At 51.0% G+C, this 116,906-nt stretch overlaps 3 protein-coding genes and 1 long non-coding RNA gene across 13 annotated transcripts; 1 reads left to right on the plus strand and 3 right to left on the minus strand.

Annotated features, from left to right (window-relative positions):
- Positions 1-2,309: 2,309 nt before the first annotated feature.
- LOC103223059 (glutathione hydrolase 5 proenzyme) lies at positions 2,310-29,295 on the minus strand. Of its 9 annotated transcripts, none has more exons than XM_037995419.2 (12): positions 28,609-29,294; positions 16,652-16,782; positions 16,277-16,372; positions 15,593-15,788; positions 14,807-14,964; positions 14,138-14,284; positions 9,769-9,905; positions 9,213-9,403; positions 8,700-8,806; positions 8,399-8,568; positions 8,148-8,258; positions 2,310-2,769 (listed from the first exon to the last, which is right to left on the minus strand). In XM_037995419.2, exons 1-12 carry the CDS (start codon positions 28,785-28,787, stop codon positions 2,623-2,625), a joined length of 1,770 nt encoding a protein of 589 aa, XP_037851347.1. In that variant the 5' UTR covers positions 28,788-29,294; the 3' UTR covers positions 2,310-2,622. The 9 variants fall into 9 exon arrangements, with proteins under 9 accessions (XP_037851347.1, XP_007973374.2, XP_072863025.1 ...); XM_007975183.3 differs by having other exon boundaries at positions 8,399-8,565; positions 28,609-29,293; XM_073006924.1 differs by lacking the exon at positions 28,609-29,294 and adding an exon at positions 18,661-18,680.
- A 2,798-nt stretch (positions 29,296-32,093) lies between these two features.
- LOC103223058 (glutathione hydrolase 1 proenzyme) lies at positions 32,094-54,309 on the minus strand. Of its 2 annotated transcripts, none has more exons than XM_073006928.1 (12): positions 54,205-54,309; positions 44,658-44,813; positions 41,739-41,869; positions 41,531-41,617; positions 39,411-39,603; positions 38,862-39,019; positions 37,067-37,216; positions 36,423-36,559; positions 33,451-33,638; positions 33,110-33,237; positions 32,704-33,011; positions 32,094-32,400 (listed from the first exon to the last, which is right to left on the minus strand). In XM_073006928.1, the coding sequence occupies exons 2-12, from the start codon at positions 44,804-44,806 to the stop codon at positions 32,254-32,256; spliced, it is 1,776 nt and encodes a 591-aa protein (XP_072863029.1). In that variant the 5' UTR covers positions 44,807-44,813; positions 54,205-54,309; the 3' UTR covers positions 32,094-32,253. The 2 variants fall into 2 exon arrangements, with proteins under 2 accessions (XP_072863029.1, XP_072863030.1); XM_073006929.1 differs by lacking the exon at positions 54,205-54,309 and having other exon boundaries at positions 32,704-32,817; positions 32,899-33,011; positions 44,658-45,076.
- A 1,584-nt stretch (positions 54,310-55,893) lies between these two features.
- On the plus strand, positions 55,894-59,568 carry LOC140709123 (uncharacterized). The gene is made up of 2 exons (XR_012089520.1): positions 55,894-56,216; positions 59,136-59,568. It is a non-coding gene; the product is annotated as an uncharacterized lncRNA (long non-coding RNA).
- Positions 59,569-99,287: 39,719 nt separating this feature from the next.
- LOC103223052 (ral-GDS-related protein) lies at positions 99,288-106,652 on the minus strand. Its single transcript, XM_007975168.3, has 11 exons — positions 106,474-106,652; positions 106,155-106,348; positions 105,698-106,014; positions 104,728-104,943; positions 104,252-104,355; positions 103,687-103,756; positions 102,054-102,128; positions 101,196-101,270; positions 100,584-100,607; positions 100,112-100,233; positions 99,288-99,606 (listed from the first exon to the last, which is right to left on the minus strand). Exons 1-11 carry the CDS (start codon positions 106,650-106,652, stop codon positions 99,567-99,569), a joined length of 1,416 nt encoding a protein of 471 aa, XP_007973359.2. The 3' UTR covers positions 99,288-99,566.
- Between the last annotated feature and the right edge of the window lie 10,254 nt (positions 106,653-116,906).

Here is a 116,906-nt window from a genome sequence, read left to right on the forward strand (position 1 = left end):
GCTTTCCTTTTTCTCCAGCAACTAAACAAGCACCGGCCTGAAGCAACGTTAATACACTTGGCAGCACATCCAGCTCACGGATGCTGACTTATTGACACCCTGTTCTTCCAGCTGTAACTACAGCTCTGACTAGACAAGAGACCAATGTCAGTAACTTTCGCCTGATAAGAGATCATTGACCATGAACTGCTCTGGTTGGTTTTCAGAGGCTGCTCACTTGCAGGCCTTCAGGCCCTGAAAAGATCTTTCGACAGATGGAGCCTAATTGTTTTTATTTTATTTTATTTTATTTTTTATTTATTTTATTTTATTTTATTTTACTTTATTTTATTTTATTTTATTTTTTTTATTGAGAAGGAGTCTCACTCTGTTGCCCAGGCTGGAGTCCAGTGGCACCATCTTGGCTCACTGCAACCTCTGCCTCCTGAGTTCAAGCAATTCTCCTGCCTCAGCCTCCCAAGTAGATGGGATTACAGGCACCCGCCACCGTGCCCGGCTAATTTTTATATTTTTAGTAGAGTTGGGGTTTCACCATGTTGGCCAGGCTGGTCTTGAACTCCTGACCTCGTGTGATCCACCCGCCTTGGCTCCATGAAGTGCTAGGATTATAGGTGTGAGCCACTGTGCCTGGCCTTGTAATATATTTTAATATTAAGTCTCCACCATCTCCACCCTACAGTGAACATGAGTCCTATGTCACATGCATGTTCTTTCAATGCACGTGTCAGGACTGCCTTCATGAATATTCATAGCTCTCCCTGTAACCTGTTGAATATGTATGTTTAGCCAACCCCTTCAGCATATAGCTCCTGCCCCAACCTCTCCTCCTTAGAAGTGCCTATCTCCTGATCACAAGGTCAGGAGATCGAGACCATCCTGGCTAACATGGTGAAACCCCATCTCCACTAAAAATACGAAAAAAATTAGCTGTGCGTGGTGGCGGGCGCCTGTAGTCCCAGCTACTCGGGAGGCTGAGGTAGAAGAATGGCGTGAACCCGGGAGGCGGAGCTTGCAGTGAGCTGAGATGGCGCCACTGCACTCCAACCTGGGCAACAGAGCGAGACTCCATCTCAAAAAAAAAAAAAAAAAAAAAAAAAGAAGTGCCTGTCTCTGGTCTCTGCCAGAGGCTATGCTTTTGAAAGTGGCGGATGGCCACCCTGCAGGTTGTAACTCTTTATGAAAAATAAAGTTGCCACTGTGGCTCACACCTGTAATCACCCAGCACTTTGGGAGGCCAAGGCAGGTGGATCACCTGAGGTCAGGATTTCAAGACCAGCCTGGCCACATGGTGAAACCCCATCTCTACTAAAAATGCAAAATAAGCTGAGTGCAATGGTACACGCCTGTAATCCCAGCTACTCAGGAGGCAGAGGCAGGAGAATCACTTGAAGCTGGGAGGCAGAAGTTGCAGTGAGCTGAGATTGTGCCACTGCACTCCAGCCTCGGCAACAGAGTGAGACTTTGTTTCAAAGGAAAAAAAAGAAAAAAGAAAGTCGGGGGATGGGAGGAGAGCTTCAGGAAGAATAGCTAATAGATGCTGGGCTTAATACCTAGGTGATGGGTTGATCTCTGCAACAAACAACCAAAGCACGTGTTCATCTATGTAACAAACCTGCATATCCTACATATGGGCCCCTGAACTTAAAATACAAGTTGAAGGAAAAAAAAAAAAAAAAAGGAAAATCTTGTCGGGGGTAGTGGCTCACGGCTCACACCTATAATCCCAGCACTTTGGGAGGCTGAGGAGGGAGGATGGCTTGAGACCAGGAGTTCAAGACCAGCCTGGGCAACATAGCAAGACCCTGTCTCTACAAAAAAAAATGTAAAAATTGGCCAGGTTACACCTGTAGTCCCAGCTACTTGGGAGGCTGAGGCAGAAGGATGGCTTGAGCCCAGGAGGTTAAGGGGCGCAGTGAGCTGAGATTGCACCAGTGCACTCCAGCCTGAACGACAGAGCAAGACCCTATCTCAAAAAAAAAAAAAAGAAAGAAAAAAAGAAAGGAAAGAAGAAAGAAAAAAGTATCTTTTCCAAATTTGTGAATTGTGTGATTTTTCAGTTAACCAGCTCTCAGGACTGGGGCCAGTCAGGCTGCTGAGTCCTGGTCACCAGAGTGGTGAGGTGTAGGGGAGGCAGAGGTGGCACTTGTCTCTGTCCAGGGGTGGCCTGGCTGAGGTTCGGCTGGTCTTCGAGCATCAGTTTCCCCACCTCCATGGTGGTGCAGTGTGGAGAACCATAGGAGCCTGGTGCAGGCACCCCTCTGTGCACTGTCTGATGGTCCCCTCCCCCACGTAGAACCATGGAATCAGGCCACAGTCCGCCTCTTCTTTAATCTTGAACTGGAGGATATACAGGTTGAGTGGGTGGGAAAGTGGCCCCAGGCAAGAGGCCTGCGGAGGGATAGAGGGGCCAGTTCAGGGCCACCAGGGGCTCTGGGAAAGGGGGTCAGGGACGGGGCTCAGCCTCCCATCTGCCCAGCTGGTCCCTGCCACCTCTTCCACTCTCAGCTGGACTCCCCTGCCAGGGGTCCAGATCCTGCCGGAGTACTTGGTCCCCCAGCCATGTCCAGCCTGGACATAGGACCCATGGTGGGGCCGGACTTCAGCTCTGGGCAGAGCAGTGTCTTAGTAGCCTGCGGCCTCCCCACCCTTCCTCAGGTCCGAGACGGCATACACACAGGCCCCCTCCTGGGACACGGCCTGGACCACGTTCAAGAAGAAGGACCTCTGGGTCTGGTTCTGGCCACGGTCTTGGAGTCCCCTCTGTACCTCCTGGAGAGGAGAGAAAGCAGGTTCACAGGGGAGGGCAGTTCAGCCCATCTCCCGAAGGGAGGGACCTCTGTAAGAAATGAGAAAAATGATCAAAAGGCAAGACTGAAAGGAAGAGGGCCTGAAGACACAGGAAGAGGGGAGGACCTGATGGGAGCATGAAAGAGATCCAAAGGCCCGTAGAGAACAAGGTCAGCCTCCAGGGACTATGTACGAAGGACACCACCCAGGCTTGAAGACCTCCAGATGCAAGTTCATGTCTGTTCTGGATCCAAGGACACCAGGGCCTTGAAGTGCAAATCTGAGTTCAGGGGGCCTTCGATGAAGGACATGGCTTCTCAAGATTTAGACACTGAGGCTAGGCACAGTGGCTCACACCTGTAATCCCAACACTTTGGGAGGCTGAGGAAGGAGGATCACTTGAGGCCAGGAGTTTGAGATCAGCCTGGGCAATACAGAAAGATCCTGTTTCTCAAAAAAAAAAAAAAAAAAAAAAAAAAAAAAAGCCAGGCATGGTGGCACATACCTACAGTGTTAGCCACTTGGGAGCCAAGGTGGGAGGATCACTTGAGGCCAGGAGTTTGGGAACAGCCAGGGCAACAACAAAGCAAGACACCGTCTCTACAAGAAAATCAAAAATTGGGCTGGGCCCAGTGGCTCACACCTGTAATCCCAGCACTTTTGGAGGCTGAGGCAGGAGGATCTTTTGAGCTCAGGAGTTCAAGACCAGCCTGGGCAACATAGCAAGATCACGTCTTTATTAAAAAATAAAAGAAAAGAAAAAAGAAAAAATTAGTCGGATGTGGTGGCCATGTGCCTGTAGTCCGAGCTACTCAGGAGGCTGAAGCAGGAGGATCCCTTGAGGCCAGGAGTTTGAGGCTGCAGTGAGCCTTGATCGTGACACTGCACTCCAGCCTGGGCAAAAGAGCAAGACTGAAACCGCCTTTGCAAAATTATGACTGAGACAGTGAGGGATCTAACCTAATCAACTCCATCTTGCTTCTAACCTCCCAGTTGTCCTTGTTCATTCCTGGGTGTAGGCTGAACTAACTTTGAGAGAAACTTAGTATATAGTTTAAAACAAAGACAGTAACAGCCCTTTCGCAAAGCAGACCTCTTTCTTGTCTGGGCACTAGATTGCCTTCATAGGACTCACATTAGCCACAAGATTAGAAATTACGGTTTAGGAGTCATGCAGCTGAAGTCTAAAGATTCTGACCCTCCCTAAACTGCTCCTAAGATCAGTGTTGGAGATATTTTGCAGACCCTGCACTTGATGGATCAGCTGGCACCATCCAGATGGATTAACTGGCTCATCTGATCTTGTGGCCCCCACCCAGGAACTGACTCAGCTCAAGAAGACAGTTTCAACTCCCTATGATTCTACGATTTCCCGGTTTGTGTGTGTGTGTGTCTGTTTTTGAGATGGAGTCCTGCTCTGTCACCCATGCTGGCATGCAATGGCACGATCGTGGCTCACTGCAACTTCCCCTTCCAGATTCAAGTGATTCTCTTGCCTCAGCCTCCCCAGTAGCTGGGATTACAGACACCTGCCACTACGCCCAGCTAATTTTTGTATTTTTAGTAGAGACAGGTTTTCGCCATGCTGGCCAGGCTGGTCTCCCGACCTTGGACCTCAGGTGACCCACCCACCTCAGCCTCCCAGAGTGCGGGGATTACAGGCGTGAGCCACCGGGCCCAGCCAACTCCCTGTGATTTCATCCCTGACCAGTCAGCACTCCTGGCTCACTGGCTTCCCCCAACCCACCAAGCTGTCCTTAAAAACACTGCACCCTAGCCAGGTGTGGTGGTCATGCCTGTAATCCCAGCACTTTGGGAGGCCGAGGTGGGCAGATCACCTGAGGTCAGGAGTTCGAGACCAGCCTGGCCAACATGGAGAAACCCTGTTTCTACTAAAAATACATAAATTAGCCTGGCGTGGTGGCACACACCTGAAATCCCAGCTACTTGGGAGGCTGAGACATGAGAATTGCTTGAATCTGGGAGGCAGAGGTTACAGATCACGCCACTGCACTCCAGCCTGGGCGACAGAGCGAGACTCTGTCTCAAAAACAAAACAAAACAAAACAAACACGAAAAAACTGTACTCCCCGAATGTTCAGGTAGACTGATTTGAGTAATAATAAAACTCCGGTCTCCCACCCAGCAGGCTCTGCCTGAATTACTCTTTCTCTATTGTAATTCCCCTGTCTTGATGAATCCGCGGTTACAAGACCTTGCCTCAAAAAGTTTTCAAAAAAGACCTACGATCTCAACACACGATGTCAAGACCTTAGACACCCAGGAACCCACAACTTTAGGGCCCTACTGGTGTCTGTTGGTGGAGAATTCAGCTAGGATAAGGACGTGAATACCCATGAATCCAAGGAAATTAGATCCCTAAGCTAAAGGCACACACAGTCCCACAGTGTGAGACACTCAGGGCATGGGGGCCTACAGGCTCAGACTCAAGACCCTGAATTTGTGGACTTCAAGGAAGTCAGAGACCAAAGTAGCCCCTAGCCTTGTGCTTGTTCCTAAGATGCCAAGTACCTTGCCCGGGGGCTATGGTCCTCACGAACTACCAGTCTGTAAAGGGGCAGAAGTTCTAGAGTACAGGGACCTGTGCTACGAGGGCCCCGTGTTTCCAGATACCATTTAAGACTAATGACCTGAGAACTTGGCTGGGCGCAGTCACTCACACCTGTAATCCCAGCAATTTGGGAGGCCGAGGCAGGCGGATATCTGAGGTCAGGAGTTCCAGACCAGCCTGGCCAACATGGTAAAACCCCATCTCCACTAATAAAACAAAAATCAGCTGGGCACGGTGGTGTGGGCCTGTAATCCCAGCTACTCGGGAGGCTGAGGCAGGAGAATCACTTGAACCCAGGAGGTGGAGGTTGCAATGAGCTGAGATTGTGCCACTGCACTCCAGCCTGGGTGACAGAGTGAAACTGTGTCTCAACAACAATAACAAGCCAAAAAAAGAAAAAAAAAAAAGAAAGACTAATGGCCCGAGAACCTTACCCCGCAGGGCCTGAGATTCCGGAGACATCTAGGTGCATCAGGTGATGCCACATGGCCTGAGCTGCTGACAGGGCAAATGAGGTCTTTGGAGCCCTGCACATTTGGCTGTAAGTTCCCTGTGCCTGACAATTCGTAGAATTGCCCACTGTCCTTAGACTTGAAGGCCAAGATCCTCACTGCTGAAGCCAAAGTTGGACTTAGAGTGCTCAGAGACTCCATTCCTCAGAGTCCACTGGCCAAACTCCAAGACCCTGAGGATCAAAGACTCTCCTCACCCTAGTCCCTGGGCCTTAGCTGTGAAGGTCCTTGGAGGCTTGAAGTCTCCAACCCAGAGTTTAGGATTTACTCCATGGAAAGCCCTAGACCTGAATAGCTGACATTCCAACTCCCCAAGGGAACTGAAAACCTTAGGTTCGTGGGCCACTGGATTCCATTAATCCCAGTCCCCAGACTGTCATCTCCCAAATTCTCAGCATTTCAGGTCCTCAGAGTGAAAGGTCCTGAGAATTGATGTTCACGAGGACAAAGGTCCTTCAGTCAAGAGTCAAGGGAGGGCCAGGCACAGTGGCTCATGCCTGTAAGCCCAGCATTTTGGGAGGCCAAGGTGGGCAGATCACTTGAGATTGGGAGTTCGAGACCAGCCTGGCCAACAGGAGGAAACCCCGTCTTTACTAAAAATACAAAAATTAGCCAGGCTTGGTTTGCACGCCTGTAGTCCCAGCTACTCAGAGGCTGAGGCAGGAGAATTGCTTGAACCTGGGAAGCGGAGGTTGCGGTGAGGCAAGATTGTGCCACTGCACTCCAGCCTGAGTGACAGAGTGAGACTGCCTAAAAATAAATAAATAAATAAATAAAGAGTTAAGGGAGGAGGGCTCCAAAGCATGTGCCCTGGATCTTGAAATCCTCCATATCTAAGATCCCTGGAACCTGAGAGCCCTGAGAGGGTCTTCTTGTCATGCGAAGGACCCTACATGGGGAGGGAGGCCTGCAAACTCCAAGAATTTGAGCCTAACAGGCTGAGGTCCTTAGTCTCAAGGTGTGAAGACTAAGACTGTTGGGGACTACACTCTGTTCCTACACTAAGGTCCCAGTCCATGGTTCTCAGGTTCTAAGGGCTTGGAAGGTGGACTTGAGACCGAAGAAATCTCATAACAGGAGAGGCAGCTTTGAGGACCTTGAACCTCAGTTAGCTGAACTGAACTGACCTCAGGAACCAAGTTTGGAGCCTTGAAAAGATATCAATATATTTTTTTTTTTTTTGTGACAGAATTTTGCTTTTGTTGCCCAGGCAACAAAAATCGTGCAATGGCACGATCTCAGCTCACTGCAGCCTCCACCTCCCAGGTTCAAGCGATTCTCCTGCCTCAGCCTCCTGAGTAGCTGGGATTACAGGTGTGCGCCACCATGCCTGGCTAATTTTTGTATTTTTACTAGAGACGGGGTTTCACCATGTTGGCCAGGCTGGCCTGGAAGTCCTCACCTCAGGTTATCCACCTGCCTCCGCCTCCCAAAGTGCTGGGATTACAGGCATGACCACAGTGCCCGGCCCTATCAATCTTTTAAATAGGTCATAACAAAGGGCATCCATCAACCCAAAGATTCTCCAAGGAAGCCGAGTCTCTGTCTATGGATGGAGGAGGAGTCAGCCAGGAGAATTCAGCCCCTGGAGCTGCACCCTGGGCTTTTGTGGGGAATCAAAAAAATGTTTGTAGGCCAGGCATGGTGGCTCATGCCTATAATTCCAGCATTTTGGGAGGCCAAGGTGGGAAGATTGCTTGAGCTCAGGAGTTCAAGACCAGCCTAGGCAACATGGCGAGAGACCCTGTCTCTACGAAAAACAAAAAAATAAAAACTATCCAGGTGTGGTGGCACACACCTGTAGTAAAAATTACCACCAATGCCCCAGAAGAAAATCACTTTATAGACTGCCACAGGAAAAACAACCTCTTTTACAAATAAAGTCACAAATATAAGTTACAAATAAAGTCACAAATATAAGTTACAAATCACACAAGGAAATAGTCACCATGAGGGAGAGTCTGAGAGGCCCCAGCCAGGAAAACTCACTTCTGAAAAATGGCATCAACAACAGACCAGAGAGACCAAGGTGCTGAGATCCTCAGCCTGGGAGCAGTGTAGACAACACCCTACTGTCTGTCTTGGAGGCCACGGAACTGGCCTGGAGGTCACTGACAGCCTCACCCATCGAGGTCCCCAACTCCTATGGCCCCCCAAAGCTGAAGTGTACCTGGCCTAAGAATCTCAGTGACTGAGTTCCTCTCAGGTGGCTTTGAGCAGCATGGACTTGGGGAGTGGGCTCTGCCCTAGGCATCCAGCTCAGACCTCAGCCTCACCTGGCTGAAGCTGGGCTCGTACTCCACATGGCCCTTACTGTTGACATGCAGGATGGGGGCTGCAATGGCCGCTCTCAGGTCAAAGCCAAGCCACAGCTTGTTCATGATGGCCTGGGGGAGAGATGAGGGATACAGGGAGAAAGGGGGTACCCACTACCCTACTTCAGCCCTCACATCCCCACTCCAGGGAGAGTCAGACAGTATGCTGCCCAGAGAGGAGACACTGGAGCCCAGAGCCCCCCCAGACTCACCTGGGCCACGGCAGAGATGATGAGCTCCCCACCAGCCCCGCCAATCACTAGCTTCGACCCCTGGGCTTTGCTGATCAGGATGGAGGGCACCATGGAGGACGGGGACCGCTCGCCTGGAACTGGGGGCCAGCACCTTCCGGGAGCTCCACCCACCCTGTCTCCATTCACTGCTGAGCAAACAGCGGCTTAGCGAGTGCAGTGACCCATCCAGGGGTCAGCATGCAGCCCCAGCCCAGCCCCCTCCCTCCTCTTCCCTGGTGGGGGGCCCTTGTGGAGCCCGGGTGGGAAGCCTTGTTCTCACCAGGTGAGCGGGTAGTGCCGGAACCCCGGGGGCATCGCTCGCATAAGTCCAGAAGCTCGTTGTTGAGGATGATGCCTGTCCGTGGTGAATACACCATCGCTCCAAAGCTGCAGCCGTGGAGGCAGAGCCTGGGCTCCCACCAGACACCGCCTGCCCTGCCCACCTTGCAGGACCCCCTCACTTTACAGCTGCCCCGAAGCATGCTGGAGCCACTGTTCTCTCCCTGGCATCACCCAGGAGGGGTCCCCAAAGACCCACCTGTGCCCCCATATCAGAGCACCCTTCTGAGTGAGGCCGCCATTCCCAGGTAAGTCTTGGCTTGGGGCCACCCCAGCAGCAGCCTTTCCAGCCAGAGATGTCAGGGGTGGGGGCCTCTTTTGAAATAGGGGAGGAGACAAAGGGCAAAAGCAAGGTCCTGCCCCATGGGGACAAGTGAGGGGACATGGGGCTGGGGGAGTGCAGGTCTAGGAGAGGAGGAGTGAGGCCACCAGCCTTCCCCCAGGCCCCACGCACGGTGTGTTGATGGTGCTGGTGGCAGCCACGGCGCTGCCATCCTCCCCCAGCACAGACACGTGGGATGTGCCTGTCCCGTGGCCCCAGGCCTCGGCCAAGCTGTAGTGGCTGAGCTGGTGGTCCCCCCGGCCATCGATCTGTTGGCGGATGAGCTGGGCCAGGGTCTCCCCCAGCAGGTCCTGGGAGGCATTCTGGGGTGGGTGGGCAGGTGGCAGGGTCAGTGAGGGGCCAAGCGGGATCCACAGAACCAAGGGCAGGACAAGCTCAGCCCCCATGGGGGCCACCTCCAATCTGTCCTCTACCTTGTGGCCAGGCCTCCCTCAAGCCCAGGCTAGGTCTAGACTCTGCCCACCCTCCAGGTCCTTTGAGATATGGTGCCACTCCTGCACCTGACCCCTGTACTTGCCACCCCGGGATCCCTTTCAGTCCTGCCCTGGCCTAGAACCACATACATCTCCCTCCAACCTCCCCGTGCCGGGCCTGACCCTCCTTTCATGCTAAGTCCTGAGCCAGGGAGGAGGATAACCCCCCAGCCCAGCAACCTTAGCAACCTCACCTGGAGCTTCGGGTGGCTGCGAGGGTCCCCCAGCCTCCACCTCTGCCCCCTGGCAAACTTGAGCGTCTCCACAAGGTGGTGGTACATGTTCACCCTCCCCTCAGGCCTGGCCACAGACTCTGCTGAGAAGTTGAACCCTGGAGAGAGGTCGGGGCACAGGTTGGGGTCACCCTATGTAAAGGGTTGAATGTTGCCCCCCCTCTGCAGAAGGATTCACCCACATCCTAATTCCCAAAACCTGTGGATACTACCTTATACAGCACAAGAGTGACTAATACCTTAAGTGGAAAAGTATGTTAACGATTTTTTTTGAGACAGAGTCTCACTCTGTCGCCCAGGCGGGAGTGCAATGGTGCAGTCTCAGCTCACTGCAACCTCCATCTCCCAGGTTCAAGGGATTCTTGTGCCTCAGTCTCCTGAGTAACTGATACTACATGCATTCGCCACCACGCCCAGCTAATTTTTTCTTTTTTTGTATTTTTAGTAGAGACAGGGTTTCGCCATGTTGTTCAGGCTGGTCTCAAACTCCTGGCCTCAAGTGATCTGTCTGCCTTGGCCTCCCAAAGTGCTGGGATTACAGGCATGAGCCATCATGCCCCGCCTTTTTTGTGTGTTTTGGAGGAGTCTTCCTCTGTCACCCAGGCTGGAGTGTGTGGCGCGATCTCAGCTTACTGCAATCTCCACCTCCTGGGTTCAAGTGATTCTTTCGCCTCAGTCTTCTGAGTAGCTAGGACTGCAGGCGCACGCCACCATGCCTGGCTAATTTTTGTATTTTTAGTAGAGATAGGGCTTCACTGTGTTAGCCAGTCTGGTCTCCAACTCCTGACCTCAAGTGATCCACCCGCCTTAGCCTCCCAAAGTGCTGGGATTACTGGCATGAGCCACCACACCCAGCCTAAAGTGTGTAAAAGATTTTGAGAGGAGGAGATGATCCTGGATTATCTAGAAGTGCCCTGAATGTGATCACAGTGTACTTGTAAGACAGACACACAGAGGAGAGGACACACAGAGCAGAGGAGAAACCAGTGTGACCATGGAGACAGAGACTGGAGTGAGGCAGCCACAAGCCAAGGAACGCTGGCAGCCACCGGAAGTGGTAAGAGGCGGTGAAAATTGTCAAAATAGAGCTGCGGCCACGTGCGGTGGTTCACACCTGTAATCCCAGCACTTTGGAAGGCTGAGGTGACAGGATTGAGGTGAGGTTGAGGCTGCAATGAGCCTTGACAGTGCCACTGCACTCCAGCCTGGGTGATAGAGCAACACCCTGCCTCAAAAAACAAACAACTCACAACCTTACACAAAGGCCATCACAACCTTACACAAAAAATACTTCTGCAAAGACATCTGCCCAGGAGTGGCCTGTCCAGCCTCAGACTACTGCCACCCTTATCACTTTTCCATGCATCCCAGTAACCAAAGATGATCATTTCAAAACGTTTTTTTCTTTGATTGTTTGTTTGTTTGTTTGTTTGAGACGGAGTCTCACTCTGTCCCCCAGGCTGGAGAGCAGTGGCATGATCTCGGCTCACTGCAAGCTCCATCTCCTGGGTTCACACCATTCTCCTGCCTCAGCCTCCCAAGCAGCTGGGACTACAGGCGCCCACCACCATGCCTGGCTAATTTTTTGTATTTTTAGTAGAGACAGGGTTTCATTGTGCTAGCCAGGATGGTCTCAATCTCCTGACCTTGTGATCTGCCCGCCTTGGTCTCCCAAAGTGCTGGGATTACAGGCATGAGCTACCAAGCCAGGCCCAAAACAGTTATATACCAAAGCTAAGCTATGAGGACGCAAAGGAATAAAAACAATATACTGGGCCAGGCACGGTAGTTTATGCCTATAATCCTAGCACTTTGGGAGGCCAAGGCGGGTGAATCACCTGAGTTCAGGAGTTCGAGACCAGTCTGGCTAACATGATGAAACCCTGTCTCTACTAATAATACAAAAATTAGCTGGGCATGGTGGCACACACGGGTAGTCCTAGCTACTCGGGAGGCTGAGGCAGGAGAATCGCTTGAACTGGGAGGTGGAGGTTGCAGTGAGCTGAGATCGCACCGTTGCACTCCAGCCTGGGTGACAAGAGTGAAACTCCATCTCCAAAAAAACGGAATGATATAATGGGGCCCAGCATGGTGGCTCACACTTATAATCCTAGCACTTTGGGAGGACAAGGCAGGCGGATCACCTGAGGTCAGGAGTTCAAGACCAGCCTGGCCAACATGGTGAAACCCCATCTTTACTAATAATACAAAAAAAAAAAAAAAAAAAATTAGATGTGGTGGCAGGCGCCTGTAATCCCAGCTACTTGGGAGGCTGAGGCAGGAAAATTGCTTGAATTCAGGTGGCGGAGGTTGTAGTGAACCGAGATGCACCATTGCACCCCAACTTTGGTGACAGAGCGAGACTCTGTCTCGGGGGGATAATGCTATAATGGACCATGGGAACTCAAGGGCAAGGGTGGGAGGCGGATGAGGGATAAAAGACTACACACTAGGTACAGTGTGTACTGCTTGGGTAATGGGTGCACCAAGGTCTCAGAAATCACCACTAAAGGACAGGTGCAGTGGCTCATGCCTGTAATCCCAGCACTTTGGGAGGCTGAGGCAGGCAGGTCACTTGAAGTCAGGAGTTCGAGACCAGCCTGGCCAACATGGTGAAACCCTATTTCTACAAAAAAAAAAAAAAAAAAAAAAGAAAAGAAAGAAAGGAAAAAAAAATACAAAAATTAGCCAGGCTTGGTGGTGTACACCTATAATCCCAGCTACTCAGGAGGCTGAGATTGGAGAATTGCTTGAATCTGGGAGGCAGAGGTTGCAGTGAGCTAAGATCATGCCACCACTCTCCAGCCTGGGCCACAGAGTGAGATTCCATCTCAAAAAAAGAAGTCATCCACTAAATAACTTTTCCATGCAGCTGAACACCATGTGTTCCCCCAAAACTAATGAAATAAAAATAAAATAGCCAGGCAGAGGTGGCTCACGTCTGAAATCCCAGCACTTTGGGAGGCTGAGACAAGTGGGTCAGTTAAGGTCAAGAGTTCAAGACCAGCCAGGCCAACATGGTGAAACCCCGTCTCTACTAAAAAGAAAAAAATCATCTGGGCATGGTGGCTCAAGCCTGTAATCCTAGCACTTTGGGAGGCCGAGGTGGGCAGATCACCTGACATCAGGAGTTTAAGACTAGCCCGATCAACATGGCAAAATTATCTCAACCAAAAATACAAAAATTAACCGGGTGTGATGGCAAGCACCTGTAATCCCAGCTACTTGGGAGGCTGAGGCAGGAGAATCGCTTGTACCTGAGAGGCAGAGGTTGCAATGAGCTGAGATCACGCCATTGCACTCTAGTCTGGGCGACAGATCAAGACTGTCTCAAAAAAAAAAAAAAAAAAAGGAAAAAAAGAAAAGATAAAAATCAGCGGCATGTGGTGGCCCATGCCTGTAATCCCAGCTACTTGGGAGGCTGAGTCAGGAGAACTGCTTGAACCCAGGAAGTAGAGCTTGCAGTGAACCGAGATTGTGCCACTGTGCTCTAGCCTAGGCGACAGAGCAAGACACCATCTCAATAATAATAATAACAATGCAATGAAAAAAATAAAATATACAATAAATTATCATTGATAATAAGCAAAAAAGTTATATACTCTTCCTCATTTTCTTTTTGAGAACTTTTGTCTTCCTTCATCTCCCTGAACACACACACAGTTTACCGTAGCGTGGGTATTCCCACTGCGATGCCTACTCTGGAATAAACATCATTTTCTCTGAATGTTGTTCAAAGAAACAACAGCCTTGTTTTGTTTTTTATTTAGGTCAACAAGGCAAAGAACAGACTCTGCCCTGGAGCCCCCAAGGGAATGCAGCCCTGTGGACACCTAGATATCGGGCTTCTGGCTTCCAGAACTGTGAGAGGACACAGTGCTATTATTTTAAGCCACCAAGCTTGTGGTGATTTGTAATGGCAGACACAGGACACTAATATTAAGCCAGTGCAGACAGCCCCAGGCCTTGGCACTGCCAGAACCCCCTGCAGGCTGCCTTGGGCTGGGCTGGTTTCGCTCCCCCAGGTGCATGTCCCTGACGGGCAGCTCACCACCCACACAGCCCACCTGCTTCTGTGTCTGGGACTGGTCACCTAGCGGGAGGAGGACTCTGGACAAATGATGTCACGCCGTTCAGCAAAGCCTCAGGTATGGGTGGAGCTGGAGGTCAACTCTAAAACCCACCATCATCACTGGTTTACACAGCTCAGTCTTCACATTGTGCATCTGTGAACCCGGTTTATGGAGGAGGAGGCTGAGCTGGGCCTTGGCTGGGCTTGGAGTCTGAGTTCCCGGGTGTGGGGGGCCAGGGCTCTGGGCAGGGGCTTTACCTCTTAGCACATTGAGGATGAAGCTGAGAATGGCACCCCCTGCAGGTGGCGGTGGTGAGTACAGGGTATAGTCCCCCAGGGGCACCTCCAGGGCGTCCACTACCTCGGGCTGGAACTTGGCCAGGTCCTGCAGCGTCAGCTGGCTCCCTGGGGTGAGATGGGGAGGGCTCCATGAACAGATGGGGAAACTGAGGCAGGGAGGAATAGCCACTGGTGTCAGGTCACACAATGGGATCCCACTCATGCTCTAGCCTTGTGGACACAGAGGGTGATGGTTGGTCTGTAGGCGGTAGCCTCAGGACCGGCCCCTTGGGGCCAGGCATGGAGGGGTGGACAGAGACCAGAGGCAGGGAGGCTGGGGAGGTGAAGGGGAAGATGGGAGAGGGAGCTGGCCTTTGAGAGCCTGTGAGAATGGTCAGCTCGGCTACCCAGGCCTGTTGTGACCATCAGTAACACTCCTCTGCTGGCTCTAACCCACAGGCTCTGCTCTCTGAGGTCCTGGACCACAGGGGTCCTTGGGCTGGCAGAGCTAGGTGCATGGCCTCTCGGGGTCCCAGGCACCTCCAGCACACCCTTAGGTTCTGGGAAGGAGCCTGCCCTCAACCCCAGTGCCTAGAACTTGGCTCTTCCTCCAGCAGGGACAGGGTATGGGACCTCAGGGAGGCTGACCTTCCTTGGCAATGTCCTCCACCAGCATCTGGCCCAGCCTCCCCGTGTAGAAGACCTCCGCACCCTCTGTGGCCACGGTCTCCAGGGTGGTGGCCAGCGCAGGCCATGGGAGTGGGTCCTGAGGCCTCAGGGGTTCTGTCCCGTTGAAGAAGAGCTGGCTGGGGAATGGGGGGGAGCCTCAGGGTGGGGCAGGTCCTAGAGGCAGCCACATTCTTCCGGGGCTCTCGTGGGTGGAGTCCTCAGGACCCTACAGTGGGGGTGCCCTGACCCAGGGTCCCGAGGCGCTAGGGTGGACACCAGGGTACAGATTCCCTAGGAGGCGGTGGGACTGACACCACCCACCCCACTCATGGCCCTGGTCCAGGGAGGGCAGATTTCCCAGTGGGGCCTGGGTCCAGCTAGGGCCTGTCATCTCACTCCTGGGAGGGGCTGCCAGTGGGCTGGGTGGGGCGGGTGAGAGTGGCAGCTGAAGCCCTCCTGCCATGCCAGAGAGAGGGAGGAGGCCGGGGCCAGGGCGGGTGGCAGAGCCCAAATCCACACCGTGGAGTCCTAGCACTTGGGCGACAAACTCCCCCCAGCCTCACCTGAGTTAGGCTCTGCCACAGGGGACCGGAAGGCCATGAACTGAGACAGGAAAGTGCTCTCTGTCCGGGCCTTAAGGTCCCCAGCACCCCGAGGGTCAATCCTCCAGTGTAGGAGGGACTGAGGCAGAGCTGGGGTGTGGACTGGGCCCAGACAGGATGTGGCCTTGAACCCAGGAGCCCAGGGCCACCATGTGGGGCTCACCGCAGGGTTGATGCCTGCAAGGAAGGCCGCAGGAAGCCGTTGTGCAGGAACTGGCTGAGGACGGGGGCCACCACGTGCCCCCCTCGGAGTAGGGCGATGGTGGGCTGGAACAGCTGCGCCCAGGGCAGGCGGCCATGGCGGCGGTGGGCCTCGGCATAGCCACGGAGCTCCCCAGGCACCCCGATCCACTGGGCCCCTGCATGGCACATCCCAGCTCTCAAACCTGTGGCTTCCAGGCCTTCCCAGGGGTTTGCCATCACCCCTACGTGTGGCCCCCCAGCTACAGCAGCCAGAGTGAGCTTTCTGGAGCCCACACCCGACCATGTCCCTCCCTGCTCAGACCACCTGTGGCTCCCCACAAAATCTATGGCCAGGCCCAAGGGGCCCTGCACAAACTGGCCCCAGGAGCCCCACCCTGTCCCACCAACCCATCTCCACTCAACCTTCCAGGCCTTTGTCCAGCCTGGCCCCTCTCGCGGGATCACCTCAGATCGCCCGTTCCCAAGGGGGACCTTCCCAATCCCTCAATCTCTGCAGGTTGGGGTTGGGGGTTCCCCACAGGCTCCCTGTCCCCCAGTGCCAGGGAGTCACAGCCTGTCCGTGAGGTACTGATCCTTTGGGGGGTGTTGTGGTCAGTCCTAGTGGCCTGGGGGGTGGGAGTGGGGGACCCCCGTGGGGCCTCACCTCTACCCAGCGGCAGAGCCTGTGCACACCGGTCCAGCAGGCTCGGGGCGTGGCGGGCTGGCACTGTCTCCCGGGCATTGATGACCTCCACCTTCCCTGGAGTAGGGCAGGCAGGTGAGTGGTCATGGACCCTGCAGACAGCCCCTGGCCTGCTCCAGGCCTCAGTTTCCATCTCTGCATTATGAGGTGGACTCTGGGCTAACAGGGGGACAGGAGCTGACACAAGGGCTTTGCACAGCTGAGGTGAAGGGGGCAGGGCAGGGGGCCCAAGAGCACCCAGAAGTGGTCTTGAGTGGATGGGACTGGCTGGAGAAGGGGTTCCTCTGTGGTGTGGACAAGCCCATCTTCCCCATGGCAGGTCACATGTGGGCCCACCTGTTGTCACATTGTAGATGGTGAAGATGACCCCTCCGCCCAGGCCCATGCTCTGAGGGTTGACGACGCTGGTGCAGACCAGAGCCGCGATGGTGGCGTCCACTGGTGAGCCCTGCTGCTGGAGGATGGCTCTAGGGGACACGGCACAGAGTCGGCGGTGGGGCTCCCCTCCCCCTGCCTCCCCACTAGGCTTGCTCAGCTGGCACTCATTGGAGAATGGTGACAGAGGTGGCCCATCTGCTGCCACCAAATCCCAGATTAGGTCACAGAACACAACCAGGCTTCCCCATCAAATCCAGCTGCTCACAGTCCACAACATTCTACAGCTGCAAAGTGTGATGCCATTTACACTGACCTTTGCCATATACAAGGTGCTTCTCAGTTTGCAAAGTGCTTCTGTTGCCATTACTCCCAGCAGCACCAGCTCATATGCCATAGGCAGAACCCGGCCTAGGCCACCTCTCAGTCCCTCACAATGGCCCTGGGAGCCCACCATGGGACTCCACTCCCCATCTCACTGGGGACACTCTGGCCACAACTACTTCAAAGCTGGTCTTTGGCAGGTGACCGCAGGATCCTTCCCACCACCAGGGCATGGGGCTTGAGCTGACAGGCCCCACAACTTCTCCTGGGGCCCTGAGCCTATGGAAATGCTCTGGCCTAGGCCAAGCATGGTGGCTCACGCCTGTAATCCCAGCACTTTGGGAGGCCAAAGCAGGTGGATCACTTGAGGTCAGGAGTTCGAGACCAACCTGGCCAACATGGTGAAACCCTGTCTCTACTAAAAATACAAAACTTAGCTGAATGTGATGGTGGGCACCTGTAATCCCAGCTACACAGGAGGCTGAGGCAGGAGAATCGCTTGAACCTGGCAGGCAGAGGTTATAGTGAGCCAAAATCGCGCCATTGTACTCCAGCCTGGCAACAGAGCAAGAGTGTCTCAGAAAGAGAGAGAAAGAGAGAGAGAGAGAGAGAGAGAGAGAGAGAGAGAGACAAGGAAGGAAGGAAGGAAGGAAGGAAAGAAAGAGAAAGAAAGAAAAGAAAGAAAGAAAAAGATGAAAGAAAAGAAAGAAAAAAAGAAAAGAAAGGAAGAAAAAAAAGAAAGAAAGAGAGAGAGAAAGAAAGAAAGAAAATAAATGCATGCTCTGGCCTACCCCTCCCCATCTGTCATGGGCAGCAAGAGGTGGGCCCTTCAGTGCTGAGGGGCTGGTCAGCCTGGCCTACACTGTGACCCTGTCCCTGGGGCACAGGCCTGCACAGCTCACTGAGGACAACCTCTTCCCTTACACCCAGGAATGCTCCCCAGAACCTCAAGAAGCCAACTTTTTCTTTTTTTTGGACGGAGTTTCGCTCTTGTTGCCCAGGCTATAGGGCAATGGCACGATTTCAGCTCACCACAACCTCCGCCTCCCAGGTTCAAGTGATTCTCCTGCCTCAGCCTCCCGAGTAGCTGGGATTACAGGCATGTGCCACCATGCCCGGCTAATTTTGTATTTTTAGTAGAGGCAGGGTTTCTCCATGTTGGTCAAGCTGGTCTCGAACTCCCGACATCAGGTGATCTGCCCACCTCAGCCTCCCAAAGTGCCGGGATTACAGGCATGAGCCACCGCGCCCGGTCAGAAGCCAGCATTTAAATCCCAGTTGCAGATGGGGAAACCAAGGCCCAAAGAGGGAGTGGACCTGGGTCCCTGCACCCACCCATAGGACCTCTGGCCCTTGCACCCTCCTTCGGCTAAGGTGTCTGTGGCCTGACGTGGCGGTTCCATCTGGACACAAACCCTCCCCAGCTCCTGAGCCACATGGCCCTCCCTGGGCCCAACGTGGCACACATGGGCGCCACAGGGACACATGTAATCTTGGAATGGGAAAGAGAGCGCAAAGCCAGAAGATGAAATAAACAAGTCAGGCATAAGCACTAATTTTAATAAGAATAAAACACCATAAACAAAGCCAAATGACAAACTGGAGGGAAAAACACTTTAAATTCCCATCGCAGACAAAGGCCTCACCTCCTAACTAAATGGAGTGCACCCTTGCTTCCCCAACCTGTCTGCTTCCAGCCTTGTCAGTTGTCTTGGTTTCCTGGGCAGGATGGGGAAAATGGTTACAGATGGGGAAACCTAAGCCCCAAGAGGGAACAGCCCGGGACCCTGCACCCACCTCCCCTACGCTGCCAGGCTTTGATTTTCCTCCCACCTCCCTCGACTCCTGATGTTGGGTGCCCCAGCTTGGTCTGTGGTCCTTGTGCACCTATCTCTTCTCCCTGGGTGACTCCATCTAGGCTCATGGCATGAGATGCAACCTGTGTGCTGGTAACTCCCCAACTTTATCTCCAGCCAGTCCTGTCCCTACACTCCAGACACTTATACCCAGCTATGCACAAGATACCTGCTCTGGATGTCTAAGAAACATTTCAAACATACCATGACCTAAACTGTACTTTTGATTTTCCTTCCAACCCTCCCCGTGAAATGGCTCATCTCCTAGTCCTCATTGTCTTAGAAATGGACACAACCACTCCCCCTTTTGCTCAGCGCCTACACCCTGGAGCCATCCTGGATTGGTCACTTTCTTCCTTCCCCACATCCAACCCACCAGCGACTCAGGTTGGAGGTTCTACCTCCATCTCCACCACATTGGTCCAAGCCACCAACCTCCCTCACCTGGGTTATTGCAATGGCCCCCTACCCAGGCCCCAGCGTCAGCCTTGCTCCCTTACATTAAAAAAAAAAATCTGCTAAGGCTGGGCACGATGGCTCACGCCTGTAATCCCAGCACTTTGGGAGGCCGAGGCAGGCAGATCACAAGGTCAGGAGATTGAGACCATCCTGGCTAACATGGTGAAACCGTGTCTCTACTAAAAATACAAAAAATTAGCCAGACGTAGTGGCGGGCGCCTGTAGTCCCAGCTACTCAGGAGGCTGAGGCAGGAGAATGGCATGAACCCGGGAGGCGGAGCTTGCAGTGAGCCAAGATCACGCCACTGCACTCCAGCCTGGGCGACAGAGTGAGACTCCGTCTCAAAAAAAAAAAAAAAAAAAAAAAAAATGTTAAATGTAAGTCAGACTTCCTGGTAATGGGAGATTGTAATTTAGACCACAATTCCCGCAGAGAACTAGAAAAGCCTAGCAAATAGAAAACATGCTTAATGGCATAGGAGGCAGAGAAGTACAGGGCTAGAGACAGGCAAGGCCAGCATTCCCCTCAAGGCGACGGCCAATCCTGAAGAGGAGGCTGAGAAATAGATCAGTAATTTTTTTTTTCTTTTTTCTCTGTCTTTTTTTTTTTGGCTTTTTATTTTGCTGAGACAGGGTCACCATTACTTTTAATGGTAAAAACTGCAATTACCTTTGTACCAACCTAATATATTGCTCAGGCTGGTCTCAAATTCCTGGCCTGAAGCAATCCTCCTGCCTCAGTCTCCCGAGTAGCTGGGACTGTAGGCGTGAGCCACCACACCTGGTCTAGAGCAGTGCTGTTGACCTATTCACGTGGCTGAGGGAGGCAATGCCATAATGCCCCACACGTGGGGTGCAGGTTTCTCACTCCAGGAGTGACAGTCAACCAGAAATAGAGCAGCCCTCAAGAGCACTGGATCCAGCTTCAGATCATCTCAGTCACACAAACTGCGTGAAGGACATCGCAGAATTTCAGACTCCTAGGCCTCAAATTATTTTATTTTATTTTATTTATTTATTTGAGACAGCATTTCACTCTGTTGCCCAGGCTGGAGTGCAGTGCCTCGATCTCAGCTCACTGCAACCTCCACCTCCTGGGTTCAAGCGATTCTCCTGTTTCAGCCTTCCAAGTAGCTGGGATTACAGCCACCCGCCACCACGCTCAGCTAATTTTTGTCTTTTTAGTAGAGACAGGGTTTCACTGTGTTGGCCAGGCTGGTCTCGAACTCCTGACCTCAAGATCTGCCCACCTCGGCCTCCCAAAGTGCTGGGATTACAAGCATGAGCCACTGCACCCAGCCTCTAACAATTTTTATACACACCCTCCGGTGCTAAATTAAAAACAACCAAGCAAACAAGGAAATAAGACAGCAGGAACAAAGCTCAAGAGAAAGCACAGACAACTTTTAAAAAGGCCCATAGGATCTCCAGATTATGAAACTCTCAGACCATGTACTTTAAAATACATACTTTATATCTATATTCAAGGATATAAAGAAACAAGAATTTTATCAAAAAACTAGCAACTATTAAAAATGGAGGCTGGGAGTGGTGGCTTAGGCCTATAATCCCAGCACTTTGGGAGGCAGAGGCAGGAGAATCACACGAGGCCAGGAGTTCAAGACTAGCCTGGCTAACATGGCGAAGCACCACCTCTACTAAAAATATAAAAATGAGCTCAGCATGGTGGTAATCCCCGTTATTCAGGAGGCTGAGGCATGAGAATCACTTGAACCCGGGAGGTGGAGGCTACAGTGAGTTGAGATCTCACCACTGCACTCCAGCCTGGGCAGCAGATAGAGACTGAGTCTCAAAAAAAAAAAAAAAAAAGAAAAGAAAAGAAAAGAAAATGGAATTAGGAACTCAATTTGAACAGCAGACACAAACATGCAAAAAAAAAAAAAAAATTGTGAACTGGGAGATAGGGTTTTTATTTTTATTTATTTATTTATTTTTGAGACAGAGTCTCACTCTGTCACCCAAGTTGGAGTGCAATGGCATGATTTGGCATGATCTCTGCTCACTGCAACCTCCGCTCCCCGGGTTCAAGCAATTCTCCCACCTTGGCCTTCTGAGTAGCTGGGATTACAGGCACCTGCCACCACTCCCGGTTAATTGGGAGACAGTTTGATACAAAATATACAAAATGAAGTACAAGGAGAAAAATAGATAAAACATACAGGAAATGGATTAAGAGACATGGGGGATACTTTAACAAGGTATAAGTCATGTGAAATTGGAGTCTCATAAGGAGAGTACAGAGAAGATGGGGAAGACATACTACTTGAAGAGATAAAACTGAGAATTTTCTAAAATGGACAAAAAAGAATCAAGCCATGGAATGAAGGGCCACCTAAATGCATCAGTGTAAAACTGCTCAAAGCAAAGGCAAGCTTTTTAAAGCAGCCAGAGGAAAAAAAGATACTGCCTTCTGGCCAGGGTGAGGGGGCGGCTCACGCCTGTAATCCCAGCATTTGGGAGGCTGAGGCAGGTGGATCACCTGAAATGAGGAGTTCAAGACCAGCCTGGCCAATACAGCAAAAATCCATCTCTACTAAAAATACAAAAATTAGCTGGGTGTGGTAGTGGACACCTGTAATCCCAGCTACATTGGAGGCTGAGGCAGAGAATTGCTTGAACCCAGGAGGCAGAGCTTGCAGTGAGCTGAGATCGCACAGCTGCACTCCAGCTTGGGCGACAGAGTGAGACTCCATCTCAAAAACAAAACAACATAAAAAGACATTGCCTTCAAATGAGCAAAATTAGATTGAGAATTGGCTTCCCAATAAAAACAAGATAAATCAGATACAAGGGAACCATGTTTCCAAACTGAGGAAAGAAAATATCTGCCAACCTAGAATTCTACGCCTACTAACAATATCCTTCAAAAGTGAAAATGGCCAGCCACGGTGGCTCATGCCTGTCATCCCAGCACTTTGGAAGGCCGAGGCAAGTGGATCACCTGAGGTCAGGAGTTCGAGACCAGCCTGGCCAACACGGTAAAACCCCATCTCTGCCAAAAATACAAAAATTAGACAGGTGTGGTGGTGGGTACCTGTAATCCCAGCTACTTGCAAAGCTGAGGCACAAGAGTCGTTTGAACCCTGCAGGTGGAGATTGCAGGGAGCTGAGATCTCGCCACTGCACTCCAGTCTGGGGGACAGAGTGAGAGTCTGTCTCAAAAAAACAAACAAAAAAAAGGCCGGGTGCAGTGACTCACGCCTGTAATCTCTACACTTTGGGAGGTCAAGGCAGGTGAATTGCCTGAGGTCAGGAGTTCAAGACCAGTCTGGCCAACATGGTGAAACTCTGTCTCTACTATACATATAAAAAAATTAGCAGGGCATGGTGTCATGCACCTGTTGTAATCGCAGCTACTCGGGAGGCTGAGGCAGGGGAACTGCTTGAACCAGGGAAGTGGAGGTTGCAGTGAGTGAAGATTGTGCTACTGCACTCCAGCCTGGGCGACAGAGTGAGACTCCATCTCAAAAAAAAAAAAAAAAAAAAGTACAAAAATTAGCCAGGCTTGATGGCTCACGCCTGGAATCCCAGCTACTCAGGAGACTGAGACAGGAGAATCACTTGAACCTGGGAGGCAGAAGTTGCAGTGAGCTGAGATCACACCACTGCACTCCAGCCTGGGTAACAGAGTGAGACTTGGTCTCAAAAAAACAAAAGAGTGAAAGTGGAATATGTGTGTGTGTGTGTGTGTGTGTGTGTGTGTGTATTTGGAATACATATGTATATTTTGCCCATGTCACAGCCCTCAGGAGATCCTTGACCATGTGCCTAAAGATATTTTTTCCCAAAGTTATTTTTATAAATAAAAACAAAGGGTGGCCAGGCACAGTGGCTCATGCCTGTAATCCCAGCATTTTGGGAGGCCGAGGCGGGTGTATCACGAGATTAGGAGATTGAGACCATCCTGGCTAACACAGTGAAACCTGTCTCTACTGAAAAATACAAAAAAATTAGCTGGGCATGGTGGCGGGCACCTGTAGTCCCAGCTACTCGGGAGGCTGAGGCAGGAGAATGGCGTGAACCTGGGAGGCGGAGCTTGCAGTGAGCCGAGATTGCGCCAGCCTGGGTGACAGAGCGAGACTCTGTCTCAAAAAAAAAAAAAGAGTAACAGAAGAGGTAAATGTGTGGGTAAATCTAAATGAATGTTATTGGTATAAAATTACAGTAGTATAAAAAATGATATCTTGTGGGGTTTAAAATAAAACATATTGAAATATGTATGGGTAAAGTTATATATCTGGATTTGCACTGAAATAATATGGGGTAGAGGGAAGCAGGAAAGAGTCTACATGAAATTAGCTTGGCCATAAGATTGTTGTTGAAATTGAATGGATACATGGGGCTTCATTATACAATTCTGTTTACCTTTACAAACCTCTACACTCTCAACATAAATAAGAATAAAAACACAAAACACACACAGATACATCTATGCACATACACACAGACACACATATTTAAAATACAGAAAAGTATTAACATATAAGTCATTGGGGGTAAATTTTATTCCTGTTCCAAGGTTCTTGTACTGACTAGGAAGAGGATAGAAGTACTAACTCATAGGCTGGGTGCGGTGGCTCATGCCTGTAATCCCAACACTTTAGGACGCCGAGGCAGGCAGATCTCTTAAGGTCAGGAGTTCAAGGCCAGCCTGGTCAACATGGTGAAACACTGTCTCTACTAGAAAAAAACAAAAGTTAGCTGGGCATAGTGGTGCATGCCTGTGGTCCCAGCTACTCAGGAGACCGAGGCAGGAGAATTGCTTGAACCCAAGAGGCGGAGGTTGCAGTGAACCAAGATTGCTCCACTGCACTCCAGCCTGGACAGCAGAGCGAGACTCCCTCTATCTCAAGAAAAAACAAATCAACAAATAAAGGTACTAGCTCATGTTAGACTTTGGTAAGTGAAGGATGCATGTTGTAAGCTCTAAAATAATCTGCTGTCATCTTTTAAAATAACTCCAAGACTGCACAGTTACGAAACTAATAGAGAAGCAGGAAATTGAATAATAAAAATAATAAATGCAAAACAAGATGTGAGAGGAGATAAGAAGAAACAGAACAGTCATGGAAAGCAAACTGGTGGTAGCTTTCAACCCAAATAAATCATCAGTTACATTTAAAAGGACAATCAATAAAAATTAAAGTAATTGGAAATAAAGTAAAACCCAACCAATGGCTTTTATATAAGGATACAGAAAGGTGGAAAATAATGAAAAACGTATCATACATGCACTAACCCAGAAAGTTGTATAACTTTTTTTTTTTTTTTTTTTTTTTAGATAGAGCCTCACTCTGTCTCCCAGGCTGGAGTGCAGTGACGTGATCTTGGCTCACAGCAATCTCTCCCTTCTAGGCTCATGTGATTCTCCCCCCTCAACCTCCCAAGTAGCTGGGACTACAAGTGTGCCAAGTTAGAATTACATTAGCCACACCCAGCTAATTTTTGTATTTTTGTAGAGGCAGAGTCTCACCATGTTGCCCAGGCTGGTCTTGAACTCCTGGGCTTTGGCGATCCACCCACCTTGACCTCCCAAAGTGCCGAAATTACAGGCGTTAGCCACCATGCTCAGCATAACTATTTTTAAAGAAGTAGACTTCAAGAAGAAAAGTATTATTAGAGATAAGACACACATCGCAGAAAAGAAGAAATTACTAGGAGACGGGTGCAGTGGCTTATGCCTGTAATCCCAGCACTTTGGGAGGCCAAGGCAGGCAGATCACATGAGTTTGGGAGTTTGAGACCAACCTGACCCACATGGAGAAACCCTGTCTCTACCAAAAATACAAAATTAGCCAGGTGTGGTGGCACATGCCTGTAATCCCAGCTACTTGGGAGGCTAAGGCAGGAGAATCGCTTGAACCCAGGAGGCGGAGGTTGTGGTGAGCCGAGATCGCACCACTGCACTCCAGCCTGGGCAACGAGAGCGAAACTCCGTCTCAAAAAAAAAAAAAAAGAAGAAGAAGTTACTAGCTAGGTTCAGTATTACTTAACATCCAGGAAACTGGATGTAAAAGTTTTTTAGAGAAACTAAACCAATAGGTTATACATAGACAGAGAGAGATTTATTTAGGAATTGGCTCACACGACTGTGGGGACCAGCAAGTTTAAAATCTGTAGGGCATGCCCACAGGCTATAAATTCAGATAAGAGTTGATCTCGAAGTCTGGAAGCTAAAATCTGTAGAGCAGTCAGCAGGCCAGAAACTCAGGCAGGATTTATGTGTTATAGTCTTGAAGCAGAATTCCTGCTTCTCTGGGAAACCTCAGTTTTTGTTCTTAAGGCCTTCAACTGATTGGAGGTGGCCCACCCATATTATGGTGAGTATTCTGTTTTACTTAAAGTCAACTGCCTGTCAATGTTAACCACATCCATGAAATAACCTCCCAGCAAGATATTGACAAGTATTTGACCAAACAATGGGGCATCATAGCTAAGGCAAGTTGGCACATAAATTAACCATCAGGAGCAAACAGAATATCCAAAAAACAAAGTACTAGGGGTAGTATATCTTATATAGTGATTATAATTATGTAAAACATATAATTATAGAATGAAGAGATTAAGATAACCATTAGAACAAAAATATAAACTTTTCTGTCTGTTTTTTGGGACCAAATCTTGCTCTGTCACCCAGGTTGGAGTGCAGTGGTGCAATCTTGGCTTACTGCAACCTTTACCTTCCGGGTTCAAGTGATTCTCCTGCCTCAGCCTCCCGAGTGGCTGGGATTATAGGCACCTGCTACCATGCCCGGCTAAGTTTTGTATTTTCAGTAGAGACGGGGTTTCACCATGTTGCCCAGGCTGGTCTCCAACTCCTGACGTCAAGTGATCTACCCGCCTCGGCCTCCCAAAGTGCTGGGATTACAGGTGTGAAGCCACCACGCTCAGCCAAAAATCACCTTTTTGACAAGGATCTCCAGTCATTTTGCTGGAGATGTCACCATGCTTCTTTTGTATGTCTACTAGGCATGGTGCTGGGTCCACACTCACATAAGCCTTAGGAACTCACACCCAGGGGTGCTGGCTGTAGCAGAATCCCAAGAATAAAACCTGCCGAAAGAGTAGGAGACTGGGCCGGGCACCGTGGCTCACTGTTGTAATCCCAGCAGTTTGGGAGGCCAAGGTGGGCAAATCATGAGGTCAAGAGATTGAGACCATTCTGGCCAACATGGTGAAACCCTGTCTCTACCAAAAATACAAAAATTAACTGGGCATGGTGGCTGGCGCCTGTAGCCCCAGCTACTCAGGAGGCTGAGGCAGGAGAATCATTTGAACCGAGGAAGTGGAGGTTGCAGTGAGCTGAAATCGCGCCGCTGCACTCCAGCCTGGTGACAGAGCGAGGCACCGTCTCAAACAAACAAACAAAAAAAAAGAGCAGAAGAGACTGGACTCTGGGAGGGCCTGCTGGTGAGAGGTGAGCACGCAGGGGAGAGATGGAGGCAGGAGCATGGGCTTCTGGTGGCCCCAGCAGACCCTGCGGCAGCGTGGCCGGGGCCCCTGCAGGGAGGGATCTTGGCCAGGATGACGCTGCAGCAGGCCTCTTCCTGAGGCTCCCAGCCAGCCCGGCCAGGGTCCCAGCGTCCAGTGATCCCTGTTCCGCAGCAGCAGCTGGGGCCAGCCCCAGGCTCTCTTCCACTCCCAGCTTCTGAAAACAGGAAGTGGAGAGAGTTGTTCGATAAAACACTGGGGCAAACCACATCCTCTCTCTTCACCAAGGGAGTTTGAGGGAGTGCCGGCGGAGGGAGCATTAGAGCAGAGACCCCTATCCAACCACTGACCCTCACGCGCACAGCAGGGCACACTATGGAGACCCCCAGACAGTCACTCGGAGAGACCCAGTAGGTCCAGACTCCACTCAGAGATCTGTGGCAGCAGGTCCCCACTCCCAAAGGCCACGTGCCCACGGTGGTCTCTGGTGCCTGAGACTCCAGTCTCATTTGCATCTGTGCAACTTTGAGTTTAAGTGGGTGCCACCGTATGTCCTCCTGAGCAGAGGAGGGGCACAGCCTGGGGTGGCAGCTGGCATCAATCCCTTGAATCCCCTGGGAGCCACCCGGGAGACCAAGAGTCCCCAGTCCCCACTTGTCCCTGAGCTGCCATTCTCAGCCCTGTGGGAGGAGACAAAAATCCCTGAAGAGAAACCAAAAGATCAGGTCAGGAGGAGCTGGGGATGTGGCATGGGTAATCAGGGCAGGGAAGGATGGACAGATGGGGGAATGGAGGGAGGAAGGAATGACTCAAAAGGTGAATACATGAACAAAAGAGAGAGAACAGCCACGCCTCCCTTGCTTTAGTTTTCAAACCACTGGGATCCTCCCAATGGAGTGCAAGACAGAACTTCTGTGAAGCAGACCAGGTGGCTGGCAGGGAGGGGAGGCTTGCCCCGGCTTTTGTGGGCCCAATGGCAGGCAGGGGGCAGGAAGGGGCATCCTGTATGTGTCCTCTCTGTAGCGGCAGCAGCGGAGGCCTCCCTTGGGCTGGGTTTCCTGGAAGAGGGTCAGGAAACACCCGCCGCGGCCCCTCTCCACCACACCCTCATCCCGGACACCAAGTATCAGTCACTCAGCTCACCAGACCCAGGCCCTGACTCGGAGAGAGGATGTGAGGTGTGAGTCACCAGGCTCACCAGGACTGAGAGACCTGAGATGCAGCCCCCAGCTGGGAGCTGGGGCAGACTGGCTGTGGCAGCATTTTGTGTACCCCAGCAGGTCAGTACCCACACAGGGAGCCTCTGAAGCCCTTCACCTATGACCCTGGGAGAAGACCCCAGCCTTGGAGAATTGGCCTCACTGAAGGGGCCTGCACTGGCCAGCAGGGTCAGGCGGGGCCAGACCGGTTCCCACCTGGGATATGCAAATGGGCCTCCTGAATCCTGGAGCCAGGTGTGGACTCACACACCACCACTGTCCCTAAATCACCATCTGCCTCATGGGCACACCCTGCCACCTGTTCTGTGCAAGGGCCCTGAGGCTGCCTCCTTGTGCCCAAGCCCTGCAGGCACTGAAGCCCACACACACACGGCTTCTGCTTCCTGGGCCAGTGCACGTACATACACACACTCACACACACACTCACACTCACACATACTCACACATACCCACAATCACACACACTCACACTCTCAAACACACACGCATGCAATCACACACTCACACACACTCCCCACACACCCATACACACACTCACACACACGCACCTTCTCCAGGAGGGGCTGGCTGCCAAGGGCCACCCAGCTCCCTGCCACCTCTCACTCACCGTCCAATATCCGAGCAAACCTTGGAGTCGGCAGCAACAGCAGCGTGGGCAAAGGCCTGGGGGCCGCAGGGGGCTTGGTGGCGAGAGAGGACCACAGCCAGCACAATGACAGCCAGCGCCAGCCCCAGCCCCAGCCCCAGCAGGGCTAGGCCGACAGTGGCCCCACAGCCCCGGGCCATGGCTCTGCAGCCCAGGAGGAGAGGGGAGGCCGGTGAGTAGACACAGGGACAGATGGGTGGGCAGATGGATGGACAAGAAGATGCACAGATAGACTCACAGATAATTGGACAGATGGACAAACAGGTGGGGCCACAGACAGACACGAAGATGGATCAACAGACAGGCCAGATTGCTGGACGAAGAGGACAGTAAGAGAAAGATGGTCAGATAGACAATGGGACAGAGACAGGCTTACAGATGGGTGGACAGACAGATAGGTCTGAACAGCGGGCTGCCAGATGGACAGATGAGTGAATGGACGGATGGCTTGCGGCTGGCGGCTGTGACGTGCTGCTGCCCTCCCTAAATGCACACTACAGAGTGGCCAAACTCACGCCTCAACTTCTAGTTTTCAGCTCCTGCTTGTTCCTGGCAGGAGGCCAGGCAGCAAAGCATCTGAGGGGAGTTTTCCTTGCCTAGAGGAGCCAGCTGCTGTGTTAACTCCCTCACTGCCGGTAGGTCCAAAGGCCCCTGCCTGCCACCCGCCAGAGCCCAGGGTCACACTGTCCCAATGTGCAGGAGAACTTGGTGCCTGCTGCACTGTGGTCGCAGGTGGGGGCAGGACTCCCAGGAATTTCCGCACCATTCCCGGGGTTCCCGGCAGCTCTGGGAAAGCAGAGCTGGGGCTGCTCAACCATCTCCCCTGGATCCAGCAAGGCTGCCCCCTCCCAGAGTGGAGCCCCACTCCCCAGCTCCCATCTCTATCACCTAACCCGCTCTGCATGGCCCAGCACAGGCAGCATCGAGGTGGCGCTAAACAGAGACAGAGGGAGGGGGACACAAAGTGGTGTCACTTAAAACTTGGGTTCAAGTCCTTACACTTCTGCAGCCTGGCCTGGGTCCCATAACCCTCCAGGGTGACCAAGGGCTTCCCGGTCTGCACAGAAGACAGCGGGACTTGACAGCATCAAACGCTGGTGACTACAAGACGTCCATGTGGGGAATGCAGACAGACCATGCCTCTAGCCCTTGGCACCTGGGACCATCCATCCCTGGGACTTGCTGTCCTGGAAATGCAGCGTGGGCCTCCAGGGAGGGAGGCTGTGCCGCCTAGGTGCCACGCCCAGCCTGCAGCTCTTCCCCACCCTGGCTGCGGGTCTGCTTCCCTGAATCCAAATCCGCTATTACTGTGCTGGCAGCGCAGCCTCTCTGGGGACGCTGGCCTGGCCCTGTTCTCCCCAGGCCTCAGGGTGTCTAACTGGGAGGCAGCCAGGGGAGTGAGGACCCACTGAGGGGCTCTGTTGACTAGGCTCAGCAGGGGTGCAGGTGATGTGGGCTGGAATCCTTCCCACATGGCTCCTCCAGTCCTCCCCACTTCCTTCCCAGCTGAGCACTGCCTGCTCCAGATGTCTACACCTGGAGTCTGGGACGCCCAACTGGGCAGCAGAGAAACTGAGGCACAGAGACAGCCTGTGTCCTTACAGGCCACACAGCCTGCCAGGCCCCTATGTCCAGCCAGAGTCCCTGATCAGCCTGGGCTGGAGTGGTTGTTTACAGGCAGGCTGTTCCCACGGCTGCCTTTCACAGTGGGGGCCTGTGGACGCCTCTTCCCGCCCCTACCCGACTCCCAAGTCTCAGTGACATTGCTCAACCAGGAGCCGAAGTGCATTCCTGGGCTCAGGCCAGCCCACCCACCCACCCGCTGCAGTCCTGGAAGCCCAGAGGCCAGGGCAGCAGGAACAGAGGAGACAGCAGCGGAGGGGACGTCCCCCCTCCTCTCCCCACCACCCTGGTCAGGCAGAGGCCAGGGTGCAGGGACCCGCCTGAGCAAAGGCCCAGGGAAAGGAATGGGTGTCATTCTGGTCCTAGCCCAAGGCACAGCCAGGGAGGTCCCTGAATGTCCTTCCTCAGGAAATGATGGGAGAAGGGACTATGAGAAGGAAGAGGGGATTTAAGTCCCCCACCTCCCGAAGTAGTCCTGGGCTGAGCCCCACGGGACTTGTAGAACCAGGGTGTACCACAGCAGCGTATCAGGTCCAGGAAGCCTCGTGGCCAGCTCCCACTTCTCTTGCTGCTGTGCAACCCAGAGCAAGGCCTGCCCCTCCAGCCTCAGTCTTCTCCCCTGCAAACGGGGCCACAGCCTTTCCTTTCAGGCCAAAATAAGGATTGAGGCCGGGTGCAGTGGCTCATGCCTGTAATCCTAGCACTTTGGGAGGCCAAGATGGAGGATCACTTGAGGCCAGGAGTTCAAGACCAGCCTCGTCAACATAGTGAGACCCCATCTCTATTTGTTTAAATAATTTTTTAAATTAAATAAATAAAATAAAGATTGAGGAGTGACGGGTACACCAGTTGAGCCCACCTCCATCTCACCCCTGGGGAGCCCCAGGGACACAGCCCTCCAGGGCTTAGACCCGGTGGTACTCAACTCCGCAGGCACAAAACCCTGTTTGTCTGTGGGCCCTTTGGTATCACCAGGTTTTCAGGGCTTCTAAAGGAGAGCCCTGACCTGGCTTCACCTGGGCCCTGGCCCCAGTGTCCCTGGTAATATCCAGGTGCTGAGCTGTGATCACCGCCCCCCACCAGCCCACCTCCACCAGCCTTTCCCAGAACCCTGCCCCAGGTGTTGGAACTGTGCCCGGAGGAGGGAGCAGACCCCGAGGGAGGCCGGGAGGGGCTGCCGATGGTGAAGGCTGCTGTGTCTAGCTGTTCCCTTCCAGACCCACTCCCTCTGGGCTGTGTCCCCAGCTGGTCCAAGCCCTGATCCCTGGAATCTGGAGACCTCTTCCCATTTGCTGTTCTCTGAGAACCAGGCCTCCCTCTGGAGAGGATCACAAGCTTGGGTTTCACTCTGGGCTTGCTCTTGGAAACCCCCAGGAGCTTGGCTCTGACCAAGATGTTTTGCTCCAGCCTCTTGCCAAATCCCCACTCCTCGGACATCAGCTTCACCTCCCGTGTCCTCGGCTGGGTGAGCTGGACGCCTGCAGGTCTGAGAAGACACCCGGGTTCCCGGCATCAGCTGGCCACCCTGTGCCTAAGAAAGCGCCAGGGTCGCGGCACCCCCTGGTGGTTGCTCCTAGGTAGTGTCCCTGCCCAGCCCAGGGAAGAAGGGCCTGGCCCCAAGTCTAAGAGTTCAGGACAGAGAAGGGCAGGCATTGGCATGGACCTTCCCTGGGCCCCCAGCCATGGGCCTGGCTCTCCCCAAGCTGAAGATACTGAGGCTAGTTCCAGCGCCCGCAGTGTGAAGATCTCCGAATCCCACCTCTCCATTCCTCCCCAGCCAGATGGCTCCATTTCACACACAATACACTGAGGCCCAGAGGGTGGGGAGCCAGGCCAGGGAGGCCACCTGGAGCCTGACACAGTGGCCTCATTTATTGTGCTGCTCTGCCACTCACAAGGGAAGCATGACCCCAAAGTCCTCTTCCCGGTCCTGGTGAGTATCTTGTCCCTGGATTGCTGGTCAGCTTTCCCTGTCCCGAGCACTCAGTAGCCGGCAGGCTCCCCGCCTTTCCTGGAGTCCGAGGCAGCTGCCCAGCCACCAGGTGTGTGGACAATGGCTTGCACCACAGCGATGAACGTGGATGCGATCTGGGTGTGATGGTGCCGGGTTTCCAGGGCTGCAGTCACTGCCTGGGGGTGGGAGGAGACGGGAAGCCTGAGCAGGGCTCCAGATGCCACCTGAACCATGCCCGTGTGGTCACAGGCCTCAGCCCAGGTGGTGCCATTTCAGGCCAGGTCATCAGGAAGAGCAGGTTGGGGCCTGTTTGGTCTCACTGGAGCAGGGGCTTGGCCCTCATGGCACAGGGGCTCCAGATGGCCCAGGCACCAGAGAGAGGACACCAACCATTGTCCACTCCGTGATGATCCAGGCCTCCAGTCCAGGGTGCCCTGGGACCCCACACTGTGACTCAGTTTCTCCAACCCCCAGCACACCTGGTCAATGTTTCTCTCCACTGTTGTGACGTTGGGTAGAAGCTGGTTGTGCAGCCGGGGCTCCTCCACGGCCCGCTTCACGTCGTAGCCGAACCAGAGGTTGTAGATGATGGCCTGGGGCATGGGAGTGTGATCAGCATGGCCTGGGGGCTGTGCAGGGTGGGCAGCGCCAGGGAGAAAAGGGGTGACACATACCAGTGCAGTGGCCGTGGTGATCTGCGTGCCCCCAGAAGCTCCCACCACCATCCGGACCTGGCCGTCCTGGCCCACCATGATCGTTGGACACATGGACGAGAGCGGCTGCTTCCCTGTGGCCGACGGGAGAAGGCGGGGATGCCGGTCAGCTGCCTGCCCAGGACACCCCCCCTTCACCCCAGCCCCCCACCCCCGGACCTCCACCCCATACCTGGTTGGATGAAATTGGCGGGTGAGGGGGGCACCCCAAACTGATTGGTGATGTTGGGAGAGCTGAAGTCATCCATTTCATCATTGAACAGGATCCCGCTGACTGGGGAGCGGACCTTGGAGCCAAAGCTACCGCCCAGCCAGGTCAGACAGTGCCTGACCTTGCCCGACCCAACCTGGGCTCAAACTTACTCCCTGAGAGGCCCAGGATAAGCTACCAAGGTCAGGCCTCAGTTTTCCACCAGGAAAAGAGGTGATGGAGCCACCTTACTGGATAAGTGGGCAGTCCCTGGACCACATGCCCCTGGCCCTGTCCCACCCAGGCGGCCCAGCAGCCCCTACTAGAGGTTGATGGTGCTGGTGGCGGACACAGCACTGCCGTCCTCTGCGACGACAGACAGGTGGGCAGTGCCCCCATCATCCGGCGTGTAGAACTCGGGTTTGTAGTAGGAGATCGGGTGAGTGGTATCATCAGAGATCTGGGCCCGGAGCTGGGCAGCGAAGAACTCAGAGGTCATGTTGCGGACCACCTGCCGAGACCAAAGAGTTGGCCTGAGGAGGTGGGGAGGGACGGTGGGGAGGGGGCACAGGTCTCAGAAGGCCCCTAACTGTGGCTCTGACCACAACCCTCTGGCACCCACAGCCTTCCGTGGCTCCCCAGGGCTCAAGGACAGGCCCAGGACCTTGCATGACCAGTCTGACTCTCTGTCTCTGTTGCCTTCCAGCAACTCTGAATGTCTGTCTATCTGGCCCTCAGCCTCCAGACCCTTGCCACATTCAATCACTCATTCACTCACACAAAAAATATTTCTAGAGTTTGCACTGCATGCCTGGCACTGGAAAATCAACAGGGAACAGACACTTAGGTCCCTGCTCCCATGCCAAGAAAAACAAATGCACACGGGGAAATTGCTGAAACCACAAGCCAGGTAAGGGGAATTGAGAGGCATGAGGTATAGGCAGAGTGGTCAGGGAGGGCTTCTTGGAGGAGGCAACATGTGAAAAGAGCCTAGAATGCAGCCTAAATGGTCAGTGCAAAGGCCCTGAGGCAGGCGGTATAGGCTGGTAAGCGATAGGCAGATGGTGAATGGGGTTGGGGGAGAAAAAGATGAAGATGCAGGCTGGGGCCCATCCCACAGGACCTCCTAGGTCCCTTAGTGACTGGCTTTTGCTCTGTGCCACGCAGGCTCTGGGCAGAGGAATGAGCAGGCTGGGGAGTGTTTTCACAGGGTCCCTCTGACAGCTGTGAGGGGGATAAGGATAAAGCCCAAAGGGGAGGCTGTGGGTATCAACCAGGCAAGAGATGATGGCCTGGGTGGGAGAAAGAGAAGAATTGAGGATGGCGCCAACTAGGGAAGTAAACCCTGCAGAAGGGGCAGGTTTGGCGACGGTCAGGAGCTTGCCTTTGGATGCTTCATCAGACCTGAAGAGCATGGGTGCATGTATAAGCATGGGTGCACCGGCAAGGGCGGGCTGAGGGATGAATATGGAGGTATTGACATTGAGCGGCTGCTGGATGCCACGAGTCTGGCCAAGGTCCCCAAGGCCGTGGCGAGGAGGAGATGAGGAGGTGAAGGAGGAGACAGAGAGGATGGGCCCTGAGGGCCAAAGAAAATGCCTCAGGAGAGTTTCAGCAACACCCCCACAGATTAGCAATCGCAGGGCAAGGTGCTCTGTCTGAATCTGCCCCTAAGGAAACAGAAAGGCAAATCCAGGATGTGGGACATCTTCCAAGACCACTGCCCCGGGCTTTAAAAATCAACAAAACAGGTCGAGCACGGTGGTTCATACCTGTAAGCCCAGCGCTTTGGGAGGCTGAGGTGGGAGGATCGTTTGAGCCCAGGAGTTTGAGACCAGTCTGGGCAACACAAGATCCTGTCTCTAAAAAAAAAAAAATACAAAAATTAGCCAGGTTTGGTGGCATGTGCCTGTGGTCCCAGCTGCTTGTAGGGGCTGAAGTGGGAGGATTGCTTGAGCCCTGGAGGTTGAGGCTGCAGTGAGCCGAGATCACACCACTGCACTCCAACCTGGATGACAGAGACTCTGTGTCCAAACAAAAACACAACAGAAACAAAACAGCCAAGGGAGCCTACTGTAGGTAAAGAGAAGGGACAGCAGGTTGTGTCACCCCAGCATCCTGCTGTGGTGTGTTCAAGTCTCACTCTTGAGACACACCCAGAGGTGTGACATCAGCAACCTACTGTCAAATCCCTCAGAAAAACACGAATCCCAATAGACGTGGGTGGAGACGGAGAGAGAGGAAATCCAGCAGAAACGTCCACACTGCGGACTCTAGGGAAAGGGAACATTGACACTTGGACGGTTTTGGGGTTTTTTTAAACATTTTCGTAGGTGTGAAAATTTGCAAAATGAAAACTCGAGGAGAGTGTGGTGAGCTGTGTGAGATGCTGTTGAGTGGGGCCTGATGGGGAAACTGAGGCTGGATGTGGCGATCTGGTGGCATGGGGATAGAGCAGGGGAGGGGACACCCTGAAGGGAGAGAGGACATAGCCCAGCCATGTTTGCTGTAAGGGGAGCAGAGGACAGAAGGAGGCAGCAGATGGAAGTTTCTAGAGCTACAAGAGCTGCCTTTCTTTCGGGAATAATCCGTTATAAAGAAGTAAATGGTCAGAGGCAGAGAGGAGCATTGTAGGAACAGTGCCCTGAACCAGCGCATGGATGGAAGAGCTGGCCTTAGCTAAAAGGGAGGGCAGAGGGACACGCTGTAGTGGCCCTGTCCCCTCAGAGAGACAAGACACCAGGTCACTGGCTGCAGCAGGAGTCAGAGGTGCAGAATGCTCATGGGGAAAGAGAAGACACCACCCGGGCAGCTGAGGCCCCTCCTGGGAGGTCCCTGGTCAGTGTGGAGGGGTCTGCAGGTCTGCCCGGGAATGCCAAGGACCCGAGTAGGTAAGGAGGGATGTGAGGATCCTCAGCGGGGAAGGGATATGACAGGGTCTCACAGGGACCCAGCATGGAGCTCTCCCTTTCACCTGTCCTTCTCATCATGCCCGAGGGCTGCAATGCTCCCATGCGTTCCTCATCTCAGCACTGAGCTCGAGAACCACAGCATGTGCAAAGCACTTGAGGTAGGAGTGTGGCCACTAATTCCCCACACTGTCAGTTCTGTGGGGCAGAGGCCAAGACTCGGGATCACCCACCAGTCCATCTGAGTACACAGTAGGCCCGCAATCAAAGTTTGTGGCAGGAATGGATTCATAAAGCATATGTGAGGCTGCAGCCGCCCTGGGGAGCCCACCTGATGCCTCTACAGCAGGCCCCACGCCTAGAGTGGGCCAGCCTCTGCCCCTTACCTCAGTCACATCCACAAACTTGGGGTCCCCAAGCAGGGTCCTCTTGGCATAGGCAAACCGGAAAGCCTCTATGATGCGGTGGTACGTCAGGCCCTTCTGCTCCGGGGTCTCCACGCTCGCCCGGGAGAAGTTGTACCCTGGTTGATCAGAACCAGGTGCACGTTGCTGAGCCCCAAAGGATCTGAGGGACTCAGAGGGTGAACACCTTCCTCAGCCACTTTGCCCACCTCAAGGAGCATTTAATAACCAATAGCAGCAGCTGCTTCACAAGGCTGTGGTGAGAGTGAAGTAAGGTGAAGGCTCCCCAACCTGGATCTCACGTCACGCATCAGCTCTGGCCACGCAATGACCAAGTGGCAGGGCCACCCACTGGACCAAGGATTCCCTCTGGACCAAGCCTTGCAGCCCTGAGCTCCTGTACCTCTCTCCGTCCCGATGACTCCTGTTCCTCCTCCAACCCCTGAGCATTGCCCACTTCAGCCCTGTGGCTCTGCACTGCCTCCTTCAGGACATGGTGAGCTGTGACGCAGGAGCACTCCCTGGGAGCTCAGTGATGCAAAGACGTGGCATGAGGGCCAGCAGAGCTGCAGCAGGGGTGGGGCATGTCATGGGTCCTACCACAGGGCTGTGGTGTGACCACTCACCTTTAAGGATGTTGAGGATGAGGGCCAGCACGGGCCCGCTGAGCGGCGCGCTGGGCATGTACAGCACTGCGTCTCCCAGGCTGATGTTCAGCGGGTACTCAATCAGCTCAGCGCGGTAGTTGTTCAGGTCCTCGGCTGTCACAATGCCCCCTGCAACGGGACAGCAGCTCGAATGGGCGCTGGGAAGGGGCTGCACCCTTGTGTGGAGGATGGAGCTGCACCAGTGGTGTTGGGGGCAGGCATGGCTGCACCATGGTGGTGGGGAAAAGCCTGAACCTACCAGGGAGGACAGAGTGCACTACTGGAGGGGTGAGACTGTGCCCTGGGAGGGGGCCACAGGCAACCTCGCCCCCTTGGGAACCTCACTCGCTCTTGAACTCCTGTCTCCCTGACACTGCTCACCACCCCACAGCTGGGCTGGGGCCACCTGCCTTCTGCCTGCTTGGCTTACTGGCTTCCTGTCTGCCTTCTCTCCTCTGTGGCCAAAGAGTGTTTTCCTTTTTCTTTTTTAGAGATAGGATCTTGCTCTGTCACCCAGGCTGGAGTGCAGTGCCTTAATCACAGCCTTGAACTGCTAGGCTCAAGTGATCCTCCAGCAGATCCTCCCCAGTAGCTGAGGCTAAAGGTGGCACCATCACACCCAGCAAATTTTAATTTTTTTGTAGGGTCTTGCTGTATTACTTTTCAGTATGCTTTGAATTTTTTATGTTTTCTTGTTCCCCACCCCCACTCCCACTATATTTATGTAGAGTCTCAATATGTTTTTTGTAGTCTCACTATGTTGCCCAGGCTTGTCTTGGACTCCTGGCCTCAACTTCTACCTCAGCCTCCGAAAGTGTTGGGATTACAGGCAAGAGACACAAAGCTTGGCCTCAGAGGGCCTTTTCTATATTTATTTTTATTTTTTTGAGATGGTGTCTCGCTCTGTCGCCCAGGCTGGACTGCAGTGGCTTGATCTTGGCTCAAGAGAGATTTTTAGTAGAGACAGGATTTCACCACGTTGGCTGGGCTGGTTTTGAACACCTGACCTCAGGTGATCCACCTGCCTCGGCCTCCCAAAGTACTGGGATTACAGACATGAGCCACCGCGCCCAGCTCAGAGGGTCTTTTCTAAGTGGAGAATTCCTGCCGGTGTCCCTGCCACTCAGCCTCTTCCCATGATGAATGGATAGAGGGAGGGAGGGAGGTTCTTAATTCTCTAGGAGTCAGCTCCAGACAGCGTATTGGCATGCCAATTTCCAGCCTCGGTGGTAAACGTCGACATGCTAATCACCCTCCTCCATGAAACAGTGACAGAAATTACCTGAAGAAAGTCACAGCCAAGCTCCAGACCCTTTCCCCACAAAGCCCCTTCCCCATGCCTCCCTCAAGGTGACCCTCATCCCTTGTAACCCTCCTGGTGAATCAAAGCCCCGTCTCCCTGGGCCTTAGCCCAGCTGTTCCTCTGCCAGGAATCCCTTCCTCTCTCTGCCTAACAAAATTATCTGCAGCCCAACCACCACCTCCTCCAAGAAGTCCTCCTGGATCTTCAGGTTGTATTCTAGTGCTTCCCTAGCCCTGGCTCTTGCTTGCACCTGCATTTACCCCACCAGGGACTTGCTCTCCTGGACTGTATGGTCTCTCTCAGTTTTGACATAAGCAGGAGCTGTGGACCCACATGGCCGGTCACTGACCCTCCTCCACCAGGAACTTCCTGTAAGCTCAGGCAGGACAGGAGGACCCTAGGGCTCTGGGCCCCAGCTCAGGGTTTCCACTGCAGGGTTCCTCACCCAGGCCCCTGAGGTTACCCACTCACCGGCTGCCTGGATGTCCTTCACAATCTGGGCCGTGAGGCTGCCGTTGTAGAAGGCCTGGGCGCCCTCGATGGCCAGCGTCTCATAGGTGTCGGCCAGCCGTGGCAGGGTCAGTCTCTCCCCCTCCCGAAGCACCTTTCCATCCCGGCAGAACACCTCACTGGGGCAGAGGGGACTCACGTGAGGAAGCAGGTGGGATGGACTCAGCTAGACCATCCCCTACACCCACCCACACAGGAGAACGGAGCAAAGCAGGGGCAGCATCTGTCACAGGTGGGTGGCCCCGTCACTCAGCGCTCATCCTCCGTGTCCCTTCCGGGAGCCTCCTAGTGTCCCTTACCACTCAGGACACACGGCCAGCCACAGTGGCCACTGGGACCCCAGGCTCAGAATGTGTCCCCACACGTGGTGGGAAGGGTCTGCATCTCCTCAGCCCATTATCAGTGCGGGGTCCTGAGGGCAGAGGGCCGCTCCGCTGCTGCTAGGGGCCTGCAGGGTCCTTGGGCTGTGCCTGCACTGCCTGTGTCAGGGGGCCGCACCCACAGACATACCACAAGACAGGCTGCTGCTCGATGACGGTCCGCTTGTTTTCCAGGGCTGCCGCCAAGCTTTTGCCCACGGGGAAGCCCTGGCGGGCCAGCTGGATGCTGGGCTGGAAGAGGCGAGCCCAGGGCAGCCGCCCATGCCGCCGGTACGCCAGCTCAAAGCCTCGGATCTCTCCGGGCACCGCCACCGAAAGTCCCCCTGGGGAGAGAGCCACAGTTAGCGACCGTGAGTGGGGGATACGGGAATCTCTTGCAGGCAGCATCCCAGGCACATTCCCTGACTCGTTTCACAGATGGGGCAGGGGCTTATGTCATTGCATATGATTCCTGCATTCTCTTACCCTGAGCAACTTCACGTCTACAGATGCTGAGTTTCTCAGTGAGTATTAAAAAAAAAAAAAAAAAAGAAAGAAAGATTCACCAGGCATGGTGGCTCACGCCCGTAATCCCAACAATTTGGGAGGCCGAAGGAGGCAGATCACAAGGTCAGGAGTTTGAGACCAGCCTGGGCAACATAGTGAAACCCTGTCTCTACTAAAAATACAAAAAATTAGCCGGGCATGGTGGTGGGTGCCTGTAATCCCAGCTACTTGGGAGGCTGAGGCAGGAGAATCGCTTGAACCCAGGAGGCGGCGGTTGCAGTGACAGGAGATTGCGCCACTGCACTCCAGCCTGGGCAACAAGAGCGAGAGGCCGTCTCAAAAAAAAAAAAAAAAAAATCAAAGATTGAGTATGTTGCAGAAGACTCCAAAGGGTACCACCCAGGATCCCCACCTGAGGTCTAAGACTTGCTATGGTAAGTGTACCCTGCCCCTCCATCCTCCAACATTTTTTTTTTTTTTTTTGAGACAGTGTTTCACGCTTGTTGCCCAGGCTGCAGTGCAGTGGCACAATCTCGGCTCATTGCAACCTCCACCTCCCAGGCTCAAGTGATTCTCCTGCCTTAGCCTCATGAGTACCTGGGACTACAGGCATATGCCACCACACCCGGCTAATTTTTGTATTTTTAGTAGAGACAGGGTTTCACCATATTGGCCAGCCTGGTCTTGAACTCCTGACCTACATGATCCACCCGCCTCAGCCTCCCGAGGTGCTGGGATTACAGGAGCGAGCCACCGCACCCAGTCTTTTTCTTTTCTTTTTTTTTTTTTGACAGGGTCTCGCTTTGTTGCCTAAACTAGAGTGCGGTGGTACAATCATGGCTCACTGCAGCCTCAACCTCGTGGGCTCAAGTGATCCTCCCACCTCAGCCTCCTGAGTAGCTGGGGCCATAAACACATACCACCACACCCGGCTAATTTTTTTTTCCATTTTTTGTAGAGACAGAGTCTTGCTACGTTGCCCAGGCTGGTCTCAAACTCCCAGGCTCATGCAGTCCTCCTGACTTGGCCTCCCAAAGTGCTAGGATTATAGGCGTGAGCTGTTGAGACGCTCCCATCCTCCAACTTTTATCCCACAATCTATTCTGCCTCCTTTGAGCAGTGACCCTGGATAGACAGTGGCTTCCCCTCAGGTACCTGGGGAATTTGGGGGCCTCCTTTCCACTGAAGACCAGATTGGAAAAGAGAGACTCCACCTCACACTCTAGAGCCCCATCCCCACAAATGAACAAATGAGTGAATGGGATGCCTGTTGAAAAGGCAGGGTATAGACAGCCTGGGGTCAATTTTAGCTTCACCACCTCCCAGCTGTGTGACCTCAGCTGATTTTCATGACCTCTCTGAGCCTCAGCATCCCCACCCTGTAAAATGGGAATCCACACAGCATCCCCTATCGCAAAGAAGCAGGGAGGGGTGTGAGGGACTCATGGATGAAAAGCACAGAGCTGAGCGTGGGCCCCAGTGAGCCCTGGTCCATAAGGTCTGCTAGTGTAATAATTATTCTCTCCGTGTGCTGCACAGGGTGGCCCCGGAGGCCTCAGCAGAAATAACAGAAGCTCCCGGCCCTTTACCCTGGTGATGATGGTCCTGACCACTCATTGTGGGAGGGTGCTATGGGGCCAGGAAGGGATGGAGGTGCTAGAACTGCCCCTGGACCCTGACGGGGCCAGGCTCCTATGGGCAAGGCCCATTCCCGGTGGCCCAGCTGGCTCTGCACCCACGCCCCAAGCTTGCAGGACTGCTTACCGTCTTGGGACTGCTCCGAGCTGTTGAACATGCTGGCAAAGGCCAGGCTGGGGGCCACCTCGCGGGCGTTGATGACCTCAGCTTTTCCTAGAAGGAGAAGCAGGTAGGCAGACAGACCCATGCCACGTGAGCCCGGGGACCACTCAGCTGTGCCGCGGCCCAATCCACACCCCCTGCCCCTCTCCCTCGCCTCTCCCAAGGCACTCACGCGTGGTGCTGTTGTAGATGGTGAAGAACAGGCCGCCCCCGATGCCCATGCTGTGGGCATTCATGAGCCCCACACACAACAGGGCTGCAATGGCTGCATCCACCGCAGAGCCACCGTCCCGCAATGCGTCCCTGCCATGTGGCACATAAAGACGTGAGAACCTGCAGGCTTCCATCTTGGCCCCACATTCACACCCTGCTGCCCACCTGCCTAACGGAGGATGGAAGAGAAGTCCCTTCGAGTTTTTTTTTTTTTTTTTTTTTTTTTGAGATGGAGTCTCACTCTGTTGCCAGGCTGGAGTGCAGTGGCACAATCTTGGTTCACTGCAACCTCCACCTCCCAGGTTCAAGTGATTCTCCTGCCTCAGCCTCCTGAGTAGCTGGGACTACAGGCATGCGCCACCACACCCAGCTAATTTTTGTATTTTTTAGTAGAGACAGGGCTTCACCTTGTTGGCCAGGATGGTCTCGATCTTTTGACCTCATGATCAGCCTGCCTTGGCCTCTTTTTTTTTTTTTTTTCTTGAGACATAGTTTCTCTTTGTTGCTCAGATTGGAGTGCAGTGGTGTGATCTCAGATCACTGTAGCCTCAATCTCCTGAGCTCAGTTGACCCTCCCACCTCAGCCTCCCAGGTAGCTGGGACTATGGGCACATGCCACCATGCCCGGCTAATTTTTTCTGTTTGTTTTGCTTTTTGTAGAGATAGGGTTTTGCCATGTTGCCGAGGCTGGTCGAGAACTCCTGGGCTCAAGTGATCCACGCACCTTAGCTTCTCAAAGTGCTGGCATTACAGATGTGAGTCACTGCATCTGGCCTTTGTTTTATGAGACAGAGTCTCACTTTGTCACCCAGGATGAAGTGCAGTGGCATAGTCACGGCTCAATGCAGCCTTGACCTCCTGGGCTCAAGCAATCCTCCCACTTCAGCCTCCTGAGTAGCTGGGACTACAGGTAAAAACCACTGTTCCTGGCAATTTTTTGTCTTTTTTGTAGAGACAGGGTCTCCCTATGTTGCCCAGGCTGATCTCGAACTCATGATCTAAAGCAATCCTATCACCTCAACCTCTCAAAGTGCTGGGATTACAGTTCCTCTTCTTCTTTCTTTTTTTTTTTTTTTCCTTTTTTTTTCTGAGATGGAGTTTCACTCAGTCACCTAGGCTGGAGTACAGTGGTGTGATCTTAGCTCACTGCAACCTCTGCCTCCTGGGTTCAAGTGATTCTCCTGCCTCAACCTCCTGAGTAGCTGGGATTACAGGCTCACGCCACCATGCCCGGCTAAGTTTTTGTATTTTTAGTAGAGAAGGAGTTTCACCATGTTGGCCAGGCTGGTCTTGAACTCCTGACCTCAGGTGATCCGCCCTCCTCAGCCTCCCAAAGTGCTGGGATTACAGGTATGAGCCACCTCGCCCAGCCCGTTTCCTCTTTTTCAAGCAAACAAATGTACATGACTTTTATAAGTGGGACAAAAAGGGAAATTGCTATATTTTATTAATAACTTTTTTTTTTTTTCCCTGGCTGGGGACGGTGGCTTGCACCTGTAATCTCAGCACTTTGGGAGGCCAAGATGGAGGATCACTTGAGGCCAGGAGTTCAAGACCAGCCTAGGCAATATAGTGAGACCTCATCTCTCCAAAACAGTCTTTTTTAATTAGTCAGGTGTGATGCACGCCTGCAGTCCTAGTGACTCAGGAGGCTGAGGTGGGAAGATGGCTTAAGCCCAAGAGTTCAAGACTGCAGTGGGCTATGATCATGCCACTGCACTCCAGTCTGGGCGACAGAACAAGACCCTGTCTCAAAAAATCAAAAACACGACATTTGTTCTGTTTAAGTCTTTAGGAGGGAACTGATCTTTTTATATAACATGAGATAGGAGTCTAAACAGTAGAGGCCAGGTGCCGTGGCTCACACCTGTAATCCTAGTACTTTAGGAAGCTGAGGCAGGAAGATCACTTAAACCCGAGAGTTCGAGGCTGCAGTGGGCTATGATTGCTCCCCTACAATCCAGCCTGGGCAATAGAGTAAGACTCCACCTTTAAAAAAAGAAATAAGCTGGGTGTGGTGGCTCATACCTGTAATCCCAACATTTTGGGAGGCCGAAGCAGGTGGATTACCTGAGGTCAGGAGTTCGAGACCAGCCTGGCCAACATGGTGAAACCTCGTCTCTACTAAAAACACAAAAATTAGGCCAGACACAGTGGCTCGTGCCTGTAATCCCAGCACTTTGGGAGGTAGAGGGGGGTGAATCACGAGGTCAGAGGTTCAAGACCAGACTGGGCAACATAGTGAAACCCTGTCTCTACTAAAAATACAAAAATTAGCCGGGCATGGTGGCACATGCCTGTCGTCCCAGCTACTTGGGAGGCTGAGGCAGGAGAATCACTTGAACCTGGAAGGTAGAGGTTGCAGTGACCTGAGATTGCACCACTGCACTCCATACTGAGTGACAGAGCAAGATTTCGCCTCAGGGGAAAAACAAACACAAAAACACAAAAATTAGCTGGGCGTGGTGGCGCACGCCTGTAATCCCAGCTACTTGGGAGACTTAGGCATGAGAGAATTGCTTGAACTCGGGTGGTAGAGGTTGCAGTTAACTGAGATTGCACCACTGCACTCCAGACTAGTGACAGACCGAGACTCATAAATAAATAAATAGAAATAAGTAAAAATAACAACCAAACAACAAAACAGAGGAGTTTATCCAAAGACACAGAGACTCTTAGAACTGAGAAAAGGGGCCCTGTTGGGCTCTAGGAGACCCACACCCTGCTCTTGGGGTCACCGTCCGCTTCCCAGAGGCTACTGAGAGAGTCCAAGCAAAGCTTACATGTGGGGAAACTGAGTCTTAGAGGGGTGAAGGTATTGTCCAGGTCCACTTGCCCGGTTTCAAGGGCCCATGCCCCCATGCCCTGCCCTGCTCACCTCCCAATCTTGGAGCAGTGCTTGGCATCCGCAGCCACGGCAGCCCTGGCGTACACATGGTTGTCAGGTTCCTTGGAGGCCAAGGGCAGCGAGAGACAGAGGCCAACAATGTCCACGGCCAGCAGGCCCAGCACCACTAATTTCTTCATGGCTCTGCTGCATCCACGGGGTAAGGAGCAGGGTCAGGCCCAGCCTCAGACACACCCACAACTGAGCCTAATCTAGGCTGAGCTGAGCAGCTTCCCAGGATGCAGCAGAGAGAGGAGTATGAGGAAGAGGTAGACACGGCAGCCACACTGGTTTCCCTGTTAATCCTCCAATCCAGCTTGATGGCTTTGTCACCACAACCCCAGAGCCACAAGGGTGAAACCAGAGCACAGCCCCAACCCCATTCACAGGCAGGAAACTGAAGCTTAGACAAAAGGCATTTACTGAGGTCAGCTGGCCCCAGGAGGTCTCAGACCTGAGGGTGAGCCCAGCCCCCAGCATGGAGTCACTAGCCCTGGGTATGAGAACGCACAGATCTCTGGGGCTTCCCCAGGCCTGTCTACACCCCTGGACCGGATGCTTACCATCCAGACCTGGAGTTGGAATCTGTCTCCCACACTGTCTACCCTTGCGGTGCAGAGTTGAGAATTAGAAAAAACACCCTTCAGTAAGATTTAATAACCTCTACCTGCTGGAAACCTGTTGAAAGAACTGTATGTATCCCTATAGAGAGCTGAGAGGTGGCAGGCGCCCCCTGGAGTTGGGCAATGACCCCTCGAACAACCGGCCCTGTCCCACCCCAATCCACAGCCACACACAGAGCCCAGGAGCCGGACAAGCAGGACACAGGACACAGGATCCCCCAACCCCATCACAGCTCTGGCTCTACTCTAGAGCTGATCCCCCCACCCCCACTCAGGGCTGCCAAATCCTCCCGGGCCTCAGTTTCTCCATGCTGCACTCTTCCCTCTTAATTCCAAGAAGCCACAGCTGTCTCAAGGGCTTCTTTGCATAAGTCAGGTGACGCCCCCCAGCCCTCCTTCACACACCCGCATACCTCACTCAAACCCACTCATCAACCAAGAAACGGAGGCCCCCCCCAGCCCAGACTCAGTCGGATAAAGAACCCAGGGCTCTGCCCATCTGTGGGATCCTTCTGCAGGGTGTGCCCACACCAGTCTCACCACCTCACTGAGCTGAATGAGGCTGGGTTTCAGCAGGAAACAGATTAGAACAAAGGTTCCCTGGGAGATGGGGCCACAGAGCTGGGGTGCAGCCAGATGCCCAAGCCGGGAGGGGTTGGAGATGTAAACATCTTAGGCCCCACAAGGTCTGAGGAGCCTAGATCACCTCTACAACCCCAGGGCAGGGATGCCTTTCCTAACAGGCCCTCTCCCCAACTTGCAGGGCTACAGGCAGGGCTCTAGGAGCTGTTACTCCAAGGACGCCCCTCACCTGGACTGAAGGGAGTCACATGATCCAGAAGGGTCCTTCCTCAACCCCCAATTTCAGGGTTCTGAGCAGACAGGCTGATGGAGGACCCCAGACAGTAGAAGCAGGGGGATGAGGTCCATCCACCCATCACGCCCTCACCTGCTCTGCCCCATTCAATGAGATGGGGTGGGTGCCCCCATAGGGCTGGCAGCTCCAAGCTTCTCAGCCCTCAGATCGAGGCCCACACATGGTCAGCAGCCTGCCAGAATTGTCACTCTTAGCAAGGCGCATGCTTAAATTCCTTCTTTCATTCCATCATTCATTCTCCCATCAAATCCTGGCCCCTCCAGATTCTTCTCTCAAGGAGCCCTGGGCAAGAGAGCTGGGCATGAGACAGTACGGTCACCCCAGAGGGAAGAGCCCTAGGGGAGGGGCAGACACCAGAATAGGGGCCTTGGGAATGTAGCCCCAGCTGGGACTGGATTTGGGGAGGACCTGCCAGGTGGAAGGAACCACCTGACCCTGAAGGCTGGGAACTGAACCTTTCCCAGGAAGTGAGGGCTACAGGGGACCTCTTGACCACCTTAGGCCCTTCCAGATCCCCGAGGTGTCAAGGCTGGAAAAGGGGGTGACTGAGCTAAGACCTTCAAAGCCAAGTCAATCTGGACTTTGAGATCCCTGGGAGGCTGGTCAATGTGTCACAGGCCCAGTAACCTATTAAGCCTGGCTCACTCATTAAGACCGTGGTGGGTGCCCATTAGCGCCTTCGCCGGCTTCAGGAGCCGAGCAGAGGGCAGGGGTCATGGGAAGAAGGGAGCGCTGATTGGGGCACTAGGTGGAGGCCGGCTGAGCTGGCTTTCTTGTGTCCTTGTTCCTTGAGGAGCGTTCCAGGGCCAAGCTGGCCTCCAGCCAGGGACAGCTGCCAACACAGCCCAGGGGGTGGCGCCCCACCATCCTAGTGACTTTTACCTCCTTATCACCCCTGTGTACTGGCACCAGCAGCCCACACTGCCTCGGGGGCCTTGGCCAAAGGGCCAGTCCAGTGCCCAGCTCAGCATCCAGCCACACGGCTCCTCTGAGAAATAGGCCCACTGTGGCCTCCAAAGCCCTGTCTGTTTCAGTGGGCTGGGATCTGCCCCACCTCTGTATCTGGGAAAACAAGCTCCTGGTGGGGCAACAAGGGAGCTCCAGGCATAGGAACCTGTAGCCTGAGAGGGGAAGGGACCTGCCCAAAGCCACTTGGCAAGACAGTGACCCGTGACACAAGTTGCAAAGCACTTCCTGCAACTGGCGTCTCATTGCAGCCCCACCCCACTGTCAGATCCAGAAAACTGACCACACTGAGTACCAGGAATCACCCAGAAAGCCTCATGCCCTGAGTGGGCCATGGTGAGGGCCATGTTGTGGGGAATGGTGGGGGCAGTGCATGGGGGCGTGACATCCCGAACTGCAGTCATGAAGCTCACAATGAGTGAGTAATGCAGGATGGGTCCAGATGCCCGCCATGCCTGGCCCATACTCCAGAACTGCTGGAACAACATCTCAGGGCCCCCTGGGAGCCCGAAACCCAATATTATCCAGGACATTTTATATCCCCTGGTGTCCTGCACCAAGGAGACACTTGGTAAACTGGCTAAATAGAACTGACTTCAAATCCAACCATCATAGCATTTGAGTCAATATTGGGATCACAGAATCTCAAATGTTTGGTCTCTGATATTCCAGCATCCCAGAAAGGTCGGCTTACATATCTTGCCCAGCAGGGAGCTCACTACCTCCAAAGACAACGGGACTGTGTTTCGCTGGCAAGTTCTTCCCAACATTAAGCCCCAGTTTGCCTCTTTGTAACGCCTGCTGCAAGTGGGCCTGACCTCAGATCCTGCCCACTGTCTAAGGCCACAAAGCAGAGAAACAGGGACCACCCCAGATCCCATACCTGGCCACAGCCTCTCTGAGCCACAAAGACCACACTGAAGGGATGGAAGGAAGACTTCAGCTCAATGAAAGGGCTGGTGCCACTCAGTTGTGATGGAGGGAGGTCAGCACAGGCCAACTGTGGGCATGGGCAGAGCTCCTGTGCCCCCAGAGCCTGGCCAACACCCCCAGTGCCATCTGCAGTATTTGCTATTCCAGCACCCACCTTTCATGTGAGGACACAGGCTGGAGCACGGCCAAGTGCATGGGTCCTTCAGAATTGTCAGCTTGTGCATGCCTGGGATCACCCAGCAGCAGGGCTGGCCTGGCACTTGGTGGACCAAGTCCAACTCCCCAAACCCAGAGGCAGGATGACAGAGGCATGGGCCCTAGAGTCCCTGGGTTCAAACTCAACCCCAGCCACTGACAGTGTGGGTATCACAGCAGCCTTTCCCTTCCTGGCCTCAGTCTCCTACCTGAAGAGCAGGGATGACTAGAACAGCTGCTGGGTGGATTCCCTGAGATGGCCACGCGCAGACTGTAGGAGGCACCTGCTACTTTCGAGGCCTCACAGGGTCTCGCCAGGCTCCGACACCGGGCTGTAGGAGCTTCTCTCCTTTCCTGATGAGCAGCTCAGAGCAGGGGCCCAAAGGCCCCCCTCCTGGCCACCCTGTCCTCCCTGCCCAAGGCACCCTCCATAGGTAGTATTTATCACATCACCTGCTAATTATCTGCAGTGTCTCAAAGCTCCAAGGAGCGGTTGGGGGTGGGGGAAGACTGTCCATGCCCCAGTCCCGACACAATTCCATGGTCTGATCTCTAGGAGAGCCAACCTGCTCCTGTCTCAACGACTCCCTGGTGGCACATGCAAGCCTACCTGTTCACCCACAGCCCCACATGACTTCACTGATGGCAAAACGGCGCAGCACTTTCCACGCACGCCATGCTCTCACCTGGACTTTTGGGGACCTCCCCCTGCCTTGTAGCAGCACCTTCCCGACCTCCCTCACTTCTTGGATGCTGGGCTCAGGAATGCTCTCACTGACGAGTCTGCACCCCTGCTGGCTAATGTTTCAGACGCGCCAGGTGGACGTGCCCAAGCCTGAGCTAAGCAGCTGCCTCCCCAGACCTCCAACCGCCAGGGCAGCCAGAGTCTAGCCCGGGGCAGCCGCCCCTGCATCCTCACTGGTCCTGTCCAGTTGCTCCCGCCTCTACACCCCACTCCCAGCCTCACCTGATCCCCAGTCCCCATGGGGCCACCCCTCTCACCCAGAGACTCCCAATCATAGGTTCCAGCCCCCCTGCTGTTTCCCTACGGCAGCCTGGGCACTCAGTAGGCAAATCTGAGCATTCCATTTCCCCACTGGGAAAAAAAACATGCCAAAGGCCCCCTTTGTCCTACCTTGCTGGCGCCCGTCCTTTCCTGTTTTTTTTTTTTTTTTTTTTTTTTTTTTGGAATTGAGCAGCTGGATATGAACCGTCCTTTCCTCTTGCTCCTTCCCGGTCTTTGGGACTTTGCACTGGCTCCATTGTCATGGCCTGAGGCACTCTTCAGACACCAATCACAATGCCACCTCCTCCTGAAGCCCTCCGGCACTGCACCTCACTCTGCAGGTCAGCTGCTACTGCTGCCTCCTTCACAGTATCCACAGTGCCCAACAATCTTCACTGAATGGATGGATGCCAGCTGTCAGGTGGCTGTTTTTACTAAAATGCATCTTCTAGGACTTTACACTGAATCCACCTAGCCACCTGACAGCTGGCATCTCTAATCTTGTAATCCCAGCACTACGGGAGGACGAGGTGGGTGGATCACTTGAGACCAGGAGTTCAAGACCAGTCTAGGCAACATAGTGAGACCCTGTCTTTAATTTTTTAACTAATTTTTCTTAAAGGCCCAAGCTGACAGGGTTTGGGGAGCTTCATGTGGAGGCTGACAGGAAGGGGAACAAGAACTCATCCACGGCCAGGTGCAGTGGCTCATGCCTATAATCCCAGCACTTTGGGAGGGTGTGGTGGGTGGATGGATTGAGCCCAGGAATTCCCGACCAGCCTGGGCAACATAGAGATACCCCATCTTTACAAAAATAAAAACATTAGCTGGGCATAGTGGCACATGCCTGTGGTCCCAGCTACTTGGGAGGCTGAGAGGGAAGGATCACTTGAGCATGGGAGGCAGAGGTTGCAGTGAACTGAGATAGTGCCACTGTACTCCAGCCTGGGCAACAACCAAAAAACCCAGCTAATCCACGTGTCCAACTCCACCAGGACAGAAACTTCTGTACTTGGGAGTCTTCCAGTCCTCACCTTATGTATCTCTTCATCTGACTGTTTATCTGTAGCCTTTACTTATTTTATCTTTTTGTGTGTGTGTGTGAGATGGAGTCTCTCTTTGTTGCCCAGGCTGGAGAGCAGAGGCAGGATCTTTGTTCACTGCAACTTCTGCCTCCAGGGTTCAAGTGATTCTCCTGCCTCAGCCTCCTGAGTAACTGGGATTACAGGCTTCTGCCACCACATCGAGCTAATTTTGTATTTTTAGTAGAGACGGGATTTCACCATGTTGGCCAGGCTGGTCTCCAGCTCCTGACCTCAAGTGATCCACCTGCCTCGACCGCCCAAAGTGCTGGGATTACACCGTGCCTGGCCTATTTGTAGTTTTTAAAGTTTCCTTTGAGCTACTGACTTTAAGTGATGATAAAGTATGTCTGAGGAGAAAATAAAATAAAACATCCTTTGAAATAAACTGACAAACGGGTCTCCCTGAGTTGTGTGAGCTACTCTAGCAAATTAATTGAACCCAAAGAGGGGGCTGTAGGAACCCCAACTAGAAGCCGGTTAGTCAGATGTTCCCAAAGCCCAGACTTGTGACTGGTGGGATGAGGGGTGGTCTTGTGGGACCAAGCCCTCAACCTGTGATTTCTGAGGCCATCTCCAGGTAGACAGCATGAGAATTGAGTTGAATTGGAAGACACCAGCTGGCATCGGCTGCAGAATTGATTCTTGCTGGGTGTGTGGGGAGAATCCACACATTTGGTCACAGAAGTCTTCTGTGATGATTGTTGTCTTGTGACAACAGAGGGAAAACACAGTAGTTGTGTGTGTGTGTGTGTGTGTGTGTGTGTGTTTTGAGATGGAGTCTCGCTCTGTCACCCAGGCTGGAGTGCGGTGGTGCTATCTTGGCTCACTGAAACCTCCGCCTCCTGGGTTCAAGCAATTCTCCTGCCTCAGCCTCCTGAGTGGCTGGGACTACAGGCGCACGCCACCATACCCAGCTTATTTTTGTATTATTATTTTTTTTTTTTTAGTAGAGACGGGGTTTCGCTGTGTTGGCCAGGTTGGTCTCCAACTCCTGGCCTCAGGTGATCCGCCCACCTTGGCCTCCGAAAGAGCTGGGATTACAAGCGTGAGCCACCGTATCCAGCCAAAAAATACAGTTCAAATTGATTTTTTTTTCACATGACCTTATTTGGAAATAGAGTCTGTACAGAAATAATTAGTTAAGATCATATGGAATTAGAAAGAGAACTAAATTCAGTAGCTAGACTTCTTACAAGGAGGCCATGTGAGCTGGGGGTGGCACTCACCCGTAATCCCAGCTACTTGAGAGGCTGAGGCAGGAAGACTGCTTGGGCCCAGGAGTTCAAGATCAGCCTGGGCAACATAGTGAGACCCCATTGCAAAAATAAGGAAGGCCATGTGAAGGCCACACAGACACACAGGGTAGATGGTTTCAGAGACTGGAATGATGCAGCTACAGCCAAGGAAGCCCAAGTGTGGGGAAAAGAAAGAGAGATCAGACTGTTACTGTGTCTATGTAGAAAGAAGTAGACATAAGAGACTCCATTTTGTTCTGTACTAAGAAAAATTCTTCTGCCTTGAGATGCTGTTAATCTGTAACCCTACCCCCAACCCTGTGCTTGCAGACATGGGCTGTGTTTACTTAAGGTTTAATGGATTTAGGGCTATGCAGGATGTGCTTTGTTAAACAAGTGCCTGAAGCAGTATGCTTGTTAAAAGTCATCACCATTCTCTAATCTCAGGTACCCAGGGACATAAACACTGCGGAAGGAAAGCCAGGTATTGTCCAAGGTTTCTCCCCATGTGATAGTCTGAAATATGGCCTCGTGGGAAGGGAAAGACCTGACCGTCCCCCAGCCCGACACCCGTAAAGGGTCTGTGCTGAGGAGGACTAGTAAACGAAGGCCTCTTTGCAGTAGAGATAGAGGAAGGCATCTGTCTCCTGCTCGTCCCTGGGCAATGGAATGTCTCGATGTAAAACCAGATTGTATGTTCTATTTACTGAGATAGGAGAAAACCGCCTTAGGATTGGAGGTGAGACGTGCTAGCCTGTGCTGGCAGCAATACTGTTCTTTAATGCACCCGGATGTTTATGTAGGTGCACATCAAAGCACAGCACCTTTTTCTTAACCTTGTTTATGACACAGAGACATTTGTTCACATGTTCTCCTGCTGACCCTCTTCCCACTATTGTGCTGCTATATCCCTCTCTCCAAGATGGTAAAGATAATGATCAATAAACACTGAGGGAACTCAGAGACCAGTGCCAGGGCGGGTCCTCTGTATGCTGAGCACCGGTGCCCTAGGCCCACTTTTCTTTCTCTATACTTTGTCTCTGTGTCTCTTTCTTTTCTGAAGTCTCTCATGCCACCTGACGAGAACCACCCACAGGTGTAGAGGGGCTGGCCCCCTTGATCAAGGATTGCCAGGAGCCACCAGAAGCTGAAGAAGCAAGGAAGGATCTTCCCCTGGAGTCCTCAGAGGGAGCATGCCTTGTCCTATACTTGGATTTCAGACTTCTAGCCTCCAGAACTATTCTGTTGCTTTAAGCCACAGAAGTGGGTTGTGTAATTTGCTATGGCAGGTCCTTACTCTGTCTGTGGTTACACATCCAACAAGTGGCAGCCCAGGGGATTTGAATCCAGGCCCTGAGCCTACACCTGTGATCTCACCCCACCCCGCCAAGTTCTGCTGCCTACTACAGCCTCATGACAATTCCTGGCCCTGCAGAAGGTTGACAACCCGTAACTATAGAGCAAGCACAGGGGACATCCTGTCTCCACAGAGTATCCATCTGCTTCCTTCCTCCCAGTGAATGCCCCCAAACCATTCTGTGTCCTTCTTTACAGTGGCTGCCAGGAGGCTCAGTGCCACCCAGCTACATGCTGAGGTTACATTAACCCTGAGCTGGCCTTTTTTCCTCCTAGGCTTGAAGAATGCCACCAGGTGGCTAGAGAAGGGCCCAGAGGCAGTGCAAGGCCAGTTCGAGCCCTGGCTACAGTCCTCTACCAGCCCACTGAGCCAACTGGACCTTGTGTTCCTATCATTTGAACTGGGCCACTGCATGGATGGCAGAGGGCTCGAGACTCCAAAGGTGTGGCTGTCATTAATTCCTGTCTCCTGGCAGGTCCCACTTGGAGCCTAGTACGTTCCCATTAGGGCCTGAGGTCTAGCTGTGTCCTCCCTACCTGATTCTCCAGCTCCCAACCTCTGACCTCACTGACTCCCTAGGGATGGCAGGGCTACCCTAAAGGATCCAGGACAAGCCCGTGAGCTCCCACATCAGCCCTGGGAACTGAGAGGACAATATCGCAATCCCTCCACCCCCTGGGTCTCAACAAGCACAGCTCTGCTGCTCAGGGTAACCCCAGGGAGAGGGGCCAGCAGCCTTCCGTGTGGAACACATGGACTGGCGAGGTGGAATCAAGCCCCCACGCCTGAGGGGATAGCTCTGCCTCCGCGGGTTCCTGTTCAAGGCAGGTTAGGCCAGAAATTGTCTCCAAGAGCCCATTTACCCTAGATGCCCTGCAAGCAGGCAGAGAAAAGCCCATTCAAGGATCTAGGCCCAGCCACCACCCTCCCTCTTTTGCTGGAAAAATGTCCTCTAGGAACCTCTCAGCCAGGGACACAGAGGGTGGAGGATGAGAGGCGGGGGCTGGGGCAGTTCTCTGCCTTCCACAGGACTCTAAGCTCTGGGCACTCCCCCATACCACTGCCTAGGTTGCCTCTTTCATGCCTCAAGGCTCAGCCCTCCATCCCCTCCTCCCTCCCCTCCCCCTGCCCAGTCTTCTCACATTCGAGGGGACAGTGTCCAGGCCTGGCTCAGTCTGTGGGAGGACATGGTCAGGATCTGGGAGCCCTCCCAGCTCTGGCTCCAGCCCTGAGGCTGCAGGGGAAGGGGAGGAGGGCTTACCGGCCGCCTGCTCTGGGCAGGGGGTCTAGGAGGTCCCTGGGGCACTGGGGCTGCTGCTTAAAGCTCTGACCCACTTCAGTCGCCACTTCAGTTCAGCAACAGCACCTTGGCTCTGGGGGAGGGCACGCAAGGCCGTCGTGCAGGTTTGCCAGGGAGGAAACCTGTGGTGCCAAGGTGGCCCCAGGACAATACTGGCTGTACTGAAGCGGGAGGAGAGGCTGTTATGCAGGTGCCAGGAGAGAAGGGGATGCAGGCACAGGCCCAACAGGGGTTGGAGGTCCGTGGATGGTCAAGAGCTAAGACATCCTGCTGTCCTCTGCCTTGTCTCAGGGGCCTAGCCCCACAGGATGACAGAGCCTGGCACCCTACCCTCTCCCCACTGCCATCTCTGGGTAGGCAGTGCTTAACCCAAAGGAAAGAACCTTGAATCTTCATAGGGTAATTAACAGACACACACACACACACACACACACACACACACACACACACGGGAGCTTGGCTGTCGTCCCTCACTATATGCCCTTGGACAGTGCTCAGCCCTTCCTGCACAGCAGGTACCCATCCTCTCAGGCTAGACACATGCTCCTTGCTTGGGGAAGTGGGGACTGCAGATCAGTGCCTCAAACATTGTGAGGGTCCCAGAGCTGGGATTGGGGCTGCAGGGGCCCAGCAGGCCTCCAACAGAGACCTAGATTTCTGCTGAGGGAACCCTGGGAAGTGGGATACTCCTTGAGCTGGTTGGGTCAGTACCTCACCCTGGTCCTCAGAGGAACCAGGGCCCCCACCTCACCCTGACTGCCCCCCACCCCCCGCCCCACCCCTTGTCAGGGAGGAAGACTGAAGCCAGTGGCAGATAACAGCCCGCTTCTGCCAGCCTACCCAGAGCTGGGCTTAATGGTTAACCTCACTCTTCATCCGGTTTATTCCCCAGGCTGGAGTCAGAGATGGGGGCCTGCCCCAAATCAAGAAGCAGGTGGCAGTAAATATTTGCCAGTGCAGGAGTGTCTATGCAGTGTGAGCAGGTCCTACACCACAATTGCCAGCTGCAGGGAAGATTCCTTTTTTTTTTTTTTGAGATGGAGTCTTGCTCTGTCACCCAGGCTGGAGTGCAGTGGTGCCATCTCGGCTCACTGCAACCTCCGCCTCCCGGGTTCAAGCGATTCTCCAGCCTCAGCCTCCTGAGTACCTGGGATTACAGGCGCGCGTCACCATGCCCGGCTAATTTTTTGTATTTTCAGTAAAAACGGGGTTTCACCATGTTAGCCAGGCTGGTCGAACTCCTGACCTTGGGTTCCGCCTGCCTCGGTCCCCTAAAGTGCTGGGATTACAGGCATAAGCCATCGCGCCCGGCCTAATTTTTGTATTTTAGTAGAGACGGAGATTCACCATGCAGGGCAGATTTCTAAAAGCAGGTGGGGGCAATACCTAATGCTGGCACACGCAGTGGAACCCCCACACCCGCCTGGAATGCTCTTTGCACCGTCAAAGCGACTATTCCCCAGTCAGCACTGGGGCCAGAGGGTAGAGCGGTGCCAAAAGCCACCTCTTCCCGGCCGAGCTCGCGTCTCCCTTGGCGACTCCAGGCCCTCGGGACAGAGCTCTAGCGCCAAGAGTGACGCAGGCAGAGCCTCCTCCAGTGAGACCCGGCCAAACCGAGGCACCCACTGGCCTAGCTCCGGCGTCGGGTAGGGCGGGCGCTCAGCCTTAGGATCTGGACGTGGCGGGACCGGCGTGGGTCGGGGCGGGGCGACTAGGGGCGGCCCCGGGGGCGGGGCGCAGACCGTCCGGCCTCCTGTGGATTCGGTGCCCGACCCGCGGCCGCCATGGGGGCGCGGCTGGGCCGGCTGGCTTGGCTGGCCGGCCCGAGGCTGGCTCCGAGGCCGGGGCGGCGGCCGGCTGCGCCCGCGCCCTTCGAGCTCTGAGTGCGGTGGCTCCAGGCCGCAGAGATCCAGTCCACGCTCCGCGAGCGGCAGCCAGAGCGCGCCCGGCAGCTGCTGCGCCTCCTGTGCCAGGCGAGAGAACGAGCCGGCAGCCCCAGGACTGGCAGCCAGGGAGGGTCTGGGGGTCTGGGAGGCGCGGGGCTGTGGGTTGTGGGCATGTATCCGCCGGGAGGCGACGCGGAGCTGGTCTCGGGTGCGCGCCGACGGGTTCCGAGGGCGCGACGGGCTGCTGGGCGCGGGGTCTTGAGTGGGCTAGAGGGCGGCCGGCTGGAGCGAGGGCTGGGTGAGGCCGGCGGACCGTGTGTGGAGAAGGGGGCCGCTGAGTGTGTCCGGGTCTCTGTGGTTTGAGAGGGGTTGTGTGTGTTCAGGGTGGCCCCAGCCTGGAGCTAAGAGCCCAAATTCAGGCCCTGGCAAGATGGGAGGGGCCCGGGAGGAGTGGCAAGTGAGGGCGAATCATCTTGTATTGAGAGACAATGGAAGAGGGTAGCTTCCCCCTCCTCCAGGATCGGGGAGGCACTGGACCCTGCAGAGAGGACCCAGGGCTGGTCTGCGGGTGCAGCCTCACCCCAAGACACCATGGCAGCCCACACAGAGCCACCGCATGCATCACCAGTTCTCCAGCAGGCAGCTCATGCCCTTAGAGTACACACCCCTAGTATATGTGCATCACAACACTTGGTCCAGTGGTGGCCCTGCTCCTACACACACCAGGTACACTAAACCCAGATCCCAAGCCCTGGGTTGTCCCAGGATGCTGGTCCCACCATCACCTGGGCAAGCCACTTCCCTCACCACGCCGTCCCCACCCCCTGCAGCAGCTACCACCACTACCTGCTCCATTCTGTGAGCGGAAAGTCAGCCGTGCAGGTGTTTGGCCTGCAGAAGGTAGATAATTAGAAATGGGGAAACTGAGGCATGGAGCGAAGTGGTCTTCCCGGGGCCTACAGAGAAAATGTGGGGCAAGCCAGGGCCAGAGCCCTTCTTCCTGTCTTCCTTTCTCAATCTCCTCCAACGCTGGATTCAGCAGGCTGGAAAAATGGAGCTGTCCCTTTAAGAGGAGCTGTCTAGCCCCTCAGAAGGCAGATTGGCAGGTTGTGGTCTGGGGCCCTGTTTGGATCTGCCAGGCTCCTCAGCCAGCCTTCCTTCTGGATTTTCCCTAGCTGGCATCTGTGGCAAACAGCAGAGCAGCACTGAATCAGCCAGGCACCCAGAGGCAGGGATCTCAGTCTGGGATGCCGTCTGGAGCCCAGGACACCAGTTGGGCATTTTAGTTGGGAAACTGGAGGGAAAGAAGGGTCCTCAGAGACCAGCTAGGTCACCTCTTTCTGTCTCAGAGGTTGGGATTTGAGTCTAGCCAGGGGCCTATCCTGCTCCATAACCTGCAGGGACCCTGCAGCTGTGACCCACGGACTCCCCTGCCTGGCCCAACTTCCTGTGCTTGGGACCCAGGCACACAGCATATCATCTATGGATTGGAGAAGACCCACATGGGGTCTAGAGGCCCCTCCTCGCTGTGGCTGCCCCATCAGCTGTCAACGTGTCCTCTAAAGAGACCATCTGGGCCGGGCACAGTGGCTCACGCCTGTAATCCCAGCACTTTGGAAGACCGAGGCAGGGAGATCATCTGAGGCTGGGAGTTCGAGACCAGCCTGACCAACATGGAGAAACCCTATCTCTACTAAAAATACAAAATTAGCTGGGCATGGTGGCGCATGCCTGTAATCCCAGCTACTCAGGAGGCTGAGGCAGGAGAATTGCTTGAACCTGGGAGACGGAGGTTGTAGTGAGCAATTGCACTCCAGCCTGGGCAACAAGAGCAAAACTCCGTCACAAAAAAACGAAGAGAGAGAGAGAGAGAGACCCTCTGAAAGAGTGCTCAGCCCCACACCAGTCCTATGGGAGTAGACAGGAGGAGAAAGTGGAGGAGTGAGGCAGGAAGGCCAGGGCAGGTCTGTGCAGGCGGTGGGGTGAGGGATGGGTAGGAGAGGAGGCTGGAGGCCTGAATCCTGGCAGGACTGGTGGGGAGAGAAGGGATGACTAGGTGAGCTGGGGGAGAGAGGACGACGGAAGAGTGTTGGGGGGTTCCAGGGCTTCTGGCCCTAGTACCTGGGAAGATGGGCATGGAGGCGCCCTACACTGAACTGGGGCATGGGGCATGGGTGGTGAGGCCGGCTTCAGGGTAGCATGCCTTTGAGACATCTGAGAGAGAGGTCCGCCCCCAAGGGAAGGATCCAGACCTGTCCACAAACAGATGCTGGCAGCAGCTCAGGAAAACCAAGGGATAGGTGGGAAGGCAAAGGGTCTGAAGGGAATGCTGGGGAACAGGGGAATTTGAGGGGTCATAAGAGGAGCAAACCCCCTTCCATAAGAGGAGAATCCCACGGACAAGCCCTAAGCCCAGAGAAGGCAGCGTCACAGCACAACACTTCACCTTGAGGGAACTGGTCTAAGGGTTCTGGGATTCACTTATCACTTCCCTGATGGCTCCCATGCCCCTCCCCTGTACTTATCCAAAGGGTCCACGAAGGCCAAGTGGCTTACACCTGTAATCCCAGCACTTTGGGAGGATCGTTTGAGCCCAGGAGTTTGAGACCAGCCTGGGCAACATAGTGAGACCCCATCTCTACAAAAAAAGTTTTTTAATTAGTTGAGTGGAGTGGTGCCTGTCTATAGCCCCAGCTCCTCAGGAGGCTGAGGTGGGAGGATCCCTTGAGGAGGCAGAGGTTACAATGAGCTGAGATCACACCACTGGACTCTAGCCTGGGTGACAGAGCAAGACCCTGTCTCAAAAAATAAATAAATAAGCAAAAAAGAAAGGGTCCACCCACCACTGGACAGTTAGCCCATGGCCGCCTGTGGGGAGAGTACAGCCAACCTTAGGGAGGAGATGGAGAGACAGGAACAGCAATAAGCAGCATCTGGCTGGCTGGGGTGGGGCCTGGAGATGGGAGACCCGACGGGCTCACTCAGCTCTCTCTTCACCACTCACAGGATCTGGGCCTTGAGCGGACCCTCCTTACTGACATCCTCTACAGAGGTGTGGCCTTTCTCAACCTGGCCGACCCCATCTCTCATGACCTGCTTGTGAACCTGGCCACCACCCCTGCCTCCACCTGGGACTCCACAGCTGCTGGGCTGGGACCCGAGCCCCAGGCCTGCTGCACCAGGTGACCCACCACCCACCTGGCTCATTGCTACTGACTTGTGATGCTCTCAAGCACATGGTAGTGGGCCATGAAGGTCGAGGAGGACTCACAGGCCCCCAGAGATCCAGTGCAAATGCTCAGCCTGAGATTAAGGGGACAGAAGGAGAATGGACTCATAGAAGGCCAGGAGGCCAGCCCCGGCTAGAGGCTCAGCCTTCCCTCAGTGGGAGGAGCCCCAACACCCATAGTGTGGACCCCGCAATAAAGAGTGACACTCACTTCTGCTTTTCTGCATCACCGACCTCAGGGTCACTGAGCAACAGCCCTGCTGCTGGGGTGGGAAGAAAGGGTGGCTGTGTCTATCTAAAAAGGAGGGACAAAGGTGACACTGACCTTCCCCCAGGTGTTCCTTGGGGAAATCCCCCATGAAGTCTAAGATGTGGGGGTCCTGGGTCCATCCCTGTGGGCTGGGGAGTTAAAGGAGGCCTCCAGGGAGCAGGCCCTCACAGCTGGGCAGGGCTTGGGCTCCTTGAGAAGGGGAGCTGCGAAGGAGCGGGCTGAGAGCCCCAGGAGGAGCAAAGCCCCACAGCAAGCTCACGTCGAGCCCGGGCTGCCAGCCTTGCCACCAGGGCCCTCTGGGCGGGGGACAAGGCTGAACAGACCAGAGGCAGGGTCCACAGCGACTAAGTGGGAGGATTTGGTGCCTGCCTCCCACAGGGTACAGTGCTGCCTGCCACCCCCAGTACCCAGCCCTAGGCTTGTTGTACTTGGTGAGGGGCAGCTCTGTGGGGTTAGCACAGACAAAGTGCTTGTGTGTTCCCTCTAGGCCTTGGGGGTCCCCCATGTGGGAGAGCATGCGGGGGGTGGAGGTGGGCATAGCCAGCAGCAGGGGACCTTAGTCCTAGGGCTGTCCCTGGCAGGGGGAACCGTGTCCATTCCTCCCCAAGCACCATCAGGGTGGGATCCCAACCAGAAGCCTGATGCCACAGTCACCCTCAGCCCTGTGTGAGGAGTTACAGTTCAGCCCAACCAGGAGACAGGCAGGGCAGGCGGGAAAGGAATTTAGAGATGTCCGGGGGGATACTGAGGCCCAGAGTAGGGAAATCATGTGCTGAGCCAGGAGGTAAGGTCTGGAGGCAGTGGGCCCCTGCTAGATGAGGAGAAACTCAGCAGCAGAGGGAGGCTCCAAGGCTAAGGAGGAGGCAGGGGTCCTCCTGGGCCTACACACCCCAACCCACCAGCTCTGACTTTTCCTCACAGCCACGGCCCACAGAGGACTGTGAGCGGCGTATCCTTCCCCCGTGGTGCACAGATTCCGGCACATTCCCAGACTGGCTGGATGCATAACAGCCTCTCAGGGCAGAAGGAGATGGTCAAGGAGGGTGAGGGCGGGACGGTGTTGGGTCCCAGGACTGGGATGGAGGCAGGGAGGAAAAGGATCTTTCTTAGGCCCCACTGATCTCACTGCTTTAGGTGGACTTTTCACCCAAAGGCTTTGGACAGACTGGAGATGTCACGCTTCAGCCCTGCTCTGCTCCTGACTTGCGTGGGACCTGGCCAGGCCTTTCCCTTTTCGGGGTTTCTGCTCCCTCCCGTCTGTTAAATAGGACTTTCAGCTCTCAGCACTCCATCGGGGTCCAGCCCCCTCCCAGTTCTCCTTGTTTTAGGGACTGGCCCTGCCCAGCAGCTCAGAAGCCATAGAGGCATTTCCCTATGCCCCTACTCTGGAACAGGGGGTTCAGGCTCCCCAGAGTGAGGCAAAATGGGGTAGATGGTGGGAGGGGCCAGCGGAGAGGATTATGAGAAAATGAAAGCTCAAACCAACATGCACTTATTCTGTGAGCAAGCTATTATTTAAATCAAAACTATGAGAGCCCGCCCTGGGCCAGGCAGGCTGATAAACCTGTCACATAAGCAGACATCTGAGCTCTCCCTGAAACTCCTGTTGGAGAAATGCCAAGCTCTCCGGTCCCTTGTGCCCTGCTGACTTTCTGCCCACCACTGGCCCTAAGCCAGCCCACAAACCCTCCACCGTCACTGAGAGATTCCTACCAGGATGGTGCGCGAGGACCTGAGCTGGTGTCCCAGGCAAGCTCTGCGGGAATCCAGGCGGCGGCAGATGGTTTCAGTCTCTGCCTCTTGGACAGAAGCACACGATGTAGTAGCGAAGTCAGAGCCTGAAACGCATCAAGTGGGGAAGGTTGGCCTCACTGCCATGCAGGTGTTCACAGCTTTCACGGAGCCTTCACGACCACCAGCAAGGCCATCCAGGGCAGGGCCACCAAGTTCCAGGAAGTGGCAGCTTGTGGCTCATGCAGCCTGGTGAGGCAGAGAGCTCTGGCCAGGACAGCTCCAGCCCAAGCTCTAAATGGAGGAAGAAGCAGGTGGGCCATACTCAGGCCAGTCCTCACACAGGCCTAGTCTAGGAGGCAGACAGGCCTGGCCTTGGTCCCAGCCTGTCACTTGCTGGTGATGTGGTCCTCTCAGAGCCTGTTCCCTCATCTTGGGAACGAGGTACACCGAGCCTCCCATTATCCCACTGGAGTGAAGATGATGTAAGTTTTGGAAAGTGTCTACTGCATTGAGGGGAGGAGAGCAGGCAGGCACTATTCGATGTCAGCAGGGCCTCCACCCAGGGCTCTCTGGGTGGCAATGGCAGGAACCCACACCTTTGGGACTAGGCCAGAGATGAAGCCATTTTTTAATTCAACAAGCACTTCCATAGCCTCCCTTGGTCTAGGTACTGTTCTGATGGCCTTATACTCCTTTAATTCTCTTCTCATTTGAACAAGGTAGGTGCTCTGTTTTCCAGGTAAGTCGACTGAGGCAGAAAGAGGTTAAGAAAGGGGACTTGTCGGTCAGGCACTGTGGCTCACTCCTATAATCCCAGCACTTTGGGAGGCCGAGGCAGGTGGATTACCTGAGGTTGGAGTTCGCAACCAGGTTGGCCAACATGGCAAAACCCCGTCTCTACTAAAAATACAAAAAAAAAAAAAAAAAAAAAAATTAACCAGGCATGTTGGTGAGCACCTGTAATCCCAGCTACTTGGGAGGCTGAGGCAGGAGAATTGCTTGAACCTGGGGGGCAGAGGTTGCAGTGAGCTGAGATCGCACCATTGCACTACAGCCTGGGTGATGGAGCGAGACTCTGTCTCTAAAAAGAAAAAAGAAGAAAGGGGACTACTTGTCCAAGTTCAAAGAGCCAGGAACTGGAGGAGCCAGGGTATAAGCCCAGGTGGCCTGGTGTCAGTCTGTGACGTTAATGCCTGCATGCTGCTCCCTCACCTGCAGCCATCTCAGGGACTGTCACTGAGGCTGCTCAGCCCCAGGATTCACCTACATGAGCAAGCCCCTTCCAAAGAGGCCATTTGAAGCAGGAGAACCATCATGGTCCTCCTGTGGGGAACAGACCTCTAGCCTCATCGTCCCTGGAGCAAAGCCAGTCAGGACCTCCCTGGACCTCACTTTCCTGATCTGCAGCTAGTTGGTGGAAGGAGCCATGATGATTTAGGCTTTGCCCTCCCACAGGATTGTAAGAGACTAGGGAGGAGTGGGTTTGGAAGTACTTCCCAGGCTGAGCAAAGCCAGGCGGCCCAGGCCCAGGAGTGCGGCATCCATACCCAGCTCTTGCAGTCTGCCTTCAGCTCCCTGGGACTGACACTCCTCACACCTCAGCCTGCCTTGCAGGGATGCTGAGAACATCAAAAGCAAATATGTAGAAAAGATACTGTACTCCACAGTCCCAATGTGACCAAGACTCGGGAACTTCTTTTCTGTCCTACAAGGGAGGATATTTGAGCCCAGATAATTTGCTTTAGGACATGAGCCTGCAGGAAAGGTCAGCCTCTGCAGACGGTCTTCATCTCGAGAATCCAGAGTATTGGGCAACTGATCCCAGCTGCTGCTATCAACCCAGTATGGAGGTTTTTCTCTGGGACCTGGAAGGAAAGGAAAACACACTTCTTCCACTTACAGCTAGCTGCCAATCACCCATGAAAACCAGTATTTTCTTTTCCAACTGTGCACTACATGTGTTTTTTTTGGTTTGTTGTTGTTGTTGTTTTTGAGATGGAGTCTTGCTCTGTTGCCCAGACTGGAGTGCAGTGGCACAATCTCGGCTCACCTCAACCTCTGCCTCCCAGGTTCAAGTGATTCTCCTGCCTCAGCCTCCCGAGTAGCTGGGTCTACAGGCACCTGCCACCACGCCCAGCTAATTTTTATATTTTTAGTAGAGATGGGGTTTTACCATATTGGCCAGGCTGGTCTTGAACTCCTGATCTTGTCATCCACCTGCCTCGGCTTGTCAAAGTGCTGGGATTACAGGCATGAGCCACCTCGCACGGCCTGTTATTTAAAAATAAGGTTTTATTTTTAAAAATAACCCTTCATTGAGGTGTAATTGAAACACAATAAAGTGGACATTCCAAGCCTTACAAGATTTAAGTGTGCAATATGATACATTTTGTACATGTATACATCCATGAAGCCACTATCACAATCAAGATAGTAAACGTACCTGTCACCCCCAATGTTTCCTCATGGCTCTTGGTAATCCCTCCCTCCTGCCTCTCCCTGCCCACCGCCATCCAAAAGCAACTGTTGATCTGCTTTCTGTTTCCATAGTTTTTTGGGATATATGGAATCATATAGGATATAGTTTTTTTTTTTTTTTTTTTAAGTGAAATCTCACTTTGTTACCCACACTGGAGTATAGTGTCAGCTCACTGCAACCTCCACCTCCCAGATTCAAGCAGTTATCCTGCCTCAGCCTCCCGGGTATCTCGGGCTACAGGCGCATGCCACCATGCCCAGCTAATTTTTGTATCTTTAGTAGAGATGGGGTTTCACCATGTTGTTCAGGTTGATCTTGAACTCCTGACCTCAAGTTATCTGCCCACCTCAGCCTCCCCAAGTGCTGGGATTACAGGTGTGAGCCACCATGCCCGGCCGGAAGTACTCTTTTCTATATGACTTTTCACTTAGCATAATTATTTTGAGACTCACTCACGTGTACCAGCAGTTCCATTTATTACTGAGTATTCCGCTGGACGGTGTGTCACAATTTATCCATTCATCTGCTGATGGACGTTTGAGTTGTTTCCAGTTTTGGGCTATTACAAATAAAGCTGCTATGAAAATTCATGCATAAGTTTTTGCAAGGACATATATTTCCTTTTCTCTTGGGTAAATACCTAGGAATGGAATACGGGATCATAAGGTAGATGTATTTTTAATGTTTTAAGAAACTGTCAAACTGTTTTCCAACGTGGTGGTGCAGTTTTACATCCCCATCAGCAGTGTTTGGGAATTCTTGTTGCTTTACATCTTCAACAGCACATAGCATGGTGAGTTTTTTAAACGTTAGCCATTCTTCTGGGTGTGTAGCAGTATCTCTGTGGCTTTAACTTGGCATTTTCCTAATGACTAATGATGTTGAACATCTTTTCATGTGTGTGTTTGCCATCTGTATCTTCTCAAGTCTGTTCACATTTTTTCCCAATATTTTATTTTATTATTGAGCTTTGTGAATTTTTTTTTTTTTTTTTTTTTTTTTTTTTTTTTGAGACAGAGTTTTACTCTTGTTGCCAGGCTGGAGTGCAATGGGGTGATCTCGGCTCACCAAACCTCCTCCTTCTGGGTTCAAGCGATTCTTCTGCCTCAGTCTTCCTGAGTAGCTGGGATTATAGGCATGTGCATCATGCCCAGCTAATTTTGTATTTTCAGTAGAAATGGGGTTTCTCCATGTTGGTCAGGCTGGTCTCAAACTCCGATCTCAGATGATCCACCTGCCTTGGCCTCCCAAAGTGCTGGGATTACAAAAAATTAGCTGGGTGTGGGGGCAGATGCCTGTAATCCCAGTTGCTTGGGAGGCTGAGGCAGGAGAATCACTCGAACCCAGGAGGCAAAGGCTGCAGTGAGCCGAGATTGCACCATTGCACTCCAGCCTGGGCAACAAGAGTGAAACTCTGTCTCAAAAAGAAAAGAAAAGAAAAACCACAGACAACCTAAAGAAGAAAATCACTGACAAAGAATTCAAGAAGGTTTCACAGAAATTAAGGACAAGAGTCCACTTGGAAAGGGGCCTGGCATTGAAACAGATGGTCACCAAGGCAGGTATTAATATATCATTGTGAAATTTTGGAACACTGGTGACAGAAGGGGAAAAAAACCAGTCATATAGAAAGAATCTGGACTCAATATCACTTCAGACTTCTCTATAGCAATGCTAGATGACAAAGTAACCACATCTTCAAAATTCTGAAGAATACTAATTCTAACATAGAATTTCATACCCAATCAAATCAAGTGTGAGCACATTTTTGGACATCCAGGTACTCTCCCAAAATAAGGTGATAAAAGAAAAGATTACACAGAAAACAGATCCAACAGAGGAGCAGTGTGGGGCGTGCCCAGGGTGACAGCGACACACCAAGCACGGGGGAAACCAGTCCAGATTGGGATGGGTCAAGAATAATAACTGATAAATGATGTGTCATGATTTTTAGATATGATTGGGGTTGAATTAGTGACAAATAGAAAACTAAGCAAATAAAAATGCAAGAGGATTACTTTCAGGGAAAAGTTCCATGGTAATCTAGTCTATGATATGACTCAGCTGTGATTATTATGACACTGCCATATTTTTAAAAAGTTTAATCACATCTTTTTTTTTTTTTTTTTTTTTTTTGAGACGGAGTCTCGCTCTGTTGCCCAGGCTGGAGTGCAGTGGCCGGATCTCAGCTCACTGCAAGCTCCGCCTCCCGGGTTTACGCCATTCTCCTGCCTCAGCCTCCCAAGTAGCTGGGACTACAGGCACCCGCCACCTCGCCCGGCTAGTTTTTTGTATTTTTTAGTAGAGACAGGGTTTCACCATGTTAGCCAGGATGGTCTTAATCTCCTGACCTCGTGATCCGCCAGTCTTGGCCTCCCAAAGTGCTGGGATTACAGGCTTGAGCCACCGCGCCCAGCCCAATCACATCTTAATAATTTAACACTGAATATGATTTAACCAGATTACAATATCAGGGAGATGGGTGAGAGGAAATATATTCATGGTGGGCAGGAGGAAGAGAGGATTCAAAAGACAATGGTGGCCTGGTGCAGTGGCTCACACCTATAATCCCAGCAGGCCGAGGCCAGCAGATCGCTTGAGCCCAGGAGTTCAAGACCAGCCTGGGCAACATGGCAAAACCCTGTCTCTACAAAAAAATATGAAATTAGGTGGGCATGGTGGTGTGCACCAGTATTTCCAGCTACTCGGGGGTCTGAGGTGGGAGAATCACCTGAGCCCGGGGAGGTTGAGGCTGCAGTGAGCCATGATTGTGCCATTGCACTCCTGCCAGGGGGAGAGTGAGACCATCTTAAAACAAGCAAACAAACAAAAAACCATCAAGGAATAGCATGAAAACATGTTCATATTGAGACATGGCGGTAAATACAAACAAATCAGTCAAGAGTTGGAAAGACTATCCTGAGGCAAGGAAAGTGAGGTGAAGGCAGGGTAGGAGGGCTACTGTTTTTCATAATAAACCTTACGGAACAAATTGTTTTCAATATGCGTTAACTGATTCTTCCCCCTAAGATGCAGGATATAAAACAGTTTACAAAGCTACGTTATTTAGGTTGATCCCACCTTCACTTTTCAGGATCTAGTTAGGGTTATAGCCAGTTTCCACTATATGGAGAATCTGCAAGGCTGGAGATCCTGTACGGGTCCAGGGTGAACTACATCAAAAGTCACTTTTGAGATCAAGGATGCAGTTCACTACTATTAAGTATAATGTGTTATTATTCAAAGTACTGTTTACTGTAAAAGTATGATAAATTAATGGTTATACTAAAATAACATATTCTAGTACAGGGTCAAAATATGGCTTCAGGTCTACTTAAGATAGAATACTTAAGATAAGAATCACTTATCTGGGGGACAAGGGAATTGTTTAAAATGCAGATTCCTGGGCCCCACTCCAGGCGTGGGGCTTGCAGTCTTCATTTCTAACAAGATCCTTAGCTGCTGTTGAAAACCACTGCTTTCATTTGTTTTGTTTTTTTTTAAGAGACAGGGCCTCGCTGTCATCCAGGCTGGAGTGCAGTGGTGCAATTACAGCTCACTGCAGCCTTAATCTCCTGGCCTCACGTGGTCCTCCTGCCTCAACCTCCGGGGTAGCTGGGACTGCAGGCGTCAGCTGTACTAGGCTACTTTTCAATTTTTTTATAGAGATGGGGTCCTGCTTTGTTGCCCAAGCTAGTCTCAAACTCCTAGGTTCAAGTGATCCTCCTACCTTGACCTCCCAAAGTGCTGGTATTATAGGCGTGGGACACCATATTTGGCCTGAAGCCCTATTTTAAATGCCTATTGTATCTGACCAACTCACTGATGCTTATTCCTCAGAAGAATACCAGTTCTGTAATCTCCAGGGTGTATCATAAGACAAAGCTTATTAGAAACTTATTAATTGATGCCAGGTTAACTAATGTGCTGGATTTTTTTTTCCTCCTCTTCCACTACTTGAACAATCTGTTCAACGAGCAATATTCTAAGAGCCAATAATTGACCACTTTTCCTCTTGATGCTCATACTGTAGCTCATACTGTACTGAATCCCTGGCAAGACCTGTTTTTGGTTATTTGATCTTTTCAGGCTGCGTTTCCAATTTCTGTGTTTTTGTCACAATTATTCACCCTGTGTATCTTATACTCTTTACTACTTCTTTTTTTTTTTTTTTTTGAGACAGAGTCTCGCTCTGTAGCCCAGGCTGGAGTGCAGTGGTGCGATCTCGGCTCACTGCAAGCTCCGCCTCCTGGGTTCGCGCCATTCTCCTGCCTTAGCCTCCCGAGTAGCTGGGACTATAGGCGCCTGCCACCATACTACTTCTTATCTTTCTTTAAAGACAAAGTCTTGCTCTTTTGCCCAGGCTGGAGTATAGTGGCAAGGCCATAGCTCACTGCAGCCTCACACTCCCAGGTTCAAGTGATCCTCCCACCTCAGCCTCCCAAGTAGCAAGGACTACAGGTATGCACCACCATGCTGAGTTAATTTTTAAATTTTTTTGTAGAGACAGGGTCTCACTATGTCTCGCAGGCTAGTTTTGAACTCCTCTCAAACAATCCTCTACCTCAGCCTCTCAGAGTGCTGGAATCAAGCCACTGTGCCCAGCTGCTGGTCACCCTTTCTACACTAAAAACTATGGATGTGTCAATCAATGCCGAGATGCTCCCAAGAATCTGTTTCCCCAAATCACCACAAAACTGCTTGTGTAGCCAGTATAGGAGCCAAGGAAGTTGGCCACTAGGATCCCCTGAATTACCTTTTTTGTTTGTTTGTTTGTTTGTTTGAGATGCAGTCTCGCCCTGTCACCCAGACTGGAGTGCAGTGGTGCAATCTCTGCTCACTGCAATGACCACCTCCTGGGTTCAAGCGATCTTTTGCCTCAGCCTCCCGAGTAGCTGGGACTACAGATGCATGCCACCATGCCTGGCTAATTTTTGTATTGTTTGTAGACACAGGGTTTCACCATATTGGCCAGGCTGGTCTCAAACTCCTGACTTTGTGATCTGCCCACCTTGGCCTCCCAAAGTGCCGGGATTACTTGTGTGACCCACCGTGCCCAGCCCTGAATTACTTTTTTTTTTTTTTTTTTGAGACAGAGTCTTGCTCTGTCGCCCGGGCTGGAGTGCAGTGGCCAGATCTCAGCTCACTGCAAGCTCCGCCTCCCGGGTTTACGCCATTCTCCTGCCTCAGCCTCCCGAGTAGCGGGGACTACAGGCGCCCGCCACCTCGCCCGGCTAGTTTTTTGTGTTTTTAGTAGAGACGGGGTTTCACCGTGTTAGCCAGGATGGTCTCGATCTCCTGACCTCGTGATCCGCCCGCCTCGGCCTCCCAAAGTGCTGGGATTACAGGCTTGAGCCACCGCGCCCAGCCGCCCTGAATTACTTTTTATTATTTGATTACTTTTCCCAAATGCTGAACCACTAGGATATCCAGACTACAGGGGTCAGAGCATTGGACTTTATCAAGGGACAGGGTCACCTGCATTGTTAAAGCTGAGCTGATGACAATTCCACAAATGTTAACTGGACAAAGTGCCACACTAAGTGCCCATGTCTGAAGATGAAAGAGACACAATCTGTGTGTTCTCAGAGCTTCTCCAAGGTGAACTTTTCTGGGGCTTAACCTGCAACTAGCCAGGAACAGCAGCTTAAACTCTCATCAATAGCTGTGCTATTTCAAAGTACTGGCATTCTCCCAGGACACCCCCCAGGGTGTCAAAATTTAGCCAAAGCAAACTCCAAATGAATACAAAGTCCTTATTTTCTCAAAGGAAAAAAAACAAAACAAAACAGAACAAAAAAACCCCCAGATTTATTTAGCTTCAACATTTCCCCTGATCTAAAGAGAAAGATGTCAAAAGATACCTAGGACATATACACAAGCACCCACCCCAGTGAACTCAGATAACCTGAAAGAAAAAAGGGCAAAGGTCTGTTCAACGGAGAAAATTATCTTCGCTTTTGAAAGATGTTTCCACGTCCCATTCCACGTCCTCTTCCTCTTGCAGCCACTGAAAGGGAAGAAGAGAAAACAGGAGGCCAGGTCAGTGTGGTCAGTGAATGCTCATAGCACAGAGTAGCCAGGGCCCTAGGACACCAGTTAGAAGGGTTCTGAAGGGTTACCTGGTCCAACATCACCCTGGCCATCACATTTCTGCTACCCGCCTTCCCCGGCCCCCCCAACCGCCTTTTATTTTTTGAGACGGAGTCCCACTCTGTTGCCCAGGCTGGAGTGTAGTGGCATGATCTCGGCTCACTGCAATCTCCACCTCCCAGGATCAGGCGATTCTTGTGTCTCAGCCTCCTGAATAGCTGGGACTATAGGCTTGAAGTACAACGCCTGGCTAAGTTTCTGTATTTTTAGTAGAGATGGGGTTTTACCATGTTGGCCAGGCTGGTCTTGAACTCCTGACCTCAGGTGATCCACCCACCTCGGCCTCCCAAAGTGCTAGGATTACATGCTGAGCCACTGCACCTGGCCAACAGCCACTGCATTTCACAGAGGGGATAGAGATAGAGGGGCAGGGACTGGAGACTGGCATCAGAGCAGGAGGTAGTACCACACTCTTGCCTTCCAGTCCCACACTGCTCTCTCCAAGAGGCTGGCAGGTAGCATGCTGAGGGCAAAGAAGGTGGTCTGAGAGCTACAGAAAAGACAAATCCCTGGGACTGGCCTCTGGTGAGCTAAGAAAACATTATAGAGGCAATGAATTCATTTTTTTCAATTCTGAAACAAATACAGTTAAGTGTTAACATGTGTTAGATCTCGGAGAAGGGTTATATTATTTTTTATGTTTTTTTTCTGAGAAAAGAATTATTTCAGGCTGGGTGTGGTGGCTCATGTCTGTAATCCCAGCACTTTAGGAGGCCAAGGCAGGCAGATCACTTGAGGTCAGAAGTTCGAGACCAGACTGGCCAACATAGCAAAAGCCTGTCTCTACTGAAAACAAAAAAAATCAGCTGAACATGGTGGTATGCGCCTGTAATCCCAGTTACTTGGGAGGCTGAGGCAAGAGAATCACTTGAACCTGGGAGCTGGAGGTCGCAGTGAGATCAAGCCACTGCACTCCAGCCTGGCAATGGTGACTCAATCTAAAAAAAAAAAAAATTATTATTTCATAGGAGCAAGAAGAAAACACTCTCCGTATAAGCTGCATGATAAGACTACTGTTCTCCTCCGTAACCCAGGGTTCTAGGAGAAGACAGGCTTTGAAGGACAGATAAAATATTCTTCTTCTTTTTTTTTTTTTTTTTTTTTTGAGATGGAGTCTAGCTCTGTCGCATGGGCTGGAGTGCACTGGCATAATCTTGGCTCACCGTAACCTCCACCTCCCGGGTTCAAGCGATTCTCCTGCCTCAGCCTCCCAAGTAGCTGGGATTACAGGGACCCACCACCACGCCCAGCTAATTTTTATATATTTAGTAGAGACGGGGTTTCACTGTGTTGGCCAGGCTGGTCTTGAACTCCTGACCTCATCATCCGCCCGCCCTGGCCTCCCAAAGTGCTGTGATTACAAGCGTGAGCCACCACAGCCAGCCCAGATGAAATCTTCTGATGGCTACTAACTGGAGCCTCATCCCTCTGCTCATGCAGAGCTTGGAGTTGTCCTGAAGAGGAAGGGGAGAGAGCTCACCTGCCAGCTGACAGGACCACAGCGAACTTAAACTTGAGCTTTCATCCATGGTTCCCGGCTCATAACTCCTATAGTCCTCGTGATAGTCTTTTGTTATAACGTTGGGGCACTTTAGGCCTCAGAAGCAGGACTTGGGAGACAGAATCTCTCTCTTGAAACTTCTCCTGCCCCCCTTTCACCTGCCCAAGGCCAGACCCTAATCTGAGTGTGGGTCATAAGACCTCACCCCAGAGAAAGCTCCTGCCCTATACCCTGGAGGAACAAATGCTGCACAGAGAGGCCAAAAAGAGTCTGGACAGGCCTTGCGGGGTCTCCCCACCCCGTCTCTTAGTATTAGATCACACCCTTTTTGTCTAATGGCATTTCCACATGGTTGTCCATCCTTTAACCATGTCAATCCAATGAAGTCTCCATAAAAGGTCCAAGAGGACAGGGTTAGGGGAGCTTCGGGACAGCTGACCACGCGCAGTCTGACAGGAAGGTGAACATGAACTCATCCATGTGCCGGGAGGAAACTCCATGGGGATAGAAGCTCTTGTGCTTGGGACCCTTCCAGATCTCACCCTACGCATCTCTTCATGCGGCTGTTTATTTGTAGCCCATAAAATATCCTTTGCAGCGAGAAGAGGCAAAAGGCTGCATTTGCTCAGCCCTGCAGGGTCAGGAGAAGCCCCTTGGGCATGACTGTCCTTCAGCCACCAAGTCCTCTATCCCACAGGTGGGGGTCCTCAGAGGGCCACGGTAGCCGGAGCCCTCGACCTCTCTTGGCTCCCCAGGGTGTCTGTGGACAGTGCACCTTCTAGGGGCCCTGAAGCCTGCAGAACCCCTCTTGCTTGCCTGGATTGGGGTGGGGGACATGGCTGCCAAGAGTCCCATTCGAGGCCTGGTAGGGAATGGTGCAGGGTCTGAACTTGACCCTTCTCACTCTCCCAGGGACTGCAATTGAGACCCCAAAGAGAACCCCGCCCTCAGGGCAGAAGGCCAGGGCTGCTCCCCTCCTTTTTGGGAAGAGGAGGGACATTTCAAGCAGGGATCCCAGCAGTGGGGAAAGGGAAGTGGGGGTGCACACCATGAGGGGCTGTAGACGCCGGGCCCAAAGCATCTCCTATGGGCCATGAGACCTGCGGCAGGGCCATATTTCCAGGGGCTGGCATGAAGGAAGGGTTGGAGGGAGGGATTGGGGCAGGTACCTGCACCCAGGATGGAATCGTACGTCCCTGGCCCTTCCCCGTCCCCCGTCAAAAGAGGCCAGTCGAGGGCCAGACCTGGGCCTGAGCCACCCCGCTGGCCCACTCCACTAAATGCAGTGCCTGGCACTTAAGAGCAACAATAAATATGTACTGGCCAAGGATGTGGTGGCGCACAGGGGTCAGGGAAGGAGGCCGAGAGATGCTTACAAGTGAGATAAGTGGCAGGAGGGTGAATGGGAAATGGGGTGGGGTGTGGCCTGTGGCCAGTGTCCTGGTTCTAGAATTCGGGGCTTCCCCTAGACTTTCCCGGATTCAGCCCCACCCTGATGAGGACCCACAATCCTGGCTCCCCCTCTGCGATCCCGCCCTGTCAGGACTGGGGACGCAGGCTGAGGCCTCTGCTGGTCTCCCTCACCTCCCTCCTAGCTCCCAGCGGGTTTAGGGTGGGCCTGGCTCAGATCTCCCATCCCCATGGACTGCCCCATGACATGGACCCTCAGAATTTCTTCCCACCACCCCTAGCACAGCCACAGATGGCCTGACAGATGGACAGAGGCTGAGCCCAGAGGGGCGTCTGCCCAGGCCTGGCTGCAGCCAGATGGACAGACAGACAGGAGCACAGAAGGGCAGGTAGGCATACCTCTTGTGGGTCCAGGCCCAGGCCGGGGGCTGTCGCCAGCAGCAGCAGGGCCCAGGGCAGGAGGGCTGGCTTCATGGTACAGTCTGTCTGCAGCCAGCGGTGCAGTGGCTCCGAGGCAAGGCGGCCAGACAAGCTCACTCCCCACCAGCCTGGCCCCACTTGCCCTGTACTCTGTGCACTGCCCCGCCCTGCCCTGCCCTGCCCTTCCCCACCTTGTCCCCTTTCAAAGTCCACAAGTGCTTGCATGGACAAGCAGGGCCCAACCTGCCCCATTAGCACATTCCTGGCCAGCAGGCCTGGGACAGAGCAGGGGGCCGGACCTTGGCCCTGGAACCCTGTGGGAGGGCAAGGAGGCTGGAGCCTCCAGCTGTAGGGCCTTTGGCAGGCGATAAGCTGTATGTCCAGAAGCCAAAGCTCAGACCCCGGGTCCCACCCCCACCCTGCATGCAGGGTGTGCCAGGCGGGGCTGCAGCAGAGGATGGGATGCACACAGTGGGTAAGGCAGGGCTGTTTAAGCTCCAGGCAGGATTCCAGACTCTGTGGCCCTGACATTGACCTCCATCTCTAGCCCTCATCTTCCTGCAGGAAGGAGGTGCTCCCAACTCATCCTCCCGGGGATGCGGGAGCTGTTTGGGTCAGACACAGGCTGAGCCCTGAGGCTGAGGCAGCTCTGCAGGGGACCCCTCCGGAGGGAGGAAGGAGGGAGGGGAGAGGAAGCACTCAAGCCCAGCTGGGGGCCCAGAAGGGAGACAGGGCCCAACCTCGGGCTCCAGAGATGCCACCACACTGGGGAGCCTTGGCTCTCCCAGTCACACCTAATCCTGCCACTCAGAGTTTGCATAGTCTAATCAGTCTGCTCCCCTTCTTGAGCAGATGAGGAAACTGAAGCTCAGATGTGGACAGGCAAGGCCAAGCCAGGCCCTTGGTGGCTTCTGGGAGTCCCTGCAGCCAGGGTGGGCGGTAAGGGCTGTGGCCTGGGACTTGTCACTTGGGCCCTGCCACCTCGGCTGGATGTCCAGATAGGCGGGTGGTCCTCTCCCAGCTGCAGCTTCTCAAGGTGTCCAAAAGGGACTCTTGCCACACTTGCAGGGAGTCAGAGCTGGCCCCAGGGCATGAGCTTAGGCCATCTGGTCTCTGATCTGCCCAGCACTTGGGGCCAGGCCAGTCCGTTGTTCCCCGGCCTGTTCTCTCTCTTGCCTGGGTGGTGCCTGCTGGGAACCACAGGGTGTTGGCAGCCACCTGTGGCTCCAGAGGGGTGGCCCCTACTGAAGGCGTTAGTGGTGTGCGCTGGGGGACTTGGCTCCTGAGTCCCCACACACAGCTGTTCCAGGGAAGCCACACCTGCATTTGATGTCTTCCCACCTCCCAAAGACATTTGGTGAGAGGCCCTCAAGACCTTCAGCTTCGGTGGGAGGGATTGCATTGGGAGTTATACCTGATGTAAATGACGAGTTGATGGGTGCAGCACACCAACATGGCACAAGTATACATATGTAACAAACCTGCACGTTATGCACATGTACCCTACAACTTAAAGTATAATAATAATAAATAAATTAAAATAAATAAAAAAAAAAGACCTTCAGCTTCTCAGGGACTGTTTCCAGAGGGGAGAAAGTCCTTTAACCCACAAAAGTGTTCAGGGCATCTCTGCAGGTGAGTGTCCTGTGAGTGGACACTCAGATGCTGAGCCAGGGAGAGCCTGTCTCCTGATCCCAGGCTGGCGAGGGCACTCATCCCAGGCTCAGGACTGAGGTTGCTCCCTACAGCACTGGGTGCAAGGGAGGGTCTGAGGTGTCCATCCTCCTGTAGGTGAGGCTCCAGGGAAGGGTGCTAGGGGGTCGGCTGAGAAGGTTCCTGGGAACTGGAGGAGGGAGAGTTGCTGCTTCCTGTTTCTTCCCTTGCTGCACATGTCTGGAGATGATGGAAGTGCGGTAGGGGCTAGGTGTGCAGTCTAGGAAGCTCCATACTCCAGGCCCTGCAGGGAGGGGGCGTCAGCTGAGTAACTGCGGCCGGCAGGCTCATCTCAGACCTCCAAAGGCCGGTTCAGCCAGAGCTATCTAGGGCCGCCAAGCCTCTGGTTCCACAAGGGCGGTGCCCAGCCCTTTACACCTTCCTTCCTGGGTGGTGGGTGTGTCCAGCCCATGAGGGGCACAGGGCAGTGAGGAGGGTCCCCATCTCCATCCTGGACAGAGAGCCTGCTCCTTGGGAGGTCCCAGGGGCCAGGTGCACCCCTGTGGTGCTGGGAGGGGAAGAGAGTGGTGAAGGGTGGGTTTGGGCCCCTGGAATCTGTGCATTCCCAAGACAGATGGGCCCGGAATCTTCAGGGATGGGGCCAGCTCTAGGGTCTTGTTTAATGCTCTGTGGGGGCTGCCTTAAAATCCTCAGTCATTTTTGGTCAGGCATGATAACTCACACCTGTAATCCCAGCACTTTGGGAGGCGAAGGTGGGTGGATCACTTGAGGTCAGGAGTTCGAGACCAGCCTGGCCAACATGGTGAAACTCCATCTCTACTAAAAATACAAAAATTAGCTGGGCGTGGTGGCGTGTGCCTGTGGTCTCAGCTACTCAGGAGGCTGAGGCAGAAGAATCGCTTGAACTCAGGAGGTGGAGCTTGCAGTGAGCTGAGATCGTGCCACTGCACTCTAGCCTGGGAGACAGAGTGAGACTCCGTCTAAAAGAAGAAAAAAAAATCCTTAATCATTTTTGAACACGGGGCTCCATATTTGCTTCCTGCACTGAGCCCCACAGCTATTCTCTGACCGGCCCTGTTAGGGCAACGGTGATGGCACTAAGTGCCCTCCCTGCCAGCCCCATCCCCCCTTCCCCTCCCTGACAGCCCCTCCTCCCAGCCTCTCAGCAGCCCCAGCTCTGCCTGCCCTCCCACCGAACAACCTCCCACCCAGGAGGTTGAGGCTGCAGTGAACCGTGATTGCACCAGTGCACTTCATCCTGGGCAACAGAGTGAGACCCTGCCCAAACAAAAAGAAAATAAGAACTTCACGGGGGGAGGTCCACATACATAGATTGGGGCGTTCCTGCTCCCTGGTGTCGAACAACACGCCCTTACCCTAGCTAGGCAGACTGGGCGGATGCGGACCATGAGGTGGATCATCCTGCACTGTGCCCTGTGACTGGCAGGGGGCGCTGAAACTGCCTTTTCTGCGCCACATGGTGCGCATGCGTTTTCTCACCGCAGAGGCTTCGTGGCGTGCGTGGCGTGGCGTCCGTAATGGAAAGATGGAGAATGGTTCCCGTTCCTTCCGGACCCGCTTGAGGGCGCACTGCGGCAGCGTGGGGATGACTTGGAGACTCGTCTCGGGGAGGAAACCGCTGCTGTCTGTGACCCTGACTGCTTAGGTGGGAGCTGCGTGCGCTCAGCGTTTCCAGGGTACTTTTTTCTACACGGTGACTACAGAAGCTTGTTTCCTGGAACTTTCTCTTTATGCTCACCTTCTCACTAGTTCTCCTCTTTCTCTCATAGTATTTTAGTATTTATTTTACCATTAATTTTGTTCCCTGAGGGCTTTTGAGGGTGGCAAGTGTAGCAGACTGTGGTATTTTTGGGGTTTGAGGACTTTTTCTGAGGGAACCTGTCCCGTATAGATGGGGAGAGAGGAAAGCCCCAGGAGGAAGGGGAAGCCCGGCCCAGGTGGGAGTTGGGGCCAGGCCTGGTGTTTGGCTGCCTCCTGGCCAGGCCTCAGACGGAGGAAAAAAGATCCCAGCGGCCTCCAGGATTTGATGAATTTTTAAATTTGCCTTCCCGCCATCGGGACACATCAGGACTCTTTCACCCCCACCAATCCCCCGCCCCCAAAGAAGCCTGTGTCCCCTTCTGTCCATCCAGACACGACCACCTGACCGGGGGAACGGACACCCAGGTGCGAGCCTGACAGGGAGTTGTCCCTGGTGATGGCGATGCTAAGGACCTGCTTTTGTCCATGCTGCTCAGTGTTATGTCTCCTGTGCAGAAATGTCTATGCTGGGTCCCTGCCCAGTTTGGGGTTGATGATCTTGTTGTTGTTATTGCTGTTGAGCACTGTGAAGGTATTGCATATTTTTTGTAACAATCCCTTAGGAGATACATGCTTCCCCCAAACTTTTCTCCCCATTTGTAGGATTGGTTTTCATTTGGTTCACTGTTCTCTTTCTGTACAGAAGCTTTCCAGTTGGATGTAGCCCCACATGGTTGTTTTTGCTTTTGTTACCTGTGATTCGCTTTCCCAATTTAAAAAATAAATATATTCACAAGCCATTCCATTCTTGACGAGGTTTTACTCCTCTGCTTTTTTTTCCCCGTTTTTTCTTTTCCCGTTTCCAAACTGTGAGCCTAGATGCAGGTTGCCTCAAAACTAAGTGCTCCACCAGGTCCCCCACCCCCTTTTTTCTTACAGGCGTTTGATGATAACGTATAATTTCAGGTCTTGTGTTCAGGTCTTCAATCCATTTCGAGTTGATTTTTGTGTATTGTATACCAGAAGGGTCCTATTTCATTCTTTTTCATAGAAACATCAGTTTTCTTGAAACCATTTAATGAAAAAATCTCCTATCCCCATTGAGGCTTTGTGATCTCTGATACTGTTTTCATTCGCTCTGGAGGTATACCCAGTAGTGGGATTGCTGGGTCATACGGTAGTTGCATTTTCAGTTTTTTGAGGAATCTACCACTTTTTTTCTTTTCTTTTCTTTTCTTTTTTTTGAGACAGTCTCACTCTGTCATCCAGGCTGGAGTACAGTGGCGCGATCTCATCTCACTGCAAAGGCTGCCTCCTGGGTTCAAGCGATTTTCCTGCCTCAGCCTCCTGGTAGCTGGGACTACGGACGCATGCCACCATGCTTGGCTAATTTTTTGTATTTTTAGTAGAGACGGTTTCACTGTGTTAACGAGGATGGTCTTGATCTCCTGACCTGGTGGTCTGCCTGCCTCAGCCTCCCAAAGTGCTGGGATTACAGGCGTGGGCCACCGCGCTTGGCCTACAACTTTTTTCCATAGTGTATATCCTAATTTATCTTTACAGCAATAGTGTATGAGATTTCCCCTTTATCCAAATCCACACCAGCATTCTTAAGATATTTTCAGTAACATGTATTCCAGTAGGTGTGGGATGGTATCTGAATGTGGTTTTGGAGTACATTCTTTTCTGGTGAATAATAATGTTGAGGACCTTTTCTCTTACGTGTTTGTGCATTTTATGTCATTTTTGCAGTGATGTCTATTCAGGTTTTTTGCCCAGTTTTAGTTTGGATATGTATTTTTTAATGCTATGTGATATATTTTTTTCTATGTACATGTTTGATAACAACCAGTTATCACTTCTATGGTTCCCTCCTATTTTCTCACAATCTTTTTCTTTTTTGAGACAGGTCACTCTCACCCAAGCTGGAGCACAGTGGCACATCACAGGACCATGTAGATTGGAATATTGGCTACCTACAGCTTTGCAATGCAATTTGATATCAGTAATTGTGAGTCTTCCAACTTAGTTTGTATTTCTCAGGATTCCTTAGATGTTCAGGGCTGTTTGTGGTTCCATGTTAATATTAGCATTGTGTATTTACGCTTTTTTTTCCTTTTTTTTTTTTTTGGACAGATTGTTGCTCTGTCGTCAGACTGGAGTGCAGTGGCGTGATCTTGGCTCACTGCAACCTCCATCTCTGGGGTTCGAGCGATTCCCCTGCCTCAGCCTCCTGAGTAACTGGGACTACAGGCGTGCACCACCATGACTGACTAATTTTTTTTTTTTTTTTTTTTTTGTATTTTAGTAGAGACAGGGTTTCATCATGTTGGGCAGGATGGTCTAGATCTCCTGACCTTGTGATTTGCCCACCTCGGCCTCCAGAAGTGCTGGGATTACAGGCGTGAGCCACTGCGCCTGCCCACTTTTTTTTTTTTTTTTTTTGAGACAGAGTCTCCCTCTGTTGCTAGGCTAGAGTGCAGTGGCGTGATCTCAGCTCACTGCCACCTCTGCCTCCCAGGTCCAAGCAATTATCTGGCCTCAGCCTGTTGAGTAGCTGGGATTAACAGGCATGCACAACCATGCCCAGCTAATTTTTGTATTTTTACTAGAGACAGGGTTTCACTGTGTTGGCCAGGCTGGCCTCAAACTCCTGACCTTGTGAGCCACCATGCCTGGTCTACAATGCCTAGGATACTTTCTCTTTGGGTTCATTTGTTCTCTCCTGTGCAGAGGCTCTAATGTTGTACTTAGTCTCTCTTGTTTATATTTGCATTTATTGGCAGTGATTTCAGTATCCCATCCAGAAAAAGAGATTGTTAGGCCATTGTCTACAAGTATTTATCCCCTCATTTTTCCTTCTCTTTTTCTTTTTTCTTTTTGCAACCTGTGTGCACAGGGTCAAGTTTCCCCCAAATATATGCTTATCCCATGTTTTCTCCTTGGAGTGTTTTGCTTTCAGGATTGAATTTAACTGTTTTATTTTTCATAGATTTTTGTGTATTGGGCAACATAGGGCTGCTAGTTCAATCTCGTGCACATGACTACCCAGTTTTCTCAACTGTTGTGCCTTTGGTGTGCTTTTGAAAAATGTTTGCCCTAAATATAATTTTGGGTTGATTACTTGGCTCCCTCATTTTGTCCATTCGGTTGTCTTTCTATGTTTATGCCAGTCAGTGATTGCTTGGATGACTGTAGGTTTTGTTTTATCTATCATCCATGTATCTACCTATCTGTCTGCAATACATCCTAATCCTTTTTTTTGTTTGTTTGTTTGAGACAGGTTATCGCTCTGTCACCCAGGCTGGAGTTCAGCGCTGCAATCTTGGCTTATTGCAGCCTTGACCTGTGGGGCTCAAATCTTCCCTCATCAACTTCCCAAGTAGCTGGGACTATAGGTGCGCACCACCATGCCCCACTAATTTTTTTGTACTTTTTGTAGAGGTAGATTTTGCCGTATTGCCCATACTTCTCTCGAGCTCCCGGGCTCAAGTGATCTGCCTGCTTCAGCCTTCCAAAGTGCCATGATTACAGGCAGGAGCCACTGTGCCTGGGGCAACCCTGTTTCAAAATATATATATAATCAACTTATTTTGATTAAATTGCAGGTTAGTTACATGTGAACATTTGATGACACGGAGGCTTGTGGCCTCAGACCCCGTCACCCAGGCAGTGTACAAAGTGCCAATGAGGTGGTTCTTCCGCCTGCACCCCCTTTCTGCCTCCTTTTTTCATCTGATAGTCCCCAGTGTCTATTGTTTCCATCTTTATGTTTGAATGTATTCACTGTTTGGCTCTTACTCATAAGTGAGAACATGGAGTATTTGGTTTTCTGTTCTTGCGTTGGTTTGCTGAACATAATAATCCCCAGGTCTATCCATGCTGCTTAGGACATAATTGTGTGTTCTTCTTATGGCTGTGTAGTATTTTGTGGTTTGTATGCACCACATTAAAAAAAAAAAATGTCAGATCCACTGTTGCTGGTCACCTAGGATGCTTCCACATCTTTGTTCTTGTGAACGGCACGGCCATGAATGCAGGAGAACATGTGTCTTTTTGAAGAAGGATTTATTGTTTTTTGGGTAGATACCAAGTGTAGTGGAATTGCTGAGTCTGATGGTAGTTCTGTTTTAAGTTCTTTGAGAATCTCTAAAGTGGTTTCCATGGTGTGAACTAGTTTTCACGTTGACCAAGAGTGTAGCAGCGTTCGCTTTCCTTTGCTGCCTCCCAGCATGTTGTTTTGACTTTGGAAAAATGCCCATTCTAACCAGCGTGAGATGGTATCTCATTGTGTTTGGGAGTTGCATTTCACTGATGATTAGTGACATTGTGCATTTTTTCATGTCAGTTGGTCACTTGAACATCATCTTCTTTTTTTTTTTAAATTTATTTTTATTTTTTTATTTTATGAGACAGTGTTTTGCTTTGTTGCCCAGACTAGAGTGCAGTGGCGTGATCTTGGCTCACTGCAACTCTGCCTCCCGGGTTCAAGTGATTCTCCTGCCTCAGCCTCCCAAGTACCTGGGATTACAGGCGTGTGCCAAGACGCCCAGCTAATTTTTATATATTTAGTAGAGATGGGGTTTTACCATGTTTGGCCAGGCTGGTCTTGAACTCTTGGCCTCAAGCTGTGTGGCTGCCTCAGCCTCCAAAAGTGCTGAGATTGCAGGCGTGAGCCACCATGCTGAGCCTGTTTCCTTAAATTTCTTTACAAAAATTTACCCTATGGTAAAAGTGTACTACCAGAGAGTAGAATGAGACACTTTGGTCCGTGCGTACATTGTGTAATGATGAAATCAGGTGTTTAACATCTCTCTTGCCTCACAGAGTTATTATTCCTTTGAGGTGAAGACATTCAGAATCCTCTTTTCTAGTTTTCTTGAAAACTACACTCTAATAATGTTAAACCTAGTGACTCTGCTGCTGTGGAATAGAACTACAGGTTTCATTCCTTTCATGGAATATGTAACTTTGTACCCATTTCCAATCCCTGACCGTGCCCCACCTTTGAACCCTAAACTGTGGTAAGAACAGTTATGCTTACTGGTTCTAAGAGATAAAGTTTTTTAGGTTGCTCCTGGGTGAGTCGATGTGGTTTATCTTTTACTGCATAGTTATTTCTTCTCTTTTATTTTACTTATTTATTTATTTAGAGATAGTGTCTGGCTCTGGTTGCTCAAGCTGGAGTTCAGTGGTGCGATCTTGGCTCACTGCATCCATGACCTCCTGTGGCTCAGGTGATTCTCCCACGTCAGCTTATCCAGTAGCTGGGACTTTTGAGACATGTCTCTTCAGGTGCATTGTCCAGCTTTGGCTGGGTTACTTGGTTTTGCATGTTTCACTTCTTAGTAGCATTAGTTTCTCGTGCATACCATGTAACAACCTCTTTCAGATAAATGATTCCTCATCATGCCCTCCCTATATGAAGAATGCCTTCTCATTGTTGATTGGTTCATTGCTCCCTTTACCATGCCGTAGTTCTTAAGTTTTCTTTTTCACATGTTGAGTTTTCCTTTTGTTAGCAACGATTTTGGGTCAGGCCAGAAAGAAAATCACAATTTTGATGCATTTCATTGATTTTGAGTGTATTTTCCATATATTTCCTAACTACTTTTTGTTTTTGCAACCTTTGAGCATAGATTAAGTTGCCCTGAACTTCCACTCACTCTGTGTTTTCCTGTAGAAATTTTATGCTTTTGGGTCTTGTGGTATTTGTGTATTGTGTAACATAAGGGTCCTATTTCGTCCTTTTTCATGTGAATATCCAGTATTTTCAGGTTCACTAATTGAACAGACATCCCACTCCTCATTGCGTCTTCCAGGCTTTCTTTTGAAAAACATGTGTTGACTCCATACAGGCATATGTTTAGGTTCTGTTATGTCTGCATGGTTTCACTGTTATGTCTTTACCATAGTCTTTGGGTGAGTAGATCTTTTCCATGTAATTTGAAATTGAACAGTGTGAGGCCTCCAAACGAGGTTGTATTTCCTAGGATTGCTTTGCATATTTGGAGTCTATGGTAGTTCCATGTGAATTTTTAGTTGTGCGTAGTTACATTTCATGACAAGTTTGGTTCATACTGCATGTCCAGAATTAGGGGTACAATGGGGACATTGCGGTACTAGTGTACCTTACATAAGGATAAAGGATAAACTTGAGGTTTCCATGTTTTGTGAGTTTCCAGTTTTTTCAAAATCATTTACAGAATGGACTAGCTGTTTCCCAGTTTATTTGTTTGGGATTCTTTTTTTTTTTTTTGAGATGGAGTTTTGCTCTTTTGCCCAGGCTAGAGTGAAGTGGAAGTGGTGTGATCTCAGCTCACTGCAACCTCCACCCCCAGGATCCAAGCAATTCTCCCGCCTTAGCCCCCGAGTAGCTGGGATTATAGGCACACACCACCATGCTGGCTAATTTTTGTATTTTTATTTTATTAGAGATGGGGCTTCACCGTGTTGGCCAGACTGGTCTCAAACTCCTGACCTCAAGTGGTCAGCCTGCTGTGGCTTCCCAAAATGTTGGGATTACAGGCGTGAGCCACCATGCCCAGCCTTTTGAGAAGTCTATTGACTGTAAGTACATTCAGATTTGTCTGTTGGCTGGCTGATATTGTCCAGTGGCATATGTTTCTTATTTTTATGCCAGTTCCTTGCTGCCTTAGTAAGTATAGCTTTTCAATGTCGTTTGACATTGAGGAGCATGAGGCATTCAAGTGAGTTTCTATTTCTGGGAAGTGCTTTGGATTTTCCGGGTCTTCCATGGTTCTCTGTGAATTTTGCCATTGTTCATTTATAGTTTTAAAATTGGGTTTGTCATACATGTCCAAAATTAGGGGGTACAGTGGGATTTTTTTTACTTGCATACTTCAAGGAATGATGAAGTCAGGGTGTTTTGCGTATCTATTCCCATGTCTAGTTTTTATTTGTTTGCGGTGTGAACCTTCAGTGTTCCTCTCCTTTCTAGCTCTATTGAAAGAGATCCTACCATATTGTTACTTGTAGTCACCCTCCTGTGGAGTAGATCACCAGCATTAATTCCTCCCCTGGAAATGCAACTTGGTACCTATTACCAATGCCAGCCCATGCTCTCTCCTCCCCCCAGCATCTGATAACCACTATTGTACTTTCACTTTCCATTAGATAATTCTTTTTTAGTCTCCTCATGGGTGAGATGATGCAGTGTTTGTCTTTCTCTGCCTGGCTGATTCCACTAAATATAATGTCTTCCAGGTTTATCCGTGTTGCCACAAAGGATGTTATGTCATCAATATTTGTTGATGGGGTGTATTTTGTTGTGTCTGTATGCTGAAGTTCCTTCATCCCTTCATCAGTTGATGGACAGGTAGGTTGATTGCTTATCTTGGCTGTTGTGTGTAATGCTTCGGTCAACCTGGGAAGGCAGCTATGGCTTCCTTCCATGCAGTGATTTCACTGTCCCTAAGTATATACCCACTGCTGGAATTGCCAGATGAAATGGTAGTTTTCTTTTTTATTGTTTGGGAAGCTCCAAGAGGTTTTCGTAGTGCCTATAGTAACAGTGATTTCGCCCAATAGTGCATGAGAGTATCTTTGTATGCACCTCCCTCTGGGGAATTTGTTTGAAATAATTGGTTTCTTTTTTTCAAATTAGAGTGAGTCTGTACCTGAGTGTGATTTTCAGTTACAGTTTAGAGATGACTAGTAATGTTGAGAACCACCGTTTTTATATGTTAGTGAATTGCACATTGTCTTTTCAGTGATGTCTGTTCAGGTTTGTTGTCCAGTTTTGGCTGGGTTCCTTGGTTTTGTTTTGTTCCTCAGTGGCGTGTTAGTTTCTTCTGAATGTCAGATAATCCCTTTCAGATACTTGATTCCTTGTAATGTCCTTTCTATCTGAAGAATGCCTTCTGAGTGTTGGTTGGTGCATTGTTTTCTTTACTGTGCAGTATTTCTTCAGGTTTTTTTTTTTTTACTGATTGATTATTATTTTAGTTAACAGTAAGTATTCTTGTAAGATATAGTCAATAATAAAAACAAGAATTTTTGACTTCTATTATTGGAAGTGTTTTCCTTCTGTTGTTTTTCTCACTATTTAACATTGATTCAGGTTTTTTGAAACTTAAGCTCACTCTGTTTTCCTGTAGGCATTTGATACTTTGGGGTCATGTGTTTAGGTTTTAATTTGTGAGCCACAGCACCCGACCTCATTGCATCTTATGGGCGTTCTTTTGAGAAAAATGTGTTGACTGCATACAGGCGTACGTTTAGGTACTGTTATGTCCATAGGTGCATGGTTTCTTTTTATGCCACTGCCGTAGTCTTTGGATAAGTAGAGTTTTTACCTGTAATTTGAAGATGAAGAGTGTAAGGCCTCCAAACTAGTTTGTATTTCCTATGATTGCTTTGCATATTCAGGGTCTTTGGTGGTTCCGTGTGAATTTTTAGCTGTGTATAGTTAACATTTTGTGAAACGTGTGGTTCATACCACATGTCCAGAATTAGCAGTGAAGTGGGACATTTTGATACTTGTGTATCTCGCATAAGGATAGAATCAAGAAATTTCTTGTGCCTGTGACCATGTATAGGTCTTATATCTTTGAGGTGTGAACATCGGTATCTCCTTGGTAGCTATTTTGAGAAAGACACAACCATATTGTTACACACAGTCTCCCTGCTGTGGAGTAGAATACCAGAACGTATTCCTCTCCTTTAACTCTCTGCATACTTATTGCCAGTCCTTGCCCATGTCCTCTCCTCTACCCAGCCTGTGGTGACCACTACTGTATTTCCACCTTCAGTGAGTTAAATTTTTCAGCTCCCACATGAGTGAGAACGTGCAGGGTTGATCCTTCTCTTTTCTTTGCCTTTCTGATTTGATTGAACATAGTATCTTGCAGGTGCAGCCGTGTTGCGGGAAAGAGAAAATGCCCTGAATTTTGATGGCTGAAAAGTATTTCATTGTGCCTGTGTCCTGGAAATTCTTCATCCCTTCATCTGTGGATGGACAGGTAGGTTGATTCCTTCCTTTGGCTATTGTCAGCAGTGTGTCAAGAAAGAGGGGAAGGAAGCTTTGTCTCCAGCATATGAATTTCATTTGCTTTCCATGGATAACCATGGGTGGGATGATGACATTACATGTTAGGCGCATGTTTAATTTGTTCAGGGACCTTCCAGTGTTTTTCCTAGATCACATCCTAATTAAAGTTCCACCCAGTAGTGTGTAAGATTATCCCTTTCTTTGCCTTCTCACCAGCCTTTGCCTTATTTCAAACACAGTCTTTCTTTTTGGCAATATTCATATCAGTTGGATTGAGATGGTGGCTGAGTGTGGTTTTCATTTACATGTTTGAAATGAGTTGATCTCAAACAGTGATGTTGAGAAACCCATTCTTTTACCTGTTTTTTTGTTTTTGTTTTGTGGAGACAGTTTCTCTCTTGTTGCCCAAGCTGGAGTGCAGTGACGCCATCTCAGCTCACTGCAACCTCCATCTCCTGTGTTCAAGTGATTCTTCCTCCTCAGCCTCCTGAGTAGCTGGGAGTAGAGGTGTGTGCCCCCATACCCGGGTAATTTTTGTATTTTTAGTAGAGATGGGGTTTCACTCCGTTGGCCAGGCTAGTCTCGAATCCCTGACTTCAGGTGATCTGCCTTAATCAGCCTATCTATGTACTTGGAATCCAGGCGTGAGCCCCTGCACCCGGCTCTTGTACCTGTTAACTCATTTCATGTGTACTTATCCAAAGTGACTACGCAGGTTTCCTGCCAGGTTTTTGTTGTGTTACTCAGGTTCCTTGCCCAATTTTCATTGGTTGTATGTGTTTTCATTGATAGTAGTGTTAGTTTCTGGTAAATGTTCAATACAAACCTCCCTCTGATATGTAATTACTTACCAGTTTCTTCCAGTGTGTACTATGCCTGCTGTTTCACTTGTTTTTTTTTCTTTCTATTCCAGTGAAGAAGCTCTTCATTTTGGGTCTGTTACATGCTTCTTTTGTTGGCAGTGGTTTTGTGTTTACTCAAGAGAAATACTAATTTCTGTTTCTTTCCCTTGGCAGTGAGTATATTTTTTTGATTTTCTTAATCTTCCTTTCTCTTAGCCACCTGTGATGATAGGTTCAGGTTTCGCTAAGCTAATGCTCACCTTCAGTTTTCTCAAATTTTAAGCTTGCAGGTCTTGTGTTTGTTTGTGGAAGTGATTTTGCATGGATTTCTGTGTGTCATGGAAAACAAGGTTTCATTTAATTCTTTTGTGTGTGGATTTCCCATTTCCTCAAAGCCATTGACAGAATGAACTAGTCATTTCGCATTTTATTCGAGGTTCTTTTTAGAAATCTGTTGACTATAAGTACATGTATTTTTGTTGCTTGGATGCCTAATACTGTGCAATGGCGTATGTTTCTCTTTTTATGCCAGTTCCTTGAGCTTGAATAAGTATAGCTCTTCAGTGTAATTTGACATCGAGGAGGGTGAAGCCTTCAAATGAGTTCCTATTTCTGGGAATTGCTTTTGGATTTTCAGGGTCTTCCATGGTTCTGTGAATTTTAGCATTGTTCATTTATAGTTTTAAAATTAAGTTTGTAATACATGTCCAAAATTAGGGAGTACAGCAGGTTATTTTCCTACATGTATATCCTTGAGGAATGATGAGATCTGCATGTTTTGCATGTCTTTTCCCATGTCTAGTTTTCATTTGTTTGTAGTGTGAACCTGCAGTGTTCTGCTCCTTTCTAGCTCTATTGAAAAACAGGCTACCATATTGTTACTTGTAGTCACCCCCCTGTGGAGTAGATCACCAGCATTGGTTCCTGCCCTGGAAGTGCAACTTGGTACCCATTACCATTGCCAGCCCATGCCCTCTCCTCCCCACAGCCTCTGATAACCACCACTGTACCTTCATTTCACTTAGATAATTCTTTTTTAGCTTCCACTTGGGTGAGATGATGCAGTGTTTGTATTTCTCTGCATGGCTGATTCCATTGGACATAATGTCTTCCAGGTCCATCCGTGTTGCCGCAAATAATGTTATGTCATCAGTTTTTGTTCATGGGGCGCATTTCATTGTGTCTGTATGCCGATGCTACTTCATGTCTTCGTCAGTTGATGGACGGGTAGGTTGATTGCATATCTTGGCTATTGTGAATAGTGCTTCCTTCAACCTGGGAAGGCAGCTATGGCTTCCATATAGTAATTTCACTGTCCCTAAGTATTTTATATTTTTAGTAGAGAGACAGTTTCACCATGCATGCACATACACACTGTTGGAATTGCTAGATGAAATGGTAGCTAGCTTTGTGATTGTTTGGGAAGCTCCCAGAGGTTTTGTAGTGCCTATGGTAACAGTGATTTCTCCCAACAGTGTGTAAGAGTATCTGTGTATGCAGCTCCCCCTGGGGTATTTGTTTGAAATAATTGGTTTCTCTTTTTTGTCTGAATTAGAGTGAGTTTGTATCTGAGTGTGATTTTCATTTACAGTTTAGAGATGATTAGCAATGTTGAGAACCATCTTTCTTTTTTTTTTTTTTTTTTAACCTGTTAGTGAATTGCATATTGTCTCTTCAGTAACGTCTGTTCAGGTTTGTTGCCCAGTTTTGGCTGGGTTACTTGGTTTTGGGTGTGTTGTTTCTCAGTAGGGTGTTAGTTTCTTCCAAATGTCAGGTAACAACTGCTTTTAGATGCAGGATTTATTGTAATGTCCTTTCTGTTTGAAGAATGTCTTCTGAGTGTTGGTTGGTGCGTTGTTTTCTTTACTGTGCAGAATTTCTTCAGATTTTTTGTGTCTTTATTTCTTGATTATTATTTTAGTTAGTGGTAATTTTTTATTTTTATTTTTCCTTTTTTGGGGGGGAGTTTTGCTCTGTTGCCCAGGCTGGAGTGGGGTGGCACAATCTTGGCTCACTGCAACCTCCACCTTCCGGGTTCAAGCGATTCTTTGTCTCAGCTTCCTCAGTAGCTGGGACTACAGGTGTGCGCCACCACTCCTGGCTAATTTTTGTATTTTTAGTGGAGACACAGTTTCACCATGCTCCTGACCTCAAGTGATCTACCCACCTTGGCCTCCCAAGATGCTGGAATTACAGGTGTGAGCCACCGTCCCCAGTCAGCAGTGATTATTTTTGTAAGGTAAGGTCAATAACAAAAAACTAGAATTTTTGACTTCTATTATTGGAAGTGGTTTTTTTTCTGTTTTTATTTTTTCCTATTGTTTTCTTTTACAACCTGCCAGGTTAGATTCAGGTTTTCCAGAACTTAAGCTCACTCTGTGTTTTCCTGTAGCAGTTTTATGCTTTTGAGTCTTGTGTTTAGGGTTTAATGTATTTTGAGTTTATATTTGTGTATTCTCCCAGTCTTTAGGATGCCTTTTTTTGTTTGTTTCATTGTTTTCCCTGTAGAAGTTGTAAAGTATCCCTAATCTCACATGGTTATAGTTTCATATGTTAGCAGTGATTTTTGTGTTCAACACTCCACTTATACAAAACACACACAAACACGCACACACACAGCCAAGCCTTGCATTGTCTGTGGGTGTAGTTTCCCTACCGTTTTTTTTTTGTTGTTGTTGTTGTTTTGTTTTTTTGTATTTTTAGTAGAGACAGAGTTTCACTGTGTTAGCCAGGATGGTCTCGATCTCCTGTCCTCGTGATCTGCCTGCTTTGGCCTCCCAAAGTGCTGGGATTACAGGCATGAGCCACTGCTCCCAGCCTTTTTTTTTTGAGATGAAGTTGTGCTCTTGTCTCTCGGGCTGGAGTGCAATGGCACGATCTCGTCTCACTGCAACCTCTGCCTCCTGGGTTCAAGCGATTCTCCTGCCTCAGCCTCCCAAGTATCTGGGATTCCAGGCGGCTCCTACCATGCCTGGCTAATTTTTGTACTTTTAGTAGAGACGTGGTTTCACCATATTGGCCAGGCTGGTCTCAAACTCCTGACCGGTCTCAAACTCCTGACCGGTCTCAAACTCCTGACCTCAGGTGATCCGCCTTGCCTTGGCCTCCCAAAGTACTGGGATTACAGGCCTGAGCCACCTCGCCTGGCCACTTTTTTTTTTTTTTTAAATGTTATGAGGCTTTTTTACCTTTTGCAGCATGTGTGCAAAGACACAGGTTTCCTAAAATATATGCCCACTCTATGTTTTCTTATAGGACTTTTACAGTTTCAAGATTGAGTTTAGGTCTTTAATTCATTTTGTGTTGATTTAGTGTATTGTGAAATGTAGGGGTCCTATTTCAGTGTTTTGCCTGTGGATAAAATCATTGATTGAACCAGACTCTCCCTTTGCCACTGTGTCTGTTTGGGGTTTTGAAAAATGTGTTCCCTACATATCATGTTGGGTTGAGTATCTGGCTATCTCATTCTGTCCCTTAGGTTCTCGTTCTGTGTTTGTGACAGTCATGGATTGTTTGGATAACTGCAGATGCTATTTTCACTTATTATTTTCTTTGCTTCTACCCTTGGATTTTTCTTTTTCTTTTCTTTTCTTTTTTTTTTGAGACAGAGTCTTGCTCTGTGGGCCAGGCTGGAGTGCAGTGGTGCGATCTTGGCTCACTGCAACCTGTGCCTCCCGGGTTCAAGCGATTCTCTTGCCTCAGCCTCCTAAGTAGCTGGGACTACAGGCACCCGCCACCACGCCAGGCTAGTTTTTGTATTTTTAGTAGAGATGAGGTTTCACCATATTGGCCAGGGTGCTCGTGAACTCTTGACCTTGTGATCTGCCCATCTTGGCCTCCCAAAGTGCTGGGATTAGAGGCATGAGCCACAGTGCCCTAACCTTGGATTTTTCTTTTAATGCTTTCTGCTCTCATTATTATAGTTTAAACCATACATAATCAAGTTAGTTACATCTCTTGATTGCATGACGCTGAGTCTTGGGGTGCCAGCAACCCCGTAACACAGGCAGTGAGCAGAGGGCCCACAGGGTGGGTCTTCAGCACACGCTCCCCCTCCCTAGTTTTTTTTGATTGGTCTGGTGGTCATTCCAGGTGTCTGTTGTTCTCTTCTTTATATTTAAGTCCATTCAAAGTTTAGCTCCCACTTACAAGTGAGAACATGTGGCATTTGGTTTTCTATTTGGGCCTTAGTTCACTTATGACAATGGCCTATAGTTTCCATCTTCTGGGCTCAGGTGATCTTCCCACCTCAGCCTCTGGATTAGATAGGACTACAGGTGCCCGCCACCACATCCAGCTACTTTTTTTATTATTGTAGAGATGGGATTTCATCATTTTGCTCAGGCTGGTCTCAAATTCTGGACTCAAGCCATCCACCTGCCTTGGCCTCCCAAAGTGCTAGAATTACAGGTGTGAGCCACTGTGCCTGCCTCTCATCTACTATTGATGGCTAGGTTGATTCCATGTCTTTGACATTGTGAATAACACTGCCATGAACATACGAGTGCCTGTGTCTTTCAGATAGACGGATTGATTTTCCTTTGGGTAGATGCACAGGAGTGGGCTTACTGGGTGAGAGTGTAGTTCTGTTTTCAGCTCTTTGAGAAATCCCCGATCTACTTTCAACGGTGTCTGTACTAGTTTTTATCCCCTGCAAAAGTGTACCAGCATTTCCTTTCCTCGACTGCCTCGCCAGCATGTGTTCTCTGCCTGCGTGGTCCTCACCATTGTGACCTGCGTGGGATGGCATCTCGTCATGCTTTTGATTGGCAGCTCTCTGGTAATGAGTGAGTTTCAGCATGTTTTCCTATTTGTTGGTTGCTTATTGACTTTTGAGGAGTGTGTGTTCACATCCCTGGCCCGTTTATTAATGGGATATTCTTTTTCTGTTTATTCCTCTGGTTGACTTGTTGAAGGGCCTTGTGGATTCTGCATATTAGACTTTGGTCAGATGCACAGTTTGGGAACGTGTTCTCCCATTCTGTACGCTGTCTGTTTACTCTATTTTAGTCTCTCTTGCTGTGCAGCAGCTCTTTCAGGTGTTAAGTCTGACTTGTCAGTTTTTGTTTTTGTTGCCGTTGCTTTTCAGGACTTAGCCATCTAAATGCTTTGCCAAAGCCTATGTGGAAAAGGATATTTTACAAGTTTTCTTATAAGATTTTAATAGTTTGAGTTTTTACATTTAAATCTTTCATTCATCTTGAGTTCCTCTTTGTGTCTGGTGTGAGGTAGGGGCCCAGTGTTGTTATTCTGCACATGGCTAGCTGCTTATTTCAGCACCATTGATTGAATAGGGTGTCCTTCTCCTTTTGCTTACATGTGTGGATTCTGTGTTAGATCAGATAGTTTTCAGTGTGTGGTTTTACTTCTTGGTCGTCTCTTGCGTTCTACTGCTCTGTGTGGAAGCGGGTCCCTGGCTTTTCCCTGAAATTTGAAATCAGGGAGTAATGTATCCGACATAGCCTGGATGTCTCAGGATTGCTGAGGATGAAACTCAGGGCACTTTATGGTCCCACATAAATATTAGCAGCGTGTATTTCTATTTCTTTCAACACATGTGTTGTATAGTAAAAGAACAATACAATGAGAGGATGGAGTGGGGCGTTTTGGTCCATGCATACATTGTGGAATGATGAAATCAGGGTACTTAGTGTTTCTGTTACCTTTTCCCATTGTTTATTCCTTTATGGTGAGAACCTTCAGTATTCTCCTGTCAAGCTGCTTTGAAAGTGATGTGCCGATACTGTTAAACCTGGTCACCCTGCACTGGAATAAAACAACAGAGTTTTCCTCCTCTCATTTATGTGTAACTTTGTACCCTTTTACAATCCCTGCTCATTACCCCTCTTTTCTCCCAATCCCTGGAAACCAATATTGTGCTCGCCAGGTCTTTGAGATACAGTTTCTCAGATTCTGCATGTGTGAGATGACTCAAGGTTTGTTTCTCTCCCCCTCACTCATTTAATTTACCCTCATGTTCTCCAGGTGCAACCGTGTGGTTCCCCATGATATGATTTCATTGTGCTTTTCTGTGTGAAGAGTATCCCGGTGTGTACATGTGGAGCAGCTTCTTTCTCTCTTTGTCTGTGGATAAGCAGGTAAGTTGATGCTTACACTGGCTCTTGGGAACAGTGCTGGAATCCACATGGGTGGGTAGATCTATCTTTGGTGTCCTGATTTCAATGGCTTTGAGTGTGTTCCTAGCAGTAGAATTGCTAGTTGAAGTGGTAGTTGGAGTCTTAAGGTTTGGAGGAACCTCCAAGTGGTTTCTGTAGTGTGTGTACTACTTTACTTTCTCACGAACTGTGGAGAAGAGTGTCTCTCTCTCTCTCTGGGAACACACACCAGCATTTGCCTTTCTTTCAATGTTCTTTTGTCTTTTTTTTGGTTACAAAAAATAAGATGGTGTCTAAGTGTGGTTTTGATTTACATTTTGCTTGTGGTTAGTGTTGTTTGCCAAGTTATTGTGAACTTGTTTCAATGTGACATGTAAGACTGGGCAAAGGACCTGAAGACCTGAGATGGATGCACAGGTAAAAGATTCTGAATCAACGTTACTGATCCTCATGAGAAGTCAATCAAAATCACACTCAGATGTCATCTCATTCTGGTGACAATGAATGTTACCAAAATGGGATAGCAATTTCATTGCGGTAGAGTATGTGTGTATAACCAGCGGGTGCAAGGGACATTTTGATCTATGTAAACGTAGCATCATAATGAAGTCGCAATGTCTGGCATCTCTGTGAGCTCCAGACTTATGATTTCTCTGTGGAGAGAATGTTCACAACTGACCTTTGTAGCTGTTTTGAAAATTTTGGTTTTCTGTTCTTGCCTTTTTTGTTCATAATGGCCTACAGCTCTGTCCAGGTTTCTGGTAAGGGCATGGATTTGTTTTTTATGGCTGTGTAGTGTTCCGTGGTGTGTATGTACCACATTTCCTTTCTCTGATCCACTGCTGATTGGCACCAAGGCTGATTCCGTGTCTTTACCATTGTGAGTAGTACTGCCGTGAACACGTGAGTGCATGCGTGTTTTGGATGGAAGGATTTTCCTTCGGGTAGATCCTCAGGAATGGGGTTGCAGCGTTGGGTGGTAATTCTCTTTTAGGTTCTTTGAGAAATGTCCACACTGCTCTCCAGGGGGTCTGAACTAGTTTGCATTTCCCCCAACAGTGGACCTGCATTTCTTTGCTCATCTCCCCACCAGCCTCTGTTGTTGTGGACTGTGTGTCATAATTGCCATTCTGACCAGTGTGAGACGGTATCTCAGTATGTTTCTGATTTGCATTTCTCTGATGATCAGTGAGATCGAACTTGTTTTTATTCTCATTGGTTACTGGTACACCTCCTTTTAGTGTGTGTTCATGTCTCTTGCCCATTTATGAGTTTTTTTTTCCTGATTTTATTTGTTTAAGCTCTTTACAGTAAATCCTGTATATTAGATGTTTTTCAGATGCGTAGTTGGGGAGTATGTTCCCTCATTCTATAGGCTGTGTGCTGACTCTGTGGTTGTTTCTTGTGCAGCAGCTCTTTTGAGCATTAGGTCCACTGGTCAGGAATTGCTTTTGTTGCCGTTGCTTTTGGGGGCTTGACATATAAATGCTTTGCCAAAGCCTCCGTCAAGAAGGGTATTTGCTAGATTCTCGTGCAGGATTTTTTCATTTCAGGTCTTGCATTTTTATGTGTTTATGTATTTATTTAGAGACCGAGTCTCACTCTGTCATACAGGCTGGAATGCAATGGAGCGATCTCGGCTCACTGCCCCCTTCCGGGTTCAAGTGATTCTTCTGCCTCAGTCTTCTGAGTAGCTGGGCGTACAGGCACGCGCCACCATGCCCGGCTAACTTTTGTTTTTTTATTAGAGACGGGGTTTCACCTGTCTCTAATAAAATGATTCAAGTCATCTGCCCGCTTTGACTCCCAAGTGCTTGGATTCCAGGCATGAACTGCCGCGCCCAGCCCAGGGTTTTGCATTTCAATCTGTGATTCATTTTGAGTTGCTTTCTGTACATGGTGAGACATAGGGGCCCAGTGTTATTTCTTCTACATCTAGCTAGCCACTTATCCCAGCACCACTTACTGATAGGGAGTCCTTTCTCTTATTTTTGTTGATTTTTTTCAAGTGTCGGATGGTTTCAGGTGTGTAGGTTTATATCTAGGTCTTCTAATCTGTTCCACTGTTCTGTGGAACTGGGTCCCCAGTTTTTCAGTGAAAATGCCAAGCTACTACATCGTCTATGGGTGTTTCCTTGTTTTAACGTATTTTAAATACCTTTAGCAGCCTACGTGCATGGATTTCTTTTCTAAAATACATGTGCACCCTATGTTTTCTTGTAGGAGTTTTGTGGTTTCAGAAATGAGTTTTAGGTCTTTAATGTATTTTGTATTGATTTTTGTGTTTCATGACATAAGGGTCCTATTTCAGTGTTTTGTATGTGAATATTCAGTTTGCTCAAAATCATCTATTGAACAGGTTCTCTTTTGCCCATTGCATCTTTTTGGTGTCTTTTTGAAGAATGTGTTCACTATATGTAAATTGGGGTTGAGTATTTGGTTTACTCATTCTGTCTACTTTCTTAGTTTATGCCAATAAAATATTGTTTGCATAATTATAAAAGTTTGTATTTTTCATTCATGTTTTTAGCTTCTAAGTTTGTATTTTTTTAACATAATTTCTATGTTTATTATAGACTAAAGGGTACAAAGGCAGATTAGTTACTGCCTTTGGTATATTGCATGACACTGAGACTTGGGGTCCAAGCAACCTGATCATGCAGGCAGTGGGTGTACCCACCAGGTAGGTCTTTAGCCCATACCTCGTCCCTTCTTCCTTTTTCATCTGATAGTCAGCAGTGTCTGTTGTTTTCACTTTTACGGTCGGGTGTATTCAGTGTTAGCTCCACCTTAGAAGGGAGAACATGTGGCATCTGGTGTTCTGTGTTTTCCTTATTTCTCTTTAGATAATGGCCTCCAGCTCCTTTCATGTTGCTGCCAAGGACATGATTTCCTTGTGTTTTTTTTTTACGGCTGCCTTGTGTTTTGTGGTATGTATGTACCACATTTTCCTTTTCTGATCCACTGTTGATGGGTACCTGGGTTGATTTCACGTGTTTGCCATTGTAAATAGTGCCGTCATGACCGTTTGTGTGCATGTGTGCTTTGGACAGAAGGATTTATTTTCCTTTGTGTATACCCTAGTAGTGGGATTGCTAAGTCAGATGGTAATTCTGGTTTAAGTTCTTTGAGCAGTCTCCGAAGTGCTTTCCATGGTGTCTGAACTACTTTTCATTTTCACCAAAAGTGGACCAGTGTCCCCTTTCTCTGCTGCCTCTCCAGTGTCCTTTTTTGTTTTTAACTTTGTAATCACCATTCTGACCAGCATGAGATGATATCCATTGTGCTTTTGATTTATATTTCTCTGACAATTAGGTTGAGCATGTTTTCACTTTTGTTGGTTGCTTGTACTTCATCTTTCGAGAAGCGTGTGTTTATATCCATTGCCTATTTATTAATTGAATATTTGGGGAGTTTTGCTAATTGATTTGTGTAAGGTCTTTAACGTAGATTCTGGATATTAGACCTTGGTCAGGTGCATAGTTTGGGAACATTTTGTCTCATCCTGTATGTCGTCTGTCTACTCTGTGGGTAATTTCTTGTGTTGTGTGGTGACTCTTTAGTGTATTAGGTCCCAGATGTCGATTATTGCTGCTGTTGCAGTGTCATGTGGGGTCTTAGGCATATAAATGCTTTGTCAAAGCTAATGTCGAGAAGGGTATTTCCTAGGGTCTCTTGTAGGATTTTTGTACTTTGAGGTCTTCCATTTACATCTTTCATCTGAGTGAACTTTGGTACATGGTGAGAAGTAGAGGCCTAGTGTTACTTACTCTTCTGCATATGGCTCACCAGTTATCCCCAAGACTGTTGAAAAGGGAGTTCTTTCCCCATTACTTATCATTGTGTATTTCATCTAGAATCAGGTGGTATGAGGTGTGTGAGTTTACTTCAGGTTCTCTGTTCTCTTCCACTCATCCATGTGGAAGCAGGTCCCTAGAGTTTGAGTGAAATTTCACATCAGGGAGTGTGATGCATCCAATGTAGTTTGGATTTCTCAGAATTTCTTTGGAAATGTCCTGCATGAACTTCAGCTCACATGAACTTCAGCATTGTTTCTTTCTATGTACTTAAAAACAATTTGTCCTGTAGTAAAAGTATACGATTAAAGAGCAGAGTGGGACATTTTGATCCACGCATATATACCTTGTGTAATGATGAAAGCAAGGCATTGACTTTCTCTATTACCTTGTGTAGTTATTATTTATTAGTTCTCTGTGGTTGCAATGTTCAGAATCCTTCTTTTTAGACTTTTTTGGAAAATATGGTAGGATACGGTTAACTCTAGACATCCTACTGTGGAATAGAACAGCTGAATTTATTCCTGTCATCTGAGTATAACATTGTATCCATTTCCCAGTTCCTGCCCCAACTCCCCAACCCCCAGCCTCTCTTCACCACTGTGGAACTTTCTATATCTAGGAGATAAGGTCGTTTAGAGAGAAAGTTGATCTCATTCTCACATGCATGAAATCATGCCGCGTTTGTCTTTCTCTTCCTGGCTTATTTCATTGAAAGTCATGTCCTCCAGGTTTCTGTACGTTGCTGCAGATGACATGGTTTCATGAATTTCTATGGCCGAAGAGGATGCCATTGTGTACTGCAGTCTCTTTATCCTTTTATCTGTGCATGAACAGGTAGGTTGATTGGATACCTTCGCTATTGTGCATAGTGCTTCACTCACCATAAGAAGGCTGATATCTCTTCAACATAACAGATTCCATGTGCTTTCTGTGTATAACCAGTGGTGGGATTGCTAGGTGAACGGGTAGTTGTAAAATGTTTAAGATACCTTCAACTGTTTCGCTTTGTGTGTATAGTAATGTACATTCTTACCAATAGTGTATAAAATCTCTTTTTCTGCATTTCTACATTGGCCACTGCCTGTGAATGTATGGGTTTTTTGTTGTTTTTGGTAAGTTTCATTCTAGTTAGAGTGAGAGGTATTCAAGTGTGGTTTGCACTTAGACATGTGTGTGAGGATTAGTGAAGTTGAGCAACTTCTCTGTGACCTGTCAGTCAGTTTTGTGGTTACTTTTCAGATGTGCCTGTTCAGGTTCTTTGCCCAGTTTTAGCTTGGGTATTAGGTTTTGTTCATTTTCCCAGTTAGAGTAGTGTTAGTTTCTCATACATGTTAGATTGCAACCCCTTTCACAGATATGATTCTACTGAACTTTCAATCTGTAGGATGCCTTCTTTTTTAAAAAATTATTATTATACTTTATGTTCTAAGGTACATATGCACAATGTGCAGGTTTGTTACATATGTATACATGTGCCATATTGATGTGCTGCACCCATTAACTCATCATTTACATTAGGTATATCTCCTAATGCTATCCCTCCCCCCTCCCCTGAACCCACCACAGGCCCCAGTGTGCGATGTTTCCCTTCCTGTGTCCAAGTGTTCTCATTGTTCAATTCCCACCTATGAGTGAGAACATGCGGTGTTTGGTTTTCTGTTCTTGCGATAGTTTGCTGAGAATGATGGTTTCCACCTGCATCCATGTCCCTACAAATGACATGAACTCATCAGGATGCCTTCTTTAATGGTTCGTTGTTTTCTCTTTCCCATGCGGAAGCTCTAAGATGATGTATAGTCCCATGTGTTTGTGTTCACATTTGTTAGCAGTGATTTTTGTGTCCCATCCAAAAAGAACAAAGAATAAGAAAGAAAAGGTATTGCCAAATCAATTGCATGGTCTAAGGGTTTCTTGCCATAGATAATTTTTGCTTTTGTTTTCTTTCTTTTTTGCAAACTGCATGCATAGATAGAAGTTTTGCTGAAATACAAACTCCCATTTTTCTTATAGGAGCTTTGTGGCTCCAGGACTGGATGTAGGTGTTTATTTTGTGTTGATTTGGGGGCATTACATGTTTCAGACCCACCCTGAAATGTTGACTTCTTTGGCTTGTTTTTGTCTGATATACCACAATGGGGCTTGTGTTCAAATTAAGCTGTGGGACATCCTTTAAATACTGGGTTCAAACAATTCTCTCCTTCCTTGATACTCACTTAGGGGAGAGGTGTCAGAAAGTCTGGGAAGATCCACAGTGGAAAAAGTTTATCTGTATTTCGTGGAGACTGATGGCCAGCTCCCTTCTGCCCAGGACTTCTGGAGAAGGCCAGCCATACCACTTGCTTAAATACCTCCCATCTCCAGCCCTTCAGTAAATATTTAAGTGATTCATTAAGTATTTACAACTTAAAAAAGTAGAGTAACCCAGTGGAACTTGAATTTAACTAGAATTTAAGTTTGAGAGTAGCTGGTCAGTAAAACAAGTATGGTAGATTGGGTGACATATTATGGTTTTTAAGGGTTTTTTTGTTTGTTTGTTTTGTTTTTTGTTTTCCTTAAACAAAGTTAACAATAATTAATTTGAATAAAGAAGGAAAAGATTAAATGGTTGGCGTGTGTAATGCAAATGCTGTTCCATGACTTGTTCAGCCATAGCCTCAATTTGACATGCTAGACTATGAATCCTAAAGACTGGCATACGGTTACTGCACTGGAGTTACTGTTCTCATTCCAACACTATAGAACATTTTGAATAGTGTTTTAAAATTTTATTTTAATGAAAGTTAAAAAAAACCTCTTACTTATACACTAAAGAAAATAAAGATAAAATGGTCTCCCGCCTGTCTGGGAAAAGTCCCATGGCCTGATCCTGGCCAGCAGGAGCAGCTGGTATTGAAGAGCAGGGGCCAGATGCAGCTGAGCTGCCAGCCACCTAGTTGTGGTTCCCTGGTGTCACGGTCTGGGTGAAGGATGGTGCAGAGCTGGTGTTCTGGCCAGCATCCCAGTGCGGCCCCAGCCACTGCAGGATGTTTCCGGCCTACTGGGATTCGGGCTCCAGCTGGCAGGACAGCTTGTAGCTGCAGGACAGTGAGGCAGCTGTGAGGCCACCATGAGCCACACATCAGGTCCCCTCTCAGTGCCTGCCCAGCTGGAATCCTGGGTCCCTAGCGGTACCCATGCAACAGGGCTTGATGCTGGCCGTGGAGTCATGGCCATAGGCTCTCTGCAGCTGTCCACAGAAAGCCTCCTCTAGGCCAGGTGTGGGGGCTGACACCTGTACTGTCAGTACTTTGGGAGGCTGAGGTGGGTGGATTGCTTGAGGCCAGGAATTTGAGACCAGCCTGGACATCATCATGAAACCCCACCTGTACCAGAACAACAACAGGAGAACAACCGGACATGGTGGTGGATAGCAGTAGTCGCAGCTGCTTGGAGGCTGAGGAAGGACTTGAGCCCAGGAGGCAGACATTGCAGTGAACAGAGATGGTGACACTGCAGTGCAGCCTGGGCGACAGAGCCAGACCATGTTTTAAAAAAATGGAGAGCCTTCTCCCACCCTCTGCCCATCTCCCAGGCCCTCACCTCTCCTTGTCACTGAGCTGCTCCATTCTTGAGAAACAAGTGACAAATTTCTCCAGAGGCCGAAGTTTGTAATTCATGGCAGCCACTTGGAGCAGCTGCATTTCCTGCAGAACTCGGACCTCCTAGAGACAGAGGACAGGATGCTGACAGGGCCTGGGTGGAAGACGCTGAGGGGGCCTTTGACAGGCAAGGAGAAGGGACTGGTCCCTGGGGCCATTCTGTGAAAGGGCCCCATGCAGCCCCCAGCCTGTTCTCAGAGTTGGATGTAAACAGCCCCTCCTGCAGGAATTGGTCTTTGATTCCAGTGCCTTTCCCACTTTCTCCACTGGGATAGGTCTCCTCCTCCTGTGTGTGTCAAACCCTCCCAGTAAACCTAAGATGTAGAGGATGGAGCCAGGGAGTGTCCTGCCCAGGGTGGACTGCGACGTCCACATCCCCACCCTCAACCAATGTGAGTGCCCTAGCTGCTCACCTTTCTCCTCTTGTTGCTGTTGCCCTGGAAGGCAGACAGAGTCCATCAGAAAGGTCCCTGGTCCTCAACCAGCCCCACCCCATCCCTTCCCATGCTGCATTACTGCCAGGGCCACCAGGGTCAGGGGATGTGCACATGACAGGACTTGGATCTGCGTCAGGCTCCAGGCTCTAGAGCAGGGGGCAAGGGAGCTGAGGCTCAGGGACACTCTGCCCCAACCCTCTCTGATGACAGACAGAGAAACTGAGGTCTCTCATAGAAAGAAAGCACTCAGTGACCCTGGAACTGCCTGCCCTTGGAAAGGCTCAATTTCATCTTCCTATTATGGGACTACCCCATGGAGAGGCTGAGTCCAGTTCAGCCCACACCTCAGCAGCTTTGCAGTCAGACAGCTCTGTAGCTTCACCACTCAGGGATAGGGACTGGTGGCTGCCATGGAGCCTCCATCATTCCGAGGTGATGAGATGGGCCTGATACCTCCACCCACAGGAGCCGCTGTGAGGCTCTCAGGAGAGGAGGTTTTCCAAGGGCTGAGATCTAAGTGCTCCGTCCAGGCCCCTCTCCTCCCAAGCCTCAGGATCCTGGTTCCCAACCAGCCTGCCCCAGACTCACATCCACATCGTCCGGGATGGCAGAATCCAACCTGTGCAACTCAGTCAGAAAATCCCCCAGGAAGGGGACCACGCCCTGTGCCATGGAGGGGTGGGGAGGTGGGAGGGATAGTGGTGATGAGTATTGGTCCTCAGGTGCCTGCCCAAGGTCTTATCCCATGAAATCCCATCAGGCCCTGTCTCCCAGAACCCTCCTCCCCAGGTCTCCCGGTTAGACCGTCAGCTGCCTTTCCCAATTCTCTGCCTCCTCTATCCCAGCTGACCTCCAAGTCTAGCAAGCACTCCTAGTTTTCTCTGTGGTGGGATTTTTTTTATTTTTATTTTTTATTTTATTTTTTGAGACAGAGTCTCGCTCTGTCCCCCAGGCTGGAGTGCAGTGGCCCGATCTCGGCTCACTGCAAGCTCCACCTCCTGGGTTCACGCCATTCTCCTGCCTCTGCCTCCCGAGTAGCTGGGACTATAGGCGCCCGCCACCGCGCCCGGCTAATTTTTTGTATTTTTAGTAGAGACGGCTTTCACCGTGGTCTCTATCTCCTGAACTTGTGATCCGCTCGCCTTGGCCTCCCAAAGTGCTGGGATTACAGGCGTGAGCCACCGCGCCCGGCCTATGGTGGGATTTTAACAAGTCACAAGGGCCTGTGGTCCCAGCCTTCCCCTTCCCCACAAACACTCTTGAGTCCAGCTTTCCCAGAGTCTTGCTCTGGTCTCTCAAATGGAGGTTTTCCAGGCCCAGTGGCCACAAGAGGACAGGGCTGGGGAGGAAGCCCCTGCTGCCTTGATATGGAGGCCTCCAGCTGGTGGGGAAAGCAACCCTGTCCTCTGATCCCCTGCAGTCCCTCCATGCCACAGGCTCACTCACCTTATTCTGCCTCCGCAGCCTCATCTGAGCTCTCTGGGGGTTCCTCTCCTGGGTGGCCACCTTAAAGCTCCCCGCCTGCCAGGTGTCAGTGATGGAGAGAGTGAGGCTGTCCTCCCTTCCCCCAGTTACACCCCAGCCACCCCGCACTTGGATCCCCAGGGACTGGCATGAGTCACCTGACACAGTGCTGATAGGACTGGCCCAGCCCCATACTCCCTGTGTGTGTCACCCAATCATACAGCCAGGCCTCCCTGTGACTGTTTCCTCTTCTGTAAAGAGCCATGAAAACCACAGCTACCTCACAGGGTCTCCTGAGTGCTCAGTTTCCTGTAGCTGTTGCCATTGTTCTCCCTCTCATCCCTCTGAGGAAGAACCAGGCACGAGCACCCTCAAATTGCTTTCTTTTCTCGAACCTCATTTCCACCCTGTGATGCCCGCACTACAGGCTCAGCATCCCTTCATTTTCCAGATGAGGAAACAGAGGCCCTGAGTGGGCAGTGACTCCCCAGGGCCCCAAAAGAGAGGACACCTCCATCCCCTCTTGGAGTCTCTGTCTCGGCTGCCTTCACCCCATATCCCGGCACCACCACCCATCAGGGTCTTGTTCTCTGGAGTCTCTGAGTGTCTAGGTCTCCAGCCAGGCACAGTCGTGATGGGAAAGGGACAGGGCGGTTTAGGAGACCTGGTTAAGTGGCACCTGCCTATCTGAGCCCCACTGGAGTCTCTGCCACACAAACTGGGTTTGAGCCATGAAAAAGGTTTTGACTCGACAATGATCCCCCAGGGGAGTTCCATGCACAGAACTCTCTCTTCCTCCACTCAGGAAGTGGCCTCCTGAGCTGCCATCTCTGACTGACATGGCAGGGTTTTCCAGAATCCTGGGTGGGGTGACATGTTGCCTTCTCATTTGCATGGAAGATTCTGAGATCTGGTCAGGGAGGATCCCCTAGGAATGCATGAACCCCCCAGATACTTGTCATGAGCATGTGTCACTGCTCACTGGTGAGAATCCTGTGACATGACCATTTTTGGGTGTCTACAAAGGGCAGAGCAGGGAGCCCCAGCAAACACATACATCTGTCCCGAGTATGCCCATTGGTACCCAAAGCTGGGCGGTCCACTGGACTCCCTGGCACATGAGCTTCCTCTGTTGTCGTTCCCTCTTTCCCCAGTGCAGATAGAGGCCCCCTGCCCTTGGAGGTGCGCTGCAGACAGAAGCAGCAGCAGAGACCTGGCTTCCTGAGGAATTGCTGGTCAGTTTGAGAAAGGAAGAAAGTCCCACCTACCATGACCATCCCTCAGTGTGGAGGAAGCTCCATGCCAGCAGCATGGACCAGCACGGGAACCAGAGCCCTACTAATGCTGCAGCTCATCACCCCCGCTCAGAAGCCCAGCAGCCATTGCCACATCCCATTTCCAGGGCCTCCTGCCCCTGTGCCCCCACGTGCCCATGGACCCTCACGCCTCTCTTTCTGTTGGCCCAAGGTAGGCATAGAGGGTATTTTTGAAGTCCACTTTTAGTAGGTAAGTCAAAACAAAATAACCACTCCACACTGGGTCCAATGCCCTTCCAAACTCACTCTTTCCTCTGACCCTTAAACACTTGTCCCGCATCTCCCAGACTCCACTGTACCTTGATCAGCAGGTCCCTCTTCACTGCAGTGTCTTTTTTGCAGAGTTCTTTTAGATATTTTGAGCTTTTGCTATGGACAGAGGAAAGAAAGAAGGGTAAATTTGGGAATAATCAGGGAGATTTGTGAGTCGCAATCCCTTTTATTTGAAAACCCAGTGAATCCCAACTTCCTGGGTGAGAGTTTTCAGTGGGGTCCTCTGATGACAAGGGCTCCAGATGACCAGAGTGGGATGTCTCATGCTCCTCCCCTGGCCCATCTCCACTTCACATGAGCCCCTGTGTGTTCACAGTTAGCCTCTAGCTGGACACAGTTCCACTGCTGGGTACAAACACCTGAAAGCCTCCAGTTGGCTCCAGTCTGTTCCTGATGGTTAAAAATCCTTAGTCCTGAGTTGGAAATCTTTGCCTAGGAGTCCAGGGCAGCTTAGTGACCACACCTACCAGCCCATCCCTGCCTCCAGTGTCCCTGGTCTCCAAGAACCTTTCAGAGTCACTGAGGGCACATGGGGAGACCTATAGGTCCCTAGGTCAACCCTGGTGCTCCCGTGGAGAGAGCCCTCCTCACCTGGACACTGCTGCCCATGTCTTGTGTAGCCGATGTATTGGGTTGCTGCTCAGAGCAGAGATGATGGCGTGTACTGAAGAGAAGTTGTTGAGGCTTAGGCACTCCTGGAGAGGGAAGAGTGAGCTGTGAGGTCCAGAGTTGGAGTCCAGCCCACTTCAGCCTCAGCCCCCTCTGCTGAGATCTCCCTTCCTGGACAAAGCAGAGGCCCAGGGAGCCTCAGGAGGGCACACCTGGGGCTAAGTGAATGTCACTCATCTAAGAGGAGTTTTGTGCAACCCAAGGAAGAGCCCAGGTCAGAAGTGAGCAGCCACCACTGGGCCATGGGAGTCAAGGTCAGTGAAGCTCTGGCAAGAAGGGCCTAGCAGATGTGCAGGGCTCAGGCTAGAGATACAGATGCCAATCCTGAAAGCTGAGGGAGGAGAAGAGGCAGTTCCCCATTTTTAGAGAGGGAATCTCAAGGCCCAACCATGGCTTACCCTGGCCACCTTGATCCAGTGCTCCACCACCCTGGCCCTGTCCCGGGCCCTCATGCTGTGGTCCCCAAGGCAGGAGGTGGTGACGCAGTTGGTGAGCCTGTTGAAGTGTGCAATGGTAGCACGAACTGTGGGTGCCACGTGCTCACTCCCCTTCTTATGTCGTTGGCCCCAGATGGAGCCCAGACATTCGTAGAGCTCCACCTTCGTGAACAGCTCCTTTGGGGGAGGAGGAGAGTGTCACGGACACAGTACACACCAGCTCAGAGTCACCCACAGTCCCAGGCAGGGACTGAGCTCACAGTCATCCATGGTCTCTGGCAGGAACCAAGCTGGAGCTCAGAAAGCTTTAAAATATGCTCCAGACTTGTGGGAGTCCCTGGGTTTTGTCTTCTGCCCATCAAGGCCCCTGAATGCATCATGGCCAGAACCCAACAAGGGTGGGAAGAGAGAGTGACATTTTCTCACAGGCAATCTGCACTCCAAGAACTAGAAGGCCAGCCCGTCCTGAGACCTTGTCTTCCTCCCATCCCAATCAGCCCTCTACTCCTTCTCTCCATACCAGTGCACTTTCCTTGTGGCAGCTGCAACTGTGGGCTCTGTTTGGGTGTCCGCCATAGAATCTAGTATACATCAGGTACCTAATAGGGGCTGAGGGTAGTGAGGCTCCTGAGCAGCTGGGTGAGTGACCCATGGCCCTGCCTGCATCTCAGTGAGCACCTGCCCTGTCCTGCTTTCTGTCCATCCCCTGTCGTTCAGTCTGCACAGTCTGTGCAGCTGGCATGGGTGATTTCCCATCTCTGCTGTCCACATGCAGACAGGGAAGGCTTGTGGGTGAGGAAACTCATCCAGATCCCATGGTTGGTAAGAAGTGGGGCTGAAATTGGACCCAGGGCATTGGCCGCTCCTCAGGGAGAGGCTGGTCTGAGACAGCTGGTGCCAGAGGCACAACCTGCAAAGCCCAGCTGCTCACCGCATCTATGAGGGTCAGCTGCTCAGCCAGCAGCCTGGGAGGGAAGGTCGTGATGTCCGGCAGCTCCTCACTGGGTTGGCTGTGGACAGTCCCGGGACAGGGACAGGGGGCCTCTGGGGCTGACTGTGGCTCCAGTGATGTCCCTGGAGGGGGCCCTTCCCCTGGTGCTGGTCCTGGTGCTGAATGTAGATATCCTGGTGCACCCAGGGCTGCACCTGACTCTGGCTCCAGAGCAGCCCCCACATCCGCCAGCAGTGGTGGTGCTGGCTCCAGGGCCGGCATTGTTAATGCGTGTTGCCCAGGAGGCAGAGCAGGATCTGGAAAAGGAGAAAAGGTCACCACACCAGTTACTTTTCACTGGGCTTTCCAAGCACAGAAATGACCGGATGGAATTTAAGGGAATTGTAGCCCCAAAACACCACCCCCGGAAAGTCTTCCAGACTGCAAGCCACCTCACCATCTGGCTTGGCCTCGTTGGGCTCCGGAAGCACCAACTGGCCTAGGACAAGTTCCTGGTGGTCCTCCAAGCCCAGTCCAGGCCAGGCGAAGTTCCTGAAGGCCAGCTTTATCCGGAAAGATGACTGTTGCGGGGGCTGATAGCAAACTGAAGTGTTCTCAGGGGGCCAGGTGAACAAAATGGAGGTGGTGGTGCTGGTGATGGAGTGGACAGCTGAGTCAGAGGCCTGGCCTTCTCCCACACAACCCTCCAGGGCACCCTTGCGTGGTTCTGGGTCCCTGGCCTCTTGCTGCCTGTGTAGAGGACAGCCCCACCCTACCACAAGCCATCGGTGCTGTCCTGGAAGGGGCAGACCTGGCCATGCAACAGGGCTCTACAGACCCTTGTGTGCCCCGGCGTCCCACTGACATTCTCTTCCCAAAGGCCCTGGAGCACAGCACTGTGCACCTGGGCACTCAAGACTGCAGCTCCAGGCTGATTTGTGAGCAGCTTGGTCATCAAAGCTCCAGCTCTGGGTCCCCTGGTCCTGGGGTTAGGAGGGTAGGGGCAGATGTCAGATGGAGTAGGACAGGGAGAGCTGGGAAGCCACGGTGCTGGGGATGGTTCTCTCAGTGGCCAGCTGTGACCCCAGCTTCACCCCTTCTTTTCAGGGGACCTAAGTCTCCATTTACAGAACTCACTATTTGCCTCGTGTAGGAGGGAAGTCCCCAGATGTCAAAGTTGTTATGGGAATTATAAGACGTATGAACCCCAGGGCTCCTTTAGTCTCTCCCCAGCCAGAGTCCACATATTTCTCCCCATGTTTTGTGGGTGAAGAGGCCCTTCAGAACCCTAAGTCCCGCCAGTTTATACTTGTTGCTGGGCTGCGTCATTCTAGTCAGAATCTGGGAGGATGCCACCATACGTAGAGGAGGCCATGAGGGTTTCACCTCTAACATTCTGTAGATATGACTTGTTTATTCTGTCTACTGTGAGCGCCTGACTCTGAGTAGAATTGAGGCCCAGGGATTGTCATCTGCTTTGTTTATGAAATTATGCCAAGCCACAAGAAGAGCAAATGAGGTGTTTTGTATGTATGTGTGGAATGAGTGAACCCCAACCACTGGAGAACCCAGTGAGCATCTACAGATGTCTGAGTGGGCCTGTGGCTCCTTTTTCAGCACCAAGGGACCCCTCTTCTGTCTGTGTCAAGGAGAAAGACCAGCCAGAAGGAATCTCAGACATCCTTTACCAATGCCATCATGGACTTTCTTTCTATGTGCTTTCCCAAACAGCAAGAGATATGGGCCATTGCGGCAGAATGCTGAGAGCTGCTTCAGTGAGTGGGAAGAGAAAAATAATAAACATGAATCACAGCACCCCTAGCAGATTGTCCAGAATTTTAGGCTCTAGGGAACCCTTTGTTTGCCATGTCTTAAATCATTCAGTCCCTACAAGAACCCTGTGAGGTTCATGTTCTCACTACTCCCTGTTCCAGAGGAGCCAGCCGAGGCTCTGAGAGCTGCATCTTCAAGACACAGCCAGTAGGGGACAGAGGCACCTCCGTGCCTTAGAGGGGATGGACACTCACCTTCTAACCAGTAGTTCCAAAAAGTGTGGCACGGTGATAAAGTCCCAGGAGGGGCCCAGGCAGGTGGCATAGGAGGAGATGGGTTTAGTTAGAAAAGCTGGAACCAGGGACTCCAACAGCTTCTTCCCTATGCCGGACTGGAAAGTTGGCATCCTGCAGATCTCATTTTCATACTAGGGGGACAAGGAGGGACATGGGAGTCAGTGTAACACCAAGAACCACCAGAGGATCGGGATCTGGAACTCACACCAAGAAGCGTCAACCCTTCAGGGACTTGTGCATGTGGAGAACCTGGGTGCCCATGGTGAAAAGGGTTCTACGCTTTCAAAGAAAAATTGCATGAGAAGGATAAAATGATTCATGCCTTCAAGGTATCATCACGGTGTTTGTCAGCTGTGGGGCAATGGCACCCTCTGTATCAACAGCATCATCATCCCTGCAATCCTCAAAAATCACCCTCATGGTGGAGAAGAGGAGACGCGGGCTTTTGAATGTCAAATGCTTGCTCAGCAGCACCCGGGTCAGAAGAGAGCACCTTCCACAGGGAGGACTGGATGAAATTCCCTCTAGGCCACCTGAGGCTCCGCTGCTTATATGGAAGGGAAGGGCCTGGGGAGGTCTCGTCCCCTCCTCATTTTAGCGACAGCACACAGGACAAGACGCTCTAGAAGAAACCTTTGACTTAAAGAGATATGGTTGTTTTTGTTCTTTAACATGAACATGAGTCTGGAGAAATAGCTATGGCCATCCCAGCCCTGGCCAAGGGGAAAATGCCAGAAGACTCCAGGGTGGGAGGAAGCACATCCCAAGGCCTAGGATCTTCTAGGCGACTCGGGGAAGAGAAAACGCAGGCAGGTATTGAAGCTGTAAAAGGTTATGCAAATGTATGTTTGAAACTGGAAATAAAACAAGGTAATTTTCTCTGCCACACAGACAACAGATTGGCAAAAAGTTAAAAGCATGTTAGTATTCAGGGGAGGCTGCATTCAGAGAAGCAGCTACCTTCAGAGGCTGCTGGTGACCGTGTGACCAGCTGGAGCCCTTTTGGAAAGTCAACTGGCTAGACTTGTTGAAACTTGCTATCTGCGCATCCTTTCACCCAGATTTCCCTTTCCCAGGTGTCTATCTTCCACAGGGGATTTGTGTATTTTATGGGTTGAATTTTGTCCCCACCCCCAAATGTAACTGTTTCTGTTCTCAACCCCAGAGACTCAGAATGTAACTGTGTCTGGACACAGAGTACTCCAAGAGGTAACAGGTGAAGTGACTTCATTAGGGTGGTCCCTAAGTTAATATGCCTGGGGTTCTTACAAGGAGAGGTGGTGAGCGCACAGAGAAGTTCAAGAGAAGACACTGCGCTGACTGAGATAGAAGTCAGCCATCTCCAAGGCAAGGAGAGAGGCCCGGAGAAACCACCCCAGGCTGACAGCTTGACGTTGGACTTCCAGTCTCCAGAATTGTGAGGAACCAGATTTCTGTGGTTAAGCCCTTCAGTCAGCGTGCATGTTATGGCAGCCCTGGGAAACTGCTCCAGCCTATTAGGACACACATAGGATTATGCTGCCTGTAGAAAGGCTTCCTAGAAAGGGAATTTTATCATGACAGGCTCCATCAGCACTGAGAGGCTGACCCGCTGTGGAGCATGGCCCCCCTTAAGGAATATTACAGTGACATGCGAGGGTACAGCTCCTGCCTGGTGGGGATGCAGGGATGAGTCCTCTGAGATGACACTTTAAAGACAGATGCATAGAGTAGCTTCACCTTCTTTTGTTGTAATCACCATCCCCCCAACTTGTTTGTGTAGAAGTGATGGATTTTAAGTCCTGGAAGAGGTCGGCAGGGCAGAGGAGCTGCCTGTTGCCAGAGATACACTTAGGGTGGGGAGTTAAAATGATAACAGGATGAGTATGTTGCTACAGTGTTACCATTGTACCCAGTTCTTGTAGCAACATGCTAAGATACTCCTGGCATAGCAGCAAGTGAAAACAGAAGGATTTTCTCTGATCTTCCTCTGATAGGTGAAAGGGACTTTGCCGGTAACCAAGTTACCACTGGGGACTAATGGCAGCCAGATTCCTTTGGGAGAGGACAGTGGCTCACTCAAGTGTGAAAGCCCTAGGACAGAGCCTAGCGAGTCCCCATATTCATGTTTGAGTCCTGGGCCCACCCTGGTTTTCTGGAGTCCCTGTCTATGGAGACCCTTCTGTGTCCAGTCTCACCCTAGACCAGCACTGGCCGTGGTTGGTAGCAGGGGGCCCCTGCCCTTCTTTGAAGAAGATGGAGAAATGGAATCCATCCAACAGCCCCTGCTTGATCTGCCGTGTGGAGCTCTGCAAAGAGAGTGCCCAAGAGCCGGGCGAAGAGGTGTCAGTGGCCTGCCTGGCTGACCCCATAGTGGGATACCCCATTAGAACTCCTCCCTGGCGCCCCCTTCCCCAACAGGATTCGGCACACAGGAGCATCTACATAGACCTCCAGCCAGAGGAGGTTGACGTCTCTGGCAGATGAAGCTTGAGGTCTTGGGATTCAGATCTGAGCAGACAAACTGTGTCCTCGAAACTCACCTTCCCATCCTGAAGGCATGGCCTGGGCTGTGAACCTGACATACTGATCAGGCTCCCAACCCCCGACAGCCTACCTGCTCCTGTCCAGGAAGGGCCCCTCTTCTCCTGTTTCCCCCAAACACATGGGGAGGGGCTCAGCACTGCCCTGATGGACACAGCTGACGCCTGGCCTGGACGGGCCTGCCCTGGGTCCTGTGTTACCTGTGGGTGCCTTCTGGCAAAGGGCCAGAGGCGTCGAGGGTTAGGGTTGAACCAATGTCTATATTCTCGAGAAAGACTCTCATTTTGGCCTCTTCTGTGACGAGGAGGTCGACAGCAAGTCGGGACACAGCAGGAGAACATGTTGTTCTCTTGAGTGTCAACTACTAACTGAACTGGAAATGGGGCTGTGTGTATAATATGGGTGCCTAGTTACCAGAATTCTAAGTTCTGTTGGGGTCTATCAGTAAGGAAGTGAGGTCACATCTTGTAGGTTCCATCCTGTAAGCTCCTCCTTCCCATAAGACCTACTCAAAGGCCCCACTGGGCTTCTGGCCACTCACCCTCCCCCATCAACTCCTTACCTTTCACCATTATGCCAAAGTGTGCCCCTTCAGCACCTTGGGAAGACCTGGATGTAAACAGGGTCCCAGTTTTGAGGAGACAGTTCTTGGTCAAACAACCTTTATCTTAGCAGTTGTGAGACCCTAGAGAACTCCTTTGGTGTTTTGGGGCCTCCCCAGCATGCACAATGGGGGTTATGCTAGCATCTCCTTCCTAGGGAACTCATGAGGTGTGTTTGAGATAGATCTTATAAAACTCATGGTGTGGTGTTCCCTGTAGATATTGCACACACTTACAGATGGAAGAAATACAAGGAGTGAGAAGTAGCATGGAATATAACTCCAGTGTCCCTGGGGTCCACAGTGTGGTCTCAGGAGAAGACACTTTTGCTCTGGGCCTCCTCTTTCATGCTGCATCAGTAGATGTTGAGATTAAATGAAATTCAGACATCGTCCTCCTCTGACATTGCACCTTCCAGTGCCTTCCCGTTTTATTTAGACCCAGACCCTGTGCCTCATCTCAGCCTAGGGTGGGCAGCATCCACAAAGACAGCACTGAGGGGTTAGTGACTCCCTTCTGAATGATGAAATATGACACAGGTGATGGAATCGCACTTCTGGGCTAGTTCAGGATGTTACAACGAAGAGCCATAGCCTGGGGAGCTGATCAAAAACAGAATTATGTTTCTCCCAGTTCTGGAGGCTGGAAGTTGGATTTCAGGGTACCAGCCTGGTCAGGCCTTAGTGAAGTCTCCCGTACCATTCACTGAGCTTTTACAGTGCTGTCCTTTCTTTGGAGGACAGCTCAACTTTAGGAGCATGGGTGGACCTCCATTCAAAGCCCAGCTCCCACTTCTAGCTTGGTGATCGTGAGGAAGTCATAGAACATCCCTGTGCCTGTTTTCTCCTCTGAGAAATGGCATTAGTGAGAATTGCTTCCCTTTTTAATCACAGAAAATAAAGCATGCAAAGAAGTTAACTCGGTGCCATTGGGCAGAGAGTGAGAGGCCAGCAAACCAGAGAGATCAGCTTGCCCACAGCAGTGGTGAGGAGTGCGAAGAGTGGGTGAGGCTGGGGCAGGAAGCAGGCCAGCCTGCCAGAGCCCAGGAACAGGTGAGAGGCAAGAGTGAGCTCCTCACCCTGAATTCTCAGGGGACACAGGCATGCAGGGCCTGTGGGGAGCACAATCATCAGGGCTGCCCTCGTTCCCCTGGTTCCCTCCATATCTGATGTGGTCCCAGGGCCCCCTCTCCCTGTGTTTCCTCTCTGCCCTGCTTTCTTCCTGGCTGCCCTCCCAGGACTCATTTTTGGCCCTGATCAGGTGGAGTCTTGAGGTAACTGTACACCTATTAATAACTCCTCTGAGGTTCAACCTGCCGTTTGTTGAGACCTCTGAGCTTACTCAGAAACCACCTCCTGTTGGGACCTGAGAGAAGGCTGGCTGGAGGGAGCTGACAGTGCAATGGCGGTTTTCCCTGGGGTGCCACTCTCGGGTCCACCAGCAGGTATCTGCCAAATTCGAGCTTTCTTTTGGTTCTCTGGGGTTCTGAGGTGTGACTTTCCCTCTGAAGACAGGCTGAGCCCCTGGTGGGTGCCTTAGCCTCAGAAATGGGTCCCCCTGAGCTGGGAGCTGTTCTTCACCCTCAGTGTGCTAGGACACCTCACACCTGGCCCTGCCCATTCTGGCTTCCGAAACCCACAGAGAGGGTCTGTAGAAATTTCTAGATACGAAAGGGCTACAAATAAGTCATAGGAAGTGTATTTACATAACTCAGTGGTTTTCAGCCATTACATTTACTTCAGCAGAGGAAATATTTAAAAATGTGAATACCCTGTGTCACCCTGCGGAGATTTGGATTTATTTGATGGGGCAGAAGACAGGCATCTTTGGTTTTTTTTGTTTGTTTGTTTGTTTGATTGTAACAGGATCTTGTGCTGTGGCCCAGGTTGTAGCACAGTGGCATGATATGGGCACTGCAACCTTGACCTCCCAGGCTCAAGGAATCCTCCCTTCTCAGCCTCCCAAGTGGGTGAGACTATGGGCATATACTACCATGCCATGCTAATTTTTGTGTTTTGTAGAGACAAGGTCTCACTATTCTACCCAGGCTATTCTTAAAGTCCTAACCTCAATCTGTACTCCTGTCTCTGCCTCCCACAATGCTGAGTTTACAGACATGAGCTACTGTGCCTGGTCCTGTATCTTTTAAGAGCTTCCCTAGTGCTTTGAAGAGGCACCCAAGCAAAGAAGGCTTTGCTTGCAGAGGCTTGTGGAACCCTGTTGAGGCTGCATCTTCTTCACAGCCGTCAGATTGTTCCCTGAAGTGTCTGCTTAGCAGTGCACAGGCTGTTTACATCGAGGGCTTTGGGGAGCTGTTGGGTTTGGGGGTTGGCTGGGGCATGAGTGTTGGCTGTGGGATCTGTCACAACCTGGTCCTATGGGACACCCAGTCTAGGATCCTTCTTCCCAGACCACCATCCTGCCTCTCACTGCTCCTATGACAGGAGACCAAATATCATGCTCCCCTGGACAGAGGCATCCAGGTGCAGGACCGAAGTGGGGTGACTCGCATCAGGAGGGGTGCAGCTGCTTGCTGGAAGGGTGTTGGGAAGTGTTGGTCTGCCAGCTGTCACGTCCTCCTGTTCCTGCTGATTCCCAGTGATCCTCACTTGGTGTCTGGGTTTCAGAAGGGTGTGGCCCTGGGTTCTTGGCTGGCTGAGCTGGTGCTTTTGCAGCCTCTGGGGCTCTTGTATGTGAGGCCTGACCTGAGTTGCTTCAGGAAACTTTTGCCCCTGAGGCTGCCTCCTGCTTAAGAGCAGAGCCTTTGTGTGGAGATCTGGCTGGCCTCCCTAGTGCCCAGCCTGTCCTGTACTGTTATGTCTGGGTTTGAGGCTGTGTGGAGGGGTCTCTTCCCATAGGGGAGACAAGGCCAGTCATGTGGGTCAGAGTGAAGCATGGCGATCCCAGCTGGCTGTGCCCGGTCTTTGACTGGAGGAGTCTGAGAATGACCAGGCTTGGGGAGCTGCCCTTCCTGGGAAACAGCATGTCCCCTCTCCTACTGTAGAGTTTCTGGATGTGACCCAGTGTGTGCTGGGCCTCTGTAGCATGTGCTGGGTGTAGCCGTGTGATTCAGGGTGGGAGGTGCATGGGATCATCTGCTCTGAGCCAGGTAAGGCCTGGACAGGACTGGGGCAGCCCTCGAAGAAGCCAAGTCTGATGGGAGAATAGGCATGGGTAGAGAGGGGACACAGTCACCAGGGCTGTGTGTCACCTGTTCTTGCTGCTTGGTCTGCCCTGGGAGTGAGAACAGAGGTGAAGGCTGCTGTGGACCCTCTTTGGCTTCCTGCAAGCAGGTGTTCATGTGGGGAGCAAGGCGGGTGGGGGAAAAAACTGGTCTCTGAGGTGTTGAGTGGTTTTTTGTATGTCATTGTCCTTTTTCTCTCTGCTGTCCCCAACAGCTCTGCTGTACCAGCCCATTGACCAAGTAAGTCACTCAGAGCATCCTGGTCCTTCACACCAGTGTTAAGACCCCTGAAGTGCCAGAAAGGGCTTAGGAGTTTCTCAGAAGACTGAGCCCGGGGTGGGAGAGCACCATAGTCACTGAGAACAGACCATTTGAAAAGTCAGGCAGAGGGATCCTGGGTGCTGAGTATGCCTCCCTGGCCTGAGGTAACCATGCCAACAGGGCCAGGGCCTCAATAGAGCTTAGCTACTGAGCTTGGCATTTGGCCAGTTGCTCTCTTGGTGGATGCAGGAAGGTCCTGCTTCCCCAATCCTTATCTCTCGGTCTCCAGGATCCCTGGAGCAGCTGCAGGGTGGGTAGAGGGGTGTCTCCCAGCTGCTTGGTGACATGAGCCTCCACCTGGCTGCCTCTGCCAGGAGAAAAGAGTAAAGACTGCAGCAGGGAGAAAAGCCAGCTGGGGCCCTTTTAGAGTCAACCCTGCTGCTCCGATTCTAATTTTCAGTTCAGATTTTGAAGGCATGAGTGTGGGTCCCTGGGGGCCTGCCCTTTGAATTCTTTCGGTGAGGACTGAGCATTCCCCAGGGGCTTCTCACCGATCCCTGGAAACACATCCCTCAATTCACCAGCTCATCCCTTTCCAGGACCTGCTGAAGCGCACACCTGTGGACCACCCAGACTGCCTGCTGCTACAGGATGCCCTCCGCATCTCCCAGGACTTCTGTCTGGCATCAGTGAGGACATTGATCCTGCTGGACTGCAGTCACAGTGGACTCCCAAGGGGCAGGTGAGCTCAGGTCCCAGCAAGGCCTCACACTCAGGTTGATGAGCTTAGGGTGGACCAGATCCTCCGATGGTACAGGGATCACTCTGTGCCCCTTGTCTCTGCAACCCTGATCCCCCATTCCCAGCCAAGGAGACATCTTCAGTCCTTGGTCACCCTGATTTGATTCCCTGTGGCATTCTAGGCCCTAGGCTGAGAGCTTTAAGCCCAGTGTCTCAATAATCCTCCTAAGAATCCAGTGAGCCAGGAGAGGACACAGGCCCGGAGAATCTCTCCAGGTCTGCCACACAGTCTTTGAGCTGTGTCAGAGCTGGATTCCTTACCTGGTTCTGGCTGTCTGGAGGTGCCAGACATTGTCCCCTGCACCAGGGAAGTTGGACTGTGAATACCTCATTCTTGGATGCAGACATCTGCCTCTGGCCAGTGTAATGCCATCAGGGTGACCTGGGTGGCTAAGGGAGCAGGACATCTCAGCCACTTTAGATCAGCCTTCATGAGCAAGAGCCAGGAAGGGAGCCCCACAGAGGGAAAGGCTGGTACTAGAGGTGGCCGAGGCCATCCAGGTTGCTGGAACATTCCACATGGGCTCCTGGATGTCGAACAGCAGTTTCCCTAGGGACCCTTCTTGATGCAAGGGTGGGGGTTAGCCCAGTGAGGGGAAGCAACACTCAACATTAGAGGCACAATTCACCCCTGTGGGTCGGCAGCCTGGCCCAGATCAAAGGCTGCATGACTGATAGAGGTTGTTAAGTGGCCCTTAGGAGGGAAGACTGCCTGGGTTCATGCTCGTTTGTTACGTTTGCGAGCGTGGGGCGGGTCTGGGGAGTGTCTGATGGTGCATAAGGAGCTGTTTCTGTGCAGTTGTTGGTTCTGGTTTGCAAAACCATGGAATGTCACTAGTTTGTTTTGGTCTGGGGATATCTGAAAAATCTCTGGAAGACTTCGAGTAACATCGGTTGTAGGTCATCTTAACTGTACACTTTCAATACACGCACCTACATATTGCAGTATACGTAGGTCACACAGTGTGTCATGGAGACAGGAAAGACTGGGACAGATGGTCACTGGCCCATGGGAGCCCCGCTGACTCTGACGGTGGCTGAGGGGAAACTCTGGAAATCCTCATGGAGTAGAAACCATCCAAAGCCCAGGTGAGCGGCATCTGTAGACCCCAGGACACTTCAGCATCCCAGCAAAAGGCAGCCTGGGGTCTCCCATTCCCTGGGTGTATTTTTTTTTAATGTGTCTATCATATATGAATTTGGGTTTGGTATTTGGCTCCCTCGTTGTGTCTGTTCTGTATTTTTGTGTTAATGCCAATACCATATTGTTTGGATCACTGTAGCTCTTCTATGTCATTTTTAATCAGGGAGCATAATACATCCATGTACTTTGTATTTCCCAGTGCTGAGATTGCTGGATGAGATAGTAGTTGTATTTTTCATTTGAGGAGGAACTGCCGACTATTGCTCATAGTGTGTACACCAATTTACATTCCCACCAGTAGTGTCAAAGAGTTTCCCTCTCTGCAAATCTACACTGGTGATTGCCTTTTCAAAATTCTGTTTTTGTTTTTGGCAACATACATCTTATGTGGATGGGGACACTCTCTTAGTGTGGCTTTGCTTTAAATTTTTTTGATGATTAGTGATGTGGACAAGCTTTTCCTTTACCTGTTAGTTCATTTCCTGCCTTCTTTTCAGCAATGTCTATAGGTTCTTTGCCCAAGTTTTGTTGGATTATTTGGTTTTTGTATTTTCTTACTCTGTATTAGTTTCTGGTATATGTCAGATGAATACCTTCAGCTATATGATTCCTTATACTCACTGCC

This window comes from Chlorocebus sabaeus, chromosome 19 (assembly GCF_047675955.1).
Source record: "Chlorocebus sabaeus isolate Y175 chromosome 19, mChlSab1.0.hap1, whole genome shotgun sequence".
NCBI lineage: Eukaryota > Metazoa > Chordata > Mammalia > Primates > Cercopithecidae > Chlorocebus > Chlorocebus sabaeus.

Bases quoted from the DNA above. Each gene is read 5' to 3' on its own strand.
- LOC103223059 (XM_037995419.2), bottom strand. From the start codon at position 28,787: ATGGCCCGGGGCTGTGGGGCCACTGTCGGCCTAGCCCTGCTGGGGCTG. The intron at 8,807-9,212 runs GTGCGTGGGGCC...CCACGGCTGCAG, and splicing joins ACCAGCACCATCAACACACC to CTTTGGAGCGATGGTGTATT. The intron at 2,770-8,147 runs GTGAGGCTGAGG...TCTCCTCTCCAG, and splicing joins ACGAGCCCAGCTTCAGCCAG to GAGGTACAGAGGGGACTCCA.
- LOC103223058 (XM_073006928.1), bottom strand. From the start codon at position 44,806: ATGAAGAAATTAGTGGTGCTGGGCCTGCTGGCCGTGGACATTGTTGGC. The intron at 33,238-33,450 runs GTAGGGGCTGCT...GCTGGGCGGTAG, and splicing joins ACCAGCACCATCAACCTCTA to CTTTGGCTCCAAGGTCCGCT. The intron at 32,401-32,703 runs GTGTGCTGGGGG...TCCCACCCCCAG, and splicing joins TGGAGAGAAACATTGACCAG to GCAGTGACTGCAGCCCTGGA.
- LOC103223052 (XM_007975168.3), bottom strand. From the start codon at position 106,652: ATGACCAAGCTGCTCACAAATCAGCCTGGAGCTGCAGTCTTGAGTGCC. The intron at 106,015-106,154 runs GTGAGGTGGCTT...CTCCTTTTCCAG, and splicing joins CAACGAGGCCAAGCCAGATG to ATCCTGCTCTGCCTCCTGGG. The intron at 103,757-104,251 runs GTGAGGAGGGCT...CTCTGTCCATAG, and splicing joins ACATGGGCAGCAGTGTCCAG to CAAAAGCTCAAAATATCTAA.